This window comes from Bos indicus, chromosome 4, assembly GCF_029378745.1.
Source record: "Bos indicus isolate NIAB-ARS_2022 breed Sahiwal x Tharparkar chromosome 4, NIAB-ARS_B.indTharparkar_mat_pri_1.0, whole genome shotgun sequence".
NCBI classification, from domain to species: Eukaryota; Metazoa; Chordata; class Mammalia; order Artiodactyla; family Bovidae; genus Bos; species Bos indicus.
The window spans coordinates 14,369,325-14,513,503 of record NC_091763.1 but is presented as its reverse complement, the minus strand read 5'-3'; the positions used below and the strand labels follow the sequence as shown (position 1 = coordinate 14,513,503).

The window sequence follows — 144,179 nt, the reverse complement described above, 5'->3', positions numbered from 1 at the left end:
GAGTATTTTCCCTTTATTGGGGTTTGCTTTGTTAATTGGTGTTTGAAGAAACCCCATTTCTTTCATAGTTGAAGCTAAACAAAATTAATGTTAATTAAAAAATCATGTCAGTGTTCCCAGAGCACAGTCAAGCTGTTAGCTGGGAAAAGGCTTTTCTCATAGCTTTGTTTGCATGGCGAACTGAAGGGTGAGCAGTTTCAACAGGGCAAGAGAGGGAGCTGCCAGTTTATTTCTGGAACACAGCAGGATGTGTTTCAAAAGACACTCAAAATAAAGAGCACGCTAAAAAGTACCAAACATGATCTACTTTAAAAAAAAAAAGAAACCCCAGGGATAGAGCCATCTTTGGGACTTGCAAAACAGGATGCTGTATGAGAGTGTGTGTTGCTGTGTGGTGATGGGTGGGGGAAGTTGGGCTTATATCCATGATTATCAGTTTTCTAAAGAATGTACAGTTTTAAAGCCTTATTATTTGAAGAAGATTGCAGTTTTGTTTTCTTGTATAAATCTGTACTGGGGTCTTTCCATCAATTATTCTATAAGGACTATTTTACTTCACCCACAGAGGACTTCAATAAATAGATACGTTGCCATCAAGTCCCTGAGGTCTATGGACTTCCTTGGGGTATAATTAATTTGAATGGTTCACTAGATCTAAACAACTATCTTAGACAGTACAATGGGAAAAAAAGCGAAATACTGTATATATTTTTCTGCAAGTTCTGGAACCCTCCGATTATTTTTTTAAGGTGTGAGTTACATGCTACAGAATAAGAATGTCTAAAATTGAGTTACATTTGAGTATAAGTTAACCATCACTAACAAATTCTGAAACATGAAATGACTTTCAAATGTAATGAAAATAATTATTGGGTTATTTGTTTATTTATGTATTCTTCATTTCTCTCTTAAAACATATGAAGTAGCTTATAACCAAGATCACATATAAAATAAGTCTGCTAGAATAAACCCAGGGGTTGGAAATGGGATCTATGAAAAGAGGCAATAGCAAATCCGCTAACCTCACAGGCTAGTACAGCTGTTCTGTGTGAGCATCAATTTTGATTCCGAGTTTCCAGAAAGGCAGAATTCAAAGGGAAGTGTCAAGAATTATTATCATTAGAAATGACGACTCATATAAACAAAATCTCTTTTGAAGGCAAAGTTTCTCTGGTATAAATTCTAAAGGAAAGAAATTTCTTCACATGTGCTTTTCTTTCAGCACCTAACTTCTCTTTTGAAAATTATTTTTACTTGTGCAAATGATTCATGAATATATTTTAAAACTACAGAAGTATATAGATGTAAAAGTTCAAGTTTTCCTTCACCTTTTCAATCTCACTCTCCCATTTAGAGATTACCTCTATTAAAAGTCTGGTGTCTCATTTCTGACCATTCTCTAAAACTTTGTTTCTCTCTCCCTTCTCCAAGTATAATGTAAGTCACATATATGGATTATCTTTAGCTTGCTCTTATCTATGTTTATATCTTAAAGATCATTTATAACAATATAAACAGTTCTATTTTGTTTTATAAGACTACTGTATGGATGTTCTAATATTTATCAGAACCTTCTCCAATGATTGCATTGTATCCAATTTTTTAATATTATCAATAATGCTATAATAAGCATTATGTGCATGTTTATATTTTTGTGCAGTGGATGATTGATACTTGGAAGTGGAGAAACAGGGTCATGCGACACACGCATAACAAAATGCATAATTATCAAACTTTTGGTGTGGGTAGTGTTCCATAGCTTGGCCACCTCACACGAAGACTTGACTCATTGGAAAAGACTCTGATGCTGGGAGGGACTGGGGGCAGGAGGAGAAGGGGACGACAGAGGATGAGATGGCTGGATGGCATCACCGACTCGATGGACATAAGTTTGAATGAACTCTGGGAGATGGTGATGGACAGGGAGGCCTGGTGTGCTGCAATACATGGGGTCGCAAAGAGTCAGACACGACTGAGCGATTGGACTGAACTGAACTGAGTGTTCCATAGATGCCAGTGCTCTTTGTGGAATCCTATTCTATATTGCTGAAGATAATTCCATCATATGAACATTTTTCATACCACATATGGCATTTTCCTATCACATGATATGACAGCATTTTATGTATGTGCTCAGTCACTTCAGGCATGTCCAACTCTTGCAACCCTGTGGACCGTAGCCTGCCATGCTCCTGTGTCTATGGGATTCTCCAGGAAAGAATATGGAATAGGTTGCCATGCCCTCCTCCAAAGGATCTTCTAAACCCATGGATCAAACCCACGTCTCCTGCATGGTGGGCACATTCTTCACCACTGACCCACCAGGGAAACCCTCAAAAATGCTGGCACACAAGGATCAACTCTTTCTGAGGATCTTTGTTTCTTAACCTTTGTAACTTGTTTATTTCTCTTTTTTCCACCTTTATTGAGATAGAATGGACATATAAAGTTGTGTACGTTTAAGGTGTTCAACATGACGATTTGTTCAACGTCATGTAAATACTGTGAAATGATTACCACAATAAGGTTAAACACCACCATCATTCCACATAATTGCCTTTATGTGTGTGCACACTAAGGACGTTTAAGATTTACTTTCTGTAGCAACTTTCCAATACACAGTACAGTATTATTAACTAGAGACACCATGTTGTACATTATACCCCCAGAATATATTCATCTTATAACTGGACACTTGTACTTTTGACCAACATCTCTCCATTTCCCCCATCACCCAGCCTCTGGCAACCACCATTTTAACTCTCTTTTTTTAATGAGGGTTGTTTTTTTTTTAGATTCCACATATAAGTGATATTACACAGTATTTGTCTTTGGCTTATTTTGCTTAGCATAATGCCCACGAGTTCCATTACTGTTGTCACAAATGGTCAGATTTCTTTTTTTTCCTAAGACTAGATAATATCACATGAAAAGACCCTGATGCTGGGAAAGATTGAAGGCAGGAAGAGAAGGGGATGACAGAGGATGAGATGGTTGGATGGGATCACTGATTCAATGGACATGAGTTTGAGCAAGCTCCGGGAGTTGGTGATGGACAGGGAGGCCTGGCGTGCTGCAGTCCATAGTGTCACAAAGAGTCGAACACAACTGAACAACTGAACTGAACTGACACATATAAATTTTACAAATATTTTTATATATACCACATTTCCTTTATCCATTAATTTGTTGACGTATTCATTTATTTCTTGACTATTAACACTAATGAACAGATCTTCCCAACCCAGGAGTGAACACAGGTCTCCCGCATTGCAGGTGGATTCTTTGCCATCTGAGCCACCAGGGAAGCCCAGTAAACAGCATTAGTAAATAAATAAATAATAAGGAAAATTTTAAGTAATTTTTCATTCAGAGTAAAAAATCTTACTAGAAAAATCTAAGTTCAGCAAGTTCCAAGGGAAAATAGATTGAGAATCAGTGCTCTAGATTGTCAATCACAAAAATAAGAAACAATTAGTTATATATAACACCACCACAGAAAGACCCACTTTTATATCTTTAGCCAGTGACCCTTCAAGATGATGTGATATCTAAAAGGAGCTTATAACAAATTATAGATAAATCTTAGGCTGAAATTATTCTTTTCCAACTTGTTTATATAGTTCTGAAATGTACTTCCTGCTTCTACATCAGTCCATTCAAATATACACAAACAGAGGTTTTGATTTTGCATAGACATACTTATGTTTTTAACTGAGTTTTCTGATTTTTAAAAAATGATGCCTGAGAAGCAGAATGACTCCTTCTAGCCAGGGATCTAAAGAAATACTGAATAAAGAGAGAACTACTGAAGCAAATTATAGTCTGCTTAAAAATTCTGAAGTTGTTCCTGGTCCAACTTGGACATAAAATAAACAGAACTTCAGTCTTAAGGTAAACATTAGAATCTTGAAAATGCATGCTTCTTACTGTCCAAATTTGACATCTTCTAAAACTCACATTCAAATTTAGTTGTAACCTACAGAAATCTTTGAATTCAATAGTCTCAGCAACTCCACTGATCCAGTTCCATTCTTCCAGCCAACTCACACAAGGGTCCTATATCAACTGTATTCATCAATTATTCAGTTCAAACTTTGAGTAAAGGAGGACAAAAATGCAATGGCAGTTAATCACTTCAGAACTATAGGCTTTACAAAGTAGACAAAGAATGGGTATCCCCACAAGCACAGTTATTCACAACACCCATCACCATGGAATAACTTCAAAAATTTGCCCTTGGCCTTTTTTTTTCTAAATGGGCTTATATTTGATTGAATGCTTTTAAGAATTTTGCATGTCAATAAGGAATGGAAACATCTCATCTTTTATCCTATTCACATTTCCACAAGGTAGTCTCAGAGATTTTGACTTGGGAGATCTGAGGTGGGAAATTCTGATGTGGGGTCTGAAGACTATATTTGGACTACATTGATCCCACTGTGACTTAATTCCTAGACTTCTGATTTCTCAGAGAAATCATTTCCCTCATCTTAAAGGGAACCATTGTACACTGTTGATGGGAATTTAAACTGGTACAGCCATGGTGGAAAACAGTATGGAGGTTTCTAAAAAGAAAACTAAAATAGAACTATCATCAGTCAGTTCAGTTCAGTCACTCAGTTGTGTCTGATTCTTTGTGGCCCCATGAATCGCAGCATGCCAGGCCTCCCTGTCCATCACCAGCGCCCGGAGTTTACCCAAACTCATGTGCATTGAGTTGGTGATGTCATCCAGCCATCTCATCCTCTGTCGTCCCCTTCTCCTGCCCCTAATCCCTCCCAGCGTCAGGGTCTTTTCCAGTGAGTCAACTCTTTGCATGAGGTGGCCAAAGTATTGGAGTTTCAGCCTCAGCATCAGTCCTTCCAATGAACACCCAGGACTTGTCTCCTTTAGGATGCACTGGTTGGACCTCCTTGCAGTCCAAGGGACTCTCAAGAGTCTTCTCCAACACCACAGTTCAAAAGCATCAATTCTTCGTTGTTCAGCTTTCTTCACAGTCCAACTCTCACATCCGTACATGACCACTGGAAAAACCATAGCCTTGACTAGATGGACCTTTGCTGGCAAAGTAATGTCTCTGCTTTTGAATATGCTATCTAGGTTGGTCATAACTTTCCTCCCAAGGAGTAAGCGTCTTTTAATTTTATGGCTGCAATCACCATCTGCACTGATTTTGGAGCCCCAGAAAATAAAGTCTGACGCTGTTTCCACTGTTTCCCCATCTATTTGCCATGAAGTGATGGGACCAGAAGCTATGATCTTTGTTTTCTGAATGTTGAGCTTTAAGCCAACTTTTTCACTCTCCTCTTTCACTTTCATCAAGAGGCTTTTTAGTTCCTCTTCACTTTCTGCCTTAAGGGTGGTGTCATCTGCATATCTGAGGTTATTGATATTTCTTCCAGCAATCTTATGACCCAGCAATTCTACTCCTGGGTATATATAAAAAAAAATCAAAACCACTAATTTGGAAAGATTACAAAAGATACATGCACCCCAGTGTTCATAGCAGTGTTATTTATAATAGCCAATATATGTAAAGCAACCAAAGTCAGTGTGTGAGTGTCACCTCAGTCATGTCTGACCCTTTGTGACCACCATGGACTTTAGCCCACCAGGCTCCTCTGTCCATGGAATTCTCCAGGCAAGAATATTGGAGTGGGTAGCTGTTCCCTTCTCCAGGGGATTAGCGGACATGAAAGTCAATTCTCAGGAATGCCAGACCCTAGGATTCAAATGACCAAGTTAACGTACCAGAGAAATGCAACGTTAGGATCCCAATCCAGGGCAATGACGGGTTCGATCCCTGGGTTGGGATCCCTGGTGGGGAATTCCGAACCCAGGGATCGAACCTGGGTCTCCTGCATTGCAGGCAGACTTTTTATTATGAGGCACCCTGGAAGCCCAAAAGCAACATAAATGTGCATTAATAGATGAATGGATAAATAAATGAATGGATAAAGAAGATATACAACAATATAGATGGGCTTGGATGGCATTGCACTAAGTGAAAAAAGTCAGACAGAGAAATACAAATACTGTATGATACCACTTATAGGTAGAATCTAAAAAATATAACAAAGTAGTGAACATAACAAAAAAGAAGCAGATGCAACAGATATAGAGAACAAACTGGTGGTTACCAGTGGGGAGGGGGAGGGGCGGTACAAGGGTGCAGGAGGCGGGAGGCACGGATTATTGGGTGTAAGATAAGCTCAAACATTTATGGTACACTACAGGGAACATAGCCAATATTTTATAATAACAGTAAATGGAAAGTAACCTTTGAAAACTGTGTAAAAAATTAAAAGAAAAAATCATTCTCCTCATCTTGCTGGTCTTTAAAGAGCAGAGTCCAACAATGATTATAAGGAACCAACCAGAGAGAACTGCATCACTAATTTCTTTTCTTCCTACGTTTCCCTGGATTTGAACCCTAACTTGGTCATTTGAATCCTAGGGCCTGGCATTCCTGAGAATTGACTTTCATGTCTGCATGCTTTTACTAATATTACCCATGTTCCCCCGGGCTACTATTGACCCACCTATATAGGCAAAATATGATTTGAATTTAATTCTACATGCACCACAAATTCTAGATCATCTGTTTCACCACAGCCATGACACTGAGATTGATATGGATCCTGCTGCTGCTGCTGCTGCTGCTGCTAAGTCGCTTCAGTCGTGTCCAACTCTGTGCGACCCCAGAGATGGCAGCCCACCAAGCTCCCCCGTCCCTGGAATCCTCCAGGCAAGAACACTGGAGTGGGTTGCCATTTCCTTCTCCAATGCATGAAAGAGAAAAGTGAAAGTGAAGTCACTCAGTCATGTCTGACTCTTAGCGACCCCATGGACTGCAGCCCACCAGGCTCCTCCATCCATGGGACTTTCCAGGCAAGAGTACTGGAGTGGATATGGATCCTAGCAGATTTTTTTTTCTAGCAGATCTTAAATATCCTCTTATGAGAATTGAATCTACAACTGACTAGCAAATTACAAAGTTTGTATGACGGAGCCATTAGCATGGATTCCTTAGAGATGTGTTGAGAACATTAAATGAGGTGATATACACAAGGAGCTTAGCATAGTGCCTTAAAACAGAGTAAAGAATCAACAATAGTTAGCCAGAAGAAAAAGAAGTCAGATACAAAGCAACTCCAGAAGCTCATTGAGGCAGATTTGCAGTGAAGGCTCCCTTCCCCTTCTCTCTCCCCTTCTTAGGTTCTGATTCTTCTTGTGTTATATAAAAGTGAGTAAATGAGGTTACATAAGACTACTGATTCTCAACACCATCACCATCTAAGTTTGTAAGACTCCCAATTTACATCACCATCACTCCCCAGTTTGTAAGACTGGTAATGTACAATAATTATTTACACCAAATAACCTCTGGGGGGCACACAGAGTAGTTTGAATCCAGAGAGAATAAAAGCAGTTATTCCTGACTTAGTACAGTCCTTATGAGTATAATGTCATTAGGAATGATGCAATAGACTGCTCTCCCTCCAACAGCTTATAAAGAATCTCTGATATAATCCTTATTTCCTCATTGGACCTGGGCCAGCAAACTGTGCATATCTATATGGTTGGGGCCAGCCTCTGGCCATGTAAGTTACAAGGTAAGCTAGAGAAGTGCTTACTTGGCCAGGCAGAAGTTCAGTTTCTGAGACACAACATCAATCCACTGGGTATCCAGTCAGATCCCACAAGATCCTTACCCTCCTCCAACTTAAGGTCTATGGTGCTCCATCAAGTTCTGGATTTCATCAGCTAATGCAAACTGTTTCTGTCTTCACCATGACTGCATTCCGCAGAATAAGAAGAATTATGCTTTTTCTAAAGCATAATTGCTTTTTCTAAAGGCAGTCTAAAGTCATCTCCATCCAGAGACCTAAAGACACTGCTGAGGTGACTAGTTGTGTACAGGGGATGGAGGAAGAGGAGTCCGTGTGGTGTCAGATCTGAAACACAAAAAGTAGTTTTGAGAGAATTCTGACACTCAGGAATTGGATATAATTATCCATCTAATAAATCAACAACTTTCTTTCTATCTGACCTGGTAAGAAGTTGGGTGAATACACCATAGATCCAATTTCTTACTGGACCCAAGTCATCACGCTATATAAGGTTTCAGTGTTAAATACTGGAGCATTTTTTAAAAATGCCAATATCTCAGCTTTATCCCAGTCTAATCTCTGCAGGTAGGACCTAGACATTGATATTTATTAAAATCTCAGAGACCATAAAGTACAACCACTGACCCAGTGGTTTCCCCAAACTCAAAAGGTTTACTACTTATTTCATTGCTTATTGTTCTACTTGGTCAAACAGCACATCTACCTCTTATATGAGTAAAATAAAGAAAAAAATGATTATATGAGCAAAATAAGAAAAAAATTGAGGTACAGGGATTTGTGTGCTCTTGGTTCTGAAGGAGAAAGATCTTAGCCCTCAGAACCCAGAAAAGATGTGGCCCCTAAGGCCAAGCCTGAACTCTCTAGTCATACTAGAGGTCTTCCCTGACCAGTACTCTCACCAAACCCTGTTCTATTAGGGGATTCCTGGCCTGGTCAGGGTAAAGAGGTAAGGTTTGCGGGGATTTTAATGCCAGAGTCTCAACTGAGGACATGCAGTGTGAGGACCAGCTTTCTCAGTTGACTCATAAAACTGGGAAACACACCATTGAAAGTCATTTTCAGATAGTAAGGTGCACTAGTTTCCTATAGCTGCTGTAACAGAGTACCACAAATTGGGTGGCTTATAGCATGAGAAATTTATTTCCTCACAGTTATGAAATAACAGTTTATAGAAGCTCAAAATCAAGGTGTTGAAAGTATCATGCTTCCTCTGAAGGTTCTAAGGAAGAATCTTTCCCTTTTCTGGGGGTGGATGACATTCCTAGGCTTGTAACTACATAATTTCAATCTCTGCCTCCATCTTCATGTAGCCTTCTCCCCTGTATGGAACTCAGTGTCTAAGGGGGAACCCTTTTTACAAAGACAACAGTCATTGAAATAAAGACCACTATAATCCATTATGACCTCATCTTAATTAGTCTATATCTGCAAAGATGATCACATTTACAGGTACTGGGGGTTAGGACTTAGACATGTCATTTAAGAGGGGCATGATTCACCCTACAAGGATTGGTCATGTAATCTACTTCCTAGGAGAAATCCCTCCTTGTGCTTTTAACTAACCTCTTTTAAGCAGGTTTTTGACTTCTGCTTACTGGCTATATATACTTGCCTTATCTGCTATCCCTCAACCCTAACTCACACCTCCATATCTCAGAGCAATAGCTTTTTTAAACAGGACAAATTTTACGGAGGATGTTCTCTGTATATATGCATTAATAATACATACATTTTACCAATGAGGACACAGTAGCCCAGAGGAGAACAGGATCTACTCTTCCGTCTATCTACTCCAGAAGTGAGTCTCTAATTTTATTCTCACTTTAACCTCTGATATACCACAGATATCTGTTTCAAAATCTGCCCCATTTGGCCACCTCTTAAACCTTCCTATCTTCCCACACCTCCCTTGTATGCCAATTACCAAGTTTGACACTTGTGCTTCTTCTCTTTTTGCTAATCCACCAACCTTATTTCTGAGTGCTTATTGGCAAAATTCATTAATCCCTAAGTCTTAACCCACCTTAGAATCTGGCTTAAACCCTGCTTTTTTTTTTTTCTTTCAATCGAAGAATATCCCAAAGATAAAAATTAAACCAGATTCCCATCCTCTATGGTGAACCTTTACACTATGAGTTTATTTTTTAGCACAGTCATAAAAAAGGACCCCAAAGACATGGATCCATTCCATGATCTGTGTAGTGCATATTCCCTTGAACCCCTCTGAGCCAAACCTACTTCCTCATTGACCCAAGGTCTTTATTCTGGTTGCTGCTTAGAATATGATTGGAGAACTTGGAACTTAATACATGAAAGGCAATTTTCTATTTTTATGTTTGTCTTCTGCATTAGAAATCCTACGGGATGGCCTGTTCACGCCTCACTGGGCCCTTAACTGAAATACCACCGGGAGCTTTTCCCCTATTTACTGACAGATTAACTGCTGTCTATTTCTGACTCAAATGACTTTTCCTTTTTGTGAACTTGAACAAATAACTGTTAGAATTATTTCCCGTTCCTTATAAAATGATATGTTTGTTGCTTGCTAATGTTGTTAGGCTTAACAAGGTTGTTACCAAGTGATTAAATATCAGTCTAAATTATAAAACATTTTATGCTTATTTGGGGCTTCCCAGATGGCTCAGTGGTAAAAAGAATCCATCTGCCAATGCAGGAGACACTGGTTGGATCCCCCGGTTTGGAAGATCCCCTGGAGGAGGAAATGGCCACCCACTCCAGTATCCTTGCCTGGAAAATCCCACGGACAGAGGAGCCTGGATGGGCACAGTCCATGGGGTCGCAAAGAGTCAGACACGACTGAGCGACTGAGCATGCACCCATGCATGCTTATTTTATGGGTTATACTACAGTACCATCAATGCAGGAGGCATTTGTATATTTATTGGGCACTTCCTATGTACCAGCATTGTAGTACATGCTGTGAGGCAAACAGTAAATGCCCAGTATAGGCCCTATTAATTTAAGTATAATATATGATCCCCACTTTCAAGGAATCTAGAGCTTCTGTAGCTAGTAGTACTTTGCTTATTTTGAATCAAAAGCAATATATTTAAACTAAATGTTCTCATGCAAATCTAGGCATTAATTAGCCAGAGTAAGAGCAAAGAAAAAGATAAGAAACTAATGCCTACTAAGCACTTAATATACACTAAATACCAACATCATGCTTTAAATTCTAAAGATTTTATTTGGTAAGAACATTTAACATGAGATCTAGCCTTTCAAATCTTTAAGCAATTTTTAAGTCAGCCATACTATTGACTAGAGTTACAATGGTACACAGCAGCTCTTTGGAAGATATTGTTTTGCTTAACTGAAAGCCTGTTGATCAGTAACACATTTTTCCCAACCCCAGTCCCTGGCAACTACCATTCTACTCTTTTCATTCTATGAATCTGGCTATTTCAGATACCTCACGTAAGCAGTCATATACTTTCAAAGACATATTCTTTCTGTGAGGGCTGGTTTCACTTAGCATAATGTCCTCAAGGTTTACCCATGTTCTGGCATATGGTATATACACCTTCCCTTTATAAGACTGAATAGTATTCCATTGTACATGTATACACCGTATTTTCTTTATCCATTCAACTTTCAATGGATATTTAAACGGTTTTCATACCTTGGCTATTGTAAATAGTACTGAAATAACATGTGAGCACTAATATCTCTTCAACATCCTGATTTCAGTTCTTTCAGATAAATATTCACAACTCAGGCTCTCACCGTCTGTCACTTGGACACTTACAAGAGCTTCTTTATGGGTCTGTCTGGTTCAGATCTCTCCCTATTGCATCTACCACTGCCCATCCCCACCCTCCCACACATGCTCCTGCCCTGACTTGGGTCATAGAGCCAGACCTGAGTCAGTCCTGGTCAGCTTTCGTAGCCTCCCTACTCCACCTCTACCCTGACAGTTCTAGGCTCCAGTGAGGCCAAATTTTCTTACTATTCTTTGAAGGCACCAAACTCTTCTGCACCTTGACCTTTGTACAAACTATCTTCTCAGCCTTGCATAAATATCTTTGTATATTCTCCCAAATAAACATCTATATACCATCAGATAATAAACTCAAATTCAATCACCTAGTGAGATATTCCTTGACTCCTTGAGACAGTGGCATTTATACCCTCTTCTGTGTTCCTCTTTCTACCTCATATATGCCCTTAATACTATTTTTAATGCACTATGAAAAGCTTTTGTTTGTACTTATGATGCCCCTTTAATCTGAGAGCTTAACAGAAGGGCCACTTCTGAGCAACTGTTTTATTATGAAATATTTTAAGTATTAGCAAAAAGTATGGTTAATAATATAATGAACACTATGAACTCAACTTCTGGCTTTGTCATATTTGTTTCAGATCTTTTTTTAATAAGAATGTTACATGCAGATTGAAGACTTCTGTGTACCTTCTTCCATCTCATTCCCTCTCTTACCAGAATTACCCACCACCCTGAATGTGCTTTCTCATGCCCACACATATTTTTGCATTGACTACATGTGTATGCATGTATTATCCATAAATAATAACTTTGTGAGTTTTAAAAAATGATTTATCATCCTATGTGTATCTGTCCACAATTGCATTTTCTTCTGCTATTATGTTTTGGTGGTTTAGCCATGTACATATAGTATTGTTCTATAAATACTGTCTGATTTATCTGTCTTTCAATTATTTTTAGGCCTTTTATGAAAAGTCCATGTGTCCTTGGACATATGGGATTTTCTCTAGAATGTAGAAGCATTGGGTTGTAGGTTACAACCATTTCTAATCTCAAGACATATGGCCACATTATCTGTCACAGTGGTTACACATATTTATGCTCCTTCCAGCAATGTAGAGAATTCTTCTAACTCCCTTTTATCCCTGTTGTGTAGCAAGAGTCTGGCACACAGGAGATGAACTACATCTGTCATCAGTGACTGAAAGAATAAATGAATAATGCTTGAATTTTTAAATGTGAGCTAGGGGAAACAGAAATACAAATACTGTAAGTGAAATCACCAACAGAAGGCCTTGCTTGCTTGCTAAGTCGCTTCAGTCATGTCTGAGTCTGCAGCCCTATGGTCTGTAGCCTGCCAGGTTCTTCTGTCCTTGGGATTCTCCAGGAAGCATACAGGAGTGGCTTGCCATTTCCTTCTCCAGAAACAGAAGGCCTAGGCCTGTGCTATTTAAATGTAAATTAATTAAAAACAAATTAAATAAAAGATTTTTTCCTCAGGCACTAACCAACCATATTTTGAGGGCTCAAATGTGGCCAAGGGTTACTAAGTACTGCAAGAGATCACACAGGTAGCTTTCTTCACCATGACAGAAAGTTCTGTTAGACAGTACTGGTCTAGAAAACAGGTCTTTCTTTTTTCCTCTCTTTCCCCCTCTTCTACTTCTTGGGCTGGAATTAGTAATTCATGACCTCTCATTTGATTTTTTTTCAAGATGTGTTAAAGTGCACATAACATAAAAGCCACCATTTTAATTATTTCCACGTGTACACCTTAGTAGCATTAAGAACATTTACACTGTTATGCAACCATTAACACCATTCATCTCCAAAACTTTTTCATCTTCCAAACTGAAACTCTGTGATCATTAAACAAAAACTGCCCATTCTGCCCTTCCCCTAGCCTCTGGCAACAACCATTCTGCCTTCTGTCTGTATGAATTTGACTACTCCAGGTATCTCATATGTGTAGAATAATACAATAATGTCCTTTTGTATTTGGTTAATTCCACTTAATTGCAGAATGTCTTCAAGGTTCATCCACATTGTATTAGGTATCGAATTTCATTCCTTTCAAAAGCTGAATAATATTCTATGGTACGTAAATATCACTCTTTATTGATTTTACCTTTATCTCTGTCCCTTAGGTACCAGCTGGGTGACCACCCAACCAAACAAATGCAAACCACAGCATTAACAACTGGTACAGGTTTAGTATAGTGGTCTCCAGATGCAACACTGGAAAGAATCATGCTCCGGTAATGAGGAGGACTGGGTTTTGGAACCCAGTTGCTGCATGATGGCTGGGTGGCCTTGGAAAGTTACCTTAACTCTCCAACCATCGTTTTTCTCATCTAATCTAAAATAGTAAAACTTTTCTGTCATTCTAAAATCCTGTGGGTTTAAGAATATTCTTCCGTGCATTGACTCAAAGTCAACAAGGAAAGTGGATTTGAAGGCATTGCAGTAAGGTGACTAAGGAATATATTTTGGGGGAAAATGGCTTCTAAAACTTTCCAACCACCACCCCCCCCACCCCCGCCACACACACACAAAAGAGAGAGAGTCAGGGAGGAGGCAGCTTACACTACGAGCAAGGCCATAACGCATTGGATACATCTGTGTGTAATGTCTTCCATCTAGAGTTGAGCAGGAGTCTTGGAGAATTTTTACTTATTTCACTTAATTTTCAACTAGGTCTCTGACACCTTCCATAATAATAATATAGAAGAAAACCAGTAATATACAAAAATATTGAATGTTAACTCCTCTTTTGAAATATTATATGTTAAGAGTTAGTCCCATATAATATTTCAAAAGGAGATAAAATTCAATATTTTTGTATATTACTGATTTTATTCCATATTGTTATTATTCTCTCTAGTTTATTTCCTTTGACTTTTTCCATTTATAAATGATTATGATTCTCTAATCTTTACCCTTTGGAGATTTGTTTGTTCCTAAGTGCAATTAAGAACTGCCCAGGAAAGTAAACAGTAGCAATGTGGCCAAAGACAAGAGCAGGGACTGATTACACTCCTCTTACTGTACTCTGGCTGGGGAATGATGGGAAAGGACGGACAGAACTCTGAAGGTCTCATCTTCCCACACTTCCTAAATTTCGTAAGTACTTACTTATGTTATCACTGTTGTTGTCTCTGAATATACTTCCATGGACTCTAGGCAAATAAACCAACATGTATTTTTGTGCCCATTTTCCTTATGTATGTGTTTTGAGGATATGGGCTTTCCTGATAGCTCAGTTGGTAAAGAATCTGCCTGCAATGCAGGTGACCCCAGTTCAATTCCTGGGTCAGGAAGATCCCCTGTATTAGGGATAGGCTACCCACTCCAGTATTCTTGGGCTTCCCTGGTGGCTCAGCTGGTAGAGAATCCGCCTGCAATGCAGGAGAGCTGGGTTCGATCCCTGGGTTGGGAAGACCTCCTGGAGAAAGGAAAGGCTACCCACTCCAGTATTCTGGCCTGGAGAATTCCATGGACTATATAGCTCATGGAGTCGCAGAGAAGTTGGACATGACTGAGAGACTTTCACACTTTGAGGATATAGTCATGTGGACACCTCTGCCACTAATTCATTAATTTTAACTGCTGCACAGTATTATGTTTTATAAGTATTAGCACAATTTACTTATCTGCTCTTCCATCGATGCTTAGGCTGTTTTCAATTTCTCATTGTACAGTTCTGCATGAATACATGTGAGGTTGCTTTTAAAACCCTGATACTCGAGCCAAGTTTAAGAAATCTGCTTTCCTTGTTTTCTAGTATAAAATTTCTATGAACCCCAAAGAGTTAATTCATTCAAACTGAGTTCCTCCTGAGTGTAGAGATACCAGGTAAAGCAGAGACAAAGTCCATGTTCTTGAGTAGGGACCACTGAAATGGGATAACTGGAATGGGATAACTATCAAGTAATAGAGCAAATAAATGTAACGTTACAAGTGTAATAAATAACTTGAAGGAAAAGTCTGTCACCCTATAAGAATACAACAGGAAGAATGTGTTCTTGGTTCAGGGTATCGGTGTTGGTGTTCCTGAAACAGTGATGCTTATCTGAAAGGGGAAAAAGAAATGAGAGAGAACTAGCCTGGTAAGGGATATGCAGTTGGGCCATGCTGGGGTGAGTGGAATCACAAGCAGAGGGAACAGCAGATGTATAAGTCCTGAGCTCGAAGAGAAGGACTGTGACTGGCAGAGTGAAGGGAAAGAAGGTGTGAGAAAAACTCAAGAACTACTTGGGCCAGAGCACACAAAACCTTTTGGCTTTTAGCCTATGATAAAGGAACACCATAGACTGGTCTTAAGCTGGCAAGTGATACTACTGGATTTGGATTTTGAAACAACAAATTCACTGGGTCCAGGATGGTGAAGCCTTTGTTTGGACTCCTGCTGCAGTTTCTGCTGGATCCATGTCACTGAAGCTAAACATCTTATATCACTGACAGGACTCAATCCTTCTCTTCAAGAGAGACTGAAATGAGGAAATGCTCGTAAATAGCAGGATCTGTTCTCAGGACAGGATGCACAGCAGAGAGAGGAAAAAGGTAATTTTTCATGAAGTGGTGAGAATCTTTAGAGAATCAGGAAATGTAAAAGTCAAATGTAAAAAAAAAAAAAAAGGAAATGTAAGTCAAAGTAGGGGAGAATCTGTATAAAGAAGAGAAGAGGCAGGGGAGAAGAAAGAGAGGCTGAGAGCCTGGCTTCATGAGAAACCTCTTGGTCAAGCCAGTGGGTACAGAGATCGGAATGAACCAGGCAAAACCCAGGGGCAAGGCAGTAGCAGAGACTTCAGTTGAAATGCTCTCTAGGCAGTCCAAAGTGGACCAAATAGCTCATAAATTGCACAACATAGCAACTAAAATCCTCTAGCCTCTGGGAGGCCTGAGTGCGCCCAGACTTAGCCCATGATTAATCTCTTCTCCTTCCTGGAAAATCAAAGTCATGATCTGAGACTTGTGGTACCAACATTGTAACAGCTCCTACTAGGTAACTTGCATGGGCCACCCCAGGCTTCCTGGGCTCTGGCCTTGGTCTCAGCTCAGAAAACATACTTGACAACACTATCATGACTCAACCAACTTTCACTTCACCTATTATTTAACAGTATGTTTTTCCTTCTCATGCTTTGAACAGATATTTAGTTTCCAAGACAAGGGGGAAAAAAAGAATTCCGAGATTCAGTTTGCAGTTAGGAAAATGCTTTACTTTGGGGAAAGAACTTTTCTAGAAAACAATGATTGTATTTGGCTTTTTCAAAAAGTATGTATTACCATAAGAATGACTCAGCCACTAACAAAAACACAGTTGCAGAGAAGAAACTGATTGAAGCATAATTGATTATGTTGGACAATTACAAATGCCCTTATTAAATAATTGCATTTAAACCACATGATAGTTTTACAACTGATTTATAAAAACAAAATTGTGAAAGTTTAAGTGACATAATTGTTCTCAGTATCACTACAATTTTCAAATGAAGCAATTTAGCCTGAGAAGCAATTTCACTTCTCATTGTGATGTTATTTTGGTGTCAAGCTGCAAGCTTTTGTTCCACTCCAGAGTTTAGGAATGATGATTAACCCTTCCCTCTCTTTGGCTAAGGCAATGATGAATTTTTCTAACATACGAGTCCTTTACATTTTGCTGCAGATCCAGCAGGTAATAAAAAGAAAGATTTGCAGGCCTCCAACTATCTATATAGTTTCCATTTAATGAGACTATAGCAGCTTCTGTATAGATGTGGGAAATGTAAATCTTTCTTCGATTGGGGCATTGGTGAACTCAGAATAAAAATGGCAAAAACAAAGTATCTTGTGTTTGAAAGTATCAATCAATAATGTTAAGACTTTGCATAGTTTTCTCTCAAAATTATATCCCTACCGGAAGCAATATGGGAAATGGCCCAGTATCTCTGGCACATCTCCTGGAATGTTAATCAGAGGTCTGTATTTTCAGGTGCATGAATAAAAGACCTTGGAACATGCAACAGATAAAAGCCAATACCATTAACATTCCTTTATTTAGTTTCTGTGAATTAAATGGTTTTATACAACTACTGTCTCGGTATCACACACACAATTCCCAAGGCATGCTCTACACTGGTAATAAGAGCTAAACCTGCTGTATTTCATTTCAGTCTTGCTGATAGCATTTATCAGCAAAATCTGGCTAAAACGGAATATGCAATTTAAGCCTGATCATAACTGGCCTGCAGAGGAGGAAAGTGGGGGATTATCTGGAGACTGAGAGCCCAGGTATAAGACTGTATTGTCATTGTGTGCTATAGGCCTTTTGGCAAACTGTAGTGTAAGCCCCAGCTGACAGGCCTTTTCACAACTGACAGAGGAAAATATGAAACTTAAATTCTTCATGACAGATAAATCTGCCGAATGAAAGGAAGACCAATAGGATAATGGTGGGACAAAAAACACGCTGCTTTTGGGTAACTCCCTTAAATCTACCTCTTTTGTAAATATACAAAATAGGCATTCAATGAATATCTTCTAAACTCCTACCTATCAGCTTTGCTAAGCAAGCTGTTAAGTTGGAATGATAAAATAAGCATCTTTTCTTCAACAGATGAACACAAAGTCTTATAAAACAGGGGTGGCAGATTAAATTTAATATGTGGTCATGAAAGATGTTTCCTGGATGACTATCAGCTGGAGTAGATTTCTTGAACCAAAGTTGACATATTACTATTGTAGAAGGCTTATTAATTGAGATATTAAATATACCTAATCCACCATGATTGGGATTTTTGTCAAAGTTTTTAAAAAATATGACTATAAGTAATTGCTCTTTTCTGTCAGTGGGTCCCAAACCATGAAATGTAACCAGAGACTATGTCTTAGGATTAATATCTTTGGCCTTTCCAGTGGTGATATCTATTTTTTTACCTTTGTCAAGGGCCCTGGGGTTCTTTGCCTTTCCCATACTAGCTTATTACTGGCGTTTCTCCCTAGGAAAATTCACCCTGGTTGGCTATACAAGTTCTGTCTAATTCCAGTGATGGCCAAAAACAAACTACCTCAAACCGTGAAAGGCCAAATAAACTGAAAAGCAGTGTCCTGTATAGTCTTTTTTAAAATCTGTGCAGGTATTTAGCACACTATGTAACCTCATGGCTCCTGGAGGAAGCTTACTGAGCGGCACTACTTCTGGGGGAGAGGAGGAATTAGCTCAGGCTCTTTAATCCAGCCTGCCTCTTCTATTAATGAACGGCTGAAGTGCCTTGGCAAATCCCAGGTTGAGTTGATAGCCAGGTCTTGTTAAGAAATCCTAAAGCAAGTTTTAGGACCCAAGAGCAAATAATTCACGGCTAATCCTTAGCATGAAAATCAAGGTGAGAGCGAAAGCAAGCAAAAGAGGGAGAAAGAGAGAGAACATCAGGGGAATGAATGCGCGAAAGAAAAGATGACACAGGTAAGAATGCGGAGGGTCATTTTTCTGACCAATATAGGTTCTTCCATTAGCCAGACAGTCCTGGAATGTCTGTCTGGCAGCGGGACTACAGTACAGTCTCAGGTCATGGGAATCTTCCACCAGATCACAGGAAGGACGAAGAAAAACAGTGAGAGTTAGACTATGAGGAGGAGGAGGAGGTGGCAGAGGAGAAGGAGGGGAGCCAACCTGGAGTCTGAGAGAAGAATCCCGGCGCCACGGTGTAACAGCTGCCTCAGGTATGCTAGCCAGTCTCAGCTCGTTCCCAGCTCTTTCTGGCAAGCCCTAGGCTCAAGCGTGCACACAACGCATTCATGAGTACACACACACGCATACACACACACACACACACACGCAGAGCTGTGTCTGTTGTAAAGAAGATTCTGGTCTGTCCACAATAGTGTCTTTCAGATACTTACAAGAGAGAACTGGGCTTGTTAGGCACTTTTTTTCATAACTGTGGTAAAATTGTCTAAGACCTTGGTAAATAACAAAATCTACTCATACACAAAGGGATTTAACTTACTCTAAAGATTATTATGTTTTGTCTGCTGGATTAAAATTGCTTCCAAAGTTATTAGAGAAACTCAGCATTAGCACTTACTCTTCTATAAAGAAACAAACCACACACACACAAAGGTGCAGCATTATACAGTAATTATCCAAAATGTTACCGCTTGGAATAATAAGGATGCCGTGTGTTTACACAGCATCTGTTTTCCAAAGAATTCAAATAGCTACACCACTTGTATCCCATTATTCCTATCAACAGTCTTCTGTGAGCTTTGCGGGTGGCAAGGATAATTATCTACATTAGACAGGGGGAATAACTGAGGCTCAGAGAAGCATTCAGGATCACACAGTAAGGAAATAGTAATTGTGGATTTACTATTAAAACATTAAGTGTCAAGAGTTTTGCTGTTCAAGTAAAATAATGTTTCTCTTTTCCGTCTTGATTCTCCATGACAATTTGCAGCATCTTTCTATTTTGGGGACTCATCTTCAACTCCTTTGTGTGCGAGCTCTACCTTAGCACTTATCAGAGTTGTAATACTTCATTTATTTGCCTACCTCTTTGCTGATATATATCTGAGGGCCAGCATTTGTTCATCTCTGTTCTCCAATGCTTGAAAAATAGCTGGTGCTTCTTAAATGTCTGTTGGTTGAATGAATGAAAGAAAGAAGAATGAATGAATTAAAGAACAATTATCTAAATAATTTCTGACAAGGTAACAATAAGTGGGTATTTGGACTTAAACTATATGTCTCATCTGATTTTATTTTTGCTGTGACAAGTATGTCCACCTCACAAGTCTCTTAAAAAAAATCCAGTGAATACATTTAGAGCTAATTCCTTCCCTGCCTGGGCTGTTGAATTTACTGTTTGGAACAATAAACTGAGACTTGCAAATTTAGTAAGGCTCCAGATGGTCTATTGTAATTATTTTCTCCATAGCCTCCTTTTTTGATATCTAAGAAAAAGCATTTAGGTGTGGGGATTTGGGGGAGTGTTAATATATAGTTCTTATGCTGTCCCCAAACCCCTGTCATCTGTGAATTGAATATTAAGGCCAGATTGATACTTGGGGGAGGGGATATAAAGCCCCAAATAACAGTAGGAACAATGATTGCTTTTCAAGGAGATTACAAATTTAACTCTCTTTTATACATTTTTTGGTGATCAATACAAAAAAGGTAAGGTAATATATGTTAATCTTTACCAGATGTACTTTATGTATCCCCTTACATTGGAAGCCTAGCAGGAGTAGAATGTCACAACAGACATTTACTGAAATACCTGGGGAAATGTAACAAAAAGTGTTAGAGGAAAATGGTCTTTCAGCTAAATTACCTAATATATTTGCTAATGGTATCTGATTTAAAAGCCATAAAAATACCAAGTTAAAAGCACATTAGAAGATGTGTTATATTTATAAGTGTTTGTCACCTTGGCAACAAAAGCTATATTCCAAATCTAACACTAGCTATGATGGGCCAAGACCTTTTAAAATTGGTAAATACTTCTTTATAGCAATGATCTGCTTTCAGCTACTGAATGTTAGAACTAGAAAGGCAAGTTTTTCATTGAACAGCAAGTTGTTTTTTTTTTACTAGCTTTCTACTCTGGGTAAGATTTTTCTTTCTATTAGTAACTATGGTTTATCATTAACAAGAAAAACAATGCATTTTCAAATACAGCTTCAGTCTTAATTTTTCCCTCTTGTACTCAGAAATATAGATATAATAACTTGAATATTCCTAAAGATAGAGTTTATTTATCAACTTTACTCTTCAGTTTATCAACCATAGCACTGACTTTGGTCCCTGGATGAAATACCACAGGTGTATACTATAAAATCAACCTTATTCGACAGGAATTTATCCTCCTGAACAGCTGGGTGCAATATATGTGTAAGTTCTCATACACCTTCACCTTCAAACTGAGCTGCATGGGGCCTGAAACATTATCTTTCACTTTGTGTCACTAAAATTCTGCTTCCTACTTACAACTCTTAAAAATGGATGATTCGGTAATGGAAATCCATGCTTTAAAAGGTGAATTTCAGATGGACCTGAAGGAGGTTTAGATAAGGACTCTTTCTATTCTTTGCTTATTTCCTAAGCTCCAATCTGATTTCCAAATCCTATTTTAAAATGTTTGGGCTACATGCCAGTCAAAGATTATAATTCCAAGAGTCTAACTAGATTCCCATGTGGTTGAACCAATTTTCAGAGTAAACCATGGAAAAGGTCTGGGTAAGCACACATTCTCTGTGGGCTGTGGCTATTCACTGAGAGCCTAGACAAGTTGTCTCTGCAGCCAGCTTGGGAAAATTCAAGCCCAACTCGTGATTTGTAATCATGCTCAGCAGGTTCTCAAATAGGCAGGCAACTCAAAGGGCTGAAGACCACCCCTCCCAAGTAACCTCTCTAACACAAGGAGAGCATGACCCTTGTCTGCCCGGAAAAATCAGTAAAAATGCCCTACCATAAAGTCCGTGCTAAACAACACCCCCAGGAAAATGTCACTGCTTTCTTTTTATTTTCTGAAGAACAAAGTCTTCTCAGTGAAGAGAGAAAATAAGGTTTAGTTTATGAGACAGAGACATTAATAGTGTAGAAAGAGAATGTTCTACAAGAGGACAGGACAAACCTCCAGCTTGGCAATAATAAATTAAGGTAGCAGCTTTGAGTTCAAATATAAGCCTATAAACCATGTGAACAAAGATGACAAAATATACTCAAATATAGTTAACCAGACTTACCATACATTGATTGAAGGTGAGGAATCACACGGACTGACATGTATTCTAGTGGTTAAACACATTTTTCATTTGATAAATGTAACTAACCTCTGGAGAGTGTGTTCGGGTTATATCACCTTATCACCAAGCCCTTTGTTTAACTCCTAACAAATCATTTACCAAGCTATAATCTGTTGGCAAAAGCATTTGTCCATTTTTGCCTCTATATAATTTTTAAATAGCCTTGATGGAAAATCACAGTGCCTTGTTTAAAATCAGCATATATTGTATTATTTAAAGTATTGATTACATAATCTCATTTTAATGTCCAGAAAATACAAAGAAAAGACTACTGATGGGCTGAACTTTACCAAATGTAAAGACACAAGATACTTCATCATAACTGCCTTCGTTGAGAGAAAAATACATGAGAAAAACAAAGCATCACTCACCTTTCTTCCTGAGGGGACAATGAGCCCACGAATGAAGAGGCTGATTTTTTTGCTCAAATTTATACCCTTTACATAGTAGGGAAGCAATAAATATCTGTAGAATTGAAACTGAATGTTATATATACTAACGTCAGTAAGTCTATTTTATGCATTCCACGAGCTATCTACAAGTTAAGGAATGATTGTCTATGGGATTCTCCAGGCAAGAATACTGGAGTGGGTTGCCATGCCCTCCTCCAGGGGATCATCCTGACCCAGGGATTGAAAATCTGGGTCTCCTGCATTGCAGGCAGATTCTTTACTGTCCGAGCCACCAGGGAAGCCCTGGTTTAGTAGCTTTAAGGAAGTAAAAAAAAATGTAGTTAAGTAAGTAGGGTGGAAATGGCAACCCACTCCAGTATTTTTGCCTAGCGGATCCCATGGACAGAGGAGCCTGGCAGGCTACAGTCCATGGGGTCGCAAAAAGTTGGATGCAACTGAGCGACTAATACTATACTATACCCCACTCCAGTACTCTTGCCTGGAAAATCCCATGGGCAGAGGGGCCTGGTAGGCTGCAGTCCATGGGGTCCCTAAGAGTCCGACATGACTGAGCAACTTCCCTTTCACTTTTCACTTTCATGCATTGGAGAAGGAAATGGCAACCCACTCCAGTGTTCTTGCCTGGAGAATCCCAGGGACGGGGGAGGCTGGTGGGCTTTCGTCTATGGGGTCGCACAGAGTCGGACACGACTGAAGCGACTTAGCAGCAGCAGCAGCATACTAAGTAGGATGGGGCCAGCTGTAGACCAAAAGAGGAAACTATATGTGAAAAGTCAGACCTTGCATGGATTTCCTGGATGGTTCAGCAGGTAAAGAATCCACCTGCAATGCAGGAGATGCAAGAGACTTGGGTTCGATTCCTAGGTCAGGAAGATTGCCTGGAGGAGTGCATGGCTACCCACTCCAGTATACTTGCCTGGAGAATCTCATGTTCTGGGGGGTTACAGTCCATAGGGTCACAAAGAATCGGACACGACTGAAGTAACTGAGCAGCAGCAGACCTTGCAGTTTCCCTCACATTATTCCTCATGACACAACTTTGCAATGGGTATGATTTTCCTTACTTACAGACTGAAGAGAGTCTCAGAAAGATTAAAAGCCCAACCCCGTGGCTCTCTGCAAGTAAAGATGAGATGAACCCAACCTTCTTTCCACTACACTATATTGTATGGAAAACCTGGCAGAGAGGTTTTCGATACAATATAGAACTCGCATAGAAAGCAACAGCATATAAACTAAGTCCAGAAAAATCAAATCTAAATAAACAATTAAAAAACACAAATGGCTCAATAGGACCCCTAATTGCCCTGGGATTTTTTTCCATGTATGAAGTGAGCAACATTAGCACATAATCATGTTCTTCTTATCCTCAACAGGGTGACCTGATTAATTTTCAGTTACAAATTTCAAAGTAGTGCGGATGAAGACTTTGTTGCTTAGAGTATTAGTGTTCATCATTCCAGAAAACCCCAGGTCTGATTTGGAAAGCATAAAATATCCTAAAGGCAGATCTGGTTATGGGAATTTAGACATTGTCTTTTACTGGCAACCTGACAAGTCTGCTGCCTACTCCCCTCCCTTTGTGGTTTACACGCTGCTTCCATATACGACACTGGCATCACTTTCGGAAGTTGCTTGTTGTGCTTTGGTTTATGTCTCATACAACAACCACCCTGAGCCACTTCTAAGAGAGGATAATAACGACAAATTTGAAATTTTCTCCCCAGGAAGGGAGGCTGTGGTGAAAACGCGAGACGACATTTAAGCAACAAACACTAAAGGCATTTTAACTTTCTGTTGACAAACACGACTTTCCAAATGATTTACAGTGAAGTTTCTGGGCTGACAGCCATACAGCTTGTTGAGGACTTGTTTTCTGGTTTTACAGAAGTGCTAATGAAATCTCTTATTCTTCTGTTGGTTACTTTCAGTGGGGAACCCAATGTCTTGAAGATCACAGTGCTACTTGGGTTCCCAGTTCCACAGCTTCTGTTCTCACCTTCCTGGTGTTCCTTGCTCCCATCCCCTTAGACCAGGCTCTTCTAATCCCAAACACGAATGTCAGACCTGAGGAAGGAGGACTTCAAGGTGCACTGGCCCCAGTTTCAGCAGCGTGCACATCCTTCAGCAAAAGTAGCCCATTTCTTAGACCCCGGTTCTCTAACTTGGGGTTTTACCTTTTTTCCAGGTCAGTGTCCACCTCAGTCTCCACTACTTTAACGTTTTCCCATGTTGAATGTCATCTGTCTTTTTAGCTCGATAGATAGCCCGTCTCTTTTAAAGAGTAAAGTTCTGTTACGCTCATTGTCTTTTCCACTCTGACTTCCTGTTATACTCAGAGTCTGCAGCTTCCCTGGTGCTTCATACCTGCCCTTCTGCTTGTCTAGATTTTTAGTTTTGTTTTCAACATTATTTTATACAATATCCTCATTTTACAGACGAGAAAATCGAAACATAAGAAAGTTGGAAGGTTTGCCTAAGGTTCTCAGTACTAATCATTGGAACTTGGGTCTATGAATTTTGAGATATATATGCTTTTATATTGTTGGGTTAAGCCTCTTAGATGCTTCTGTTTAAGACTTTACTCCTTTTTATTTGCACTGTATTTAATAAGTCAAGAAATCTTTGGAAAAGAAAGTTGTCCCCCAACTTAAAAAATGTTAAAAATGAAAAGAGAAATGACTACTCTAGTTAAAGGATATAGAGTCCATAGGAGGTTTGGTTTATAAGTTTTAAGAAGCACATTTAAAAAAACATGAGCTTGTTTTATCAGTCATCCTATTTCTGAATTGTTATGATAGACCTCCATTTTATTAAAATGTTCTCTTTTCCTTTAGAGGAATTTTTGCTATAATATAAAAAAGTGAGGAATTGCTTTCCATTCCAAAATAGTTGATTTTCACTATTCTGGTCTGTGAATTCTGGCTGAAAGCATGCGCATTTTTATTTCTTCACATATACATCTTGCCATATTATTTCCCTCTTCACCACACCTAGAATAGTACTATCATTCCAAAAGAAAGATTTTTTTCCCACCAGTTTCTTCTCTAGGCCATTAAGATATCAGTAGACTTCTGCTAAGTCTTTTACAGTTTAAAACACTTTATATTAAAATACATTTAGATATCCAGTTATTTTAAAAATCAATACCTATGTTTATGTTTTAAATGCTTCACATTTAGAGGAACTAGAGATGCCATATGTTCTTCAAGGGTTTTCATTGAAAAGAATTTATAACAAAAAAAGCCATAAAGCCTTATTACTTTGGGTCATTTAATAGGGAATGAAAATAACAAGATGTTACAATGAGACCTGATATGATGAGAATCTGCTGAATTTTATCCCTCCCACATGTCCTGCCTTTTCTGGAATAGTAGCAGGTGGCACACACGTGGGTGCTCATATTTACAAACGGGGTCCACATGACACTTTTTTAGTCTTTAACCCTCTGTCCCTGTTATGTCCCGGTCATCTGGGTGTGACCTGCTGCCACTTGTATGCTAGGTCACCTCAGTCACGTCCGACTCTTTGCAACCCTGTGGATGGTAGCCCACCAGGCTCCTCTCTCCAATAGAATTCTCCAAGCAAGAATACTGCAGCGGGTTGCCACGCCTCCTCAGGGGATCTTCCCAACCCAGGGATCAAACCCACGTCTCTTATGTCTCCTGCATCGGCAGGCAGGTTCTTTACCACTAGTGCCACCTGGGAAGCCCACGTATAATGGAGAACCAGTTTCTGAGACATCTGACTAGATGTCTATATTTTCCAGGGAATAAGTGAAGTTAAAGGCAAGGCCAATATTTTTAAAATGTTTTTTTAAATTTTTGCATCTTGTTTAAGAATGTAGTCCCTACTCAACCCTGCTCAGAAATCTTATAGCTATTCTACTATATTTTCTTCTCAAAGCTTTAAAATTTTGCAATTCATGGATAAATCACCAAACTATTTTGAAGTGTGTGTGTGTGTGAACAGAGTGAAGTGTATGTCTCTGTGTGTGTGTGTGTGTGTGTGTGTGTGTACAGAGTGAAGCAGGGCTTTTAAAAAATTCCTGTATCTAGTTTTCTCACCATATTAGAGTGACTAGTTCATGATTTCCCAAATGAGCCTCACTCCCTCCCCTATCATATATGAAGCTTCCATACTGTGAGTATCTTCCTAGACATTCAATTCTGTTCTGTCAGTTTCTCCCAAGTAATAATATCCCTTTATCTTATTTTTCATTGCTGTAGAATAAATTTATATCTGGTAAGGCAAGTCCCCTTACTTTGTTCTACTACTTCTTCAGGAGTATCTTGGTTATTCTTAGTTATTCCAAATGAATTTTATAATTCTTAATTTTCAGTTAAAAGACTATCTTCTATAACTATATTAATATCATAAAAATATTATCATGAGGAAGTTTCCTTAATTACTATGTATTTGAATTCTTATAATGCAGCAAAAAAGATGATGCTGTTAAAGTATTGCACTCAATATGCCAGCAAATTTGGAAAACTCAGCAGTGGCCACAGAACTGAAAGAGGTCAGTTTTCATTCCAATCCCAAAGAAAGGCAATGCTAACGAATGTCCAAATTACCATACAATTGCACTCATTTCACATGCTAGCAATACTATGTTCAAAATCCTTAAAGCTAGGCTTCAGCAGTATGTGAAAGAGACCTTCCAGATGTACAAGCTGGATTTTAAAAAGGCAGAGGAACCAGAGATCAAATTGCCAACATCCATAGGATAATAGAAAAAGGATGGGAATTAGAAAAAAAATCTGCTTCCCTGACTATGCTAAAGCCTTTGACTGCGTGGATCACAACTAACTGTGGAATATTCTTGAAGAGATGAGAATACCAGACGACCTTACCTGCCTCCTAAGAAACCTGTATGCAGGACAAGAAGCAACAGTTAGAACTAGATATGGAACAATGGACTGGTTCAAAATTGGGGAAGGAATAGTCAAGGATGTATATTGTCACCCTGCTTATTTAACTTCTATGCAGAGTATAGGAAATGCTGGGCTGGATGACTCACAAGCTGGAATCAGATTGCCAGGAGAAATATCAAAAACCTCAGATATGCAGATGATACCACTCTAATGGCAGACAGCAAAGAGGAACTAAAGAGCCTCTTGATGAAAGTGAAAGAGGACAGTGAAAAAGTTTGCTTAAAACTCAATATTCAGAAAACTAAGATCATGGCATCTGGTCCCATTACTTCATGGCAAGTAGATAAGGAAACAATGGAAACAGTGACAGACTTTATTTTCTTGGGCTCCAAAATCACTGTGGACAGTGACTGCAGTCATGAACTCAAAAGACACTCGCTCCTTGGAAGAAAAGCTAAGACAAACCTAAACAGCATGTTAAAAAAGCAGAGACGTTATTTTGTCAACAAAGGTCCGTCTAGTCAAAGCTATGGTTTTTCCAGTGGTCATGTATGGTGTGAGAGTTGGACTATAAAGAAAGCTGAGCGCCAAAGGTTGACACTTTTGAACTGTGGTGTTGAAGAAGACTCTTAAGAGTCCCTTGGACTGCAAGGAGATCCAACCAGTCAATCCTGAAGGAAATCAATCCTGAATGTTCATTGGAAGGACTGATGGTGAAACTGAAGTGCTAATACTTTGGTCACCTGATGCAAAGAAACAACTCATTGGAAGAGACCCTGATGCTGTTAAAGATTGAGGGCAAGAGGAGAAAGGGGTGACAGAGGATGAGATGGTTGGATGGTATCACTGACTCAATGGACATGAGTTTGAGCAAACTCAGGGAGATAGTAAAGGATGGGGAAGCCTGGCATGCTGCAGTTCATTGGGTCACAAAGAGTTGGAGATGACTTAATGACTCAATGACAACAACAATGCAACATTTATCTACATCTTAAAATTTTTATAGCCTTTTTCTTGATGGTATAGGTACATATCTGTTGATGAGTATATAGAGGAAATAGAAGTACAAAATTAGTTTGATCATTTATTTGCCTGTTCCTACCAGATTGGCCCATATGATCCTTTTCTTGATTATTTTATATTTGTGTAAGTTAGGTTTCCATGTTGGTCAAGGTTCAGTTCAGGAAAGAGATGTCACTTCAAGTATCTATAAGCAGGAAGATTTATACAGAAAATGAGTTCTTATGAAAGTATAAGATGTGTGGAATGATCAGGCTCTGGGTCTTTAGAAGAGATTGCAGTATAATAGAAAACTGATTCGTTCACCAGCTACTACTACCAGTGAGACACTGCTGGAGCCTGAGTCAAGAACCTGCTCCCACTCTGTTGCCACTGTTGCCTTGGCTTCTGGGTACCCATGAAGCTACAATGCAGGGACTGGGAGATGAGAGCGATCAGTCAGTGCTGCTGTGGCTGCCATCACCACCACTTCTCACCAAGGAAGCCGCAGAGTGAACAGTGGACACTGTTGCAGAGAAATATGATTTTCACAACCATGTTTATCAGCAGAGATGGTCTAAAAGGGACAGAAAAATGGCCTCTTCCTCACTTTAGTCTAAATCTTATACAGATGCATCAAAAGTTTTGTAGAACCCTGTAAGAAGAACACACATTTGTCAGAATTACAGATTTTAATATCTTAGTATATAGATCTTTCAGTTATATAGTTAAGTTTTGCTCTTTGTTTTAAATATCTCATTTTATAGGTATAGAAAATAAGGTACTTCAAGGAATAAAAAGGGTTTCCTTTCCTTTGCATAATGTCACAAAATGTATATAGAATCAGTTATGGAAGTCAGTCTTTTGTCAATATTCCTATATGTGCCTGAATAATTAAAGAGCTCTTTGTCTTAACTGGCTTTCTTATATAGGAAGTATATTTTGGATCTCATCCATATATAGCACTTATCCTCAGTACAATTCGGAGCTAGCAACCTAACTTACACCTACCTGCATTATCTGATGTTTGCATCTGTAGGCCCCTGAGCTGTCATGATGACAGCATGATTCAAAATTAATGACAAATTTAAATCCACAGGCCCCCAGAAAAGAAAGTTTCTCCCACACTGCTCAGAAAAAACTTCATGCCAGTATATCGGAGAGAAAGTTGCTGCCAAAATGAGACTATGACCCACAACAGAATGTGTTCCCCAAAGTCACCACCATGTTACTAGCAAGAATTCTTCAGAATAAATTATGATGACTCTCCCAAAACCTTCAACAGTTGAACATTACCAATATGAGTTCCTCATTGGCTTGGCTATGGGTCAGGGAAGATCTAAAGGAAAGAATTTGTTTCCTTGTCTCTCTTACTCTCACTCCCCTTTCCATTTCACCTTCTGTGATGATGGAGCCACTGTTACAATTCTTTCTCTGTCTCCAGGGTCTACTATTTCCCCATTCTACTAATGCCCAGATATGCGACTTCCTTCATAAGGTTTACAGATGTCATGGGCACTTAAAGTGGAAGCTGTTGTGTGATGGAGCTTGCTCTCTCTTGGGCCTCTGCCTTTTGCATGAGACAAACATTCCTCAGCTAGCCAGTTATTCACAGAGAGATGGGAGACAGAGTCTTGGCTGACCTATAGACCTGCGGTTTGAACCCAAGAAGCCCAGTAGATCCCAGCCAGCCTAGGGCAACTGATCACCCCCTGATTTGCATTTGCGTGAGCAAGCCTAGTAGAGATCAGCAGAGTTGACCTACAGATGTGTGTTAAATACATAATTATTGTTGTATGTCATTGAGATTTTGTGATTGTTATTTTGTGTTCTTGCAAAATACACCATGGCTAATGGGTTCATTCCCTCTCCTCTGTTTCTCTGTCTCTCTCCCTTTCTTTCCTTGTCTTTCATCATCTTCACTGTTGAGAAGTGTCCCGCCTCAACTGATGCTGGTCCCTTAGTTATATCAACTATCTGCTAGATAATAACATAAATCCCAGGTAATCTACTTTTAAAGTTTATTACAGCAAAGGAAGGAAATCCATATAAAAGGATTTGAGCAGGCAATTCTCATTAGCCATGCCTATTTTTTAACAGGCATTTGGAAATGTTTTTGTTGTTGTTCACATGTACCTATCACTATCATGGTGATTAATTTTCACTATAACACTATGTAGGATAAAGTGAGGTATATAATAAAAGTGATATTGGGTAACTCTGATGTGTAAGTCATTCATTATCCCATATTATGGCATTTTATAGGATATCATTCATTGTGAGAGGAATCTCAAAACATCCAAGCCTGTATGTACAATATGTAACATCTTTTCTTCCCCTGATCTCTTGTTTGTTCTTTTTTTTTTTTTTCCAGGCTGTTTATTATGGAGAAGTTTGCCAGGCACAGAGTTACCATTCCCTTTTCTCCTTTACCATGTAAATGTCAGTTGAAAACGTGCCAAGTTCCAGATACAATAGAATCATAATACTACCACTGTGCTTCTGGATTAATTAATCATAATGAATGAAATTTTTCTTGATTTTGTATGCCAAGCCTGGAAGCATAATTCAATTACATCTTTGACTTCTGTAGCCTGAAGCAACCACTTAAACTCAGCTGTCATAAAGCTTTTGGAGTGAGATCAAAAAACACTAAGTAATAATAATTTAAAAAAGATTGTAAAAAGGAATAAGAGGAAGTAAAAAATATTCTTTAAATATATCAAAGGAATATATGTATGTATCAAAGAAGGGCACGATAAAATATTGTTTCCAAATATGAGAATCGAATGTGATGACACTGCCTTAAAAAATCTTTGTTTTCTCCTCCCAAACCATCTGGAAATAGTGTTAGGCATAAACAAAACCCACGCTGGAACACTGAAAGGGAGCACTGAAAACCTCAGTGAAGACTAAACTAATCTGAAATCTGTCAGAACTTAAACTAATCTGAAATCTGTCAGAACTTATTTTCACTTTCAGAACTAGGAGATCATTATGAAACCTCTAAGTTACTCCTGTAATATAGACTTTTTGTTCTGTTTTGCTCTGTTTGCTTGTTTCTAATGTAAGTGCCATCCCCTTGAGGGCTGTCTGTATATGAAGCCAAATTGTCTGTGGTTTAATTTATAACAGCCACTGTTTTCCTTTATTGCAAAAATTAAAATGACCATAAAGAAAAATTTAAGAATCCTCTGTAATCCCAGCACTTATAGATATCCCCAGCTAATATTTGGGTGTAAATAATCTCATTCTTTGTTACCCAAGTTTTGTGTGTGTATAAAAAAAATCAGATAATGTAATACACATTGTGTTTACTTTTAATGAGGCAGCAGGAACATCTTTCCTTATTATAATACTCTATGTCCTCCTTTTAATGACTAACTCTCAAGGATGTTTCATTGAATCCCAAATTGCTCAGAAATAAATAACATTGATGAACATCTAGCAAGAGAGGATAGTTTGTGCTTGCAAAGACTTTGACTGAGAAGACATCTTGGATCTCCAGTATTATTGAATGACAACCACAGAATTTTAAACTTCAAGCTCATTCCCCATGATTACAAGCCCCTGAAAACTAGAAATTAATAAGCCCGGTATTTCTGAGAGAATAGTTCCACTTTGAGGATGCTTTTTCTGTATGCTCTGAAAATGATATCACCGCATTCTTTGCTGCCTTACTGCTGACACCAGTGAGAAATAGCTTTCAGTATGACTCTAAGCATCCACTCGATCCCAGGTATCCATCCCACTGTGATGTGACAGAAGCCTAGTGACTTAAATGAGTATCTCCATGCTTCTCAGCCGCAAAAAGCTGGAGCAGCTGACAATATACAGAAAACATATCGAATAGTCAACACCTTCCATTCACCTGTGGAATGATTAGTAGGAAGGATTAATCTGGGAAGGATTAGTAGGAAGGGGACAAGAAGGAGTGTGTGTAAGTTTAAATCTGCAACAATGAGATGATGCAAAGAAGCATGAGGAAGATGGGATAGGAATAATTATCTGATCAGAATGATGAAAATACAACACAAAAGCCACAGGAATCTATTAGGGTTGAAGGGAAAAAGTGTAAAAGAACCAAATCAGTTTCATTATAGGACTAGGCCTCAGTCCAGAGATTAGAGGTGCTTTGATGGTGACTGGAGAGTCTCAGCAAAGCAAATCCATTTAATCTTTGATTACCACCTTTAGCCACAGTGGAATAACTGTAGATTTAATTTTAGGTTGAATCTACGACTTTAGGAAAAGTATTTGTTTGAATTTTTATCCCATTTAGACTTTTAATAATCATTTTATAAAATGGTGTCAACCCTGCCCAAAACCATTCTCCACGGATGTTAGCACACAAAGCACTGTATATAGTAGACATTTATTCATACTTTTTTTTAAAATGGAAAACTAAACATCAGACTAGTTATAGTTACATATGTGTTCAATTTTCCAAGAAAAATATTCTACTGGTTTGCAATTTGGGAAATAACCATTGTGATGACATTTCCTACCCATCTACCCTAAAGTAGCTATGAACCAATTCATTGTTCATTTGATGTAGCAATTTTCACAATATAGAATCGAGTGGAAAATCTGGAATTGTTTCCCATCATACTCACTTTACGACTCTAAGAGACTTAAGTCCCAAAGGGAATGGCAACCCACTCCAGTGTTCTTACCTAGGAAATCCCACACATAGAGGAGCCTGGTCGGCTACAGTCTACAGGGTCACAAGAGTCAGATATGACTTAGTGACTAGATCAAACCAAAGAACACTGTTAAGGATTAGAAAAGTCTTCCTCTGCCCCAGGAGGAGATTATTTACTTATACTGAGGCTTCAGTCTGTTTCCAACAGAAAACAGCGGCCCGTAGTCCTATTGACTGACTAGCTAATTATCCTTATGCAAGGTCTTTGTACTGTAGCACTTGTGTAGGCATTTCTGAGAGATGACACCCATAATCAAACAGAAAACCCATGAACATACTTTTTCCCATGGCAAAAGCTTGGTAGCAACTCTGGCTCAGTAAATTCATAGGACGGGGAGACAAAGTTCACCAAGAGAAATCTACTTGGGTCTCATGCATGGTTTCACGGGCCATTTCTCCTTCATCATTAATCAACCTACAGAGACCCCTCTTTTTCTGAGTTTCCAGAGAATTAGGCTTTTTATTCTGTTTCACTTGAAATGAATTTCACCTAAGTTCTTCAAGGACAGGTGTCATAGTATAGGTTTTCCAGCCACAATTGGTGGGCGTATACTGACTTCTTACAATGTACTCATTGTGATTACTCAGTGATGCTAAGACTTACATGCGATGGCTCCCTTCAGCATCCTTTTCTCTGCCCATCCTGGGAAAAGCAATGCTTATTAGATGTTAGATAAGTCGCTCTTTACTGTTTCTGTCAGATATCATTCACTGAGGGACAGTAATGTGCCTTATGGAACTACAGTGAATTGCCTGTTTCATGGCACTAGTCTGAAAGCATCCTTGAATTCAATTCAACAGCCTGACTGCCAGGTGGCTCCTGAAACCATGTAAGATAAAAAAGAAAAAAAAAAAAGAAAATGGGATTCTTATCTGGGAAGTGCCATACTATAAATGACAAGCATGATATGCTGACTGACTGACTGGTAGGTGGATTATGTTAACACCTGAAAAGCAGAGATTTGCTGGGAGGAAAAAGAAAATAATTTCACTTATAAAATTTGCCTAATTGTAAGCTTCCTAGATTTTTTTTAAATTTTATTTTATTTTTAAACTTTACATAATTGTATTAGTTTTGCCAAATATCAAAATGAATCCACCACAGGTATACATGTGTTCCCCATCCTGAACCCTCCTCCCTCCTCCCTCCCCATACTATCCCTCTGGGTCGTCCCAGTGCACCAGCCCCAAGCATCCAGTATCGTGCATCGAACCTGGACTGGCATCTCGTTTCATACATGATATTTTACATGTTTCAATGCCATTCTCCCAAATCTTCCCACCCTCTCCTTCTCCCTCAGAGTCCATAAGACTGTTCTATACATCACTGTCTCTTTTGCTGTCTCATACACAGGGTTATTGTTACCATCTTTCTAAATTCCATATATATGCGTTAGTATACTGTATTGGTGTTTTTCCTTCTGGCTTACTTCACTCTGTATGATAGGCTCCAGTTTCATCCACCTCATTAGAACTGATTCAAATGTATTCTTTTTAATGGCTGAGTAATACTCCATTGTGTATATGTACCACAGCTTTCTTATCCATTCATCTGCTGATGGACATCTAGGTTGCTTCCATGTCCTGGCTATTATAAACAGTGCTGCGATAAACATTGGGGTACATGTGTCTCTTTCCCTTCTGGTTTCCTCAGTGCGTATGCCCAGCAGTGGGATTGCTGGATCATAAGGCAGTTCTATTTCCAGTTTTTTAAGGAATCTCCACACTGTTCTCCATAGTGGCTGTACTAGTTTGCATTCCCACCAACAGTGTAAGAAGGTTCCCTTTTCTCCACACCCTCTCCAGCATCCTAGATTTTTAAAATAGACTTTTTTCCATTTTCTTTAAAAGATTAATGGTCTTAATCCAAACAAAACTGTAAATTAGTTGAATTTAATTCCGTCCCTCATCCCCTTTCTACCCACTCTCCCACTCAGAGAAGCCACTTGTCCGCATCATCTGTGGTTCTCCCACCTTATCTATGCCCCTCCCCATTAAATACCATTTGAGGGAAGAATTTGATACTATCATTCACATGGGCTTGAAAAAAAATTCCTCTAGAATGCGAGCTTCACAAGTGCAGATAGGGTTTTTGTTTTTGTCTATTTTGCTCATTGGTACATTCCAAGCACCTAGACAGGAACTGGAACACAATACTCAGTAAATACTTGCTGTTGAATGATAAGTCTCAATGCTTTTCCTGACCCCGGGGTAATTGCAATTTTCATTTTATATTCTCATATATGTGTGTAAGAAAGAGGGAAAGGCCAACTCCTGGGCTACCAGGAGCTGGAGGCTTGAGATATCTTGAATCTCATACTTTTACAAATAAACATAATGTGTACAAGACAAAACTGTGAGAATTATCTCCTCTATAGCCTGTTCTCCTGCCCTTCTTGAGAGGGAGGAGAGGGCTGCCTCAAAGGAACCCCAGGGAGGAAGTGAGGCCACATTGTGAGAAGCCACACGGCAATCATGCTGTGGGCCTGTTCACAACCAAGAAAGAAGATGGTGTCTGAAGTTGTAGCAAAGGCTGAACTCCACCCTTAGGAAGTATACTGTGACCCAAAAGAGCCGGAAGCCCAATGCAAATCCCCTAGAGGATATAATGACGTTTCCTGGAAAAATTCTCTAGCACCACCTAAAACCTTGTGACATTGCCCAACCCTTCTTGGTTTCTGACTCAGTTTCACTGTGAAGTCTGAATTCTGGAACATCAGACAAAGCTCCCAGTATATGTACTGTGACTCCCTTTTCCTCTCCCATGACTCTGCTTCCCAGATTATAAATATAACCTGACTCTGGTCATGCAGGTGTGATGCTGTGCAACATATTCCAAGGCCTTGGCTCTGCTCTACCTCAGTGCAAGGGGCAGCAGGTAGGTTTACAAATGTGGGCCTTTTATCTCTAATATCCTAAGGAAAGAATACTCAAAATATTTTAAATTTTTATTTTCTTATAATTATTTCTAAAGGTTAACAATGATTTCAAATGTAAAAAGAAAAGACATAAATGAAAACTACTATAATAAAAGTTAATGCAACAGAAAACTTTAGGAAATACTTATAGAAATAATTTATACTATACCATCTCTTATAAAATCTTCCCCAACCCGCCAAGTGGAGTGTGGATTTGCTCTGCCCACCATTACTTCTCTTGGTCACAGAACAATCCTTGCCTTCTGGGGAGCTTCCCCTCCCCTACAAATATTCACAAATAATGCACATAGGTCTGGTCACTCTAGCAGACCCTAGCAGACCTCCACACAGCACTTCTCAGGGGGATTCTGTTGTCTCCCTCCACACAGCTTCTCTACATGCTGGGAATTTGTTTTATCTTTGTTTCCCTAGTACTTAGTACAGTGCTTGTTATTGGGTTGGCCATAAAGTTTCCGTATGGAAAAACCCGAAGACCACGTGCTACGAAGCAATTGAGCCTCTACTCCACAACTGTGAAGCCTGTGCTCTGCAGCAAGAGAAGCCGCTGCAATGAGAAGCCTGTATGTCACAACTAGAGCATGGCCACCACCGGCTGCAACCAGAGAAAAGCCTGTGCAGCGATGAAGACCCAGCACAGCCAAAAATAAATCAATAAAATCATTTTTTTAAAGAGCTCTACAGATGATTCTGCTAGTGCTGAAGTTTGAGGACCACTAGTCCAGAGAGGTTGTGGTAAAATAAAAGAACATAGCATCTGTCCATTTTTATGTCTGTACCTAGATACTCTATGCTCCCAGGATACTGAAAGAGTTAGCAAGTGTGATCTCCAAGTCAACATTAATTCTTTAGGGGACGCCACAGAAAATAAGTGAGGGCTCTAAAGGGTCTTGATTTTAAAAAGAAGGGTGAAGATTATCATTTTTAAAAATTACTTACAATGTGAAGTTGATTGCTTACAAAAATTTGAACTGCTTGCTAAACAAACAATGTGTGAACATTTGGGAAATGACACGGGAGTCTAGAATTCAATCTGGATTAACTAAGAAAATTGATGCCTCGGTCTTTATTTATGTTTTTTGGGGGGATAGTGTTAAATACATTGTTAGTCTATAAACTCATTTATTTTAGAAGTAAACATGCCAAAACTCTGAAGACTGTTGTTTTTCTGATCATACTTTATTTTAATCATTTTTGTACATCTCTCTTCTGTATTAGATTATGGCTTCTTTGTAGCTCCAATGCTAGCACAATTTCTGGCACTTAATTTCACATTCCAAATGTTTATGTAAATTGAATCAAAATTTATCCTTGTGTAGAAGATAAAAATACAGGCTAGGTAATAATAAATGTAACTAAAAGTGTAGCCAGGAGTATAAATAAATGTAATCTTATGTTTGGTACCTACTAAGTGTTTGATAAACAATTGTTGAGTGAAATTATATGAAATGAAAGCTAGTTGAGTATCACAACAATTTTTGGTCTGTTGTTAACTCAGTGTTTATACAGTAAACTTGATATGAGGTATCAATTTCTTCCACAGCTTAATGTGACTTATTTGAAAGATGACAGAATAAATACTCAAATTTATTTCAACATTTTAGAATGCTAGTAAAAGACCAAATAGGTGAAATTTAATTAGAGGTATATGAAAATAGGATTTGGAAAAAATTTGGCTCAGTAACAAATGAAAAATACCAGGTGGCAGATAAGACATTTGCTATTCTATCTTCTATTATTGATTCTCTGGGAATTATCCCTTTCCACTCTTATTCCATGATTCAGGTGGCACTGAATCCATCCCTCAATATTGGAAAATGACCATGACTCAGGCCTGGCCCATTAGAACATTCCAACCCTTCAACCAGCATGTTTGGTTCAAGAACAGACATAGTGATAACTGAACTGGGATTTTTGATGGAACTGTAAATATACTGACCGTCATGGTATCATGAGTTTGAAAACAAATATTCCAGGCCAAAAGTTCAATTTTCCATAATGTTTACTATGCTCTGCCATGAGCTGTATGTTCTTTTATTTGACGATGATATGCAGAGGGCTGCTCACCTAACAAAGTGAAGAGTTCTTTAAGCCCACTCCTTAGCCCTTTCAGATAGATGTACATTACTCTAAGGATAAAGGAAGAAAAGTGTTAGGCGATATAGTACGTGTGTGTGTGTGCGCACGCATGCACATGACAGAGAAAGAGAGAGAGAGAACTGGAACCAGACTGTCTGAAATCTCTCCCTTGTCATTTCATTTATATACCAAGCCATCATACAACTGCACAGCCTACACAATCATATGTGATAATCCTATTTATATAAAGCCAATAAACTCTCTTTTTTTCTTTGACAATATGTAAAGTTCTATGTGTTTAAGAAATGAGGCCCATTACAATGTTCTGCTAAGCAGCGTCTACCTAAGAGTCATCTTACTCTAGGTATGCAATGAGGTCCATAAAGACGTGGCAAGAATCCATGAAATTAGAGTTTTGTCTTTACAATGAGTTAGGTCAAATTTTGGAGCAAAGCTTCTCTTCTCTCCTTCCCCTAACTCTCACTCCTTGCCACCTATGCAAGAGGAGGAGGGCAGCAAAATAAATAATTCTTTGTCTAGAGAAAATTTCTAGAGAGTGAGGCAAAGAGCAAAGTGCTATCATAGTTACTTTGGGAAGATTCATAGGTTGGATACTATTCATATTTATAGATCTGAAAAAGAAGCTACTGAGAACCAGAGTGAAGGGAGATTAGGCACCTATTTATCTGACATTTTAGCAACTACAAGTTTAGAGAGGATATCTGAAGATTTAAGATAAGTAGCTATTAAGCTTTAGTACATCACAGCTTACAGGCCATTATGATTTGATCAGTCATCTGAGTGACTTGTTTGCCCCAGGAGGACACAAAGGTGGGAAAAAGAGCAAAAGCAGTCCCATCTGCCTGATAATCTCTATCTCCTCTCATTCTTAATCTAACTCCCTGAGAATATTATCTGCCTTTCTTAAAACTCCAAAATCCAAATGTCAGTCCTCCTTCCATCAAAATACTACCACATTGGAATTTTCAGGTCTCTCCCTATTTTAATAAAGGAAGAAAGGAAACGTCTGAGGTTACTCTTCTTAATTTTGGGTTAAGGAACCCCAAAGATGTTCATCTTAGCAGCTTTCCCATCACTGTGGATGTGTCATATCTGTAATAAAGATTCAATAAATGTGTGACAGATGAAGGAAAACACTTTTCATTTGGTGACACAATCTCTTGCACCACCAATGAGTTCTTGAAACGTTTTAACAATCATCACCATTTTCCTTATTTTTACAGCCTTAATACATTTACTTCATCAAAAAGCTAGCTAACTTTGGGGAGTCTAGGCCCCAATACGTTAGAGAACAGGAATGATCATCTCTGCCAGATATAGAAGGGACTCAGAAACAGGGGTTTGCAGTTACAAATGAATACAAGCCTCTTGGTGTTGAAATGCATTTACAGTTGGCGAATCATTGCTTCTTCTTTTTGGAATAAAATTTTCTTTAAAAGACTCAAAAAGTTTCTTGACATCAACTAGCTTGTAAAAAACACTATTTTGATTATTTAAATTTAAATGAATCAAAAACACATGGGTTAAATTTCCCTTAAAATATATACGGTTTATAAAATGAGAGGAAAAGTTGCTTGGCAAAAAGCAGCTTGGCTTTTACTGAACCCAAAACTTTTCAAAAATAGTTTAAGCTGCTTGATGAGCCCAAACCATGTTTATTTAAAATATGGTTTAAAAAAAAACGAAAGCCAAAAAGATATTTAATAAAAATACTCAAATTATAACTTTTTATAAAATATTTTTAATGAACAGTTTGAGAGGGTTCAAATAATTCACTTAATGGATTCCACAGACCTATAAGATTCTTTGAAATTGACTCAAGAAAATTACATTTGGCTTAATACCTTCAGACCTTTTCTTTTTGTGAGCCATAGATTATCTTTAGCCTCTTTAAAAAGTGGCAACATGCATTAATATTGGAAACATTCCCAGACAAACTTGACACTTTGTGAAACCATTTGTAAGGCGCCCTTACGGTTTGCTGTCACTTTTCCAAAGCTGTTTGTTTTTCAAAGAAGACATTTAATTAATCCAAATTGCTTGGCTGATACCATTCAGATCTCCTTTTCCTTTCCCACTGCTCCCTTTCTTATCCTATTCTTACCCCGAACCAGAGAGTCTCTAAGAATATTTTTCTAGAAATATGCATGGTATTAATTCCCCAAATTCGTTATAACTCTGGGTGAAAAAAAAATGCCTGTTTTCTACAGTCAGTATCATTATCAGTCATTCATTCATCTAAGCATAATTAATTAAATAGATATTATTTTCAGCAACCCACTCCAGTATTCTTGCCTAGAGAATTCCATGGACAGAGGAAGCTGGTGGGCTACAGTCCACGGGGTCGCAAAGCGTCAGCCATGACTGAGCACATCAGCAGCATTTTCAGTGTTTGGCTATGGCACATATCATTTTCACCCATGCTTAACTGCCCAAAGTAAGTCACCTAATCAGGTTTGACATCAACTTCCATAGGAAAGCTAAGCTAAGCTAAGTCGCTTCAGTCGTGTCCGACTCTGTGTGACCCCATAGACGGCAGCCCACCAGGCTCCCCCGTCCCTGGGATTCTCCAGGCAAGAACACTGGAGTGGGTTGCCATTTCCTTCTCCAATGCAGGAAAGTGAAAAAGTGAAAGTGAAGTCGCTCAGTCGTGTCCGACTCTTCGCGACCCTATGGACTGCAGCCTACCAGGCTCCTCCATCCATGGGAGTTTCCAGGCAAGAGTACTGGAGTGGGGTGCCATTAAGGGATATTTTGAAGGATAATGTACCTACCATACCACATGGATACCCAATTGTGGTGTCAGAGTTAGAATCTGGTCAAATGCAATCTTAGGTCTAGTCTCCAAAGGGCTTGCTAATTTATATTTTAAAACTACATCAAAACCTCCTTTCAGAGTTAAGCGAATGAAGTGCTATTGAGCTGGTTACTGGACACTCTTGTACAGGGAAAGATTTCTTCTTGAACAGCTGTTTTCCCCCTAGTATCTTAATTTCTCCCTAGCACAATGTTGTTGAATGAGATTTTCTACTTGCCATGTACAGTATCCTATTAATTTTTTCCTTAAGAAGCTTAAATTTAATTAGAGTCAGCAATACCCTAGCCTAAAAAATCTATTTTTCCAATGTTGCTAATTTAAATTTTCTCTTTGAGAATCATTATTATGCTAAGACTGAATTTATGTTTACATTAATTTTTAGATATTTCTGTGAGGTTCTTTTTCTAAAGCAATGTGAAGTATTCTTTTTTTCCCTTTTCCCATAACTCAACACGTCCTAACTGATTTTATTCATTTGCCTTGGAAAAAATTCATCTTTTGGATTAAACCAAGCATGGAAAACCATAGCCTCAAATGAATATTTTGGAAGATGGTTGTATAAACAAAAGAAAAAAAGAGCTTGGGGTTAGAAAGACAACATTTAACAACAATGTCAGCTAATTCAGGGCCACAGAAGAAATAAAGAGAACATTAGTTTGTTCTTAGTGATGATAATAAAAATAGCTAACAATATGTGCAACAGTAATAATAGGAAGAAAATAGCTAACTTTTATTGTACACTTATTATGTGTCAACACTGGGTATATTATCTCAACTAATTCTCACATCAATAATATAACATAGGTACTACTATTATCTGTATTTTGCAAAAAAGAAAACCAAAGTTTTAAGAAGTCAAGAAATGCAACCAAGATCTCCAAGGTAATACTCTATGTCTGAGTAGATCTAAATAACTCTAGAATTTAAAAGTAATCATTGGGATAGCCCAGTGGTTCTCAAGAGTGGCTCCCAGAACAGCAGCAACTGACCTAGCAACCAGGAATCCCAGGGGTTGGTCCAGCAATGTGTCTTTTAACAATACAAGCCTAAGTTTGATACACACTGCATTATCCTATGCATCCTCCAACGATTTTCTTTTTAACCAAAAACTCTTTCTTCTTTTCGCTTTTTAATTGAGATGCGGCATACATAGAGTAAAGAGTATGAAGTACATTATTTCCTGATTTTGGAATGTCTATGAATTTTTGCTTGTTTGCTTGTTATTACAGGTATTATGTTTGGTGTTGGATTTTGCCTTTCTTTAAAGAGTGTTGGATTATTTTTGATATACTGTTGTTACTTGCATTTTATTTTGATCCCCATGAGACTTGTTTGTATGAATTTTTGGAGTGGGTCTAGAGCAACTGTTACTATAGGGATAGTTTAACCCCACTACCAAAAATGTGACCCTTTGGGGATCTCTATTTAATGCTCCAGTTAACCAGTGAGGAATCTCTAGTTTGGCTGACGGGAACAATTTCAATCCTTGTGTCAATTTTGAATTCAGCTTATGGCTCTCTTGCTCTTTTCCTGACCTCAGAGAGTTTTACCTTATGTGTTCAGGTCTTAGTGCTCAGCAAAATCCCAAGGGAAATTTTGTGGAGATTTCTGAAACTCTTTTCTGCTTGGCTGCCTTCCCTTCGTAACTCTTCTCTGCTGCTTCTAGCCACCTCAGAATCCCTGAACTCTGCTGTGTTCTCTTTGACACCCTTCTTCCTGTTCTACAATTCAGAATGTGCCTCCAAGTATTGGTAAGCTGAGGTGATCATATGAGTTAGTTTACTGGTTTCCCTTTTCTTGGGGTCCAGTGTCCTATACTTTCTGTTGTCCAACGTCTAAAAAGAATGTCTATCTATTTCATAGATTATTCCGTGCGCTTTACATGAAAAAGTAAATCTAGTACCTGTTGCTCCATCACGGCCTCTAAGTGGGATTTTACTACGTATTTTTAGAAAGGAACTGCCAAGTTGATTCCAATCTTAGCTAATACAATTTTTAGAAAGAACAAAGTTTGACTTATACTACCTAATTTCAATATGACCTATTAAAGCTATAATGTGGTATTAGAATAGACTATGTATGCCCAATGGAAGTGATATCACCCTAAGAGGGTGAAAGTTGATTCCTGCAGGAAAATACTCATATTCTTTTCATGCAAAAAGCACATATATACATTTATAGTACATTAAAAAGTATATACATAAATATATTTCAGGTAGTAAAAGTCCATGAGGTAGAGGGGCAATAAGAAATTAAACAATCTAGAAAGACTCTGTTGGAGGGTAATAATAAAAAGAGGTTGAGAAATACTGAAACAGACATTTATATCAGTGGAACAGAAGAGAAAGTCCAGAATAGAATCACACATAGTGGTCAAATGAGTTTTAGTCAAGCCACCAGTTAAGAAAGTCTTACTAAAAAATAGTGATGTAACAACTAGATATTCAAAACTGTGGAAGAAAATGAACCTCAACCTCTATCTTTATCCACTCACAAAAATTTCTCACAATGACTCATAGTTCAAAATGTAAAACCTAAAAACCAAAGCTTCTCTAAGGATATACTAAGAAATATCTCCGCAAACTTGGGAAAATATAATAAAAACAAAGATTTTTTAAGGACATAAAAGTACTAGCTATAAAAGAAAATATTGAATTAAACACTTCATATCTTCAAAGACACACTATTAATAAAGCAGATAAACAAAACACAGACTGGGAAGAATGTCTGCAACGTACATCTCTTATACAGCAGTCATACGCAGAATACACAAAGAAGACTTACAAAAATAACAATTAAAATAACGATTTTAAATGAGCAAAAGACTTTAATAACCACTTAATAAAAAGGTGTACATATATTAATAAAACCAGGAAAAGATGGAAATCGAACAAAACATTCTTTTACTCTCACTAGAATTGTTAAAATGAAAATTATTGATATCTAGTTATTTTATCAAATGTAGGCAAATGTCCGGAGCAACTAGGACTCCTCTACACTGGTGGTGGAAGTGTGAAGTGGAATGACCTCTTTGGAACACTGTTTTTCATTTCCTTATAAAGTTAAACATACATTCATAACAGGATCCAGCAATTCCACTCAGATATCTCCCCAAGAACAATGAACACAAATGTTCATAGCAGAGGTTCTCAACTGAGGATAAATCTCCCCACTGGCCTCCTCACCACCCCAAATCAAGAAACATTTGGAAATGTCTGGAGACATTTTTGATTGCTACAGCTGGGGACTGCTACTAGGGACTAGTAAGTAGAAGCCAGGAATGCTGCTTATAAACTTGCAGTATACAAGTCGACTGCCGCAACAATGATTCTCCACCCCAAAAGTCAGTAATGCTGAGGCTAAGAAATCATGGTTGACACAAAAACTTGCAAATGAATGTTCAAAGTAGCCTCGTTAATACTAGCCCTAACTGTCAAATCCCAAATATCTATCAACAGGTGACTGTATAGACAAATGGTGGTGTATTCATACAATGGAATAGTAACTGGCAATATGATGAAGCAAGCTACTGAAAAAGATGCAACAATATGGAAGCATTTCAAAAACATTTTGTGGTGGAAAAAGCAAGACACAGAAGAGTATGACTATTTGATTCTATGTAAACAAATGTCTAAGAAAGACAAGACAGAGAGCAGATCAGCGGTTTCTGGGAATTAGACGTAGCAAGTAGCAACTGATTATGAAGAGGCCTGAGGGAGCTTTTTGGAATGATGGAAATATTCTATATCTTGATTGTACTGGTGAATACATTGGAATATACTTTTTTCAGAATTGTTGAAATCTATGCTTAAAATGAAGGCCTCATATTGCGTATTTATTTTCCCTCAATAAAGTTAGCTTAAAATAAAGTCTGTAGGAATAGTATAGTATCTGTAGAATAATTTGGAATAAATGGGTATCTGAAAAATATTGAGTCTTCTAATCTATCTCTCCATTTACTTGGTTCTTCTTTAATTTGTCTCAGCAATTTTTTGAGTAGAAGTTTTACACATCTTCATTAGATTTATTATTAGATATTTGATATCTTATGATGCTATCATAAACGGTATTTTAAATTTTTTATTTTCCAATTGTTCATTGCTATGTCTGGTTGTTTTTAACTTACAAAGCCCCGTAGAACTACTGATATGAGGGGGGGGGGGAAGCTTTAAACAGGGACAGTGGCACCACTCCTAAAACATGAATGAAGAGACCTGATTTTATTCATAGAAACTGGTTCTAGCAAATATAATGCATTGCATTTTCTATACTGCCTGCTAGGTGTCCAGCACACAAACTACCAGAGTGGATCAGGCTAAAATGTATCACTTATATAGTGAGGTCCCCTCACTTAGATCACGACATTTTGTGTGGCAGCCATGGAGGTTCTCTGCTCATATCTGCCTTCAAGAAACAGATTCCTGTTCATTTGCCAGGAATGCAGTTAGCAGACAGAGGCTTTGGCATCCTCATTATTTTTTGAGCAGAGGTAGTAGTCTTTCTGAGAAGTCCTCAGCCAGTGACTGGGCATGGCAAGGTTCTTGTGCTTGGCCATTCTGCCTAGTGGCGCCTCCTCGAACCAGGTATCTGTGCTCTGGAGCTCCCTACTAGAGTGGCCAAAACTCTGTTGGATTTCTCTCATGATCAGAGGCTCTTGTTGCTGAATTTGGCTTCCCTGGGCTCTTTTTCTTGCACAGGTATCAGAATGGTATTTCAGTCTGAAGGCTTTCCCTGCCCATCAGATTCTTTGCTCCTTTAAATTGCATACATTTCCTCATCTACTTCCTTGGCCCCATAAGCCTCTTGAACTACACTCCATTCCAGCATCTACTTCTGAGAGGATGTAACTGAACCGCAACCTCATAATACCTTTGAAGAAACTGAAATCTTTGCTTCAGTTACCCTTGCTATCAGGCCCATCAAAATTTACATTCCTCTCACACTCAAGTAGGAAATGGCAACTCACTCCAGTATTCTTGCCTGGAAATCTCATTGGAAAAGGAACTTCGTGGGCCACAGTCCAAGGGGTCACAAAGAGCTGGACACAGCTAAGCAACTGAACACCCATGCACGTGCACTATCCCTCGCAAGATGTGGCCTTTCTCTCCCTTCAAAGTTAAGAACTTCTCTTTATCTTAAGAATTCATATCCAACTTTGGCACATCCTACTTCACTGCTGGAGGTTGGTTCCTTTGTGAGTTTCTGCCTCTTTTTCTAGAAGAGTCTGAAGTGTCCTTATGCATGGATTATAAATCTCATCCAACAGATTTGTCTTACATATGGATCTAAAGAGCCTCTCGATGAAGGTGAAAGAGGAGAGTGAAAAAGATGGCTTAAAACTCAGCATTTAAAAAAACTAAGATCATGGCATCTGGTCCTACCACTTTATGGCAAGTAGATGGGAAAACAATGGAAACAGTGACAGACTTTATTTTCTTGGGCTCCAAAATCAATGCAGATGGTGACTGCAGCCATGAAATTAAAAGACGCTTGCTCCTTGGAAGAAAAGCTATGACCAATGTAGACAGCATATTATAAAGAAGAGACATTACTTTGCCAACAAAGGTCTGTATAGTCAAAGCTATGGTTTTTCCAGTAGCCGTGTATGGACGTGAGAGTTAGATCATTAGGAAGGCTGAGTGCTGAAGAATTGATGCTTTTGAACTGTGGTGTTACAGAGGACTCTTGAGAGTCCCTTGGACTACAAGGAGATCAAACCAGTCAATCCTAAAGGAAATCAATCCTAAATATCCATTGGAAGGACTGATGCTGAAGCTGAAGCTCCAATATTTTGGCCACCTGATGAGAAGAGCCACTCATTAGAAAAGACCCTGATGCTGGAAAGATTGAAGGCAGGAGAAGAAGGGGATGACAGAGGACGAGATGGTTGGATGGCATCACTGACTTAATGGACATGAGTTTGAGAAAGCTCTGGGAGATGGTGAAGGACAGGGAAGCCTGGTGTGCTGCAGTCCATGGAGTTGTAAAGAGTCGAACACCACTGAGCAACTGAACAAAAATATATCCTTAGCTCTCTTCCCAAAGACTACACTTTTTTTTACCCATGAGTCCATTTACAGCTGCACAGGCCCCAAATTAGGCTTTCCTGGTGGCTGAGCTGGTAAAAAAAATCTTCCTGCAATTCAGGAGACATGGGTTCAATCCCTGGGTTGGGAAAATCCCCTGGGGAAGGAAATGGCAATCCACTCCAGTGTCCTTGCCTGGAGAATCCCCAAGGACAGAGGAGCCTGGCGGGGTACAGTCCTTGGGGTCACAAAAGAGTAGGACACAGCTGAATGACTAACATTTTCTTTTTTTCTTTCAGGCCACAAATTAACATCCCTGCCCATCATGTTGCAAAACTACACTCTCATTGTTTTGAAACACTGTTACGTTTTTGAACTCTCATTGTAAGTCTTCTTTAAAAAAAAAAAGTACTGCCAATTCTTTATTCTTGGTTTCAGTTGTAAGATTAAGAAAGGAAGAAAAAAAAACTGAGTATTTTTCTTTTCAAAAGTTCTTAAATGGAATATGTTGTTTGAAGGCTTTTGTCCAAGTCTCTGGGGTCTCTAGAGGTAAGGATTTCTGGATATCTCATCTCTCATTGGTTTTCTGAATATGCCCACGACATAGAGTGGTTCTTATTTAGACTCTAACAACATTGCCATGCTCTCCTTCCATTCCTGTGTGGTCTTTTCAGGAAAGAGTAATTACCTTGTGGCTTCTCCATTACCATTCATTCATTCAACAAATATTTACTCAGTACCTACCGTGTGCCAGGCATTTTAATGCATATTTCATTTTATTACACAAAATAAAACTAAAGAGAAAAATTAAAGCAAAGCACAATCATCATGTGAATTTTAAAACCCGGAATAAAAGAGGCTTTTTGTTTTGTTTTATAGCAACAGGTCAAGGGAAGGTTGTATAAAATGGGTGGTTCAGTTCAGTTCAGTCACTCAGTCGTGTCCAACTCTGCTACCCCATGAACTGCAGCGTGTCAGGCCTCCCTGTCCATCACCAGCTCCCAGAGTTTACCCAAACTTACGTCCATTGAGCCGGTGATGCCATCCAACCATCTCATCCTATATCACCCCCTTCTCCTCCTGCCCTCAATCTTTCCCAGCATCAGGGTCTTTTCAAATGAGTCAACTCTTCCCATGAGGTGGCCAAAGTATTGGAGTTTCAGCTTCAACATCAGTCCTTCCAATGAACACCCAGGACTGATCTCCTTTAGGACGGACTGGTTGCATCTCCTTGCAGTCCAAGGGACTCTCAAGAGTCTTCTCCAACACCACAGTTTAAAAACATCAATTCTTCGGTGCTCAGCTTTCTTTATAGTCCAACTCTCACATCCATACATGACTACTGGAAAAACCATAGCCTTGACTAGACGGACTTTTGTTGGCAAAGTAATGTCTCTGCTTTTTAGCATGCTGTCTAGATTGGTCATAACTTTCCTTCCAAGGAGTAAGTGTCTTTTAATTTCATGGCTGCAGTCACCATCTGCAGTGATTTTGGAGCCCAGAAAAATAAAGTCTGACACTGTTTCCACTGTTTCCCCGTCTATTTGCCATGAAGTGATGGGACCAGATGCCATGATCTTCATTTTCTGAATGTTGAGTTTTAAGCAACTTTTTCACTCTCCTCTTTCACTTTCATCAAGAGGCTCTTTAGTTCTTCTTCACTTTCTGCCATAAGGGTAGTGTCATAGTGTCATCTGCATATCTGAGGTTATTGATATTTCTCCTGGCAATCTTGATTCCAGCTTGTGCTTCCTCCAGCCCAGCATTTCTCATGATGTACTCTACATATAAGTTAAATAGGCAGGGTGACAATATACAGCCTTGAGGTACTCCTTTTCCTATTTGGAACCAGTCTGTTGTTCCATGTCCAGTTCTAACTGTTGCTTCCTGACCTGCATACAGGCTTCTCAAGAGGCAGATCAGGTGGTCTGGAATTCCCATCTCCTGAAGAATTTTCCACAGTTTATTGTGATCCACACAGTCAAAGGCTTTGGCATAGTCAATAAAGCAGAAATAGATGTTTTTCTGGAACTCTCTTGCTTTTTCCATGATCCAGCAGATGTTGGCAATTTAGTCTCTGGTTCCTCTGCCTTTTCTAAAATCAGCTTGAATATCTGGAAGTTCACGGTTCACGTATTGCTGAAGCCTGGCTTGGAGAATTTTGAGCATTACTTTACTAGCGTGTGAGATGAGTGCAATTGTGCGGTAGTTTGAGCATTCTTTGGCATTGCCTTTCTGTGGGATTGGAATGAAAACTGACTTTTTCCAGTCCTGTGGCCGCTGCTGAGTTTTCCAAATTTGCTGGCATATTGAGTGCAGCACTTTCACAGCATCATCTTTCAGGATTTGTAGGGAAAGACAGTAGAGTTAGATAATCTCTTGTTCACTTAATGCTTTGCAGTAGAAGCATCTATGCCAAGCTGCATCTCAAACTTTACCTATCCAAAATAGTTCTCCCCATACGCACACCCTAAACTTCTGTCTCTTAAAAAATATCCCATTTTATAAAAGACAAATCCATCCTTTCAGTTGCTCAGGTAAAAATCCTTAGTCATTCTCCTCTCTTCTCTTTTATACTTCATATCTAGTCCATCAGGAAAGCCTATGGACTAGACTCTACCTTCAAAAAATACCCAGACTCGAACCACTTACCATATTTCCCACAATACTCTAGTCCAAGCCACCATCATTCCTCCCCATGGTTACTGATACATCCTTCTAACTGACATTCTTGTTTCTGTTTCTGGCAATTAAAGTTTATTCTCAAGAGTACCCGAAGAGCTCCAGGGCTACTCCTCCACTGAAAATTCATTGCCTCTCCACCTCAGAGTAAAACCTGGGACCAAAGTCCATCCAGTGACTTTCACAGCACTACATAATCCGCTCTCATTTTCTCTCTGACCTCTCTTATTCTCTTTTCTGCCCCTCTTCACTCTCTTCTACCCAGATGATCTCCTTAGTCACTGAGCATATACCTGCCTCAGGGCCTTTGCCCTAACTAATCCCTCTGCCTGGACTGCTCTGCCTCCAAAGATCCACCTGGTTTTCTCCTTAAATTTCAGATTTTACTCAAATTTTGCCTTTCCAATGAGGCCTTCTCTAGCCATTCTATCTAAATTTCCACATATCCTCAACTGCTTTCCCACAAAAGATATATCCAATCCCCATTTCTCTTTCTGTTTTTTCCTTAGCTCTGATACCTATCTAAATCCTATATATTTTACTAATTTATCTCATTTACTTATGACTAAGATTGCAAGCTCCACATAGCATGAATTTTTATGTTTGTTCAGTCTTATATCCCTAGCAGCTAGAACAGTTTTTAATACATAGTTGGCACTCAAAAAAATTAGTCGTGTGAATGAATCTTTAGATAATATAAGCAAAATTCCAGAACAGAATGTATTTTGTTGTTTCTATACTGAAAGTTCAAAGTCATCTCTTTTTTTAAACAAAATCAATGCTTGTAAAGCTTATACGCCTAGCATCTTTATTTACATATGTATTTTTAAAGGGATCACTTAAACCATATTTATACAAACTATATTTATACTAAATATAGTGTACTATATGTAGAAGTTCTACTTCTAAAGGTCTCTATAGAAGGAGATTCCACAACTCTCTCAGTAACTCTACTATATAATTCTCATTATCATAATCTTTTTATTCCAGCCCATCTGCTACAGTCTGAATATTTGTGTCCCAAGTTGACATTCACATGTTGAAATCCTCATGCCCAATGTGATGGAATTAGGAGGTGGAACCTTTGAAGATACTTAGATCATGAGAGGGGAGCTCTCATGAATGGGATTAGTGTTCTAATTAAAAAAGAAAGATCCCACGGAATGCCCTTGCCTCTTTGTGTCATGTGAGGAAGCAGGAAGAAACCTATAACCTGGAAGATGGTCCTCACTCCCCTATGCTGGCACCTTGATCTCAGATTTTCAGCCTCCAGAACCGTGAAAAATAATTTATGTTTTGGAGTTCCCTAGTGGTCCAGTGGCTAAGAATTATCTGCCAATTCAGGGGACACAGGTTCAATCCCTGGTTGGGGAAGATCCCACAAGTGGAGGCACAACTGAGCCTGCACACAGCTGCTGAGACAGGCTCCTCTGGAGCCCACAGGCTGCAGCGACTGAGCCGGCGTGTGCTAGAGCCCACGCTCTGCGAGCAGAGAAGCCGCTGCAGTGTGGAGCCTGTGCGCCGCAGCGCAGAGTGGCTTCTGCTCGCTGCAGCTAGAGAAAGCCACGCGGCAATGAAGACCCAGGGCAGCACTGCCCGGACACACACACAAAATACATACATATATATAAATCTAAAAAAATAAATTTATGTTTTTATAAGCTACCCAGCCTGTGGCATTTTATTATAGCGAGTGGAATGGACTAAGACACTATTCTAAGACTTTTAGGCCAGTGTTTTGGCCTATTTCTTTGTGTCTGCTTTCAGTGAAAATGGGTAGAATTGGCACCTTTTGTAAATTAATCTCTTCTCCAAATTGAATCATTCTAGCTATCCTAACTCTTCCTCCAAGTTTGGATTCACCAGCTCCCTAGCCAACAATTCTGTGGCTCTTCTGTCAATTGTGCTCAAGACTGGCATCCTTTTAGTGAGAATTTCTCTCCTGGGCACAAGTTTTGATACCTGTAAGGCCACTTCATTGAGACAAATGGAGAAACACACACACATCCATTCTTATCTGCCACCACAAACTGGTCTCATAATTAACACAATGCACAGAGTCTGCTTTATATCAGTTTAGGATAATATCACAAAACAGCTCCGTCGACAATTCAGGACCCCCAGCTTCACCTGATCTGACTTCTGCAGTAGCTACAAGTAGTTTCCTTGTCTCATCACAAACCCTTCAAGTTCTTTTCCACACTGACCACCATTACCTCAGAAAAAAATCTGGATTCTCAGGATGACACAGAAGGCCTTTCTTAATCTGGTCTCTATCTCCTTGTCCAGCTTGACTCCTCACCTTATTCTCTCAGGCCTTGTACTTTAGATTCTGCTTACTGAACTAACTACAGCTTCATGAGTATACCACATCCTTACAATTGCTTATTTCTGTTTATGATGCTTCTTTTGCCTAACCATCTTCTCCCGACCTATCTGCTTGCCTACAGATCTTGGTGGGGGGTGGGGGAGGGTCTTGGAAGGGACTTAATATAGAATATCTTTCTTCCCTATTTCAGTTCTGAATAAATTGAAAAATAAAGCAAAAGATGAAGGGGTTGGGAGATCAAAATATCATATTGATTACTCTTGGAGCTCAGACTAGAGGTCACAGCTTCTAGGTCTATGAACTCAGTGAGGATGCTCATAAGGAATGCCAGAGCTGGACAGCTCACTAGCTCACTGCAGCAGCACCGGGGGGAACTTAGCCCTGCCTGGTGGTCAGGGGAGAGCCTTCTCCAGTGACTGAGGGGGACCTGGAGAACTACGATAACCTGTGTGCCCTGCAGGCAGTGGATCTCAGCAGGAAGAAGAGTGAAACTAGCCCTGGTAAACCCAGTGATGTTTTGTAAACTTTCCATCTAGATCAGTCATTTCCCGCTCACGAGGACAGAGTAAGTGAAGAGGCAGAGAGAGGCCAGGAATGTGCTTTAAAACATCCTTTCACATGGACACCAGGAGTGGGAGAAAGGCAGTCCTGTATAACAGATTTCAGGCCTCACTTCAGTTCTTGCTCTTATGTGCATCCTCCTCTAGCTTTTAGTGAGAGATTTAGAGGCTCCTTTCCCTTGTCAGTGGTTCACAAACAAGGGTAATTTTTTTACCCCAGAGGAATTTTGACAATGTTTAGAGACATTTTTGAATGTCTTAATTGGGAGTAGGTATGCTACTGGCATAGTGGTAGTCAGTAGTGGGCTGCTGCTAAACATTCTACAATGCACAGAATATTTCCCCCAATAAATAATTATCTGACTCAAACACTCAGTAGTGCCAAGGCGGAGAAACCTTGCCCGAGGCATACATTGCCCCTCGTTTGTGCTCGCCCACCTTAACTCTGTAGAGTCTCCCAAAGCAGGCATTTATGTGTTTTAATTTTGGATTTCCAGTACTTAGAGGTGAAAAATAAACTTTTGTTGAAAGACTTAATGAATAAATGAGTCAGGCCATTAAAAATTAAAACCACAAGGAAATAGTCAACCAAATCTCTAAATGATATAGAGACTGGTTATATCCTACGGCTGTGAATCTGAAGGTGGGATGTGTGGTGTCTGTGATTTTCTAAAATTCCATGTAAAGTATGTTCATATTGGCATTTTTCTGAGTAGAGAACCTAGATTTTATCAGATTCCCAAAAGAAGGCTACTGCTCCAATAATGTTAGCAATCACATTTAACACACTAGTTAAAAATTATACCTTGATAATTAGTGTGTCAGCCCTCTTTCCAGGAAACATCTGGCTGTACCTGTCTGCCATGAAAGGATTACCTTGTGGTTCTGACTCATTATCCCCAAACTTAAGAGCCACAAGTGCTTGTTTTCACACCCAGAGGCTCCCGCCTTTGACTTTTTCATTGTTCTGCTATTGTTTGTGACCCTTGGGTCACATTTACTGAATTGACACATATAAGTGAAAGTTAAGGTCGCTCATGCCCGACTCTTGTGACCCCGTGGACTGTACCATCCGTGGAATTCTCCAGGCCAGAATACTGGAGTGGGTAGCCTTTCTGACACATAGGTAGCCCTCAAATATTGTATTCTGAGTGTTTCCTTAATCTCATTCCAGTTTGATTGTATTTCTAATTATGCATTGAATTTACCAAGACTACATTAAAATTTAATAGCCAGATTACAAATTATCTATTCAATGCATTATTTTACAGATGACAAGAAGAAGACCCAAAAGAAATAGGTCGGTTGTTCCATACCAGAGAAAACTGCAAGGATCAAAAAGAGATCTCCTGTTTCCTGGTTTAATCTGCTTTTTTAGCAAATATACTGAGGTTTTAACTATCATGACATTCTACTCACTAGTGAGCCTGTCTTGCTTCTTAAGCAGCTTTAGCTCCTGTATGTTATAGAAACTGCCTGCCATTTCCTGAGACCTGATCACAGCAAAGGAGAAAGAAAAAATAAATGAAACAAGACTGACAGACAATACAGTGACTGAGTAATAATTACGGACCTTGGGAGAGGTTCCTTGTACATTATGCCTTAACACAGAGTTCTTAGAAAATAAGGGCTTCTGAGGATGTTCTTTTTTCCTTAGGTGAAAAAAGAACTAGCCCCAGACCACTGCAGGTCCCCAGGGCTGCTTATGTATGCACTGGGTCTCACTCGGACAGGTCTAACGAGCTGGGGTCTTATATCATGAATTCCAGAGGACAGGAAAATTGTGCATTTTCATTTAAGGCCAAAATGATCACCAGGTAAGCAAACTGGCATCAGGGGAGCAGAATCTCATCTCCCAGGAAAGGGGGTGTGTCCACACATCACCTGCTTTTAACCTGTTACTAACCCTGCAATTCAGAAACTGCTGCTCTGCCCTATTACAGACATGAGGAGATGGCTCTTAAAAACTGGCTGCTTTTTATCATTTTGGCCACCTAGGAGCCATGTTATCTTCACCTAAATGCTTTCCATTTCTAAGCCTTGTTTCCCTCTTTTGTAAAAAAGATAATGACAGCAACTACCTTATAAGTCACTTAACTATTGCAGAGAACCCAGTAAGCTTATACTAAATGTTAACTATTTACATTTGAATATTTTTAATGGTATTGTTTTGGAGGGTAGCCATACTCTAGTTAACCATTATCTTTTTTCAGTTTCTTAAGAAGTTAATAAACTCTGTTTGGAAACTGAGCTTTCTCTTTCAACAACTTTGGTAAAAAACCTTCCTGACATTTCTGATGAGAACTTTGCTACTAAGCAAGAGAAGTACCATGTTTAATTTCATGCTGGCAATTTACTAGTCAAAATTGCTGTCTAATTACCTGATTTTCCAATTAACCTGTACAAAGATTCAATACCTGGAGGAGATACACTTGGCTAAATTAATTTTAATTTATGTTTAGTTTTACAAGTTACTTTCAGCATTTAATTTTATTGATTCACCCAAGTTGTGCAGAGTAACTGATGTGGGGGTGTGGTGCTGACTGTGCAGAGAAATCTGCCTAAGGAGAAGAAAATAAAAGTACAAATGCGCATAAATGTTTTAATTGATTTGACTGGTTGTTAGAAGCAAAAATAAACCTTTCCAGTTAAGGCTTTAAAAATAATTGGTTCTGGCTTGGTTCTTACAGGGTGTGTGTATATGTGTTTACATCCTATATTTTGAATTATGGGAGAGTTTGTATGAAAAATTAGAGAATAAGGCACTGGATTTTTTTTCTTTCAGACTCTGGAAACATGGTTATGTTTAATATATTCTTGGGTTCCTGGCTTTATGCAGATGTTTTTTCATGTTTTATTTCTTATTTTTCTCCTTTCAACTTCAGTACCCACTCCATTCACCAATAGACATTCTAATCTGCTTAATATAGTGTTTGATATGCACATATCTTTGAAAACCGCATTAATATGTGCCTCACTTTTGTCACTAACAGTGTGTTTATGACACCTATCCATGTTGCTGTACGTATGTCTAGGGTATGATTCTAACTGCTATAAGATATTCCAAATATTCATTGGTTACATTTTATTTATGTATTCCCCAAGTGGTTGCAGCAGGGTTGTCCCCACTCTTTTTATATATCACCCAGTAGGTAACTATTTATGGGTCTGTGAGAATATTTTGTGGGGTATAAATGAACAGGAGTTATAGGAAACTGAATGGATAGAGCTATATCTATCTGTATACTTTTTATTTATTTATTCTTATCTGTATACTTTTTAAACATAAGTAGTGACAGACTGCTCTCCAGAATGGCTCTTCTTGTTTCCAAGCCTACTTCCAGTTTTCCCTTTTCCTGTTTCCACCTAGATTTTACTTCATATTATCTTTCTTCTAACTTTGGCCTCTCAAATCAGTAAAATATAATATTAAACAGTTATTTAAAATTTCTACTTTTTCCTGCTTACTAGTGAGGTTGAGCATCTTTTTATACACCTATTAGCTCTTTGGATTTTTCATTTTGTGAATTATTTCTATAGCCATGGTTCTTTTTACCCCCCTGCATTTTTTGGTTTGTAGTTACTAGAGATGTTCCTTGTTTATTCTAGTTTTAGAGCTAGCACATAACAGGTCACATCCAGTGACCTGTTAGCTTTGTCTATAGTACCCTTCACTAAACAGAAATTCTTAAATTTTGTATAGTCATAGCCATCAGTTTTGGGCAGCATCATTTGTACTTCATCCAAGAAGCCATTCCTTAGGATGGAGTTAGAAAATATTCCTTTACATTCTAAATATTAGCTTTAGGGTTTAACCTTGCACTTTTTGGTTTTTCATTTATTTGGAGTTATCTTTGTGTATACTTTGTGTGGAGTTACTTTGTGTAAAGTAAAAAGCTACTTTATTCTTCTTCACATGGTAAACCAGCACAGCCAGAATAATATGTTAAAAATTTATTTTTCTCTACTGCTTTATAATGCTTCCTCAATCATAAACTAGGTTTATATACCTATCGGTCTGTTTATAAGCTCTCTGTTCAATCACATTGGTCTCTTTGTCTATTCTTATATCAATACGACATTGCTTTTGTTGCTAAGGTTGGAAGTGTATCGTAAAGTCTAAGCTGTCATCTAGCTTTGCTATTCTGTTTAAAAATTTACCTAGTAATTTGGAGACTTTTATTCTTCCATTTAAATCTTAAAATCTGAAAACGTTCTGCTGGAATCTCAGTAACATTTTTAGGTCAATATTAAGAGAAAAATGTTTTGTTGTTATTTTATCTGTTTACTCAGATTCTCTTCTTACATTCTTACTGAGCTTTAAAATTTTCCATGAGTTCTTGTGTATTATATAGTTAAGTTTGTGTCTAGAAACCACAGTTTTTATTGTTACCATAAATGGTATCTCCTTTCTATTAATATTTTTAGCTAATTATTCCTGGTTGAAGTTTTTAAGTTGATTTTGTTTGGCAAATTTGCTGAACTCTCACAACACTTTAAATATTTCAATATTTTGTCTGCTGACTCATTTGAAATTTTTTAATATAGACCTGAAAAATGGCAGTTATTTGTTCCTTTCTAATCCTATATCTGTTATTTTTGAGTACTACTGTATGGCCAGAACTCCTGTTATCATATCACATTATGATTGTAGCCAACCTTCATAGTTTCTCTATAAAGTATGATGTTGGTTATAAAGGTTAGTAGATATAAAGTGGGTATAAAGTAGCTAGTAGATATAAAACCTATATTTATATCTAGGGAAAATATACTTCTAAAAAAGGTTTTTAAAAATAGTCCTTACCAAATTATTTTTCCAGCAATTTTAACAACAAAATTTTTTTCTAGTCCCTTAATATGTAGATTTTATGTTAAACCACCTTTGTATTCTCAAAACAAAAACTTCTTGATCATATTTCTGGTTTTAAAAATACGCTAGTTCTATTAGCAAAAACTGTGCTTAGAATTTTCTCATCTATGTTTATAAGTAATATTGCTTCTTACACTATTCTCATCTGGGTTTGAAATCAAGATCTTGCTAGCATGGTAAGTTTACTTAGGCTGCTTTCCCTCTTTTTCTATTTTTCTGGAATAACTTATATAAAGCTGAACAGTTCTTTAATAATTCAATAAAACTCTACTATAAAATTGCACAAATGCTTTGATTACCATAAAAGTTTAATTGTATTAGTCTATTAAACTTTTTTATTTCTTCTTGGGCCAATTATACATTTTATGCTTTTCTCAAAATTTATATAATAAAAATATCAAATCAATATGTGTATATCTGAAACATATTTTAAGTCAACTATACTCAACAAAATAATAATAAATAGAATTAAAAGAATATGCATTTTTTGTGTGATAGGCATAAATTTCTGTACATATCTATTAGTTCAAATATATTAGCTGTTTAAATATTGTAAGTTGTTTCTTATTTTTGACTCTTGAAGGAGTAACTGTACTCAGTTATGTCTTAAAAACTCTTCACATGTAGTACTACTTTCAATGGTTTGAAATTTGCCTGATAGGTATTATTCTAATCTTTCATTTTCAACATTTTTGGATTTTTTCATTTTAAATTTCTTTCTTCTTAAGAACATGCTGCTCAGTTTTGTTCTCTTTTTGAATCTGAACATTTACTGGTGAGTTTACTCATATTGATCTTAATTATATCACGCAGTCATGTTCAACTCTTTGTGACCCCATGGATTATAGCCTGCCAGGCTCCTCTGTCCATGGAATTCTTCAGGCAGGAATACTGGAGTGGGTTGCCATTGCCTTCTCCAGGGCATCTTCCGGACCCAGGGATCAAATTCGAGTCTCCTACACTGCAGGCAGATTCTTTACCATCTGAGCCACCAGGGAAGCCTCATTATTATTTACTAGGACTGAAATGGCAAACCACTCCAGTATTCTCCTGGAAAATGCCAGGACAGAAGAGTCTAGTGGGCTATAGTCCATGGGAACACAAGAGTTGGACATGACTTAGGAACTAAATCATCACCATTTCTAAAATACAATTTTCTGTTTTCTTTATCATTGTTTTTGTGTTTTATTTGGTATTTTTTTTTATTTTTTTAATATATATAATTTTATTACAAAATTAAAAAAAAAACAAAAACAAAAAATGCAACATTCTCATTCTAGAAAACCCAAAAGTTGCTATTGATGCTAATTTCTATGAGTTTGCTGTGCTACCATACACAAGTCAAGAAATTAAAGAAACCATTAAATATTTAGAAACATTTAACATCAGAAGCTTGAAACTCTAACTGTATGTAGTAGCCCCTCAAAAAGCCACAACTTGCATTTTTAAAAAAGTATTTTCTCTACAAAGAATCTTATCAGCTATACAAAAATCTGTACAGTTTTTATACTGAAGCTAATATTGAGCTGCACTTGAATTCACATTCTTAGCAAAACAATTGCCTGAGCACACACGCACACTCCACACATATCATTACAAGATAGCCATTTATTCCTCATCTTCATCCTCCTCCTCCTCATCTTCATCTTCCTCCTCCTCTTCTTCTTCCTCATCTTCTGGTTCATTCTTCTTCTTGGAGCCTGTCGGCCTGCCAGGGCCCTTTTTTCCCGCTTCACTCTTGCCCTTGGCACGGTATGCAGCAATATCCTTTTCGTATTTCTCCTTTAGCTTAGCTGCTTTCTGTTCATACGGCTGTTTATCTTTGGCTGACTGCTCAGACCACATTTCACCCAATTTTTTTGCAGTATCCCCAATGGATAAGCCAGGGTGTTCGCTTTTGATCTTTGGGCGATGTTCGGAGCAAAACAGGAAGAAGGCAGATGGAGGCCTTTTCGGAGCGTTGGGATCTTTTTTCTTTCCCTTCTTGTCACCTTTAGGAGGGACATAATTTTTCATTTCCCTGTCGTAGCGAGCTTTGTCACTTTTTGCCATGTCTTCGAACTTGGACTTTTCCTTGGCCAACATGGTCTTCCATCTCTCGGAACATTTCTTGGAAAACTCTGCGAAATTGACTGAGGAGTCGGGATGCTTCTTCTTGTGCTCCTCGCGGCAGGTATTTATTTTGTGTCTTATTTGTTTTATCTTTATTTCCTATGGTATCAGGTAGCTCTTGTGCCTTGTTTTACATATTCTCACCCTACATTTTACTCCAGTCTTTCTTGAAGTGATCACCTTTACAGGGGTGTGTCCTAACAGTGCCCTGACTCAGCTGCATCTTCTAACTCTTGCTTCTTGCTTTCTGCCCCAAGGCTTATCTGATATAGCAGCATGAGCACTACATCTCTTCTTTCAGTCCTTGGGGAGGCAGACAATTGCTAGGAACATTTTCCACAGCTTCTTAAAATGTCCCATGAGAACCACTCTGTCTCTGTCCACAGCTCCATAATGCATTTTGGCTTTTCCTCCCTTCTTTCTATTTTGCTCCTCCAGTCCCCCACTCCTACTCACTGCAATCCCTTTCTCAAATAAACTATCTGCATTAAGCCCTTGTGTCAGATTCTGCTTTCTCAGGGATACCTAGCCTAAGACTCCTAACTTGCTTAGAAATATGGAATTTTCTTCAGCCAGTTTGAAAGTTACATACTATAGCATTTTATTTTTCATTGATACTTAATTTATTAAAATGAATGTTTTCCTCATTAATTTCATGAGCTAATAATATCTATAACTGCCACTCTCTCATTTACAAAAAACAGATTTAGTTCAGCATATGTTCACTTTTCTCTGGTTGCTCTGCTTCTGGTGATTTTGGTATTACATAGGATTTGTCTGGAATTATTATAGACGCATCTTGTTTCTCTTCCTGATTCTTGCATTTTCTCTTTTCTTTTTTTGGGCCACATTGTGCAGCATGTGGGACCAGGGATCGAACCAGAATCTTAACCACTGGACCACCAGGAAGTCCCCTGATTCTTTCTTTTTAATATGAAGTCAAACTTTACTCCCTATAAAGCTATAGAATCCTGCAAGATCTATTTCTCTTCCTCTGTAAATATTTGTCCAAGAGTGTATTTAATGAGAATCTTCTGTTATATATTTTTTCAGTCTTACATCACTGAGAATATAAAACCTGAAGTTCAGAGATTTTTTAACACTTTGTGTTAACCAGTAACACAAATATTACCCTATTATCTTATCCATCTAAGGTTGTTGTTGAGAAGTTATATAATAACAATAGCTACTACTTATAGAATGCTTATTATGTGCAAGGGAATGTTTTAAGCAATTTGCATATATTAACTCCTTTAATGTCAATGATAGCAATCTCATTCTTATTCCATTATAGATATAATTTCCTGTCCCCATTCCTTTCCCCATTTTGAAAGTCTGTAGAATTTTTTGTTTTTGGCTGATGGTCTTAAAGTGTGAGTATATTGCTCCCAGGTTTGATTTTTTATTTCTGTTTTCATCTATTCAATTTACCAATCCATAGTTTTTTTAAATCTAAGGTATTATATACTTCCTTAGTTCTGAAAAATTCTAGTTTATCATTTCTTCAAATATTTTCTTTCCTCCATTTATTTGGTTTTGACTTCTGGTTTTTCTCCAGTATTAGTAATATATAATTGACTTATAACATTGTGTAAGCTTAAGGTGTACAATGTGATGATTTGATACACTCATATATTGTGAAATGACTTACCACAGTAAATTAGTTAATATATCCATCACCTCACATGATTACCTTTTTTTTTTCCTTTTTTTGTGGTGAGAACATTTAAGATCTACTCTCTTAACAGCTTTCAAGTATATAATATAGTATTACAAACTATAGTTACCAGGCTGTACATTAGATAATTAGAACTTATTCATAACTGGATGTTTGTACCCTTTGGCCACCATCTCCCTCTTTCCCTCATTATTCTAGCATGTAGTCCCCACTCTACTCTTTGTTGGTATGAATACAACTTTTTTAGATTTCATGTATATAATTGAAGTCATACATAATTTGTCTTTCTCCCTCTGACTTATTTTACTTGGCATCCATGTTGTCAAGTAGCAAAATTTTCTTCCTCCCTTTATTTGTTCCCTCTTCCCAAGACTCCTGTTATATAGATCTCAACTTTTGAAACAAATTTCTATCTTCTGTATCTTATGCCTTTGCTTTATACTTTCCTGGCTGTGCTTCCTGGGAGAGTTCTCTATCTGATCTTCCAGTTCACTAATTCATCTTCAAGTGTATTGAGCTCTTTATTTTAACTTTTATGTTCTGATGTCCAAGTTTCTTCCACTGATTCGTTCTTATAAAGATCTGTGTTTTGTGTTCCTAATAATCTCCCTTAATTTCTTCAATGATTTTCATTTGGCTTCATTTTTTTCTTCTCTCTAGTGTATTAGTTGTACTTCATCTAGTGCCAGTTGTTCAGTTTTTCTTCTTTTCAAAGGCTTACACCTCAAAAACTTACTACTTTTGCTGGTAACATTTCCAAACTGAAGGAGCAAAAGCCTAGACCTTACCCAGAACCTCACAGAGTGTATTTGGCACCAGGAAGGAGATATTCCTCAAGGAAGGTCTATGGTGTTATGTCACCCTCCTATCACTCACTCTGCTTGCTCTCCTGACCATCAAATAGGCAGACTGCTTTGAAATCTTCCTGTGCCTTGGCTTACGGAACTATTGTTTCCAAGAGCTGCCTCTCTGAATTGCAACCACCTATTCTATGGGAAATAGGAAGTGGAGAGGGAGGAAAGAATATCAGCGTCCACCCAAGATAAAAAGCTTCCCCTCAGCTGACTCTGATTCAGAGGACAGAATGGTCTTCTGCTCTAGGCTACCATGCTCCTCTCACCTAGGCCTAACCTACCTCTGTCCTCCCAGGAGTTTCTCACAGTTTGAATGTCGGGTTCTAGGATTCCTCAATCTTTTTCTTCCCCCTTGGCATCCTCAGGAGTGGGTCAGGGAACTTAGAGCTAGATCAATTTCTTGACCAGTACCAGCCAAGTACTTTCTGGGAACTCCCAACTGTATCCTCATTTATAAAATGTGTCTAAGAAAACATTTCTCCCAGAAATATGTTCAGGCTATCTTTCACCCAAGAAGTTTTACAGAGGTGACAGTTTTATGCCAAGGTGTTGAAGTTTCAGAAAGAATAGAGCCAGGACAAGATGGTAGGCCCTGACAAGCACATACACCTCAACCATATGAATTGGCTTCCAGTACCTCTGCAGAGACTTTTCATTCATTTCCCCCTTTCTTTCCTTCTTTTTTCCTTCTTCTCTCCCTGACCCCCACATCTCTCTCCCTCCCTCTCTCTCCTTTCCAGCCACCCCCCATCCCCTGAATGTAAAATAATCAGAAGCTGTTTGGTGGCAACATGAATCCACACAGGAGGACTCAGGTAAAAGCAGATCTGCAGCAGGAAGTTTGGTGAAAGGGCAAAGAGAAACATTTTGGTCAGATGAGGGTGACTGATTTGACTCCAGAATTAAAGTGTTACAATATAAGTTCCCCAACAATAGGTGATTCTTATAAGGAGAGCATTATATGGTTCTTCTTTGCTCTTCTAATTATAATGTCCCCTCTGATTTCTACCCATTAATGTGTTTCTTGCCAGAAGCAAGCCAGATGATTGAGTAACAACAGCTGGATTAGTCACTCCAAATTACTTAATAGTTTATAAAAGAAAAATACCTGAAATCTATAGTCAATTTTTATTTTCTCCCCAAGTGCGAAGTTGCATGAGGCTATCCAGAAAATGTTATTTTGTTTGCATTCTACATTTATGTAAATTCACAAGAATAAATGTTTCTAATGATATTATCTTCCCTCCTTTGTAAGTAGATAATTGACTGTTATACTTTCCAAAGAAGGATTTCACCAAATAAGGGCCTTTGCAAATGCAAATAGCACACACTTGGTGAATAAAAATAAATCTACCCCCAAAGAGAAAGTAACTGCTTCTCAGTAATGATAATGTTATTCATTTACCTCAGATTTTTTTCTTCAGATATTCTCAATTCATTCAATATAGAAAAAGGCTTTTAGAGTCAGGGTTTTGTTTTGTTTTGTTTTGTTTTTTTGCAGTTTTTGACATCTAAATTTATTTCATTATGGCCAGAACCTATTCCCCCTATTAATCTGGCTTTCTAAGTATGTCTTAATCATTCCCTGACTACTTTCTGTACCACTGTCACATCCTTTGAGCTTTCCTGGTGGTGCAGTGTTAAAGAATCCACCTGCCAATGCAGGAGACGCAGAGATTCGGGCTTGATCTCTGGGTGGGGAAGAAATAACACAGGGAAAAAGACCCTGTCCCTGTCCAACATAACAATTTCTTGGGGAATGTTAGAGTGTGACAGAGCTGTAGAGAGATGAACATAGTGGGTGCAGGAGTACCCAGGACAGGCATTTAATCCTGTCTTGGGGGACTATGGAAAATACTTGAAGAACAAATTGTCTATTGTTAAATCAGTATGATTATAGAGAGTTATTCAGGTGAAAAAGGATTGGTAGATAGCATTAAGGGTAGAAGGAACGAAGACGAGCAAGAATAAGTCAGAATATTTGGAGAGTTGCCCGCAATTCAGCGTGGCTGAGGCACTGAATGTGAGACAGAAAGAGGAGGGAGATAAGGCTGGAGAGGAAAGCTGTATATAATATGAGCTGAAACTCATCTTGAAGGCAGCAGGGAAGTAAGCAGTATCTTTAAGCAAGGGCATGACAAATCAGATTATTGCCAGAGGCTTTGTTTTGTTTTTTAAATTAAGATAGAATTGAAATATAAATGATATTAGTTTCAGGTATACAATACAGTGATTCAGTATTTATATATATATTGTGGAATAATCACTGCAAGTCTACTTAATATCATCACCACACGTAGTTACAGTTTCCTTTTAGAATGAGAACTTTTAAAATCTACTCTCTTAGTAACTTTCAAATATATAACATGGTATTATTAACTATTGGCACCACGCTGAATATTACACCCCCAGAAATTGTTTAGCTCATAACTAGAGGTTTGCACTTTTTGACTACCTTCACACATTTTGTAGCCCCTCTGGCAACCACCAATCTATTCTCTATGAGTTTCGCTTTTTAAAAAAATTCAGATTCTACACATAAGAAAGGTTTGGTAGAAACCAACACAATAGTGAAAACAATTATCCTTCAATTAAAAATAAATAAATTTCCAAAAAAAAGGTCAGATTAAATTTGTCTTTGTCTTATTTCACTTAGCATGATGCCCTCAGGGTTCACTCAAGGTTTGTAAATGGTAGAATTTCCATTTTTATGGCTGAATAATATTACATTGTGTGTATATGATGTTATATAATTATATACTATACAATAATATAGTATATATATTTTTCCTTATTGATTTATCCATCAGTGGACACTTAAGTTGTTTCTATGTCTTGTCTATTATAAATAACGCTACAGTGAACATGGAGGAGCAGATATCTTTTTGAGTTAGCGTTTTCATTTTTTTCAGATAAGTTCCCAGAAGCAGAATGCTGAATCATATGGTAGTTCTATTTTTGATTTTTTGAGGAAATTCCACACTGTTTTCCATAGTGGCTGTACCAGTTTATACTCCCACTGTTAGGGGAAGCACACTGATTGAAACCTCCCACCCTGGCCGGGCATCATAGTAACCATTTGCATGAGTTGTTTTATGACAGGAGATCCTGATAAGGAATATGGAACTAATAAGCCACCACCAACTGGAAGAGTTGGGAAAGGTCGAAAGGAGACACCGTGTGTCCGTCCACTTCCCAGAATACCTCTCGCTAGCATCCATCTTGGCTGAGTGATGCGTGTGCCACCAGGAAAGACTATGAATTAGAATGATTGGCCAAAGGCCACCCGGAAACTAATCACATCACCATAAAACCCGAGGCCCTTTCCCAATAAAATCTCTTGCTTTGCCAGCACATGTGTCTCCTCGGACAATTCATTTCTGAGTGTTAGACAAGAGCCCAGTTTTGGGCCCTGGAAGGGGTCCGCCTTCCTGCAACACCACCAGTAGAGCACAAGTGTTCCCTTTTCTCCATATTCTCTCCTGTTTTAAATCTCTTAAAATGGATTAATTTTTTAAAAGATCACCTTGTCTACTCTGTGGACCATAGATTAAAGGGAGACACAAAGAGATACAAGGAGACCAGTTCAGGAGGCTATTGTAATAATCCAAGAGAGAGATGAATGTGGATCAGACTAGGGTAGTGGAGAAAAGTAGATGATTTTCAGAGATATTTGGAAGTGAATTTAACAGGATTTGGTTAGTAAGTGAAATAAGGGTACAAAGCAAATATTGGTGTCACTAGTTTGGGGAACCTGGGAGGAGAAAGAGGAGAGATGGAGAAGAGAAGAGTAGGATAGGAGCTGGATGAAGAGGTGCATGATGAACGGTGGTTGGGAAAGGATGCCACACCTTGATGCTAATTAAACAAAAATGCTTGTACATATCACCAACCAGGCATGTAAGGAGGACCTTCCCAGGACCCTGAAACCACTCTACCATGGTGGCCATCTAGCCTGTTCATGTGATGTGATGGGTGTGGGGGCCAAATTCAAGCTGGTATGGGCCTAGGAGGAATGCTATGGCTCAGTGATGCTTGAGACACAGATCAACCCAGCTGTGGTTACTACAGGCGGGACACAAAGCTGCTAAAGATAAGACTATGGGTCTCTGTGCATTCTCTCCTAATTGGGCTTAGTATAGTTATAGTTGTTAACAACTCCTTCTTCCTTAAATACACACCCACTGGTGAGGTTCCTGAGAGATGCAGCTCATCCCTACTTATTTGATGTTGCCAAACTTCCAATACTTCATTAAAAAATGAAAGAATTAAGTCTGAGAAAGTTAAAGTCAGTTTAGCATTAAAAAATTATCTTCCTGAACACAGAGTGATGATAAAGGACGCAGAGACAGCAGTGATGCAGCTACAAGCCAAGGAACACAAGCATTTCTGGCTACTACAAGAAACTAGAGAGAAGCATGAAGCAGATTCTCCCTCAGAAACCCCCAAAGAAAATCAACCTTGCCAACACCTGGATTTTAGACTTCCAGACCCCCAAACCAAGAATATAAACTTCTGTTGTTTTAAACACCCTCTAAAAAATGATCTTCCTTTTGAGGAAACTGAAAGTGATATTTAATCTGTATGTCTTGAGAAATAAAATTTCCTTTGCTGGAAGAACAATGAAAATACGTTCTTCATATTTTTTCTTCATAACAACTAAAAACAAAGACAGACTTACAGAATTTTTATGTTAATATCAGCAATACTGGAAGGTTGCCCCGAAAGAAAATAGTGCCCACGGGAATGACAATTGCATAGCTCAAGAAAAGCAACTGTGTACTTAATGGTTTGCAGTGTGTTCAGTTCCTGGGTAGATCGGCAACTCAAAGTCCTTAGCAGTGCAAAGGGGTATTAGATCACCCACCGCCTCCCAACTCCCCCAACCAGGGCAGGATTCTTTTCTCTGGTATGTTCATAAGGACTCTGTTCAGTCTCGTTTTAAAGGTCTTAAGCTTAGAGGTTTTAATCATCTCTTTTAAAAGACTCTTCCCTCCTATCATAGGAAGTATGTCCTTAAGGGAAATTCACTGATACTTAACCCATATTTTACTTGTTATAATTTCCTATTACCCTAATTAATACCTTTCTGTGAGCCTTTCCTTGTGACTCATTCAGCAGGTATCATCTCTTCCTCTGCAGAGTTTCTACCATTCAGATCCCTTGCATGTGGACAGTTATCCCAAGTCTGTAGTCAGCTTTAATAGTTAGGAAATGTTTAAGCCTGTAGTACTAATAAATCAGCTCAAGGTATAATTAGAGGCTTAACTCTGTGAAGAGAAGATGTAACCCATTTGTTAATAACATCACTTAGGTCTTTTGAAAACATTCTTGCCTAAAATAACTGAGTCAAATTGAGAATGAGCCTTTAACAAAATGTCAAAGTGATGGCCTTCTAGGAGAGTATGAGCCCAGTTCCTTCACTGAAAGTACAGCTAAGAATGCTCTGTAGCTTTCTGCTAGAGAGGCAAGTTGACTCAGCTTCTCCAAAGCTGATTAAAATTCATATATAATTAATATTCATTGATGTGCCAGATGCTTTTGTTTAATCCCCACATTACACTCATTTTATAGACTACAAGGCAAAGAGATGTTAAGAAATGTGCCCAATGCCACACAGTTGGAAGTGACAGATTCGAGGTATAGACTCAGGTTTTTCGACTCTAAATCCTGAGCTCCTAAAGTGTCATTCACCTAACTGCGGGATGATAAGACGATTACTTAGTGGGCTTGAGTCTTTCCACCACACACAAGGCCTCAGCAAAATATCTGCTTTGTATTTTCTGTTGTGCCATAAAGTATATGGACATTAAGAACAAAGATTTTTATGGATGTATAAGAGCCATGTAATTCATAGTTTCCACCTTGTAGTAACCCATGTCTCCTTGCTCAACCTACTTCGCATTGCTCATTTTGTATTCTTGTATGTATAGTCACTGACCCCTTTTATAGCCCAGGTGCTCCAAAAAGTTTTCCCAAAGATTACAGAGTAGAAAGTGGCTAAGTTCAAAATCAAACACAAGTCTCTCTGACTCCAGAGCTCTTCCTTTATTTATTTGTTGGAAGTGAATGAAGGATGCCCTATTTTGCTTTCTTATTAGGAGTGTTGTGGGGGAAAAAAAAAAACAAAGAATGATTGCAACTTGTTTTACAAAGTAAAATAGATCAGTAAAGAACCAAGAGTATCGACCTATTCCTAGGAATAGTGCACATGATGAACTTTAAGATTCACTAAACCAGTTTTTCTGTTGTGTAAATCCTCCTCCTGTCACTGTCTTAAATATGCAATGTCATCTCTTACGTATTGTAATCTGTACAGCTAGTTCTAATTCTATTGCTACTCAGATAAATTATGTTTAAAATTGAAGCCAATAATTTTTAATGAAGAGATCACTCTGTATAATCAAATAATATTTCAAAAGAGCATGTAACCTGACAAACACTACCTCAGCCAGGGCGATCAAGGTCAACGTTAATGGTGATAAGTTATGTTGATAGCACGTTTGATGTCATGGGATGAAAATGACACCTTATCGCTGTGGTTTTGCTCTCAAAGATGCTAATCCTAGCCTAATTATGAGAAAAACACTAAAAAAAAAAACTCAAAAGAGGGACATTCTTAAAATATTAACGTAAATATAGATATAGCCAAAACCAAAAAAATTAGCACTCCTCAAAATTAGCAAGGTCATCAAAAACTTAGAAAGTCTAAGTAATTGTCCCTGCCAAAGAGGACTCTAAGGAGACGTGATGACTAAATACAACTTCATATCCTGGATGGGATCCTGGAACAGAAGGATAGTAGGTAAGAACTAAGGAAATCTCAATGAAGTATGGACTTCAATTAGCAATAAATGTATTACAATATCAATAATGTATTGATAACGGTTCATTAATTATGACAACTATACCATACTAAGGTAAGATGTTAATGACAGGGGAATCTAGGTATGGGGTATATGAGACTCTCCATAGTATTCTCATAATTTTTCTATAAATTTAAAATTGTTCTAAAAAAAGTTTACTTAAAACTAAAACAAAAGAGCATGTATGTAGGTTCTTGCTTTGAACAAATTCCTTAAAATGTATATTCTCCTTCTCTTGTTCTCATGTTTTTTTAAAAATTCTAAGAACACAGGAAGAATAGCATCTTTTTTAATTCATAGGAAATAAGTTTATCATGGAAGTGTAATAAATTAGACTATTCCCATCCTTCTATCATGAACAGACATTAAGAAATTCAGGGCTATTTTTCTTTAACTTTACTGTTAATTAATTATGATTCTAAAAAAAATCATTTTTCCATTTGTAAAACAGATAAAGTTCTGCCATGTGGGAGGCTTATAAAATTTAATGAGATGAAATAAACAGATAGTGCATGAAAAGAATTACTTTAAGCACTGAAATATACACATTACCATATGTAAAATAAATAGCTAATGGGAAGTTGCCGCATGATGCAGGGATCTCAACCCAGTGCTCTGCGACATGGGATGGGTGAGAGGTGGGAGGGAGGCTCAAGAAGGAGGGGACACGCGTATGCTTATGGCTGATTCACATAGTTGTACGGCAGAAACCAACACAACACTGTAAAGCAATTATCCTCCAATTAAAAAAAAATAATTACTTTAGCACATTCTAATATCAGAGCCTTTAAATATAATCGGTTTTCATCCATTTCTACAGCTGACCAGAAGATTTTACTTTGCTGTCAGCAAAGAAGCCTATAATGATTTTATTCCTTGTTGGATTTTCTTCACACAAATGAGCATGCACTTACACTGCTTAAATACCAGGACATGCTGACACAAGAATTGCATAGACAATCCACACCCTGGCTCCTGCTCAGTTTTTAAAATCCAGGACACAGTGTAACCCAGCAAGGCACTGTTTCATGAATCAGCCCCTTGATGCGAGGAAAAAGTCCTTGGCAACCTGGCTGTGCTGTTCTAAGGTACGAGAAGTGATTGCCTATGGAGAAGATATCAAGGCCACCCCATGTACAGGCTTACTCTGCCCAGGAAATTGGGAATTTTGCTTTGCTTAGAATCAGCCCTAGAATTCAGAATTAAGCTAACTACAACTTACTTTTCTAATATCCTAAAAATGCATGCTTTTCATAAGACCCTAGGCACTAGCTTTCGTATTTGTGCTTGCTTTGCCTTTGCTCACCAGCCCTGTGCCCTTGAAGTTAATACACCATTGCTTGATCTCATCAGGTAATATGAGGTACAGTGAGGCAATCAGCTGTTCGATTCAGTCACAGGTATGAGTGTGGAAACAACCCCATGTGTAATCAGAAGTCACAAGATGGTAAGGGCAACTGCAGGTTCTGAAAGGAGACCTGATTGGGTCTATGCCAGAAACTAGGCAGCCTAGCTTCTGGGGTAGGGTATGGTCATCAATTCTATGCTGTCTGTTGTTCTTAGGGTTTCTGCTATCACTGCCTGATTCAAGAGAATATCACCTGGTGGGACCAACCAACAAATTACCTCCAGTCTCTGGCCCAAGGTAATTTGCAAGTGCACCTTTTTGTCCCTCGTGTAGGCCTGTGGAACTCATGCTGATAGACTCATGGTAGCTACTGACAAGAATTTTATGGAAAATAAATTCACCCAGTTTTGTGGCTTGAGTTTTAGTATTACATGACTTGAAAGTTATAATACTGAATGCTATAGCCTGCGCTTCTTTTCTCTTTAATACTGTTCTTACCCATCTTTCCCTAGAGACTCCTCTCTCTTCTCATCTCCAGGACTCCGAGTCTGTGAGTGAATCATGTACTCTTCTGTAATTTTTTGTGAACTGTATAAGCAATGGACACCATTTCTGCTTTAAAAGTTTAGACTAAGTACTACAGGAATGATGACACCAGAAAAGAATGTAATAAGCATGGAAAGTTGTAAAAGCTAATAAATTATATCAAATTCTTCCAGTCAAAGTCCCTTTGGCTATGATGACACTATTTGGCTTTCAGTTCTTATTTATAAGAATCAAGTTCAGAAGAAATAAGGAAAAGTGTTGACTGAGTTCCTATTTATGGGTAATAGTTATTTTTCAGGCAATCTCATATGTATGTTACCAAACTCAGTGGGCATTTTCACAACACAGGAATCAACTCCTATGAACATACTGGGATACTCACATCCCTTCCCAGAATTTTCTGAATGCTAAGGAGTTATTCAATCAATATACAGAACAAAGAAGAATTTGACTTCAAATTTTATTTTTATCATTTGACTCATAAGAGCAATTAACCAGAATTTTATTAAATATAAATGTGATTCTGAAACAAATGCACAAGACTGCATGGCTTGGTTTCCAATTTCATTACCATATCTCTGCTCAGCAATGTTATGTGGACTCAAAGTTGGTCTAGGATTTTCTTCTTCACTTAGTCCTTAGATTCAGAACATCATTTAACAGAGGCTTATGTTCCATTAAAGCCACCAGATAATGCAAAAATATTTACACTAAGAAAGTTTATTTTTTTCCTCTAGATATGGAACTCATGGACTAAGGACAACCTTGGGTTTAATACTTATGGAATCAGGGAACAAAGCAAAGAGAATGTTTTGAAGCTGAGACAGCTAGCTGACACTTCCTCTTCCAATTGCGACATGACAGAGTTACATCTGCCCAGGAGCCTAAACAATACTATCAGTGGTCTAGGAGTTCTTGGTTTAAGGATATACCAAAAAATTCTTACTTTACAGTTTTCATTTTTCCAGATGCCTTATGAACCCACATCTTTTGAATTCTACATTTTCAATCCCACTGCAACTCTCTTTATAACATTTGGATAATGTGTTTTACATTCCATTTACCTGACTTCCTATGGGAAGAGAAGGGAGTATCTATGTATATTCATTTCTGTTAGTCCACAATAGGACTCACCTTTTTTTTCCAATTACCTTCTAGCTTATTTTGGTCTGTTTTGTAGATCCAGTTATTTTAGTACAATATAAGAGTAACTCACCACATTTCAAATTTGTATTTATATCTTCAGTTGAATGGGTGTCAGAAGCACAAATGAGGGAAATGGTGTTATAAAATTACAAAGAACTAGCATCTAGGATAAACATTGCTTTGGTCTTCATTCTATATGTGTGAATAGGAAAATAAATACAGGATAATTATATTATCCTTAGTACTTTAATATACAACAATAAGTGAGGGTGTATAGTTGAACAAACCTATCATGTGGTCAGTCATTATTGACTTGAGGTTTTAATTCAGAAGACATTTGTTTTGTTCTAAATACAGTGTTTACAAAGCTTTGATACATTGGCAGGAAAGCACCCAGAGAGGAAAAATTGTATTATAATATTAATAAATATGTTGGAATAAACATAGCCTCTGGAGTATTTTTACCTAAATTTTAAAGTGCTCCTAGAATCAATAAATGGTGCTGGGATAACTGCATATGCATGTTTTTAAAAGAGAATGAAGTTAGACCCTTATTTTATACCAGATACAAAAATTAACTCAAAATGGATCATAGACCTAAATTTTCATGACCTTGGATTAAACAATGGTTTCTAGATGGGACTCAAAAGCTCTAGAGATAAAAGGAAAGAAAAAGATAAATTGGGTTTCATTAAGATTAAAAACTTTTTAATGGTAACTATATGAGATGATATGCTAATAAACTTAACTTTGGTAATAATATCACAATGTGTATATATATATATATATATAATCATCACTTTGTGCACCTTAAACATATACAGCTTTTATATTAAAATTTACAAATAAGGAAGATTTAAAACTTTTGGCTTTAGTGGAATCATCAAGAAAATGAAAAGACAATCCACAGAATGGGAGAAATTGCAGATCATATATCTGATAAGTGACTTTTCTCAGAATATAGAAAGAACTCATAAAAAAAAAAAAAAAAAAAAACTTGAAAAAGCTTTTGGCAAAGTTCAACACCCATTTATGATAAAAAAAAATCTCCAGAAAGTGGGCATAGAGGAAGTATACCTCAATATAATAAAGGCTATATATGACAAATCTACAGCTAACATTATACTCAGGATATTGGAGAAACATTTCCTCCAAGATCCACTCTTGCCATTTTTATTCAACATAGTTTTGAAAGTTCTAGCCATGGCAATCAGAGAAGAAAAAGAAATAAATGGAGTCCAAATTGGAAAAGAAGTAAAACTGTCAATGTTTGCAGATGACACGATATTATAGACAATCCTAATGAGGCTAAAAGGAAACTACTAGAGCTCATCCATGCATTTGGTTAAGTTGCAGGATACAAAATTAATACACAGAAATCTGTTGCACTACTATACATTAACAACAAAAAATCAGAAAAATAAATTAAATAAACAATCTCATTTACCATCACATCAAAAAGAATAAATTATCTAGGAATAAACCTACCTAAGGAGACAAAAGACCTGAAAACTATAAGATGCTGCTGAAAGAAATCAAAGATGACACAAAGAGATGGAAAGATATACCATGTTCTTAGACTGGAAGAATGAATATTGTCAAAATGACTATACAGCCCAAGGCAATCTATAGGTTCAATGCAATTCCTATCAAATTACCAATTGACATTTTTGATAGAACTAGAAGAAAAAAAATCTTAAAATTTGTATGGAGACACAAAAGACCCCAAATAGTCAAAGCAATCTTGAGAAAGAAAAACAAAGTTGGAGGAATCAGATTCCCTGACTTCAGACTATACTACAAAGCTATAGTCATCAAAACTGTATGATGCCATCATAAAAAGAGAAATATAGATCAATGGAACAGAATAGAAAGCCCAGAGATAAAACCACCCATCTATGGTCATCTAATCTATGACAAAGGAGGCAAGTATGTACATTGGAGAGAAGAGAGTCTCTTCAATAAGTGGTCCTGGGCAGGGAACTCTACTCAATATTATGTGGCAGCCTGGATGGAAGGAGAATTTTAGGGGGAGAATAGATACATGTATACATATGGCTGAGTCCTTTTGCCATGAACCTGAAATTGTCACAGCATTGTTAATTGGCTATACTTTAATATGAAATAAAATGTTAAAAAAAAAAAAAAGTGGTGCTGGGGATTTCCTTGGAAGTCCAGTGGTTACGACTCTCTTTTTCCAATGCAGGGGGTATGGGTTTAATCTCTGGTCAGGGAACTTAGATCCCACATACTGCAGTGCAGCCGGAAAAAAAAAAAAAAAAGTGGTGCTGGGAAAATGAGACAACTACATGTAAAAGGATGAAATTACAACACTCTCTAATACCGAGCACAAAAATAAACTCAAAATGTATTAAAGACCTATGTAAGGCTGGACACTGTTTGACATAAATCACACCAAGACCTTTTTCAAGCAGTCTCCTAGAATAAGGGAAATAAAAACAAAAATAAACAAATGGGACCTAACTAAACTCAAAAGCTCTTGAACAGCCAAGGAAACCATCAGATCAGATCAGTCACTCAGTCATGTCCAACTCTTTGCGACTCCATGAATCGCGGCACGCCAGGCCTCCCTGTCCATCATCAACTCCCAGAGTTCACTCAGACTCATGTCCATCAAGTCAGTGATGCCATCCAGCCATCTCATCCTCTGTCATCCCCTTCTCCTCCTGCCCCCAATCCCTCCCAGCATCAGAGTCTTTTCCAATGAGTCAACTCTTCGCATGAGGTGGCCAAAGTACTGGAGTTTCAGCTTTAGCATCATTCCTTCCAAAGAAATCCCAGGGCTCATCTCCTTCAGAATGGACTGGTTGGATCTCCTTGCAGTCCAAGGGACTCTCAAGAGTCTTCTCCAACACCACAGTTCAAAAGCATCAATTCTTCGGCACTCTTCACAGTCCAACTCTCACATCCATACATGACCACAAGAAAAACCATAGCCTTGACTAGACAAACCTTTGTTGGCAAAGGAATGTCTCTGCTTTTGAATATGCTATCTAGGTTGGTCATAACTTTCCTTCCAAGGAGTAAGCATCTTTTAATTTCATGGCTGCAAGGAAACCATAGACAAAACAAAAAGACAACCCACAGAATAGGAGAAATATTTGCAAATGATGCAACCAATAAGGGATTAGTCTCCAAAATTTACAAACAGTTCATGAGGCTCAATACAAAAATCAAACAACCCAATCAAAAAATGGGCAGAAGACCTAAATAGACATTTATCCAAAAAAGATATACAGATAGCCAAGAGAACACATGAAAAGATGCTTAACATTGCTAATTATTAGAGAAATGTAAATCAAAACTACAATGAGATATTACCTCATACCAGTCAGAATGACCATCATCAAAAAATCTGCAAACAAAATGCTGGAGAGAGTGTGGAGAAAAGAGAACCCTCCTACACTGTTGGTGAGAAGATAAATTGGTACAACCACTATGGAGAATAGTATGGAGATTCCTTAGAAAACTAAAAATAGACCTACCATATGATCCACTAATTCTAGTCCTGGGCATATATCCAGAGAAAAATGAGGTTTGAAAGAATACATGCACCTCAATGTTCATTGTAGCGCTGTTTACAAAAACCAAGACATGAAAGCAACCTGAATGTCCATCAACAGATGAATGGATAAAGAAGATGTGGTATATATATACAATGGAATATTACTCAGCCATTAAAAAGCATGAAACAATGCCATTTGCAGCAACATGGATGAACCTGGAGATTATCATAAGTGAAGTAAGTCAGAAAGAAAAAACAAATATCATATGATAATGCTTATATGAAGAATCTTAAAAAATGATACAAATGAACTTATTTACAAAACAGAAACAGACTCACAAATTTAGAGAATAATCTTATGGTTACCACTGGAGAAGAATGGTGGGGGACAGATTGGGAGTTCGGGATTGACATGTACACACTACTATATTTAAGATAGATAGCCAACAAGAACTGACTCTATAGCACAGGAAAATCTGCTCAATATTCTATAAAAACCTAAATGGGAAAAGCATTTGAAAAAGAATAGATAGGTACAACTGAATCACTCTGCTGTATACCTGAAACTAACATAATATTTTTTATTATTTTTTTTGAAGGATAATTGTGTTACAGAATTTTGTTGTTTTCTGTCAAACCTCAAAATGAATCAGCCATAGGTATACATATATCCCCTCCCTTTTGAACCTCCCTCCCATCTCCCTCCCCATCCCACCCCTCTAGGTTGATACAGAGCCCCTGTTTGAGTTTCCTGAGCCATACAGCAAATTCCCATTGGCTATCTATTTTACATATGGTAATGTAATTCAAACTAACATAATATTCTTAATCAACTATGCTCCAATATAAAATTAAAAAAGAATCTTACTGACCAATAAATGTCTAATCTGAAAAGCTAAAAATAAAGATAACTCAATTTTAAAATGGAGAAAGGATTTGAATAGATATTTCTCCAAAGAAGATATCCAAATGTCCAATAAGCATTTGAACAAGTGAACATTATTAATCATTAGGGAAATGCAAATCAAAACCATAATGAGATACTACATCAAAACCATGAGAAAGAGTATAATCAAAATGACAATGACGAGTGCTGCCAAGATTGTGAATAAACTGGAACCCTCAAACATTGCTGATGGGAATGTAAAACGGTACTACACTTTAGAAACAGTTTGATAGTTCCTCAAAAAGTTAAATAAAGAGTTACTACTTGAGTCAACAAATCCACCCCTACAGAATCCACTCCTAGTTATATCCCAAAAGAAATGGAGACATAAATCCACATAAATGTATAACACACAAAAAGTGAAAAACAACCCAAATGAGCATCAACTGATGAATGGATAAACACAATGTGTTGTGCTCAAGCAATGTTATATTTCTGACCATAAAATGGTAGAAAGTATTGATACATGTTATAACATGGATGAACCTTGAAAAGGCTATGCCAAGGGAAAGAAGTCAGACCAAAAACCATACGCTGTATGACTCCATTTGTATGAAAAGTCTAAAATAGGTAAATCTTAGAGAGAGTACTTGGAGAAAGTAGATTAGTGGTTCCCAGGGCCTGGTGGAAGGGGAAATGGGAGTGACTGCTAATGGGTATTGGGTTTCTTTTTGGAGTGATGCAAATATTCTGAAATTAGCGTGATAGTTGCAAAACTGTGACTATACTAAAAACTTGTGAACTGTACACTTTAAAACAGTAACCTTTATGGTATGAGATAGGTATATGAAGTCCCCACACTTTAAGGTAAAGAAATTATGGTTTAAAAAGGTTGAGAACTTTAAGACTGATTCAACCCATAGGTCTCAAAATGTAGTCTGCAAGTCACCAGCGTCAACATCACCTGGCAACTTGTTAGCGAAGCACGTTCTTAGGTTACATGCAGGTCAAATGAGTCAGAACCCCCGGAGGCTGGGTTCAGGACTCTGTTTTAACAAGCCCTGCAGGTGATTCTGATGAATACTCAGGTTTGAAAGCCACTGGGTTAGATACAATTTTAAGGCCTCATTGCTCTTCCTCCACTCACCAGATTCGTAAACTTTGGCAAGTTTCTTGACCTTCCTGTGCCTCAAATTATTCATCTGGAGAAATGGTTCCTAACAAAGTTATTATGAGGATAAAATATTTAAATACAAGTAATGTGCTTGGAAGACAGCTTGCCACTTAATGAGTTGAATACTCAGTAAGAATCAGCTATTATTCTATCAATCAAATGCAGATCCCCTAATTTGGGGGAATTGAGCCACATATATGTTTTAATTTTCTAGCAGCCACATAAAAAGGTAAAAACAAAATAATAATTTATTTCACCCAACGTATTAAAAATATTAGCGTTTCAACAAGCAATCAATGTAAAAAATGTTTAAGATAGTTTACATTCTCTTTTTAGAGTCAACGAAATCCAGTGTATTTTATACTTAGAGAACTTTTCCATACAGACTAGCCACATTTCAATTGCTCAGTAGTCACTTGTGGCTGGCGACTATCATACTGGAAAATACCACTCTGACACAAATGCTGAGCTGTTTACCCTCTCTAAAGTTCCTGTGCCTTCAGCACATAGTCTCTGCCCAAGGATTTTCGAGGAATGGATGGCCAGATGGGCACAGGTCAAGACATGGTGTTCCTAACCATGTCTCATCTTAACAGGTGATGCTGGTTACAGACAAGCCTTCAACACATGCTTTTTGCCCAATGTGGGCACAATAAAGGACAGAAATGGTAGAGACCTTGTAAATGTAGAAGAGATCAAGAAGAGATGGGAAGAATACACAGAAGAACTGTTCAAAAAAGATCTTAATGAACTGGATAACTATGATGGTGTGGTCAGTCACCCAGAGCCAGACATTCTGGAGTATGAAGTCAAGTGGGCCTTAAAAAGCACTGCTGTCAACAAAGCTAGTGGATGTGTTGGAATTCCAGGAGAGCTATTCAAAACCCTAGAAAATGGTGTTATCACAGTGTTGCACTCAATATGTCAGCAAATCTGGAAGACCCAGCAGCGGGTCTTTTACACTTGACTGGAAAAGGTAAATCCTCATCCTAATTCCCAAGAAGAGTAATACTAAAGAATGTTCAATACATCAGACAGTTGTACTCATCTCCCATGCTAGTAAGATCATGCTTAAAAGATTCCAGACTAGGCATCAGCATTATGTGAACCAAGAACTTCCAGATGTCCAAGCTGGGTTTAGAAAAGGCAGAGGAACCAGAGATCAAATTGCCAACATTTGTTGAATCATGGGCTTCCCTGGTGGCTCAAAGGTTAAAGCATCTGCCTGCAATGTGGGAGACCTAGGATTGATCCCTGGGTCAGGAAGACTCCTGGAGAAGGAAATGGCAACCCACTCCAGTATTCTTGCCTGGAGAATCCCATGAACAGAGGAGCCTGGTGGGCTACAGTCCACGGGGTCGCAAAGAGTCAGACATGACTGAGCGAGCGACTTGACTTGACTTAACTTAGAGAAAGCAAGAGAATTCCAGAAAAAAATCTTCCTCTGTTTCATAAACCATGCTAAAGCCTTTGACTATGTGGATCATAACAAACTGTGGAAAGCTCTTAAAGACATGGAATACCAGACCATCTTACCTATCTCCTGAGAAACCTGTATGTGAGTCAAGAAGCAACAGTTAGAACCCTGTATGGAACAATTGATTGGCTCAGGATTGAAAAGGATCATGACAGGGTTGTCTGTTGTCACCCTGTTTATTTAACCTATAGCACATCCTGAGAAATGCTGGGCTGGATGAATTACAAGCTGGAATCTAGATAGGTGGGAGAAATCAACAATCTCAGATATGTGGAAGATACCACTCTAATGGCCGAAAGCAAAGAGGAACTAAAGAACCTCCTGATGAGGGTGAAAGAGGAGAGTGAAAAAGTGGGCTTAAAACCAAATATTAAAAAAACTAAGATCATGGCATCCAGCCCTGTTACTTCATGGCAAATAGAAGGGGAACAAGTGGAAATAGTGACAGCTTTCCTCTTCTTGAACTCTAAAATCACTGTGGATGGTGACTGCAGCCATAAAATCAGAAGACGATTCCTTCTTGACAAGCTATGACAAACCTAGACAGTGTGTTGAAAAGCACAGACATTACTCTGCCTACAAAGGTCTGTAGAGTCAAGACCATGGTCTTCCCAGTGGTCATGTACAGTTGTGAGAACTGGACCATAAAGAAGACAGAAAGCCAAAGAATTGATGCTTTCAAACTGTGGTGCTGGGGAAGACTCCTAAGAGTCCCTTGGACAGCAAGGAGATCAAACCAGTCAATCTTAAAGGAAATCAACCCTGAATACTCATTGGAAGGACTGATGTGAAGTTGAAGCTCCAGGATTTTGGTCACCTGATGCAAACAGCTGACTCATTGGAAAAGTCCCTGAAGCTGGGAAAGATTGAGGGCAGAAGGAGAAGAGGGTGTCAGAGGATGAGATGGCTGGATGGCATCACCGATGCAATGGATTTGAACTTGGGAAAACTTCAGGAGATGGTGAGGGACAGGGAGGCCTGCCATGCTGCAGTCCATGGGGTCCCAAAGAGTTGGACACAACTGGGTGACTCAATAACAATGACAACAAGTTCTCAACTACATATTATTATACAAGAATGATCATGTAAACTGCCTGAGGAGAATCTTAATACAGTGGCAGATTACAGCTTTTTGTATGTTATTTGCTGTGGTATTCACAGGGTCTAGAAAACTTGCCGGGCACAGAGCAGACACTCAACAGATTTTTTTTTTTTTAATAAGTGAACAATGCTTTTCTAACTTAACCTCTTAATTTTATTACCATTTTTTCAAATATCTGAAAACATCTAATAATTCCTTTAATATTGCCCTTACTTCTCACAAAGCAGATCCATTTTTGTCTTCTAAATTGATTTTTAAGCTCTTATTTTAAAATATTTATCAAGCCCCTAGTAAAGATCAGGTTTCTTAGAGTATGAGCCCATAACAGAATTGCTGATATTAGGAGTTTATTTTCCATGACAGAATACATATTTCATATATGTACAGACATCATACAAAAATTACAAACAAAATTTTGTTTGGATTTTTCTATTGCTGGCCTAAGAATAAATGGAAGCAAGGAAGCAAATGTCTTAGAGTTTCAATATTGATGAGCGTTCCTTATTCTTAGTATAATCTAGGACATATTTATTGGAGAAGGAAATGGCAACCCACTCCAGTGTTCTTGCCTGGAGAATCCCAGGGACGCGGGAGCCTGGTGGGCTGCCGTCTACGGGGTCGCACAGAGTCAGACACGACTGAAGCGACTAAGTGAGCGAGTGAGCGAGGACACATTTACACATTAAGGGCCCACACCACTGGATAATGCTGACGTTATTAAAACATACAGACTGAAGGAGCATGAAGAAACACTGTTGATGTTGGGGTGGAGTGGTTTCCCAGAGAGACCGGTATCTGCTTTGAATTAGTTTCTTCTCTGAGTTCCTAGGAGTCCTGAAGCAAGATGGTATGTGAAGTTTACTCAGAGTAAAAGATGAGGTCCTAAAAACAACCTATAAGGCCTCCCAGACCTCTCTGTAGTAATATTCCTTAAGCTCACTCCCCTCCAGCCACACTGGCTTTCTTCCTGCTACTCAGACACACCAGGTTTGCTTCAACCTTCCTCCTGTGCTTTAGGTTCCCTTGGACTGTATTGCTCTTCCCCCAGTATACATTGGGCTACCTCCTTTTCTTCCTTCAAGTCTTGTTCTGATGTATTTCCTTTACAAGTTTTACCCGAATGTACACATTGAATACAGTAAGCACCTGGATTCCACCTCTGCCGCTCATTTTCCTTACATTTCATCCCCCTTAGATTCCTTACATTTCATCCTCCTTACATTTCACCAACCTACCAACCTTAAACTGATTATCAGTATGTTGTTCATTGTTCCACACACTACTATGTTTAATAAAAGCCACAGGAGCAGAGATCTCGGTTTTTTTGTTGTTGTTCACTGATGTACTCTATCCTAGAGCAGTGGCTAGCCTATATAGTAGGGGCTCATATCCTTGTAGAATGAGTAAATGAATTAGTTCACTCATAGACCAGGCTCTGTAATAGATTTCCTTTTCAATTTTTGAGATTTCTCTAGCATTAAGATCAGCTGGGAGGTTTTGTGAGCCTGTCTGAAAAGTTGAACTCTCCCAATCTGTTGGCTGGGCTTGCTCACTGAAGGGTCCTGTCTCTGGAATTTTTTCTGTTGGGCAAATTGCCAGAGCCTGAATTTGTCCACCTTGGGATATGATGCAAGATTTAGGTTCTTTTTTTTTCTTTTTCTTTTTGGATGGGCCTGTTTCAATTTTGACTGACTTTACTGTTTTGCCTGGGGCTTTATTCTTTTATTGAGTTTTATTTTTCTGTGTTGATCAAGCAATTTAGCAACTATTCTTCTCAGAGCTATGGAATAGTAGAAATTAGAGATGGAAAAGAACTCACAGTTGATCCAGTCTATCCCCCTTGCCATTGAAGTCTTGCTTACCACAATACAATGTCCACGGCTTTGTTGAATGAGGTTTTAAATGTCCTCAGAGATTCCTTTGGGCGCCCACTCAACCAACCTAATACTCCTAACAATTAACAAAAATTCTCAATGTTTGTCTAAACTTTCCCTTTCATATTTTCATTTTATTTTTCCTATTGGTAGTCCAAGGTAGCAAGCCCTTTCTTTTTGGGGATTTTATACCTTTCAGAGAAGTGTAGACTTACATTTCTGCTCTGTTCCTTAGCCAATTGAATACATGTGTCCCTCCCTTAATCTTTTTATATTCTCTTTAATTGTATTTTTGCTCATTGAATTCCTTCAAACTCTTCATCTTAATTATTAGTATGTGTACTTTCACTGGTCATCCATTGAACTACTGTAACATAATGCTTCTCCTTCTGAAACCTGAAGACAAAGCACTTGCCATCTACCATGTGAAATTGCAAATATATACAATTCATTGCCGTAATCAACTAGGGTGTATTTATTCACTAGAATATTAAATAATTTCTGTGCGATGCTATTCACGTGACTTTAAAATTTGGATTGTAATTGTGTAATATCAGATATCTCATTGAAGCCCTTTGAACTTTTGTTTTTATGTCTGCAAAAGGAGAGAATATCTGCTTTAGCCTCCTTTGCTATAATCTTATAATAGTAAATATATAACTATAGGACTAGAAAGAGATCTTTCAGAGATAAAAAAGATTTCCCAGCTTTCAGACATAATCACACAGGTTAAATTATTTTCAATACTATGAAGTTCAAATGGCACTTTTTTTTTTCATTTGTTTACAGTAATTTATGCTAGATCAATGTATCTGTAACTAATTATACTAAAGTGAAAATTTTTTAAATTGCAAATGCCATGGACTGAGTTTTGTAAAATACAAAATCACAGGTTGGGTAAAGTAGTAATGTCAACTGCTCTAAAATTTTCAAATTTACACTTTCTGTTTTTATCTTGTCTCAGATGGGCACTGGTCCCTGGACCTCATTTTGAGTAGCCTTGATGAAGAATCAAGGCTAAACTCCTTACATTTAGATTCTGATACTTTTCAACATAAATATGTCTCTTCTGATGGTTAACATAATACTTGCTTTTACTATTCAGCTTGTCTGTTGCTTCCCTTCAAAGTCAACTTTTAAAAAATAGAAAAGTCAATTAATTATTTCCCCCAAACATCCAGTTATGTGTTTTCCATTTATTTGTGTTCACTTTTTCAACATGTAGTAATCCTGAATTTATTTCATAAAATCAAATATGAGTGAAAAATACTTTTAAGAAAGAAAAAAGCAATTTCTTGGCATTTATACCAGGTCATTGAGTTATAGGATGGTCTCCTGGTCACAAATGCAAGTAGCTTCATTTTCTGGAACTCTCACTAGTCTCTAGCAGTCCTGACCAAGGCCACACTGACAGTGGGCAGAAATCCATCAATCCAGGAAAGATTAAAAAACACTCTCACTTATTTCACCCTGTCTGGCACTCTGCCATCAATCTGTACCTTTTGGATTTAAGACACAGATTATATGTCAGCAATAACCAGAGTGGCTATTACATAAGCTGGTTATGGGATGCCATGTGCTTTCAACTGGCATCTTTTACAGTTTGGGTATAACAAAAATTTTGTTTTAGCACTCTTTTCTGAAATAAACTTCTCTTACTTTTAGTGGGTTTTAATTACTTTTAGAGGGAATTAAATAAAAATATACTAAACTATCATTTCTCCAGGGAACTAAAAAAATAAAATTTATGAGAAAACATGAAATGTGGGGAAATATTAAATACAGTAAACTCCACAAATGTAATGCATAAGTTAGACACTGAGCTTTTTAGGATCTAAGAATCTATTCCAAGAAAAAGAAAACTGAAATTTGAAGACTTATGAGCTTGTTTGAAAAACAGTAAAAAATAAGTTCCAGCTGGTCTGAGAACATAGGAAAGGTACAATACAGCACCAGGGTAAATAATAGCAGAGGATGAGTGAGGCATTGGCAGTGGAAAACTTTAAATACAGGACATCTTACACTTCTTTTTAAAGGGGTTTTTACAAATGTAAGGAAAAAGTACACACACACACACATAATATGTATCAATATCAGAAAAGTATATTAAAACAATGTATCAGATGAAGTTTTCTTTACACAGTTTTCCAAGAGCAAGCATATAGCTAATGTGGATTAATTACTAATGAATTTAATAAAGTGAACAGATTATTAGCTCTTAAAGCTAGTTATTTTGTTTTCAAATGTTCCAATGTACCAGATGTTTCATAAAAATAGTTTTCATTATTTAAAATGATTTATGAAGCTAGATGCCCAACTTTTATTTCTGTGTTAAAATTTAAGAGTTAAAAACCATTTAACAGACAAACAGAATTTGCAGTTCAGTTAGCAGTCACTGAATGTGAAAAGAGTTCTTAAAATGCTCCTCTTCACAGCCATTCTTGTTCCCATAGAAACCAATGTGAGATCCAGGAAAACAAGGTAAGTTCTAAAATAATCACCATTATAAATACCCATTATATAAATGTAAATACAGGCAATTGAAATGATTTAGATGATTTTGAAATTGCATATCATTTCCCAAACCATAATGATTCCTTCAGAGTGGTTCTTGTCTGTCATATAAATACAGCATTTACAAAATTTTAAAAATTCTTATGATTTACTTGTGAGACCATAATTGCCTTTTCAAACAAGTCTTGGGCATGCAAATATCAATTTTTTAACATGTATTTTGGTGCAGGATGGATCTTTTATTGGCTAGGCCTTTTTCTTTATGGCAGATTAAGTACTTATCATTACCAGCATTTGAATTTTACGTAATCATTTCTCTATTCATTATTAATTGCTCGACAATGAGATCTAGAGATTTTAGAGAGTTATTTTACAACTACGGTTTTTCACGTTTTTATTTGTCCAAGAATTTTGTCATGATAAAAGATCCAAGAAATCTTTTATTGGGATTGTAATTCTTCTCAAAGTCCAGAACCAATCCTTGAGTATAGACTACTCATAATATTAATGAAGATGCGAATGTTAGCTGTTCACAGAGATATACATCCCTCTAAGAAGAGCTAAGCCTCCTAGTGTTTAAGGAGCAAGAAAATTTCAGAGGAAAAGTCCCAAAAATGAGAAGCAAACACTTGAATTTAGTGTGGCTGTTGAAGGAGTTCTGGACATAACACCCTAAAATATACTGCTTTGGTATATTGATTTTAAGCTTGAAGGCACATGAAAAATGACAAGACAATGGAGAAGCTTTCTTTGAACTTTACCTGCCTAAAGACAAATCCTCCAGAAGGAACTCAACTGTCATAAATCTTCTCCCTAGGATTGACTCTCATCACCTGAGAAGAGACTAGATGTCCAATTCAAATCCAGACAAATTGTCACAAACTCTATCTCCCTTCTATTCTTCAAGAGCCCATTTATCATTCTTAAAAACCATTTACTCTCTCCTTGGTTGCCCATGTCCCCCACTTTCCCCTATTATAATAAGAGTATATAAGCTCTCAAATCTCAGTGCTTTTCGAGGTGTTCCTTTTTTTTTTCCTGTGATGCCCTGCTGCGTGTTATAATAAAAAATAATAAATTTGTTTATCTTTAATGCTACTAAGCTGCCTGTCATCAATTTATTTTATAGACTCAGCTATTGACCCTAGGAGAGTAGAGGGACCTTTTTTTTTTTTTCTCTCCTACAAAGTTAAAGACACCACAACAAGTTATGGACAAGTCACACAGTATTGATAGCTGGATCAATTTGCAGAAACTCAGATATTTTACCTTACATTTCATTGAAACCCTTGATTCTTAAAAGGTGGTCCCCAAACCAGTAACACTGACATTGCCTGTGAGATTGTTAAAAATGTAGAATCTCAGGCCCTAGGCAGACAAGGTTAATATAGGCCTGAACACACATTAGAGTTTAGAAACACAGCCAGTCCCAAGTATTTGCTCCAGAAGAATTTAGTTTTATTCTAGTGGACTGATGGAAGCTACTGTCCAGGATGTAAATCTAAAAGGAGAAAGACCATGTCTGCAAGTGGCGTCTGCACAGCATGTAGCTCAGAGCAGAATCCATAAACAAAATTAAATAAGTCTGAGAAAAGAGAATGGAAATTATCTCTTTAGTTTTGAAACTGGCGAAACTCCTTAATTTTGAAAATTTCAAAAAATTTTTCAAGTTTTGTTTTTAAAAGAAAACATTCTCTTATTTTCACCCACTCCCCATAAGCCAAGCCATTAAAATATATTATGCATACAAATCAATTCAAAATGGATTAAAGATTTAAATGTAAGACCTGAAGCTATACAAAACTCCTAGAAGAAAACATAGGGAAGAGCATCATGACATTGGTCTAGACAGTTTCTTGGATATCACGTCAAAAAACACAGCCAACAAAAGCAAAAATAGACAAGTGGTGCTACATTGAACTAAAAAATTCTGTACAGCAAAATAAACAGTAGAGTGAAATGGCAACCTACAGAATAGGAGGAAATACGTGCAAACTATATATAACTAACAAGGGGTGAGTCTCCAAAGCATACAAGGAACTCCTACAACTCAACAGCAAAAAAAAAAACCCCAAATAACCCAATTTAAAAATGGGCAAATGACTTGAGAAGACATTTCTCCAAAGAAGACATACAAAAGAGTGACAGGTGTGTGAAAAGGTTATCAACATAATAAATTATCAAGGAAATTAAAATCAAAACCACAACGAAATAGTCTCTCATATATGTCAAGATGGCTTTTATTTAAAAACCCTCAAAAAGTAACTTGTATTGACAAAGGTGTGAAGAAATTGTAACCTTTATATAATACTGGTGGGAATGTAAAAGTTGCAGCCACTCTGAAAAACAGAATGGAGATTTCTTTTAAAAATTACAAATAGAACTACTATATGATCCAGCAATCCCACCTGTGGACAGTTATCTGAAAGAATAAAAAATCAGGATCTGGAAAAGATAGCTGCACTTCCCGTTTACTGCATTAACCACAATAGCCAAGATATGGAAACAACCTAGATGTCTATTGATGAATGCAAGAATAAAGAAAGTGTAGCATATATGCACAATGGAATATTATTCAGCCTTTAAAAAGTTCTGCCATATTTGACAACATGGATGAATCAGGAAGATATTCATGCTAAGTGAAATAAAGTAGTCTTAGAAGGACAGACACTGAATGATTCCACTTATATGAGGTACCTAAAGTAGTCACACTCATGAAAACAGAGAATAGAAGGTGGTTGCCAGGAGCTGGGAGGAGAGGGAAATGAGGAACTGCTTTTCAATCACAAAATTTCAGTTATACAAAATAAGTAAGTTCTAGAGGTCTGCTGAATAACACTGTGGCAATAGTTAACAATACTATATTGTGCATTTAAAATTGTGTTAAGTGTTCCTACCACAGCAAATTAAACAAAAACACCCAACATAGATCACAGCAGGGTTCAGAGCTAGCTGCAAGTGCCCAGTGTTGTAACCCAGAGATATCCTCATCTTTATTTTCTAATATCTCATCCTTTCTACACTTCCCCTGCTTTATTTCCACGGCTGCAAGTGGTTTGGTTTGACCCACCTCCTTTCATATTTTTGTTTTCTCAGTTACATTTGCATTTATTACCAATGTACGTAAAATTTCGTATATTATGAATTTGGTGGGGAGAGGAAGGTCCTAAAGTTGTGCTTCATGGATTTATCTCATCTAGAACCCGCCTTCTGAAGACAGGGAGAAGCTGCAGCAAACGGTTGTGTTCTGGTGGTTGGAAAAGGCAGGTAAAAAGATAGCTACAACAAGGCAAAAAGTTCATTACTGAACTTTGATGTCAAACATGGATGCTGTTGGAAATAAACTTTTCTTCTAACCTTGAGGAGTTTTATGCATTGATGTAAGGTGGGAATCAGCATTATTCTCCTTTCTACTTCAAACTATTACTATTTATTGCCTATTTACCATATACCAGGCACTTTTCTCAGAGAAGGCGATGGCACCCCACTCCAGTACTCTTGCCTGGAAAATCCCATGGACGGAGGAGCCTGGTAGGCTGCAGTCCATGGGGTAGTGAAGAGTCGGACACGACTGAGAGACTTCCCTTTCACTTTTCACTTTCATGCATTGGAGAAGGAAATGGCAACCCACTCCAGTGTTCTTGCTTGGAGAATCCCAGGGATGGGGGAGCCTGGTGGGCTGCTGTCTATGGGGCCGCACAGAGTCAGACATGACTGAAGCGACTTAGCAGCAGCAGCAGGCACTCTTCTGAGTATTCTATATGAAATAGATCATTTAATCCTTACAACAACCTTATGGGGAAGGTAATATATTACTCCCACTTCCAAGATGGGTAAACTGAGACTCAAGAAGGAAAATAATTTTCTAGGACCTCTCAACTGATAAGTAGCTGAATTTGAGTTTGGGTGACCTAACTTAGTAGCAGAACTAAGGGAGGGTGACCCTGGAGCCAAAGCTTTTTGCATACTTTGAACGGACATCATAGACTTGAGGTGTATGTCGGCCTCTTCAGTTCTTCATGGCTGGTCAACTAGCTGTTATTTCCTAAAATCAAAAAGAAAGTGCCTTTGAAATCGGTCCTTCCTTTAGATATCAGCCATTTGATGATCCCTCACCTGGAAAGAAATACAGAAAGGACAATCTTGATGATCCATTCTGTCTCATTACTGGTCAACTCCACAGCTTAAGCATTCATGTATTTTTGATTTAAGTTTTATGTGCATTCCATTTGCTTCTCCAGTGGACCACATTTTGTCAGAACTCTCCACCATGACCTGTCCATCTTGGGTGAGACAGACTGAAAACCACAATCACAGAAAACTAACCAATCAGATCACATGGACCACAGCCTTGTCTAACTCAATGAAACCATGAGTCTCATCTCATTCTCTCCAAATTTCCTAAATTGTTGGTCATGTGCTGAATATGTTAGCTTCTTCTGCTATTAGTCAATTTCTGGTTCCAAGCGATTTAATCACTATCTAAGGATCAGTTTGGTGTTCCAGTCATATAATGTCACGGTGGAAAGACACTATCACTTAAGCCAACTCACACTTATTATGAAATTCCTAAAGATGACATATCCAAGAAGATGAAAGATATTATTTTGTACTCATTTCTCAGCACTCACTTCTTCTGAAAGATTTCCTTGGCCTTGTTGAGGTCCCCAGAACAAGCCACCAAGCTGTGTTGCCCTGTCTTCCCAACTCGGCCCCATCTCATCCAAACACTGAAGTTTCTCTGGGCATCATCTTCTAACAGCTGAATCAGATTAATACTTGCTGTAGAACTGGAGATAGGTCTGATTTAGCATGACATCATAGACACCATTTCCTTCACAGTATACATGGGCCTTTCCCACGCTGGCTGTGCACTCTGGGTCCACCAGAGCTTTGCCCTTTAACAGCAAGCTCTTCACAGACTCTTATCTGTCTTAAGTCCTGTCATTACCTGCCTTTCCTTCAGCCACAGGCTCCTTTTTCATTCTGTGACATTTTCGAATTTTCTTTGCAGGAGGAGGGTCTTCTGTAATTGTTTTGCCATTATTAACTCTTTCAGCTTGTGATCTGCCAACCAGCAGTCCTCCTCAGCTGAGCTGCCGTGGATCATACAGTGGAAGTAAGAAATAGATTCAAGGGATTTGATCTGATACACACAGAGTGCCTGAAGAAGTATGGACAGAGGTTCGTGACATTGTACAGAAGAAAGGGATCAAGATCATCCCCAAGAAAAAGAAATGCAAAAAAGCAAAATGGCTGTCTAAGGAGGCCTTAAAAATAGCTGTGTAAAGAAGAGAAGCGAAAAGCAAAGGAAAAGGAAAGATATACCTATTTGAATGCAGAGTTCCAAAGAATAGCAAGGAGACATAAGAAAGCCTTCCTCAGTGATCAATGCAAAGAAATAGAGGAAAACAATAGAATGTGAAAGACTAGAGATCTCTTCAAGAAAATTAGAGCTACCAAGGGAACATTCCATGCAAAGATGGGCTCAATAAAGGACAGAAATGGTATGGACCTAACAGAAACAGAAGATATTAAGAAGAGGTGGCAAGAATACATAGAAGAACTATACAAAAAAGATCTTCATGATCCAGATAATCACGATGGTGTGATCACTCACCTAGAGCCAGACATCTTGGAGTGCAAAGTCAAGTGGGCCTTAGGAAGCATCACTAAGAACAAAGCTAGTGGAGGTGATGGAATTCCGGTTGAGCTACTTCAAATCCTAAAAGATGATGCTGTGAAAGTGCTGCACTCAATATGCTAGCAAATTTGGAAAACTCAGCAGTGGCCACAGGACTGGAAAAGGTCACTTTTCACTCCAATCCCAAATAAAGGCCATGTCAAAGAATGCTCAAACTACCACACAACTGCACTCATCTCACACATTAGTAATGCTCAAAATTCTCCAAGCCAGGCTTCAACAGTACATGAACCGTGAAATTCCAGATGTTCAAGCTGGTTTTAGAAAAGGCAGAAAAACCAAAGATCAAATTGCCAACATCCTTTGGATTATCAAAAAAGCAAGAGAGTTCCAGAAAAACATCTCTTTCTGCTTTTTTGACTATGCCAAAGCATAGTGTGTGATCCACTGTGGGAAACTGTGGAAATTCTGAAAGAGATGGGAATACCAGATTACCTGACCTGCCTCTTGAGAAATCTGTATGCAGGTCAGGAAGCAACAGTTGGAACTACTGGCTTAAAGCTCAACATTCAGAAAACTAAGATCATGGCATCTGGTCCTGTCACTTCATGGCAAATACATGTGGAAACAGTGGAAACAGTAACAGACTTTGTTTTTTGGGGCTCCAAAGTCACTGCAGATGGTGACTGCAGCCATGAAATTAAAAGATGCTTACTCCTTGGAAGAAAAGTTATGACCAGCCTAGATGGCATATTAAAAGGCAGAGACATTACTTTGCCAACAAAAGTCCATCTAGTCAACGCTGTGATTTTTTTGGTAGTCATGTATGGATGTGAGAGTTAGACTATAAGGTAAGCTGAGTGCTGAAGAACTGATGCTTTTGAACTGTGGTGTTGGAGAAGACTCTTGAGAGTCCCTTGGACTGCAAGGAGATCCAATCAGTCCATCCCAAAGGAAATCAGTCCTGAATATTCATTGGAAGGACTGATGTTGAAGCTGAAACTCCAATACTTTGGCCACCAGATGCAAAGAATGGACTCACTGGAAAAGACCTTGATGCCTGGGAAAGATTGAAGGCGGGAGGAGAAGGGGACGACAGAGGATGAGATGGTTGGACAGCATCACCGATGCGATGGATGTGAGTTTGAGTAGGCTCTGGGAGTTGGTGATGGACAGGAAGGCCTGGCATGCTGCAGTCCATGGGATCGCAAAGAGTGAGACATGACTGAGCAACTGAACTGAACTAACTGAACTGAATAGGCAGGAACTTTAGGTTTCATTTGCTTGAGATAAAGGGAATCATCTACTGTAAAACCTGCTTCTGACTTGACTTTCTGTGAAGTTAAATGTAATCAACTAATTACAGATATTGTTGCTGCTGCTGCTAAGTTGCTTCAGTCGTGTCCGACTCTGTGCGACCCCATAGACAGCAGCCCACTAGGCTCCTCTGTCCCTGAGATTCTCCAGGCAAGAACACTGGAGTGGGTTGCCATGTCCTTCTCCAATGCATGAAAGTGAAAAGTGAAAGTGAAAAGTGAAAGTGAAGTCGCTCAGTGGTGTCTGACTCTTAGCAACCCCATGGACTGCAGCCCACCAGGCTCCTCAATCCACGGGATTTTCCAGGCAAGAGTACTGGAGTGGGTTGTCATTGCCTTCTCCACAGATATTGTTACCAAAACACAAGTCCATGTGCTTGACACACAGTGAGGCCAAATAATACCTTTAATAATATTAATGGTTTTGCAGTAACATTTGCCTGGAAAAGCATAGGTAATAACAGCCCACAGTAGTGCCCACCTGGAACAGAGAAAGGTATACTGAGGGCCCTGGAAGTAGACGGGTGGCCCATGCCTTAAAAACCCCAAACTTAGAAAAGGTTGGGGAGGGTGTGATGAGTTGCTGCAAACTTCCTGGTGTCAGAACCTGGGTACTTGAGGTCAGGTAATGGTCAGGTATTTTGCATGTTTGCTCAGCTGCTCAGTCATGTCTGAGTCTTTGTGACCCTGTGAACTGTAACCCACCAGGCTCCTCTGTCCATGGGATTTCCCAGGCAAGAATACTGGACTGGGTTCCAATTCCTTCTTTAGCAGATGTTCCCAACCCAAGGATCGAACCAGCATCTGGTCAGGTAACATGTTCCTGCCAATCTCCACCAAACAAATGTTATTTTCTGTTCTGACAACAAGGGCCAGGTCCCCAGACACAACGTTCACCCTCCAAAGTCCACGCCTGGCTGAGAGGAGGCAGATCTCAGTTGGCAGCTCCCTCAGGGCCAAGTCCCCAGGACCCACCCAGCCATCATTGCTGAGGGAGCCAGGTACCCAGGACCCAACTGGTCCTTGGCCTCCTCAGGCTGCCCAGAGGGCAGGGGCTGGGCCCACAAACCAGATCCCAGGCAGACAGCTCCCGCCATTCGGTTACAGAGGCAGGAACAGGGAAGAGGTTCACCACTGCCTCAAGGCCTGGGCCTGGCCAGTGGGTGGCCTCGGTGAGGGCTCTGGAGACCTGCAGGACACAGCTTCAGTCTGTTCCCTGGGCCCCCCAGGTCAGCTGCCAGCCATAAGCCATGTGAGCTGGAGAGTCCCTGGGAGACAGCCAGGAGCCACCTCTTACCTCACACTTCCAATCCACCACTCCACCAGCCAAGTGGAACGGCCTCATTAACGGTCGCTCAGTGACAGTTGCTCGTTTCAGGGAGGCGCCCACTGTGGTGCCTGACCAATGGCTGAGCGCTGCTAACAGTCGTGTGGGTAACTGTTGCCAGGTAACTGCGGCAGACACAGCAACAGCCTGCGCTGGTGGCGGTACCTGGCCCTCCTCTATGATAACATCATCTGATGTGTAGGTAAAGGCATAGTTTTAACTGTTAATACGATGCTTCTCATTAGAGTTGTGAAGGGTTTCCCCTCCAGAGAGCTGAGTCAATGCTAAGGGTTGTTTTCTTCTTCATTCTACTGCTTGCCCTCTGCAAGTCTACCTGCATTTTATGTTTCTGCCATTTTCCTACGTGTGTATGCTTAGTAGTGGTAGAAAGAAATGATTCCAGGGGTTCTTGTGTCAACTGTCGACCTCTTCACACATTGAGATAGTTTGTTTCCTATCCTATGAAAACCCTTTAGCACTTCACCACTTCTTAGCACTGTGAGTTTGGCCACATCACAACCTCTCTGTGCCTCAATTCCTATAAGCATAAAAGGGATTTTTTTCTACTTACTTCATAGGGCAGTTGTGAGGACAATTCAGTGAGTAAATACACAGATAAGACTTTGCACAGTACTTGATATTTGTTGAAATCTGAAAGTGTCAGTTGCTCAGTCTTGTGTAACTCTTTGCAACCCTATGGACTATAGGCCACCAAGCCCCTCTGTCCACGGCATTTCTCAGGCAAGAATACTGGAGTGGGTTGCCATTTCTTTCACCAGGGGATCTTCCTGACCCAGGAATTGAACCCAGGTCTCCTGTATTGCAGGCAGATTCTTTACCATCTGAGCCACCAGGGAATACTTGTTAGCTATTATTATTTTATTATTATTAATATAATTGACTTGTGGAGGACCTGACTTACTTGCAAAATATCACCAAGATATCATCTAAGAAACAAAACCCACAGTCTGAGACTTTTAGGGTTGGTATGGAGAATCTGAGGTATTTAAAATGTACTTCAAAGAAACCAAGTGATTTGCCTAAACTCCTGTTTAGTAGGAATTGGTCCATCAAACACATATTCTCATGTGTTCAATTTAACTAAGTAATAATGCTGCTTATACCTTATTAATAGCTACCATTTCCCAAAGTTTTTCCATATGCCATGACCATTAAAATAAGAAGTTGTTCATTGTGCCACATGCCATGATGACTAAAATGAAAAGTTATTTCAGTGGTTCCAGCATTCTGGATTTAATGAATCAGTACATTTTTTTAAATTGGAGATTTAATGTAGGGTTGTTTTTTAAAAATTAATTCCTTTAAATTGAATATATTCTATTTTAGGAGAGAATCATCCTATGTCACTCATCAGTTTTTCTCTGGTTAAAAACTGATATAAATGTCATGATATATCAGATTAAATAATAGGTCCAGCAACTAGAAACTCTTGACTTCTTGGTCAAAAAATTTATAGCACTTCAAAAATGTAGATAGATATACATCCTATAACACAAAGTTCACCGTTTTGAAGTGTACACTTCAGTGGATTTCAGTACATTCACTATCCTGCAACCATTATTACTATCCAGTGTGGACTTTTATCACTCCACAAAGAAACCTTCCTCCTATCAGCAGTTAGTCCCAAATCTCCCTTATCTATCTCTTAGTAGTCATTAATGTTTCTATCTCTTCAGATATGTCCTTTGGAATATCTTTTATCTATGCACAAAATGGCTGTCTCAGATATATGATCTGGTTTTCATTCTTTGCTGCTTAAATGAAACTGCCTGCCCAAAACTTCGCCTTGGTGTGTGGGTTACCAGGGGCATGTGTAATATGTATAACCGAGGGTACAATAGAGAGTATGAAATTCTAAGAGACCTCACTGTCTACATTTACTTCCACTTTTAAATTTTCCTCATCTTTTCTTTCATTAATTTGGTATTTAGTTATATAACATGCCAAATTACATACACTTTGAACTTAATTTGAAGACAGCTAATGTTTTCAGTAATCAACACAAATAAAAACAGTATTATAAGAACCTATTAAAAAATTTACATCGAAGTCCCCAAATTCTGGTCCAAATTTGTGCTCTTATTTCATTGCTCCATTGTCTGTATGTGCATGCATTCTGTTCATTTCTCAATTTTATTTTAAAATAAAGATTCAAATGTATTACATTTCACTATGATTTACCTGTTTACATGTCTCTGAGTGGAATATGAACTCCTTGAAGGAAGGCCTCTATGTTTGATTTTCAGCACACTGCCTGGTACATCATGTAAAATAATGTTGAATGAAGGAATGTGACTTAAATACATAACAATACATCAAAACCTACAATAATACCCAATTATTAATAGGGTATTATAAAACAACTCCTCTATACTACTACCTGTGTTAGTTGCTTAGTTACATCCACTCTTTGCAACCTCATGGACTGTAGCCCACAGGCTCCTCTGTCCATAGAATTCTCCAGGCAAGAATACTGCAATGGGTAGTTACTCCCTTCTCCAGGGGATCTTCCCAACCCAGGGATAGAACCCAAGTCTAATGCATTGCAGGCAGATTCTTTACCGTCTGAGCCACCAGAGAAGCCCAACATTGTATACTACATATACACATATCATCTAAAGTTTTATGTAGTTCACTACTATATTTAAAATAATACTCCATATTTGAAAAATTAAAAACGACATATTTAGAACAGCATAAAATGTCACATGTATAGTTTTACATAGTATTCTAATACCTTGTAAATTAGTTACTACATACACATATACACAGCACACTGTTTAGCAGGGTATTTACCATAGCTTAAGCACAAGACAGAAGAAAACTGAACAATGAAAAAGCTTGGAGATTAAAGTCAGGCAAACAAACTTGCCTTTGGATTGTTTAGCACTACCTGAGTGATGCAGGCTGTTCTTTCTGAATCTGAATTTTCTGTGATGTGGAGACTTTTAATTTCATGGTTAGGGAACTGGTTTAAGGGTGGAGTTAATCTAATTTAAGAACCTGCACTTGGCTGGCCGACCTTTGACGAACTTTAGCCGATACTTCATCCCTCAGCCTAAACCAAGTAACGGTGTTTATTTTTTCCACACATTATGAGTCTTTTCCAGTCAGAGAAACCTACCCTGTTTCTCAATTTGTCAAGTCAGGGAGTCCGGGTAAAATAGTAATGGCACAAAACAATCCATCTTTATAACTCTGAATAACTGCTAAACCCGCAGGAAGCGCTGGGCGGACCTCCAGTATCCCAGCATTCCTTGCGCTACCCGGTTGCTCTTCTCCCGTATCTCTATGGTAGAGTCAGCATAGAGGCGGCAACGGCGGAGGTCGCTGCGGTGAGGAAGAACGAGGGCTCGAACTTTCTTACTGGCCTGAGAGCTTTAGGGCTCCTGGGGTCACGATGTCAGAGAAAAAACAGCCGGTAGACTTGGGTCTCCTGGAGGAGGACGACGAGTTCGAGGAGTTCCCTGCGGAAGGTAGGCCGCGGCCCTTGGGCCTCGTGGACCGTGACTCAGGCCTCCGAGTGGAGGCGGTGCGAGTAGAAGGGCCCGGCCGGGGGGCGCCGGTGGGAAGTGAGGACCGTGCTGTTGGGACTCGAGGCTCTCTGCTCGCTCGACCCTTCACGGCTGGCTTCGGGGCGGAGTGTCACGGTGGGATTCACCTCAGCAGTGAGGCTGAATGTTCTGTTTCCTCACTGGGAGGAGCCACGGTGGTTCCCCAGCCCAAATCCGGGGTGGTGTGTCCTATTACGCTTCAGCTCGGTTACCCGCCACCTAGTTCGTATCTACGTAATCTCTTTTCCCTTTATTTATTGTTGTCGTTACTGTTGTTATTTGTTTTAGCAGTCTTCCTTTGCCTTGAACCCTTCCAGAGTTAAATTGTTCCTAGTTAGACCAGTGCTGCTTACTTTCAGGATTTCACACATGAAGCCTGTTGAGTAGAATGGGAGGATCAGGTGTCGATGCTTAATACCCGTTATTGCCTTTCTCTTGTTCCTCATTCATTTTTGATCACTTAAAGTTTTAGGATTTATAAAATCCTAAGACGTCTGCATTTTTGTTAGCTTCTTGGTTGCCAAGAGGAACTTTAGTTATCTCATTGTAGGTAATAGCAAATAGGTAACAGTGATTGAGTGGTTGCTTGTCTTGAGTGTTTTGCTTGTATTAACTTGATTCATTTTCACAAGTCTAGTAAGTAGTAACTGGCATTAACATTTTTCAGATAAACAAACAGAAGCTTAGAAAAGTTAAGAAACGTGCCCAGTGTTGCATAACTGGCTCGAAAAAATGGACAGGTGGTTCAGTTGACACTAGCACTCTTTAGCCGTATTGCTTCTGTTTGTTAGATCGTTGTTGCCAGTTAGATTTCCAAAATTAATTGGGTTTTATGGACTAATTGTTATGCATAGGGTAAATTTTGTCTCCTAATGACAGGAGTGGCTTTTCTGAAAGTGGTAGAGAATTGGGGTTGATGTTGAACAAATCTGTTAAACAGTTATTGCGTCACCAAAATCTTCCCAAGTTGTACTACTGTGCATAAAACCACATAGCTGTAGCATTTGTTATTTTAATTTATAGTGTATTCTGTTTAGTGGAAGACGACATTAGAGCACATACTACACAAACTCATAAACTAACTCAAAAGTACATTTATTTTCAGTTCTGGGATTCATTTTGTATTGTGTTTTGTTTTGGTAGTGGATTTATCTGTCCAGACATATTTTCTTGATCTCACTTTCAGGTTGGTTCATAATCCTTAACTGTCAGCTGCCTAGTAGAAAATTGGCTTATTGAGATTAGTATCTGCTTATAACTCAAACTTAATATTTGATATAGTTAGCATTTATTCCAGAGAAGGCAATGGCACCCCGCTCCAGTACTCTTGCCTGGAAAATCCCATGGACAGAGGAGCCTGGTGGGCTGCAGTCCATGGGGTCCCTAAGAGTCGGACACGACTGAGTGACTTCCCTTTCACTTTTCACTTTCATGCATTGGAGAAGGAAATGGCAACCCACTCCAGTGTTCTTGCCTGGAGAATCCCAGGGACGGGGGAGCCTGGCGGGCTGCCGTCTATGGGGTCGCACAGAGTCGGACACGACTGAAGTGACTTAGCAGTAGCAGCAGCATTTATTCATTGTTTATCAGATACAAGATACAATATTAGGCACTTTATCTACATTTTATACTCTAATTTTCACAACTCTAAGGAAACTGAGGCTCAGAGATTGTAAAAGTGTGTCATTAAGTGGTTGTCGGCATCTGAAAGGTCTTTGAGTCCCCAACCCAAGCAAAGTTCAGCCTAAATCCCTAACGTTTAGCAAAGTGCCTGGGACATGGTAGATGGTCAGTAAATGCTTGTTGAATGAATGAACCTATGTTTAGTACTTGAGAATTGACTGCTTAAAAAGTATGGTGGCTCAGATGGTAACGCATCTGCCTACAATGTGGGAGACCTGGGTTTGATGCCTGAGTGGGGAAGATTCCCTGGAGAAGGAAATGGCAAACCACTCTAGTACTCTTGCCTGGAAAATTCCGTGGACAGAGGAGCCTGGTAGGCTACAGTCCATGGGGTTGCAGAGAGTCAGGCACGAGTTCACTTTCACTTTTTCAAAGGTAATTGTGTACCTGATGATACATATGATGTTTCAGCAACTTTGATCAGTTTTTGCAGAATATGTTATTCTTGTACTAAGTTTATGTTGTGAGCATCAATTTATCCAAAATATTGGTAGTTACATATGTTAAAAAAAAATCTTATTAAAGTTAAAAGGAAAAGCAAAGAATTTTTTTCCCTCTAAACAGACTGGTTTTCTCTCTCACAATAGACTGGTTTGTTAGCATTAGTAACTCACCATTTATTGGTCACCTAACAGAAAATTTATCATCTTTAGGTTTGAATATGTAGAACTTAATTCATTCAGGAAACTTTCTGTTGAGATTGAGAAATAACATTTGAAATGCCTTTGCACGTTCAGATTTTTGTTTTTTCTCCAGCTTATATTTCAAACAGGTAGAGTCAGAGATGTACTGTTCAAAGCACTACTTTGAAACTGGCCCGTTTTGAATCTTTCAGTATTTCAGTTTTCAGATCAGCTATTAGCGCCCTGAATTACTTTTCAAGTCTTTTCCCTTCTTTGGAGATTCTTTTCCTTGTGATTGTTTTTATGGTAAATATGCCATTGATAAACTTGCTAGCAGATAATGCTTAAAATTGCCTATAATCATCTGTTTGGTTTATAGGAGGTCTTACTTTCAATAGCCTGTTGGGTTCTATGCTCCAGAAAGTGGATGATGTCCATTATCTAGGGTAGCTTTCAGTTAAGAGCCCATTTCATGAAAGCCATTACTGAAATTGTGTATCTTTGGTTTGACTAAAGGATTGTAGGTCTTTTGAGGGTGTTGTTGCTTCATCTCATTCTGGATAAGAATGTGTTTGGTAGGGTGTCAATTCAATCATAAGGAAAGGGAATTTCTGTTTTAGAAAGGAAACTAAAATAAGGTGTTTTCATGGAGACTTCTTTGTTTCTTCTGAATAGGTGCTCTTCAGGGTGAGGTGTAACATGTGATTTTCTGAAGGTGCGAGGGAACAAATGCTGCTTTTTATAATTTAGAATGAAAATAAAAATAATCAAATGAGATCTAATTAAACTGAAAAGCTTCTGCAGCAAAGGAAACCATAAACTAAACAAAAAGATTACAGATGAGAAAATATCTACAAATGAAGGGACACACAAGGGTTTACTCTCCGGACTATTTTAAACTTTAAAACTGTGGATCTGTATTACATTGTTAGTCCTCACGATTCTAATGGTGGATATGTAATCTGGTCATAAACAGAAACTGTTAAAAATCATGTTTAGAATCTTTGTGAGTTCTGCAGCTTCTTGACTATTTAAACTGCTTGAGTATAGGCTTTATTGGAAGACTTTCCACATTTTGAGAATGATCTTAATAGTTTTGGAGGCTTGGAATGGTTAGAATTTTAGAACTGGAAAGCAACTTAAAGTCAAGAGAAGCTAGCATTTGTCAAGATCTTATAGCTAGGTTAGTAGTAGCAGGGTGGCACCTAAAATCGAACTACTCTAATATATTTGAAATTTTAAACATTGCAAATCAGACATAAAAGCTATTAAAATATTTTCATTAATCTCATTTCTCTAACAGTGAGAAGTGGTGTGAATAAAAATGGGAAGTGCAAGTGGGCCTTTAAGTTCTTTTATTCGCTTCTTCCTGTGCCAGAATTGAGAGGTTCCCCCCCTTTTTTGAGGGAAAAGAATATTTAAAATGAACCTGATTTTGCCTTCAGAAGCAATGATGTTTACAAGAAAATACTGTTACACTTAGTAGTCTGTAACTTTTCTATAAGTCAGTGGAACTGCTGTGCTAACTGAAGCAGACTGTGTGCTAAGTTGATTCAGTAGTGTCTGCCTCTGTGCGACCCTGTGGACTGTAGCCCGCCAGGCTCCTCTGTCCATGGGATTTGCCAGGCAAGAATACTGGAGTGGATTGCCATTTCCGCCTTCAGGGGATCTTCCCAACCCAGGGATTGAACATGTGTCTGATGGTTCCCTAATGCTAGTATTAGCATTGTGGAATAACTGAGGCACTTTGGCCTGTGCCTAACAAAGTAGGATATCTTATAGTGTGGTTCTTAACCAGGGGAGTATTTTTGGATATCACATTCATTTGTCTAGTGAGAAAGTAAAATAACTGTTAGCATATAGTGGATAAAGATCAAGGATTTTAAATACCTGCTATGCATAGACTAGTCCTGCTCAAGGAGGAGTTGTCCTATGAAAAATGTCACTGAGAAATATTTATGTGAACATTGGATACCAACTGAGCTAAATTCTCAACAAGAAGGTTCCTTAAAATCTTAAATGTTGCAAGTAGATACAGCTAATCCCATGCCAGATACTATACTAGTCAGTTTACTTAGAACCAGAAGGGCTTTGGTGTAATGGACACATAAATTAAATCATGTTTAAATTAATTGCATGGTAGTAGCAAGAAACGTAGAATTATGTTAACTAAAATCTTTTAAGAAAAAAGATAAATAATAGTGAGGGACTTCCCTGGTGGTCTAGTGGCTAAGACTGAGCTCCCAGTGCAGGGGGTGCGGGTTCCATCACTGGTCAAGAAACTAGATCCTGCATGCCGCAACCGAGTTCCAGTGCTGCAACTAAAGATCCCGCATGCCACAACCAAGATCCGGCGCAGCCAAATAATAATACTAAAAAGAGCGGGCCATGCCTCAGTCTTATATATATATTTTAAAAATAAATACAATACATGCTAAAGTCCATATGTGATTTCTGTTCATGGTAATCATATGCAAGAAGAAAGTTTTTGAGCCCCAAGATGGAATCTAGGATCAGACTTAGGTTCAGAATCCACCATTCATCAACTTTCAAGGTGTCAACTTGTAGTAGTTACTTAAATTCTTTAAAATATTTTTGCAGCAGAATATATAGGATGATTGTATAAGTAGCTGTTTATTTAAAAGTTAAACCTAAAAAAGGTATAAATTTAAAAGTGAAAGCACTGTTTCTCCTGCTTTCCCCAAAAACAATTCCCATGCTTCAGTATAACCAGTTAAACAATTCTTTTAATGTCCTTCTAGAGTTTATATATGAGATATGTGTGTGTGTTTGTATATTTCCTCACAAAGGACAGTATTTTATATACTGTTTTTCTACTTGCTTTTACGTTTATATCTTGGACATGTGTCACATTAATATAAACATCTATCTCATGCTTTTTAATAGTTGTGTTCTACTAGTCTATTGTATGCACATTAAATAATCTATAAATATTGATATCTAGTGGTTTTAGGTTTTTTTGTTTGCTTGTTTTTATGCTTTGTTTTCTTCTGTTACAGAATATATTGAGGTCAATATTCTTATATTTTTGCTTTTGTTCTTGTAAGATAAATTCTTAGAAGTTGTCAGATCAACTCAAAATTCATTTTTAATTTTGAAATATAATTTTTATTTTAAAAAATTACAAACTTACAGAATAATTGAAAGTATAATACAAACAACTCCCCCCACCCCAGCTACTTGAGAGTAAGTTGCCAACCTGATGTTCATCACCTCTACATATTTTAATGTGTATGTCCTACAAAGACATAACCTCAATACAATATACAAAATTGGAAATTAACACACAGATGTATAACTATCATCTAATCCACAGGTACCTTTCAGATTTCTCCAGTTGTTACAGTAATATTTTGATTAAAATCATGGATTACATTCAGTTGTCTCTTCTGTGTACCTCTTGTCCTCTTCAGTCTACAGCAGGTGTCTCTGTTTGACTTTTATGATTTTGATGCTTTTGAAGATTACAGGCAAGTTATAGTATGTTTCTCAACTTAGGATTGGCTCATATTTCTATATAAGTAGATTGAGGTTCTGTACCTTGGTAGGAGTATCATAGTAGTGATGTTGTGTTTCCACTGCATCCTGTCAGGTGGAACATGATAGTTATTCCAACTAACACGGAATAGTTGGAATAACTATCCAACATGATAGTTATCAGTTGTGTTCTACTAGTTCATTGTATGCACATTAAATATTCTATAAGTATTTATTGATACCTAGGTAGTTTTAGGTTTTTTGTTTGCTTGTTTTTATGCTTTGTTTTTTCTGTTACAGAATATATTGAGATGAATATCCTTATATCTTTGCTTTTGTTCTTATTTGTAAGATAAATTCTTAGGATAGTTGGATAGTTATTCCAACTATCATTCCAACTATTAACAATGGAATAAATTAACACTCATTTATTCCATTGTTGATAATCTCTTTATTAAGTTAGCATCTGTGATTCTTTTCCATTGTTAGATTACACATTTTCCCTTTGTAATTAATAGGTATTTTACCGAGAGGGACTTTGAACCTATGTAAATATAGTTTTCCACTCATTATCAGACTTTGAGTTTATTCGTTTGTATATTTGTATCAGTACAGATTCATGGATTCTCATTCAGTTGGTTATAATTTGTGGCTATTATTTATTTTGATCTTTAGGTTGTCCCAAATTTGAACATCAGAAATCCCAGCAAGCTGTCTTCTGTGACCTTTTGATGTCATCATCATTCTTTGTGCATTTCATAACATTCTGATACAACAAATTATTTCAAGCTAATCTTATCTTTTCCTGTTCCAGTCCTGGAATCAACCATTCCTTTAAGCTGCATTCGTTTTGGTGGAGAATACTTGGATGGCAAGGTCTTAACCTCCAGTTGTGCTAATGACTTTTGAGACACTCTCAATGGAAGGAGCTAGGAAATACACAAGTGTGTGTGTGTGTGTGTGTGTGTATTCTTTTACATCTATTTATGTATGTGCTTATATTAAACCAGAAGTTCAGATAGATATCTCTAGTTTACAGTTCAACACCATAGAGCTCATTCTAGTTTATTCCCTTTCCACATTTGTGACTTTCTTCCCCAATAGTGAGAAACCTGGCTCCTGTTATCATAAATAATTGTCTATTGGGTGATTATCCTTCCTAACCAATGTTTGTTGTCCTCTCCACCCCACAAATCCCCTTGTTATCTCACTTGGGCTTCAACATTGTATGCCAGGCCACTGTCACCTCTCCTTCCTCTAGTCTTAGATGGTTTCTTCACTCTGTCTTGGCTATGACACAGCAACCACACAACACTGCCCCTCCACAGGAATGCACTCCTGGCTCTGCTTGGGCTCTGACACCTTATTCAGAACCAGATACCTTTTGAATTTTGACATAGTCTCAAATTGCCATTTACAAGTGTTTAGGTGCTCAGTCGTTTCCGACTCTTTGCAAACCCCCATGGACTGTAGCCCATCAGGTTCCTCTGTCCATGGGATTCTCCAGGCAAGAAGACTGGAGTGGATTGCCATTTCCTTCTCCAACTATAGTTCACCTTTTCCCTCAGAAGGCTCCCTACACTCCATATTAAACATTTTAGTCTTTACAAACCTGAGGGATGAAAATGGAATTGCATCATTTTGATTTGGATTTATTTCTTTGAGTGACATTAACCATTGCATTTTTTCTTGAATTGTTACCTTCTTAATCCTCAGTTCCTTCGTATAATTTGTGGATAATGATTAGAGACATGTAAGGATTATTTGATTGTGTTAGTCTGTTTGAGCTGCCATAACAAAATACCGTAGATTGAGTGACTTAATAATAATTAATTTTCTTTCAATTTGGATTGTGAGAGGTCCAAGATTAAGTTCAATACCTGTTCAGTACCTGGCGAGGGTTTTCATCCTGGCTTGCAGATTGTTGCCTTCCTACCATATGCTTACAGGATAGAGAGAGAGCTCTCTGGATTCTCTTCTAGTAACACTAATTTCATTATGAGGACTCTACTTTCATGATTTCATACTACCCTCATTACCTTCTAAAGTCCCCATCTCCAAATACCATCACAATGAGAGTGATTAGGGCTTCAACTTATAAATTTCAGGGTTTGACACAAGCATTCAGTCCATAAGAATGATATATTTTATGTACAGCATAGAATTTGGCACATAGTTGGTATTCAGTGAACATTAGTCCCCCCCTTTTTTTCTCCCTCCTAATCTTAAGGATTTGGATTTTTGCATGTTTGGTATTTATTTAATTTGAACCATTTTTGATAAATATTTTGTAATTTTAGATGTATCCAAAATTAAGCTTGTTGAGTTTGTGGGTTATTTGATTATTTTTTAGTATTAAAAACTTACAAATTAAAAAACATTGTCAAAAGTTTTTCCAAAAGTACTTTAAAAAATAGTTGGTTATTTACATAAAATATGAAGATATATACTGGCATACATTGTTTTAAGAATGTGTACAGGAGATATAAAGAAATACAGTGGAATGAAAAAACCCCAAATCAAGATACTGGTGCTTGCCAGAGCTTTGTGAGAGGTGTGACTCAGGATATTAAACAGTAAAACTACTTGGAAAAACTATTTGCTTATTTATTTAACTTAGTGGAATGAAGAAGTATTAAGCAGTTGTGATTTAAATAGTGTTCAGCGTTAAGTAGTAATGTTTTTAAGCATAATCCATTGAAAGATGTGATGAACAGTGAAAATGAGGGAAAAATAGAAGTTTCAAAAACTATACTTATACTCTTCTGTAGTATTAAAAATTCACCAAATACTTTTTTTTTTCCAATTTTCTGTTCTATTATTGATGTAATGCTTGGTAGAAATAGTATTATCTTTATTCTGGACCCATTTTCTCTCTTTTACCTCAATCACCCCTTAAGTTTCCTTGCAGTGGTTAGCATGTAATAAATAACTTACTAATTGGATATATGTTTGTAGAGTGTTTCCTATAAATCTGGCACTGAAAGATGCAGAATGAGAATGATTCTAGCTGCCATTTATCAGTACAAAGTGCTTTAAATAGTCTTGTGTAATCCTCATAGCAGCCTAATGACAGTTTTATAATTGGGGTTCAGCAAAATAACTTAACCAAGGACAAAGTTAACTAGAAGCTGCATTGAGTCAAATTTGACTCTTCAGGTAGATATTTGCCTTTGAATTTAGTGATATAAATGTCAGTGGAGATATGGATCAGTAAGTTTTCATGCCAGGCTTGCGCTTTTTAGTATTTTGCAGGTGCTTATCCTATGGGGAGGGCTCCAAGCCTTTCTCTCCCTACCTCCAATTAAACCAGAACACCTTTGCTTTTGACTGTGTTTATCTGTTGGGTTTCTGGGTAAGATTTTGCTTGGTTTCCTACCAGTGGAAGGAGAATTACTGGTGGTGTGGGATTAAGCCGTTGATAGTAAAGTGCAGCAGCAGTTTAAAAGAAGGGAAATTATTTCCAGTTGTGTACCATGTGAGGCAGTAACATTTGAACAGAGCTTTCAAAATGTAGAAATGTAGGAAAGGGATTTCCAGAAAAAAAGAGGAGTACATTCTTGGAGGTATAAAATCAGTGTGTACGTGTGTTTCATTTGACTGTGAAATAGTTGCACACGCAGGTAGTTTGGGGCCTAATCATGGAAAGCTTTAAGCCACATGACCAGTTTGGACCTGATCCTTAGGTAGATGAGAAGGGGGGGATTGTTTGTTTGATATGTGTAAGTTTCCTTAGGCAATAGGCAGTTTAGGAAAAATTAACCCAGCAGAATTAATTTGAAAGGATAGAAAGAAAGAGTCAGGGAAGCTAATTAGCAAATTGTTCAAATAGCTTAGTTAGGACTAAGGGCCTGTAGTAGGTTGTTATTAGGAAAGAATGATTCAGAAATAGCAAGGAAGCTTTGGCAACTAGTTTGATACAGAGTGTGGGAATAGGAAAAATCAGGGATTGTGATTTTGCACTTCCATGACTAGTGGAAAGACCGATGGTGGAAAAGATAAGAATAGTTAATGGCTTTGGGGAATTTTATAGAATTCAAGAGAACTAAAGCACTAATCAACAAAGAGGATCAAAGTCAGTGTGTTTGTAGTGGAATCTGATACACACACACACACACACACACAACATATATTGTTGTTGTTCAGTTGCTAAGTTATGTCGGACTCTTTGTGATCTCATGAACTGCAGCACACCAGGCTTCCCCGTCCCAGTGTTTGCTCAAACTCACATCCATTGAGTTGGTGATGCCATCCAACCTTCTCATCCTCTGTTGCCCACTTCTCTTCCTGCCCTCAATCTTGCCCAGCATCAGGGTCTTTTTCCAGTGAGTTGGCTCTTCGCATCAGGTGGCCAAAGTATTGGAACTTCAGCAACAGTCCTTCCAATGAATGTTCAGGGTTGATTTCTTTTAGGATTGACTGACTTGAACTCCTTGCTCTGAGGGACCCTCAAGAGTCTTCTGGAGCTCCATAATTCAAAAGCATCAGTTCTTTGGTACTTAGCCTTCTTTATGGTCTAATTTACACATCCGTACATGACTACTGGAAAAACCATAGCTTTGACTGTATGTACCATTCTTGGCAAAGTGATGTCTCTGCTTTTTAATATACTGTCTAGGTTTGTTATAGCTTTTCTTCCAAGGAGCAAGTGTCTTTTAATTTCATGACTGCAGTCACAGTCCACAATCATTTTGGAGCCCAAGAAAATAGTCTGTCACTGTTTCCATTTTTTCCCCATGTATTTGCCATGAAGTGATGGGACTAGATGCCATGATCTTAGTTTTTTGAATGTTGAGTTTTAAGCCAGGTATGTTTAATTATTGATGAAAGGAATTATGTTTGAACTTCCTTTTTAAAAAAATGTAAGAAAAATTACAAAGAAAGGCAATGCCAAAGAATGCTCAAACTACCAGACAATTGCACTCATCTTACATGCTAGTAAACTAATGCTCAAAATTCTCCAAGCCAGGCTTCAGCAATATGTGAACCGTGAACTTCCTGATGTTCAAGCTGGTTTTAGAAAAGGCAGAGGAACCAGAGATCAAATTGCAAACATCCGCTGGATCATAGAAAAAGCAAGAGAGTTCCAGAAAAGCATCTATTTCTGCTTTATTGACTATGCCAAAGCCTTTGACTGTGTGGATCACAAGAAACTGTGGAAAATTCTGAAAGAGATGGGAATACCAGACCACCTGATCTGCCTCTTGAGAAATTTGTATGCAGGTCAGGAAGCAACAGTTAGAACTGGACATGGAACAACAGACTGGTTCCAAATAGGAAAAGGAGTTCGTCAAGGCTGTATATTGTCACCCTGTTTATTTAACTTATATGCAGAGTACATCATGAGAAACGCTGGACTGGAAGAAACACAAACTGGAATCGAGATTGCTGGGAGAAATATTGATAACCTCAGATATGCAGATGACACCACCCTTATGGCAGAAAGTGAAGAGGAACTCAAAAGCCTCTTGATGAAAGTGAAAGACAAGAGTGAAAAAGTTGGCTTAAAGCTCAACATTCAGAAAACGAAGATCATGGCGTCTAGTCCCACCACTTCATGGGAAATAGATGGAGAAACAGTGGAAACAGTGTCAGACTTTATTTTTCTGGGCTCCAAAATCACTGCAGATGGTGACTGCAGCCATGAAATTAAAAGACGCTTACTCCTTGGAAGAAAAGTTATGACCAACCTAGATAGCATATTCAAAAGCAGAGACATTATTTTGCCAACAAAGGTTCATCTAGTCAAGGCTATGGTTTTTCCTGTGGTCATGTATGGATGTGAGAGTTGGACTGTGAAGAAGGCTGAGCGCCGAAGAATTGATGCTTTTGAAGTGTGGTGTTGGAGAAGACTCTTGAGAGTCCCTTGGACTGCAAGGAGATGAGCCCTGGGATTTCTTTGGAAGGAATGATGCTAAAGCTGAAACTCCAGTACTTTGGCCACCTCATGCCAAGAGTTGACTCATTGGAAAAGACCCTGATGCTGGGAGGGATTGGGGGCAGGAGGAGAAGGGGACAACAGAGGATGAGATGGCTGGATGGCATCATTGACTTGATGGACATGAGTCTGAGTGAACTCCGGGAGTTGGTGATGGACAGGGAGGCCTGGCATGCTGCAATTCATGGGGTCGCAAAGAGTCGGACACGACTGAGTGACTGATCTGATCTGATGTAAGTTATCTTGGGCCTCTGTTTCAGATTCTGAACCACAAACAACTGAAAACTCACCAGTAGTCTGGTAGCAACATCGTTTAAGACTTTGTTGTTTGCTCTGAAGTTCTCCACTGACATTTTTGATCCTTGTTGGAGAAAATTTAGGTATAGTACAATGGTGCTATGCTGGCGGTGATTTCCTAGCTACTGGGTATGGAGATGTTTTTGTACCATGATAACCTACAGAAATGAAATTTTATAAAAAAAAGTGTGATATGTTTTATGCAACTTAAGCAGGAACATGTATAAATTTATCTCAGAATGACCAAATGTAGTGTGGCTTTATTATCGTATTTATGACTGTAATGATGCTATTTGCAACTATTGCTGTCTCACCTATGGTGATGAATGTACAATTTAAAACTTTTTTGAACTTTCCTTTGTTTCTTTTATATTTTTCTTCTTGTAATGTTCTGTATATACATGCACATTTTTTATTTGAAGGAACTTTGTTGGAGATTAGTTAGTTTATATTCAGAGTAGTTTTACTGTTAAGGAATGAATGAGAGTTTGATGCTCCTGAAAATCGCTGTAAAATAGAACATTTGCAACCCTATTTGGTATAAATAGAATTTCCTCTTTACTTTTCTCCCAAGTGATATACTTCATACTTTCAAGAAATTTCCGAATGTATGTTGGAGAGTGGGGAGAGTAAATACTTTTAAAAACATTGAGAGAAAAACTTTTTCATACTTAAATGTCAAGGTAATACTTAGATGAAGTATTGGGATCTTTGATAACTCTGATTTTTGAAATTTAAAGCTAGTCAAAGATATAATTCTCACTGGCAACTGTGAACAAAGCCAAATTTGGGGCAAAGTCTCAAATAATTAAGGATTGCTAGAAACTTATGTATTAGGCATCTGTTATTGGTTATTTCCAATTCTGACTTCTTAAAATATGGTAATTTTTTTTACCAGTACACATCTGGAGGTCTGCACACTGAAGTAAACACAGCTGTGGTTATTTAAATGATTAATCACAACCTTGGCAGTGCATTTAGTGTTGAAGATACAGTGTGTACTTTATAGTCATCTGTGTATTGAAGGAGGGCATTAGACATAAATCAGATACCCTTGTTTGATTTTTATTATTTTGCCCTTTTTTAAAAAAAAAGTATTTGTGAGTTTAATGCTTTAAAAGTAATTAAGATTGCGTGGTTATCAATGCAGTGTTATAATGGAAAAGTAAACACAGTTCAGAGATTTTTTGCAAGAGAAGTCTGCCAAATTCAGAGATTAATCAATCACGTTTTCATGTTGCATACTCATTTAGTTGCATTTACATATATTGTAGTTTATATATATTGTGACATGTATTGTATGGAGGACTTAAAAGAGTTGGAAATAAATTTGGGGATATTATACCCTATTTAAACTTTTTATGTAATATAGTTCATTCAGTACATTCCTAGATAATAAAGAAAATCTTTATTTACAGTTTTTGTTTAAAATAGTTTATAGATTCTGGTTTGTTTTTGTATGCTCCCTAGTGTCAGACATAATTATAAAGTACTATATAATAATACCTAAGAAATATAGAGCTATTGTCATGAGTCTTTGTGTGTGTGTGTTCTACCTAAAATCTTGATCGCAATACTGTTTTTTCTCCATTTGTGAGCCAGTTTCTTTTTCTTGGGACTTTATTTCTACTTTCTTTTCCTTTTCTTGCCAATAAGTTAAATGAAAGAGTTGTTAACAGAGAAAGAGATGTGTGACTCTTATGCTAAATAATCATCAGAATTCAACTTGATAAAGTGAAAATTGTGCTAGTCTTAAAATTTTTAAAAAGACACTGTTCAGGGACTTCCCTGGCAGTCCAGTATTTTAGACTCCACACTTCCACTGCAGAGAGTGTTGATTTGATCCCTGGTCAGGAAACAGATTCCTGCATGCTGCAGTGACGCCCTCCCCCCAAAAAAGATAGTGTTCAAACTAATATTTCCCATATTATTAGTATGTGAAAGAGTTAAGAATTGGACCTCCTACAAAATAAGTTATTGAATCTTTTATGTTTCTTATTCTAGATTGCTTCTTATCTGAAGCAATAAAGTACAAATTAACAGTTTTTTTTAATCTCTTAAGGTTAAAAGAATTAAAGCCATCTTGAAGATAATTTAGTGACACAAGTAATAACAATATTAAAATCAGTGTTTTATTTTTTATTTATTTTTTTGGCCACACCTCACAGCTTGTGGAATCCTAGTTCCCCAACCAGGGATTGAACCCAGCCTTTGGCAATGAAAGCATGGAGTCCTAACCACTGGACTTTCAGGGAATTCCCTGAAATCAGCACTTTAAATCAAATCATAATTAGATTAAAAGTTCCTGTGGGCCCTGTATTTTAATTGTTCTCGAAAGGGTAAACTTACAAGATTAAGAGAGAAATGTGAAATAAATGTTCTTGTTATATTTCTGACCTGAATCTTTTGATATATAATCATTTTCTTAAAATTTTAGGAAACTGGTTAGTTAGAAGTGGTTCAGGCAGATGTGAGGTTTGGTGTCTTAGAACCTTAAAGATCAGTTGTGACTTGAGCCTATGTCATCTCTTTTACTCAAGATCATGTATTATATTCTAATTAATGTATTTATGTATCAAATTAATCAAATCATAATATACTCAACTTATTTTTTGGAACATTAAACTCTATTAGATATCTTTATAAAGATTCTTTAAAATATTAGTAAAATAGATGCTTCTTTTAACAATTCCTATTTCTAGGCTTAACTCAAATATGTTTAAAATCTGGAATTTGAGGTCATGAAATAATGTTAGAAAAAAAGTTAGTAAATATTTTCTGGTAAAATAGTCTCTTTCTCTCTCTCTCTTTGTTTTTTTTTTTTTTGGTAGTAGTAATGGTGGTGGTTTCCAAAGAGCGGTATGCTATATAGTGATCTCTAAGGCTTTCTCTGTTTCCAAAATTCTGCAATTTTAAATAATCTTCAGTCATTTTATAAAAATTTGAGGTATAAAGCCAAATTTTGCTACATTGATTTAATAAAATGATTTTGTATGGATTTTTTATACTGGAAGGTGTTAGTGAAATTAAATCAAGAAACAAAAAATCCTAAGCTGTCTATTAGTACTATTAGATAGCTCAGAGCTATAGGTTATAGGAAGACTGGAGGGGATGAGGATGAATAACATTTTATAGTTGTTATTCACTTGCTATAAAAGGGATTTTGGTGTTTTTTAGTTGCCAAGTCATGTATGACTCTTCATGACCCCATGGACTGCAGCATGCCAGGCTTCCCTGTCCATCACCAACTCCTGGAGGTGGCTCAACCTGATGTCCATCGAGTCAGTGATTCCATCCAGCCATCTCATCCTCTGTAGTCCCCTTCTCCTCCTGCCTTTAATCTTTCCCATCATCAGGGTCTTTTCCAGTGAGTCAGTTCTTCACATCAGGTGGCCAAATTATTGGAGCTTCAGCATCAGTCCTTCCAATGAATATTCAGGGTTGATTTCTTTAGGAATGACTGGTTTGAACTCCTTGCAGTCCAAGGGACTCTCAAGAGTCTTCTCCAGCACCACAGTTCAAAAGCATCAATACTTCGGCGGTCTGCCTTCTTTATGGTCCAGATCTCATATCCATACATGACTCCTGGAAAGACCAAAGCCTTGACTAGATGGACCTTTGTTGGCAAAGTGATGTCTTTGCTTTTTAACACACTTGTCTAGGTTTGTCATAAAAGAGATAATGGATTGCATTTTTCCATTATAGGTTCAACATTCAAGAATTTGAATTTCTGTGATTTGAAGTCCCTTATTGAATTTTAATTAAAAGATAAAATCATGAGGTTGACTTTTGGTGATTTAGTTTTAGAGAAATATATCTACTCTGAGCTCCTTTTTAATTTAAAATTTGATTCAGGCTGCAACCCATACTATCTTAATGTTCCTGTTGTATACGTAATGCTGCAATTTCTTTATTTTTTGCCTTAAAACAGCTCCCTTCTTTCTGAGATTTCTTTGCTCTTAGAAGAATAAAAAGAAAATTTGTATATAAGAATTTAGGGAGTAAACAGTTTATTGATTGCAATGACAATATGAGAATAACAGTACTCTTTTATCCCTGTACCTAACGATTAACTCTTGACTTAACTAAGTCAGTTTGCTTGTTCATGAATGTTAAGAAATGTTATTTTTTCATCTTTAACCTTGGAAATAGATATCCTTTTCTTTTTTGGCCAAACTGTGTGGCCCCAGGACTTCATTCTCTGACGAAGGATGGAATCTGTGCCCTCTACAGTGGAAGCACAGGGTCGTAACCACTGGACCTCCCAGGAAGTCCCTCAATACACTATTTTTTTTCAAATTTGGTTGCGTTAGCTTTCTGAGCGCTCTTCCCATAGACTGAAGGAAATCCTAAATGTGATTTTCTTTTCTCTAACTTCTTAATCTGTACTCACTATAAACTATAGGTGGATTCATAAACAGAATAAAAAATTTTAATTTGAAAGGTACTTCTGTAAGAAAGGAGAACATGTAAGGGTATCTCTAGCCCAGTCAACTTAATTTTGAGATGTAGTTAATATTTAGTACTGTTAAATATTACTGTTGTTAAGGACCTCAGAGAATAGTAATAGGATTTGAATTTAGATCATTAAAAATATTTCCTCTTTGAGAATAATAATATTTCTGGAATATGCAAAAATATTTATGCAGATAAAAATCAGTATTTTCCATTATTGAAAGTTTACTAATGAATGCCTTATTCACTACCCTATATAGGTGATTAAAACACAAGTGAGCACACACATTGCCATTGCCAATACATTTGCCTAAACTTCCTAGGAACCTGAAATAAAATGCTTGAGAGAAACTTCCATCTTTTTAGGCACTGATATCGTAAAGAAATTTCCCATATGATCTCTCTTCAGGGAGCACTGAAAGAGATGATCATGTATTCTTACAGTAAATACAGTTGAGAATTTTACATGACTCATTCACAACACATGATATTATTACCTCTTCTGTCTTGAAATTTATACTCTTGATTCCACTGGAACCACCCACTGCCCTTAGATTGACCACTCAGAGGAAGAGAATTTGAGAAACGTAGTTCCATTTATCCAACATTTTTTTGAGTGCCTACTCTGAGCTTTCTTGGTGGCTCAGATGATAAAGAATCTGTCTGCAATGCAGGAAACTTGGGTTCAATCCCTGGGTCAGGAAGGTCCCCTGGAGAAGGGATTGGCAACCCACTCTAGTATTCTTGCCTGCAGAATCCCATCAACAGAGCAGCCTGGTGGGCTAGAGTCCATGCGGTAGCAAAGAGTCCGACGTGACTGAGCAGCTAACACACTATGTGCCCAGTACTCAACTCTAGATATTAGAGTTCCAAATTTAATAAAATATGCTTCCTACCTGAATGTTTGAATATTTGCTTATGTAAATAGTGGTAGTCATTTTGGGCATCAGTGGAAGGTAAGTATAGAGTAAGGAGGACAGAAAAAGACCACTAATAATTCATGATAGTAGTTACTTATTAGAAACATAGCTAAGAACATTTTAATTTTAAAAAAAAACCAATAAGAAAAGGAATGAGTTAGGCTTTTCTTATAAAGCACATACAGATTTTAAGCTATTCAGCAATGGTTCATATTGGTATTATATTTATCATATTATGTACCTAACAAAAAATTTTAAATGCCATTTGTCAACATACAGAAGAAAATACTTCCATTTACCTGGTTTTCCAAACCAGAAACTTGGGAGGCATCTTAGTTATCCTTTCTCCTTCAACTCTCACAATTATTCATTAAGTCCTTTTCATTTCAACTCAAAAATCTACTTACTCTCCCCCTCCCTATTATTGCTGCCATTTTGTTAAATTAAAAGAGATTATTTCCTTCATGAACTATTGAAGTGTTATTAAGTCGTGTCGGACTCTCTGTGGCCCCATGGACTGTAGCCCACCGGGCTCCTCTGTCCCTGGGATTCTCCAGGCAAGAATACTGGAGTTCATTGCCCTTTCCTTCTCCAGGAGATCTTCCTAACCAGAGATTGAACCCAGGTCTCCCACATGCAGGCAGATTCTTTACCATCTGAGTCACCAGGGAAGCCCTAGTAGGACACATTTAAGAGTGAGTGTGACACATGCTTACTGTTTTTGGAGGGGATGGGATCAAACAAAAATCTGCAAGATCGATTTAGTTCTTTTGAATCTTTCACAACATAAGCATATGCACAACAGGTATCATGTAGCTAAGAGTATAGAGATAAATAAAAATTTTTACTCTTAAGGAGCTCAGATGCTCGGAATGGATATAGACATATAAACTGAGAATTAGGATTGTACAGTGTGTAGGTGTTGTGATAGAGATATACATGAAAGAGGGGACCTTAACTGAAGGAAGAGAGGGAATTAGGAAGGCTTCCAGAGGTGATATCCAGACTGGTTTTTTAAAAGCTGTTTTTCTCAGATTTTGAAACTTTGAACCCTGTAGAAGTTTTTGAGGGCACAAAAAGGGGTTGTATAATGGGTGAAGGGATCAAAAGGTACACATTTGCAGTTATTTAAGTCATGAGAATGTCATGTATAGCATGGTGACTGTAGTTACTAATACTCTGTGGCATGTTTGAAAGTTGCTAGGAGAGTAGATCTTAAAAGTCCTCATCACAAGGAAAAAAATGTGTATGCTGGTTATGGATTTTAATTCAACTCATTGTGGTGATCATTTCTCAGTGTATACAAATGTCAAATAATGTATGCTAACACCTACTGTTATATGTCGATTATACCTCAAAAAAAGGTCAGTGAACACCCACATTTCATTAGTTAGCATTTTCTCATATTTACTTTGTTTCTATCAAAGTATGATGTAATATATATATTTGTGTGTGTGTATTGGAGAAGGCAATGGCACTTGCCCACTCCAGTACTCTTGCCTGGCAAATCCCATGGATGGAGGAGCCTGGTGGGCTGCAGTCCATGGGGTCGCTAAGAGTTGGACATGACTGAGCGACTTCCTTTCACTTTTCACTTTCCTGCATTGGAGAAGGAAATGGCACCCCACTCCAGTGTTCTTGCCTGGAGAATCCCAGGGATGGGGGAGCCTTGTGGGCTTCTGTCTATGGGGTCGCACAGAGTCGGACACGACTGAAGCGACTTAGCAGCAGCAGTGTGTGTGTGTATATATATATTTGAGAAGCATTTGCAAGTAAACACAACAAAATGACACTTGGTTCTTAAATATTTCAGCATGCATATCTTAATAAGGACATTCTCTAAGACAATTTTACAACCGTATTTAAGAAAATATTCTGCTTTTTACTATTTGTGTATGAGTTATCTTTTTATTTATTTTTGGCTTTGCTAGTTCTTCTATATTGCATGCCCTTTTCTCTAGCTATGGTGAACAGGCTCCTCATAGCAGTGGATTGTCTTCTGTGGAACATGCTAGGGTGTGCAGGCTTCAGTAGATGCACTTCCTGGGCTCCAGAACATGGGCTCAATAGTTTGGGCACACTGGTTTAGCTGCTCTGTGGTATATGGGATCTTCCCAGACCAGGGATTAAACTCATGTCTCCTTCATGGGCACTGGCTCACCACTGAGCCACCAGGGAAGCCCTGAGTTATCTTTCTTTTTTTTTTTTTAGCAGTTTTGAATTCCAGGCTGATCTCTTCCTGCTGCTCAACTTACTTTAGTGTTACTGGTGCTGTGTTTTGAACGACTGTGTAATAGACCTTATAAAAATAAGCCCAAGGAAAAATCAACAGTAAAATATCCTCCTGAAGTTATAATAAATTTTCATGGCAAATAGAATTTTTTGTATTAACTACTATTTTAGATTATCTGCAAATTCAAAAATTGAGAAGACAAGATAGCATCAATTGAGATGTAAAGAGGAAGATTTCTATATCTCATAAATATGGTTTTAGATGTTTTGAATTGAGAGATTCTTAAGTAGCAAGCTTTCTGAAGCTTTTCTCTTTATGGAAATAATGTATGAGAAATGCTTAGCATCTGTTTCTGTTTTTTAGACTGGGCTGGTTTAGATGAAGATGAAGATGCACATGTCTGGGAGGATAATTGGGATGATGACAACGTAGAGGATGACTTCTCCAATCAGTTAAGGTAAGTTTAACTCAAAATTTATATAGCTTAGTATTCTAAGTATGGAATTTGTAAAATATATGAAATTGACCTTTGAAATATTTCTGAATTATGAAAAGTAAGATACATTGCCTTCATCTCTTATGTTTCTAAACATGAACTCTTTGGGTAATTGCATAGAACTTTTGTTCTTTCTGGTTTCTTTATAAAAGTAGTTAAATAGAAGCATATTTGTCTTTTTTATCCTTGTGGGTTTAATTCTGTCACTTTTAATTTTCTACCAATATTGAACAAATCAGCAGAAATTAGAATCTTGAAGTACTCAGACCCAATGTATTAGTGATTCTCAAACAGGGATGGAGATTGACGTGTTGGGAATGTACTTTTTCATATTCATGTGCAGTTCAGTTCAGTCAGTCGTGTCCGACTCTTTGCGACCCCATGAATTGCAGCACTCCAGGCCTCCCTGTCCATCACCAACTGCCGGAGTTCACTCAGACTCATGTTCATCGAGTCAGTAATGCCATCCAGCCATCTCATCCTCTCTCGTCCTGTTCTCCTCCCGCCCTCAATCTTTCCCAGCATCAGGGTCTTTACAAATGATTCAGCTCTTCTCATCAGGTAGCCAAAGTATTGAAGTTTCAGCTTCAACATCAGTCCTTCCAGTGAACACCCAGAACTGATCTCCTTTAGGATGGACTGGTTGGATCTCCTTGCAGTCCAGGGGACTCTCAAGAGTCTTCTCCAACACCACAATTCAAAAGCATCAATTCTTCTGCACTCAGCCTTCTTTATAGTCCAACTCTCACATCCATACATGACCACAGGAAAAACCATAGCCTTGACTAGACGGACCTTTGTTAGCAAAGTAATGTCTCTGCTTTTTAATATGCTGTGTAGGTTGGTCATAACTTTCCTTCCAAGGAACAAGCGTCTTTTAATTTCATGGCTGCAATCACCATCTGCAGTGATTTTGGATCCCCAAAAAAATAAAGTCAGCCACTGTTGCCCCATGTATTTGCCATGAAGTGATGGGACCAGATGCCATGATCTTAGTTTTCTGAATGTTGAGCTTTAAGCCAACTTTTTCACTCTCTTTCACTTTCATCAAGAGGCTCTTTAGTTCTTCTTTACTTTCTGCCATAAGGGTAGTGTCATCTGCATATCTGAGGTTATTGATATTTCTCCCGGCAATCTTGATTCCAGCTTGTGCTTCTTCCAGCCCAGCGTTTCTCATGCTGTACTCTGCATATAAGTAAAATAAGCAGGGTGACAATATACAGCCTTGACGTACTCCTTTTCCTATTTGGAACCAGTCTGTTGTTCCATGTCCAGTTCTAACTGTTGCTTCCTGACTTGCATACAGATTTCTCAAGAGGCAGGTCAGGTGGTCTGGTATTCCCATCTCTCTCAGAATTTTCCATAGTTTATTGTGATCCACACAGTCAAAGGCTTTGGCATAGTCAGTAAAGCAGAAATAGATGTTTTTCTGGAACTCTCTTGCTTATTTGATGATCCAGCAGATGTTGGCAATTTGATCTCTGGTTTTTCTGCCTTTTCTAAAACCTACTTGAATGTCTGGAAGTTCAGGGTTCACGTATTGCTGAAACCTGGCTTAGAGAATTTTGAACATTACTTTACAATTGTGTGGTAGTTTGAGCATTCTTTGGCATTGCCTTTCTTTGGGATTGGAATGAAAACTGACCTTTTCCAGTCCTGTGGCCACTGCTGAGTTTTCCAAATTTGCTGGCATATTGAGTGCAGCACTTTCACAGCATCATCTTTAAGGATTTGAAGTAGCTCAACTGGAATTCCATCACCATCACTAGCTTTGTTCGTAGTGATGCTTCCTAAGGCCCACTTGACTTCACATTCCAGGATGTCTGGCTCTAGGTCAGTGATCACACCATTGTGATTATCTGGGTCGTGAAGCTCTTTTTTGTATAGTTCTTCTGTGTAGTCTTGTCACCTCTTAATATCTTCTGCTTCTGTCAGGTCCATGCCATTTCTGTCTTTTATTGAGCCCATCTTTGTTTGAAATGTTCCCTTGGTATCTCTAATTGTCTTGAAGAGATCTCTAGTCCTTCCCATTCCATTGTTTTCCTCTGTTTCTTTGCACTGATCACTGAGGAAGTCTTTCTTATCTCTCCTTGCTGTTCTTTGGAACTCTACATTCAAATGGGTATATCTTCCTTTTTCTCCTTTGCTTTTCACTTCTCTTCTTTTCACAGCTATTTGTAAGGCCTCCTCAGACAGCCATTTTACTTTTTTGCTTTTTTACATTTTTACTTTTTCTGGGGGATGGTCTTGATCCCTGTCTCCTGTACAATGTCATGAACCTCCGTCTGTAGTTCATCAGGCACTCTGTCTGTCAGATCTAGTCCCTTAAATCTATTTCTCACTTCCACTGTATAGTCATAAGGGATTTGATTTAGGTCATACCTGAATGGTCTAGTGGTTTTCTCCACTTTCTTCAGTTTCAGTCTGAATTTGGCAATAAGGAGTTCATGATCTGAGCCACAGACAGTTCCCTGTCTTGTTTTTGCTGACTATATAGAGCTTCTCCATCTTTGGCTGCAAAGAATATAGTCAGTCTGATTTCGATGTTGGCCATCTGGTGATGTCCATGTGTAGAGAGTTTATAAATATAATTGGTCTCTACCTCCTGTCATGAGGGAAAAGACACACACAAAGCTGAGTGAATTTGGTGACTTACTACCTAAATCTTAGATTGAATCTTGGGTGTTTTTTTTGTTGTTGTTGTCGTTGTAAAATAAGGGAGAATGAATAATCTACATTGATTTTGTTTAAAGGCAGCAGAAGCTATTGTTTAAGATATTACATTCATTTTAAATAGGAAACATGTGAAGGACAGGCATTACAATCTTCAATTTCCTGGGGTGGGAGAAAACTGAAACATTTTAGTTAAATTTAGCAAAGGAAGGGATAGAATCAGAAACTTGTGCTGATCTCTTGACTCCTAATCCAGTGTTTCAGCACCAGCCCATACCATCCTCTATACCTGAGCAGAAGACAAAGATGATTCATATGAATAAGCTCTAGCTTTAATATTATTCATGGACTTTAGGTCAGTATTTATATTATAAATACCTAAAAATTTTAAGGAAATGAGTTTGGGGAAATGAATAATATATATCATTCCTACCATGTATTTTTTTTCCTAACGTGTAATTTTTGCATTGCATTTACATTAGATTGTGTGATAGTGTCTAAGCTAAATTACGCTTGAGAACTAATGTCTTTTTATCTTAGATATAGTGATATAGTTGTGCACATTAATCATACTTAACATTTGTACAGTGTTTTATAAATTGGCCCTCATGTAATTTTGTTGTGAACTTTTATAAAATCTAAATTGTGGCAGATCAGTTCCTGGTGATACTTGGAATGGTAGTTTAAATAAATAACTGAAACTGATTATACGACTAAAAACCTTTTTTTGCAAATGTTTATACAGTGCAAATCAGCAGGACTGAAATTTCAGGTTGAAAAAATTACTTAAAATTGTAAAAAGTATGTTTTAACAGTGTTTGTGCCAGTACACGTTTTTGAAATTTTTATCCATATTTAAAGTTAGGAAAGGGAAAGGAGATGGTGGGACGAATGGAGTGAGTAGCATGGAAGCATATACCATAGGTAAAATAGATAGCCAGTGGGAAAATCCTGTATGACTTGGGCAGCGCAAACCAGGCTCTGTGACATCCTAGAGGGGTGGGAGATGGGAGGGAGGTTCAAGAGGAAGGGGACATATATATACCTGTGGCCGATTTATATTGATGTATGGCAGGAACTAACACAATATTGTAAAGCAGTTATCCTTCAGTTAATAATAAGTTAAAAAAGAAGTCTTATTTAATACTTTATATTACTGTATTTATTTTGCCTACGTATAGTTAACAGAATAATTCTCACACACCTTTAAATTTGATTAATAACTTTTGGTTACGGTGATACGTATGTCAGTATGAAAAGTAATCTCTTTGTTCTTTATGGATAAATAACAGTATGATTATAAAAATCCCTGAAAGTTTGGTAGCAGTGTCTAGTGTTCTTAGCCATATGGTTAATGATACTTAAAATTTATGCTTAAATATTTATTATGAATAGAATAATTATACAGTATTTGGAGAATATCACTAATTCCCTCACATTTCTTCCATAAATACATTTATCAGAGAAATAAGGAATATAAAACACAGGTTTATTAATGGGAAAGCAGTTTTATTGTCATTATGTTGATACACATCCAGTTTCCTTCTTAGGGACTAAAGTAAAACTATTTGGTAGTATTTTAAATTGATGTTCAGGCTGTTAGCTCATTTATTTATTAATTGTGTAATTTTAAAAAATTATCTTTTTTCTTTATCATAAAGAATGCCTAGTGATGATGTTCTTTTGTCTGTCTTTATAGAGCTGAACTAGAGAAACATGGGTATAAGATGGAGACTTCATAGCATCCAGAAGAAGTGTTGAAGCAACCTACACCTGAACTGTTTACTAAATTCTAGAACAGAGAACCCAGGCTGGGATACCTACAAATGTTTATTTCATTACCTGCTTTGATTTATCTTTGTTTTTGTAATGCAAAAAAATAAATGTTTTGATCTAATTTTGGTTTGGTTCAGAAGTCTTCATCTTTTGACTGTAATCATTAATTTTCTGATTGTGCTTTTTTCAGAACTTTATTATAGACAGCAAAATTTTCTTGTAATGAATTTTTTTTTAATGAATTCTTTTTTTTAATGTTAACTGAGGCTCTAAGAGGTTAAGTGATTTTGAGGCTAGAATTCATCTGATTGCCAATTCAGTACTTCTCTTAAACCACATAGATTAAATGTTGGTCTTATTTATAAGGTACTTCTTTTAAGTTACATTTAACTTTAATTTCATCTATATTTTGAAAGCTTAGGCATTTACTGACATTTCTAAGGTGACCCTTCATAACCTGTGTTTTTAAAATATTAGTCATTTTAAATTGCTGTAATTAGTTTCTGAGCCATTAATAATATTAATAGTTGATAAAATATTATTAGTACTTAACATCCAGAGTGGTTTGACCACAGTTCTAAGAATGATGTCTCTGTCAAAACTGAGGAAGTGGACTCAGATATTTTGTTAACATATATACATCCTCATATACTACATAACAGATTCAGTTAGTACAATTAAATTTCTGCACAGTGGTTACTATTGCCACATCTACTTTTGTGAATGGGGAGATTTAATTTGGTAAAGGATTCTTATAACATTCAGAATGGAGATAATATATATAGCTTTTATTAGGAATATTTTCCAATTTTAATGTGTTATTTGTTTACAAGTAGAATCATTGGTACTCTTGAGTAATTTAAAATCTAAAATTTATGTATCATGAGATAATATTGACATGAAAAAGAGGGTTGGGCACTTGAAATATCATTTGAGGTGTGCCTTGAAATTATTTTGGACATAGATAATTTTATTCTTCTAAGACAAGCATGCCTCTGCTTTGTCTACTAGATGGAACTACTAGATGAACAGATGGAATAAAGAATAAGACAGAATTTGGAAACTTTTTTTTAAATGATTTTTTTAATCATATAATGAAGCACAGGCAGCCATACTAATGTAGCTTGTGAAGAAATACGATGTACATTTCCTCAGTATTATGCTCAGTGATTACAAGGGCATCATTAGACTCCATGTCACCTGACCGTGTCAGATTAGCACACAGAGGGAGGGCCATCTCCTATGCCTTGAATTTAAATTGGTGAGGTACAATTTTGAAATTCCATAGGATTTGGGCAGAGATTTTAAATGGGTTACCTCTAGTTTCTCAATGTTTTGTTCTTAATAAGTTTTCAATATTCAGTTTAGGTGGCTTTCTCTGAGTACCTGATAATTGGTATTTGGCATCTGGATGATGAAGCACATCAGTGGTAGAAGATTAGACCAGCCAGACAGCTGAAGAAAGTTCTGTTTATGGATTTTACGGTTAGTTGATATTCTTTAACTTTGGATCTTCACAATGAGTCTGTGAAACAAGCAAGAAGGGCCTGTTTGTTGTAGACATTTTATCAAATAGAAAACTAGATCTCACAGAAAAATAAGAGATGAAAGGGTCCAAGGTTGCTTTTGAATTGTCAGATATAGACTCGAACACAGGTTTTTAACCTTTTAATTTTTCATAATCACTTAATTCTAGTTGAATCATTTTAAATTAAAATTGTAGGTGTAATAGTGGTCAGGTTTTTTGTTTTTTTTCTTAAAGAGTTTTCCTCTTATTTTTTCTAAATTTTATCTATTTTTTGGCCACACTGCAGATCCCTGCTCCCTATAGTGGAAGTGTTGGAATCTTAACCACTAAGCCACCAGGGAAATCCCTGATGGTCAGTAATTTTCATCAGGCCTTGGATTAAAATTGTTGCCATTGGATGCCATACTACTCCCACTGAATATTTAACTTAGAGGACTATGATAATGAGCCCTCTTTTTTGAAAAATATAGTGTGTTAATAACGCTTTTTTTGTGTTTCAAGATCTGCCTCATTTTTTAAAGGTATTTGTATCTTATCTCTCCCATGCTTAACCTTAAGTTAAATGATGGAACATTATTCACCCTTTGGCAGTGAGTTGACAATTTGCAGTACTTATGGTCCACCCCAGTGGCTCAGCGGTAAAGAATCCGCTTCCCACTGCAGGAGATGCAGGTGACTCGGGTTCCATCCCTGGGTCAGGAAGATTCCCCTGGAGGAGGAAATGGCAGTTTACTCCAGTATTCTTGCTGGGAGGGAAAATCCCCTGGCAGGCTACAGTCCATAGGGTTGCTAAGAGGCAGACAGGACTGAATATGCATGCAATCCACTCACATATATGACATTAAAGAGTTGGACTAGAGTTCTCTAGCTACCTTAGTGGCTTCTGTTGTACTCCAGTTTTAAATCTTGGTATGAGTCCAGACCCTGCCCTAGGTCCACTTCTTGCTTTATCTGTACATTAATAATCTCATCCCGTCTCAGGTGCTTAAAACAACAACAAAAATAGCTCTATGATTTGATTCTCTATTCTCAGTATTGGCCTCTCCCTGAAGCCCCAAACTCATATATTCAGCTGACATATATTCAAACTCAAACTCATTTATTCAGCTGACAGCTGCATCAGCTCTCCAGTGTCTAATGGGTATCTTAAAGATAACTTGGTGGAGAGAGAAGCCTTGATAATCTTTCTCAAACCTGATCTTTCCTCCAGTTGTCTGCATCTCAGTGGGTGGCTCCTTAATCCCCATGCTGAAGCCAGCCCTGTTAGAACTTTTCTTTAATCCTTTTTTCTCCCAGTATTCAGCCCATTGAAAAATTCTTGTCAATTGTCTCCAAAGAATATCCTGTGTAGCTATCATTGCTTGCCTACTAGCAGCGTCCATTTCCCTCTTCTCTTTTCTAACAGATACACATTTCCCCCTCTCAGATATCCATCCTTCATTCACATAGACCACGTGACTCCAGGCAAGCCAACCCCAACCCCAGTTCATCTTCTGTATAAATGAATGAATGAGGGATGGACTGACTTTCCAAGTGTGAGCTAGTGAAACAATGGGCCAGAGTCAAAATTGCAAAGAAGAATTCTGGCTCTTGAAGTAGCACATAAAGGGAGGCTCTTCCTCTGCATATGAATAAGGGAGCATCTGATCTCAGTTGGAAGTGACAGTCATCTAGCAACCATACCAGTTTGAGGGTTAAAATGATTAGAAAGCCTGGAGAAAACGGTTCTTTGATGTCATTGAACTGCTCTAGTGCTAGGCTTCCTGTAAAAAGCCTACAAATTTCCTGGACATTTAAGACATCTTAGATTGGAGATATGGTTTCTAACGTATGTCCAGAATCTTATCTATTTCCACTTACTAGTCTAATCTACCACCGTTGTTCACCAGGACTTAGTGCAATGATCACCTAACTGGTCTCTGTTATGCTTTCTCTGCCCGACAGTCTTGTGGGAAAAACATTGTGGTCTTGTTAAAATTTAGATCATGTTGCCCCTTAAATGCCATCAGGGGCGTCTTAAAGCAGCATGAAATCTAAAGCTTATAAAGCCAACATAATTTGGCTTCTCCTTATCTCAACTTACATCACTTAATTTTCAGTAATGTCATATTTTGGTCACTTAATGAAGAATTTTAAAAAAGCTCACCTAAGCAGAAAATGATCAGATAGTTGGCTTGAACATGGGAGGGGCCTATGAGCTGTCGCCTGGAATGCTTGCCTTCTTCATCTATAAGTCAGGCCTTTCCTAGCCACTAAGTCACTCAGTAGTGTTCGCTCTCTGCAACCCCATAGACTGCAGCAGGCCAGGCTTCCCTGTCTATCACCAACTCCCAGATCTTGCCCAAACTCATGTTCATTGAGTCAGCGATGCCATCCAACCATCTCATCCTCTGTAGTCCCCTTCTCTTGCTGTCTTCAATCTTTCCAGCATCAGGGTCTTTTCTGATGAGTCATTTCTTCGCATTAGGTGGCCAAAGTATTGGAGCTTCAGCATCAGTCCTTCTAAATGAATATTCAGGACTGATTTCCTTTAGGATGGACTGGTTGGATCTCCTTGCTGTCCAAGGGACTCTCAATAATCTTGTCAAACATCACAGTTCAAAAGCATCAATTCTTCAGTGCTCAGCTTTCTTTATGGTCCAGCTCTCACATGCATACATGTCTACTGGACAAACCATAGCCTTGACTAGACAGACCTTTGTTGGCAAAGTAATGTCTCTGTTTTTTAATATGCTGTCTAAGTTGTCATAGCTTTTCTTCCAAGGAACAAGCGTCTTAATTTCATGACCGTAGTCACCATCTGCAGTGATTTTGGAGCACAAGAAAAAGTCTGTCACTGTTTGCATTGTTTCCCCATCTATTTTGCCATGAATGATGGGACCTGATGCCATAATCTTCATTTTTTGAATGTTGAGTTTTAAACCAGTTTTTTAAGTTTCCTCTTTAACTTTCATCAAGAGGCTTTTTAGTTCTTCTTTGCCTTCTGTGATAAGGGTGGTGTCATCTGCATATCTGAGGTTATTGATATTTCTCTGCATATCCCGGCCATCTTGATTCCAGCTGTGTTTCATCCAGCCTGGTATTTCACATGATCTATTCTGCATATAAGTTAAATAAGCAAGGTGACAACAATGTACAGCCTTGATGTACTCCTTTCCCAATTAGGAACCAGTACATTGTTCCATGTCTGGTTCTAATTGTTGCTTCTTGACCTGCATACAGATTTCTCAGGAGGTAGGTCAGGTGGTCTGGTAGTCCCATCTCTTTAAGAATTTTCCATAGTTTGTTGTGACCCATACAGTCAAAGGCTTTAGCATAGTCTGAAGCAGTAGATGTTTTTCTGAATTGCTTTCTTTGTGATCCAACTGATGTTGGCAATTTAATCTCTGGTTCCTCTGCCTTTTCTAGTTCAGTCGCTCAGTTGTGTCTGACTTTGCGACCCCGTGAACCACAGCACACCAGGCCTCCCTGTCCATCACCAACTCCTGGAGTTACCCAAACTCATCTCCATTGAGTTGATGATGCCATCCAACCATCTCATCCTCTTGTCTCCTCCTCCTGCCCTTAATCTTCCCAGCATCAGGTCTTTTCAAATGAGTCAGTCTTTGCATCAGGTGGCCAAAGTATTGGAGTTTCAGCTTTAACATCAGTCCTTCCAATGAACACCCAGGACTGATCTCCTTTAGGATGGACTGGTTGGATCTCCAAGGGACTCTAGAGACTCTTCTCCAACACCACAGTCCAAAAGCATCAATTCTTCTGTGCTCAGTTTTCTTTATAGTCCAACTCTCACATCCATACATGACCACTGGAAAAACCATAGCCTTGACTAGAAAGACCTCCAGTCTAAATCCAGTCTAAAGTAGTTGATCCAAAAGAGGTTACGTGCTTTTAAAAAAAAAATGCTCTTCAATAATGATTTTTCCATTAAATGTTGCAATGAAAAGGATTAGAAATGTATGTTTTCAGAATAAGTAATGGTGAACAATGACCAGAATATTGATTTGGCTTTGCTCTCTTATGTAGTTGCCTTGGGTGGGTTTCATTTTATAGTAGCTATAGTTTGAATCCACTTGTCAGGTGGAATCACTATATTATTACTCTTTGTTCCACAGATGTCATGGAATTAAATGAAGTTAATATTTCTTCCCTCCTTGTTATCCTTCGACTACTGTTTATTATTCAGGAAGTATTAGAACAGTATCAGTGATGGCAATAAGGCAGGATGACATCTTAGAGTAAGGTGACTATTAGAGATAGTCTTGTAATTTTTTTCCCCCCATTGGAGATAATAGTTATAGGTGTAGGCAGGACCATGAGCTAATATTGGAGTGGTACATGGGAAATTGAAAACTCTAAATTGATATCTTCACCTGGGCCAGCACAATTCAGTTCAGTCGCTCAGTCGTGTCCAACTCTTTGCGACCCCATGAATTGCAGCTCGCCAGGCCTCCCTGTCCATCACCAACTCCCGGAGTTCACTCAGACTCACGTCTATCGAGTCGGTGATGCCATCCACCCATCTCATCCTCTGTCATACCCTTTTCCTCCTGCCCCCAATCCCTTCCAACATCAGAGTCTTTTCCAATGAGTCAACTCTTGGCATGAGGTGGCCAAAGTACTGGAGTTTCAGCTTTAGCATCATTCCTTCCAAAGAAATCTCAGGGCTGATCTCCTTCAGAATGGACTGGTTGAATCTCCTTGCAGTCCAAGGGACTCTCAAGAGTCTTCTCCAACACCACAGTTCAAAAGCATCAATTCTTCGGCGCTCAGCCTTCTTCACAGTCCAACTCTCACATCCATACATGACCACAGGAAAAACCATAGCCTTGACTAGCCGGACCTTAGTTGGCAAAGTAATGCCTCTGCTTTTTAATATGCTGTCTAGGTTGGTCATAATTTTTCTTCCAAGGAGTAAGCGTCTTAATTTCATGGCTGCAGTCACCATCTGCAGTGATATTGGAGCCCAAAAAAATAAAGTCTGACACTGTATCCACTGTTTCCCCATTTATTTGCCATGAAGTGACGGGACCAGATGCCGTGATCTTCATTTTCTTAATGTTGAGCTTTAAGCCAGCTTTTTCACTCTCCACTTTCACTTTCACCAAGAGGCTTTTTAGTTCCTCTTCACTTTTTGCCATAAGGGTGGTGTCATCTGCATATCTGAGGTTATTGATATTTCTCCCAGCAATCTTGATTCCAGCATGTGCTTCTTCCAGCCCAGCGTTTCTCATGATGTACTCTGCATAGAAGTTAAATAAGCAGGGTGACAATATGCAGCCTTGACGTACTCCTTTTCCTATTTGGAACCAGTCTGTTGTTCCATGTCCAGTTCCAACTGTTGCTTCCTGACTTGCATACAGATTTCTCAAGAGGCAGATCAGGTAGTCTGATATTCCCATCTCATTCAGAATTTTCCACAGTTTATTGTGATCCACATAGTCAAAGGCTTTGGCATAGTCAATAAAGCAGAAATAGATGTTTTTCTGGAACTCTCTTGCTTTTTCAGTGATCCAGCGGATGTTGGCAATTTGCTCTGTGGTTCCTCTGCCTTTTCTAAAACCAGCTTGAACATCTGGAAGTTCACGGTTCATGTATTGCTGAAGCCTGGCTTGAAGAATTTTGAGCATTACTTTACTAGCATGTGAGATGACTGCAATTAGTTTGAGCATTCTTTGGCATTGCCTTTCTTTGGGATTGGAATGAAAACTGACCTTTTCCAGTCCTGTGGCCACTGCTGAGTTTTCCAAATTTGCTGGCATATTGAGTGCAGCACTTTCACAGCATCATATTTCAGGATTTGGAATAGTTCAACTGGAATTCCATCACCTTCACTAGCTTTGTTCATAGTGATGCTTTCTAAGGCCCACTTGACTTCACATTCCAGGATGTCTGGCTCTAGGTGAGTGATCACACCATCGTGAATATCTTGGTCATGAAGATCTTTTTTGTACAGTTCTTCTGTGTATTCTTGCCACCTCTTCTTAATATCTTCTGCTTCTATTAGGTCCATACCGTTTCTGTCCTTTATCGAGCCCATCTTTGCATGAAATATTCCTTTGGTAGCTCTGATTTTCTTGAAGAGATCTCTAGTCTTTCCCATTTTGTTGTTTCCTCTATTCTTTGCATTGATTGCTGAGGAAGGCTTTCTTATCTCTCCTTGCTATTCTTTGGAACTCTGCATTCAGATGTTTATATCTTTCCTTTTCTCCTTTGCTTTTCGCTTCTCTTTTTTCACAGCTATTTGTAAGGCCTCCCCAGACAGCCATTTTGCTTTTTTGCATTTCTTTTCCATGGGGATGGTCTTGATCCTTGTCTCCTGTACAGTGTCACGAACCTCATTCCATAGTTCATCAGGCACTCTATCTATCAGATCTAGGCCCTTAAATCTATTTCTCACTTCCACTGTATAATCATAAGGGATTTGATTTTGGTCATACCTGAATGGTGTAGTGGTTTTCCCTACTTTCTTCAATTTCAGTCTGAATTTGGCAATAAGGAGTTCATGGTCTGAGCCACAGTCAGCTCCTGGTCTTGTTTTTGCTGACTGTATAGAGCTTCTCCATCTTTGGCTGCAAAGAATATAATCAGTCTGATTTCGGTGTTGACCATCTGGTGATGTCCATGTGTAGAGTCTTCTCTTGTGTTGTTGGAAGAGGGTGTTTGCTATGACCAGTGCATTTTCTTGGCAAAACTCTATTAGTCTTTGCCCTGCTTCGTTCTGTTTTCCAAGGCCAAATTTGCCTGTTACTCCAGGTGTTTCTTGACTTCCTACTTTTGCATTCCAGTCCCCTATAATGAAAAGGACATCTTTTTTGGGTGTTAGTTCTAAAAGGTCTTGTAGGTCTTCATAGAACCGTTCCACTTCAGCTTCTTCAGCGTTACTGGTTGGGGCATAGACTTGGATTACTGTGATATTGAATGGTTTGCCTTGGAAACGAACAGAGATCATTCTGTCGTTTTTGAGATTGCATCCAAGTCCTGCATTTCGGACTCTTTTTGTTGACCATGATGGCTACTCCTTTTCTTCCGAGGGATTTCTGCCCGCGGTAGTAGATATAATGGTCATCTGAGTTAAATTCCCCCATTCCAGTCCATTTCAGTTCGCTGATTCCTAGAATGTCAACATTCACTCTTGCCATCTCTTGTTTGACCACTTCCAATTTGCCTTGATTCATGGACCTGACATTCCAGGTTCCTATGCAATATTGCTCTTACAGCATCAGACCTTGCTTATATCACCAGTCACATCCACAGCTGGGTATCGTTTTTGCTTTGGCTCCATCCCTTCATTCTTTCTGGAGTTATTTCTCCACTGATCTCCAGTAGCATATTGGGCACCTACTGACCTGGGGAGTTCCTCTTTCAGTATCCTATCATTTTGCCTTTTCATACTGTTCATGGGGTTTTCAAGGCAAGAATACTGAAGTGGTTTGCCATTGCCTTCTCCAGTGGACCACATTCTGTCAGACCTCTCCACCATGACCCGCATGTCTTGGGTGGCCCCATAGGCATGGCTTAGTTTCATTGAGTTAGACAAGGCTGTGGCCCTAGTTTGATTAGATTGACTAGTTTTCTGTGATTATGGTTTCAGTGTGTCTGCCCTCTGATGCCCTCTTGCAACACCTACTGTCTTACTGGGCCAGCACACCTTTATTTATAATGTAATATTGTGTATTTTTCTTATTGTTTTTGTCCTTTGTTTATTATTGATATCCTAGTCTAGGTTGTGAATTCTTTAAAGGTAGAACCCCTTTTATATTCGTCTTATACTTCCTCGTCTTAGTTTGGGTTCTCTCAGAAGCAGACCTAGAGATAAGGATTTGAATGTGAGTAGTTTATTACAGAAGTCATGAAAAACTGGGGGAGTAAGGAAAGAAATGGAGGGAAGGTAATAAAGAGTATATATCAAGCAAATTACCACAGTGACCAAATAGACCTTAATTTTACCTGGGAATTTTGGGAAGCTGTTTACAACATACCTCAGTTACTTGAACCAAGACGTTGCAGGCAGGCTATTTATCTACCAGCTGCAGTCCATCATTGGTTGAGCGTTAGTCTGAGGGAGGGAAATTGTTAATTTCCCAGGAAATCATGGTGTAGCCCATGTGCATGTTGAGTAGATTTCTGGCTGCCAGGGAAGGATTTCAGGCAGAATCATAGCTGCTGACAGTTAGAAAAGGGGCTGTCATCCCTGGAAATGGTAAGTGATGAAGGACTAGGGTGGGACACTGGCAACAACTGCACATCCCTCGGCTGTACCTAATGTGTTTTAAGACACGTTCTTACTAAAAATCTTGAAACCATTGATTCGGAGATCAGAAGGATTGACAGAATCAGCATAGACCAGGAAGTAGAATAGAGATACTGTATCTTTTAACAATAAGAGAGAACTTTTGCCAGTCTTCTGGTTATCAGGCACAAATCTTTATAATAAGTAAATAGACATTTAATTGCTACCTTCAGGAAAATACGTTGCAGAAAAATTTTCATAACATTTTACTTTGTCTAAAATATGGCATCATTGAAACCCAGTAAGATTCAATAGATTGAACCATGTTTATATTTTCAAGATTAGTCTCGTTTAAGATAAATGATATGCTTTTGTCTACATTAGTGTTAATAAGTAAATAAAGATGATTTTACTAAGAATGTTTGAATTTTATGGTTGGCATTTTATGTGTAGAAACCTGTGGTCCAAGGTAATTGAAAGTATCTTCATGATTTTGATGATATTTCTAAGTAGAGGAATGGACAGAACACTGATTTTATGAGAAGAGCAATTTTTCTTTGCTAAGATCACTATCACTAACTACAAAGATGATAATTTGTTTATGTCATTTAATTTGTCAGTAATTTCCCCTTTGGTAATTAAAAAATGGATAGATGCTAAATTATTTTAGCTTTGGAGACATATTTATCTTTCCTCTGAAGCAATTCTATAGAAAAAATTATACAGGAGAAGAATGTCTTGCTGAAATTTATCAATTATAAGCAAAATGTTAAATGCTATTGATTTATATATTGGAGAGTTTTCTTCATATTTTGCAATTTAGCTTGTTAAAATAGTAAAATGTTTTGGAAGCTATATTTCCACTCTTTGACCCAGTAGTCTTCGTCTATATATAGTTACTAGTTGTCAATAGTGTAAGGGATTGATTTCTGTTTGATTTTATTGTTTTTCAAATTATATTTGGTTATTGATAGACTAATAAATAATCCAAGTATTTTTAAAGTCACTAGAAGACAACATATATACTTTTCCTTGGGAAATTTTTTTCCCTAATTTTTCCTGTTTGAATGAAATTAGTAGTCTTGTTTTTAGAACTGTCAGATGGTACAGGTCCTGGGAGCCTGCGTGGTGTGAGGATGGGGATCCACACATCCCTTTTTATTTCAGTCATAAGTTTTTTGACCTTTTTTGCTTTAGCCATTGGGATTCAGTGTAAGATTTTACTTGGCAAAATTGATTCTGCTGCCTTTCTTCTAACGTTTGATAACAGTGATCTAGATTTTCTACAATATTGGCAATTTCTCCTAAATACTAACAAGTAAGTTAGATTTTACTTTCTGTCCAGATTCAGGGTAGAGCCACTTCATACTGTGAAAATTATGAACATTTTTTCTAAGTTTGCTGAGTCTCTGTTATCTATATATTTGTGACTATGATTTTAGTTCTGTAGAATTGGACAGATTCTTAAAGAGCATCTGCCTCTACAATAGATGAAGATATAAACCCTAAGCAATTGTGACCTGTCCCCAAGGTCACGTTGGACAGAAGCAAGAAAAGATTGTTCCAATATTCTTTCCACTGCATTGAACTTTCTGTTTTAGAGGTTCTATTTCATCAAGACTTTTTTTCCCCCCAATATATGTATTTTCTTGGTCATACCACAGAGCATGTGGAATCTTAGTTCCCTGATCCGGGATGCAAACCGTGCCCCTTGCATTGGAAGTGCAGAGTCTTAACCATTGGACTGCCAGTGAATTCCTGTGTGTGTGTCTGTGTGTGTGTGTGTCTGTGTGTTGTTTAGTTGCTAAGTTGTATCTGACTTTTGTAATCCCATGGACGGTTAGCCCACCAGACTCCTCTGTCCATCGGATTTTCTAGGCAAGAATACTGGAGTGGGTTGCCATGTCCTTCTCCAGGGGATCTTCCCAACCCAGGGATCAAACCCATGTCTCCAGCATCTCCTGCATTGGCAGGCTGATACTTTACCGCTGAATCACCTGATAAGTCCCTTGTTAAATATTAGGAAATATTAATGGCATACAGGGAAGGATGAGAGCAAATAATATTGCAGAAGAAATTCATCCATTCAAAAAATATTGCAGAGCTACCACGCATCAGGTTTAATTCAGTTGTTCAGTAGTGTCCAACTCTTTGACACCCCATGGATTGCAGCACACCAGGCCTCCCTGTCCATCACCAACTCCCTAAATTTACTTAAACTTAGGTCCATTGAGTTGGTGATGCCATCCAACCATCTCATCCTCTGTCATCCCCTTCTCCCACCTTCAGTCTTTCCCAGCATCAGGGTTTTTTCAATGAGTCAGTTCTTCACATCAGGTGGCCAAAGTATTGGAGTTTCAGTTTCAACATCAGTCCTTCCAATGAATATTCAGGACTGATTTCCTTTAGGATGGACTGACTGGATCTCCTTTCAGTCTAAGAGACTCTCAAGAGTCTTCAACACCATAGTTCAAAAGCATCAATTCTTCGGTGCTCAGCTTTCTTTATAGTCCAACTCTCACATCCATACATGACTATTGGAAAAACCATAACCTTGACTAGATGGACCTTTGTTGACAAAGTAATGTCTCTGCTTTTTAATATGCTGTGTAGGTTGGTCATAACTTTCCTTCCAAGGAGTATCTTAATTTCATGGCTGTAGTCACCATCTGTAGTGATTTTGGAGCCCCCCAAAATAAAGTTTGCCACTGTTTCCACTGTTTTCCCATCTATTTGCCATGAAGTGATGGGACCAGATGCCATGATCTTAGTTTTCTGAATGTTGAGCTTTAAGCCAACTTTTTCACTCTCCTCTTTCACTTTATCAAGAGGCTCTTTAGTTATTCACTTTCTGCCATAAGGGTGGTATTATCTGCATATCTGAGGTTATTGATATTTCTCCCAGCAATCTTGATTCCAGCTTGTGCTTCATCCAGCCCAGCGTTTCTCATGATGTACTCTGCATAGAAGTTAAATAAGCAGGGTGACAATATATAGCCTTGACATACTCCTTTCCCTGTTTGGAACCAGTCTGTTCCACGTCCAGTTCTAACTGTTGCTTCCTGACCTGCATACAGATTTCTCAAGAGGCATCAGGTAGCGTGTTACTTATTGAAATGAGGCTGTTAACTTACATATAAAATCTCTACATGTGCTCTATGCAGTGTGTAGTGTTCATGTAAGTTAAGTAGATGACTCCTAGCCTTGAGGGTTAAAATAATTTCTGTGTTAACACTGTATTGCACATTGATTTCATCTTGACCACCTAGGATACCTTGCCCTTTGTATTGATAACATCCAGATTTTTTATAGGTAATTAACACCACTGCCTCTTTACTCCATCTCTCCTCCCAACTTCTCCACCTTCAGAGGGCTAAAAATCAAATTCATCTGTCCAATTCTAAGCAAATGGGTGAAAACATGCAGCCGGTTCTAGGCCAGTTAAACTCTTTATCCTAGGACCTTCTATCTCAGAGAGATACAAAGATGTCAGAATTCATTCTGTCTTGACCACAGAATAGTTCCTGTTTCTGAGATCCTCTCCTTGATGGAGCATCCACATTGTATCCTTCTGAAGCCTGGCGTTTCAGGCTTATCTTTGATTCTCATAACTTTAATGTCCTTTCACTAAATTCCCTTGCATGCTAAGTCACTTCAGTTGTGTCAGATTCTTTGTGATCTCATGGACTGTAGCCCTCCAGGCTCCTCTGCCCATGGAATTCTCCGGGCAAGAATACTGGAGTGGGTTGCCATTTCCTGCCCCAGGGGATCTTCCCAACCCAGGGATCGAATCTGTGTCTCCTGTGGCTCCTGCATTGCAGGTGGACTCTTTACCACTGAGCCACCAGGGAAGCCAAACCTATGTTAATTAAGGTTGGTTTCTAGCGCTTATAATTGTTTAATCCCAACTGATATCTTTGGACATGACAACACAAGTGGGTAGAGAAGAACAGGAGCTACGGATAGTTAGGTTCTTTGTCTCAAAGTCCAAAACCTGAGTCATTGTAGGAAGAAGTGACAATTCTAACTGCCTGAATGAACCATTTAGCTCTTTGTTACATTAACAAGCTTGATATCAGGAGAACTGTTATGCAATAAAGATTATTCCCTTCTCTCACTCATCTTCTGCCTTCTCATTTAAAGGCTGCTTCCTATGGAGTGGCACAGGGCCTCTTAGGGCTGTGAAGCACTGTCATCCTTTTCTTCATTTTGATCTGTTAAAGTACCATCTCACCGGCCCTCTACTGAGTGCTGTTGACCTTGTTCGCTGATTGCTTTTAGTGATTCCCTTCAGTGATTGATGAGATGACTGGACAGTAATGAAAACAGAGCTGATTCACTTTATCCTAGCAGGATTAAAGCCTGGAAACAAATCTAATTTTCTTTTATGGGGAGGGGAAATAGGAACAAAGATTTTGATCAGAGTCTTAAAGTAACATGAAAGGAAGACTGGCGGACTTCACATGGTAAAAGGAAACTTTGTAGAGGAAAGGAAACGTGACTGTTAGATTCCTAATGGAAGGAGTGGTGGTGGTCTAGTTTCCTTTTCAACAGTAAATGCCATTCACATGCTAGGCATGGTGTATCTACTAGCTCACAAACCCTCCAGATAAATTTGTGATCTAAATTGGGAGAAAAAAGACATGTGGGAGACATAGAACAATGGTGGAAAAATCGAAGAGATTAGAATGGAGCTTTTGTCAGCATAATTTGATCTTTCCCTCTCCATAATCTCTGTAAAATTGGGAAAATTAGCTTGTAGGAAATTGAGATATGTATAAAGTTCTCAAGTTCTCTGAGTCTTCCCCCCGCCCCGCCAGTGGTGATGAATATGAAGGGTTAAGTATTAAAAACTATATCATAGCACAGAATGTTAGATATGTGTACATATTTTTAAAATTAAAATTCTAATCCTTTAATACTTATAGGCAAGTTACAGGTACCCATGACTGTGTTAGGCCTTGTCATAGAAAGATGGGCCATTACAAGAACACTCCTCATTTCAGATTTTCCTTGCAGCAGTAAATAGGTAGTTATAGACAGAGAAAAAGGCAGCGGAATAGCCCAGTGAAATACCATTGCATTATTGTAATCACAGTTTACACGTCAATGACTTAGTCTCTAGGCCTCTTTTATAAATGAAATAAGTTTGGATGTATCAGGCCAATAAGTTTGGATGTATCAAGGCCACTGCCTGTCTCTACAATACCTCAATGGAAACTGGAAAATGCTACCCTTTGCTCCAGTAGAATGCAGCCCCTTGGCAAGTAGAACACAGGCTGGATTTCAGCTCTCCTGGTTTCTTTCACTAGGTTCTTTTATACAAAGTTACATCCTATATAGCTATATATAACAGCCCTGATTTGAGTTCTTAGTTGTGTGCAACAGAGATTAACCCTAAATATCTTAAGCCAAAGGGAAATTTACTGGGCAGGATACCAGGGGCAGCAGGAATCTGAGAAAGTGACAAGAGTTAGGGCTTCTCTGGCATCAGGAGTTAACCAAGGCTTCAACTCAATGCGGGAGACCCGGTTCGATCCCTGGGTGGGGAAGATCCCTGGAGAAGGAAATGGAAACCCACTCCAGTATTCCTGCCTGGAAAATTCAATGGATAGAGGAGCCTGATAGGCTACAGTCCATGGGGTCGCAAAGAGTCGGACACAACTGAGCGACTTCACTTTACTTCACTTCAACTCAGTAGCTTTCTGGTCCTTGGGTCCCAAGTGCTGCAATGAATTTGACCTTGGCCTGTGCGCTCTTCTTTTGTATTGCTCACTTAGGATTTACAACCCCAGGAGTGGTGTTTGATTGCCTGGACCCTGGGTATACCAGGAAGCTGGTGGAGGAAGGAGCAAGCCCCCCACTTCTGAATTGGGAATTGGCAATGAGAGGTGGCACTTGGTGAGCTCCCACTGAGACTACATACCATTCAAACTATCCCCACGGGGAGGCCTGGAGGCTATTAGGAAGGTGTGTTATGTATGGAGAGAGCTGGGTGCTGGGTAACTACAAAATAGTAAATATCTGGTGTAGGGCTTAGTAATAGCATCTGCTTTTTTTTGTTGTTGTTATCTAATAAAGTATTATCTAGACCAAGCAGTTACAAAACCGCTATAAGGACAGGCACATAAAAAGTGTGCTAACTAGAGGCACGTAGGAAACTAGCTTTCCTGACCTGGTGTTGGAGTGCATGTCCTTTTCTCTATGTACAGAAGTGATGGCAGAAATGGATGACCCAGAAGAGAAGAATCTCAGGTGAAAATGTGTAGTGAAATACTCAAGAAGTAATCTTGTGAATTCATGATTCCTCTTAGGTCTTTGTTTTCTGTCTCAGAGGCCAGAAGACAATTTTCTTTAAGAAAGATCCTGAATTTCTATTATCTCCTCTCTCATAGATAGAAATGCTTTTTTTTTTCTACCTTTCTTTCTGTTTTTTTTTTCCCTTCCTTTCTCCATCCCTTCCTCCCTCCCTCCTTACTTTCTCCTTTTCTTCGTGTTCTTTCTTTTTTCTTCCCCTTTTACCTTTTCTTTCCTCTTTCTGCCATATCCATGAATAGCAAAGAAGTGCCTGTTATAATCAACAAAGTGATCTGCTGGGAGTGGGGCGAGATGCTGTGACCCTAGGCTTCTGTAGGATTCCAAGCCTTCTATGCGACCCTTCTCTGCTCCTTCCTGCTGTAAAGGATGGCTGCTGCTTTTAGATGAGGTTACCAGAACGGGAGAGAGGCTGACAGTGATTCTGTTTTTCAGTTGTTACCCGTGACTCTCTACTGATTTTTCTCTTAAACTGTGAATTTTTCATGTCCTTGAGTTTCTTCTGTGTACAAAACCTTTTTGTAGTCAAGTCTCTGTACAGGTTCCTGGCCTGGCACGTAATCCAGTGGTTTTGTCTTTCTTCCAATAATACCATTGTCCATATTATGAAACAACAAAATTCCTGCTCCTTTGTATATACTTCTTTTGATGGGTTGATGTTCATTTATTTAAAAAGAATAAAACACTGTCCTAAGACCTAGTGATGTTCTAAGCCCTAGTTTACTTTTCTGTTTTATTGGAAAGTAAAACTTATATGTTCTTATAGATTCCTTGCATATCTTATAGTCTAGTGGTGGAGACCAGGAAAAAACAAGTGGACAACTGTGTAAATATGTAATTACAAATTATGAGGGAAATAATTTTAAAGAAAAATGGGCTCAATAATAAAAATAGTATTGTTGTTGTTGTTCAGTTGCTAAGTCGTGTCCGACTCTTTTTAACACCACGGACTGCAGCACACCAGGTTCCTCTGTCCTCCACTATCTCCTGGAATTTGCTCAAATTCATATCCATTGAGTAAGTGATGCTGGGACCTGCTTAAGAAACGATGAGTTTGAGGAAGGTAAATCGTGATCTGAAAATTGACAAGGAACCTTTATACAGGTGGATAGGGAGGTAGGAGTCAAGGGTGGGGGAAGTAAGGTTGGTGTGCGGGTGGGATGTAAGTGGTATATATTATTCAAGATGGGCCAGGCTTAAGCTGTAGTGACAAGTAGCCCCCAGATCATCATAGCTGAACACTTAAGAGTTTATCTCTTGCTTACATAAAGTATGTTGGGTGAGACAGCTGTATTCTTGGTGAGTCAGGTCCATCACATGGAATCCCATCTCCACATACAGCTGCCACATTCTCTACCGAATGGGGGGAAGGTTATATGGTACTTTTCTCCACTGTGTTCACAGCCCTACCTAAGCACAAAGAGCTGGAATGCTCAGGAGGGAGTAGAGAGCTGTATATTGTTGAGCATGAGTCACTTCCATCTCAGAGTCTGTAGGAGTGAGGCAGGAGCTAGAACATTCCAGGCAGAGAGGGCAGCCTGGAGGAAAGTTTTGAGGTAAGATTTTGGTCAGTATACTGCAGTATTGTTGGGTTGTAAGAGATCATGCCACTTCCTGTAGTTGTGTAGAAGACGCACAGTTGAGGTGTGACACCATCTACTCTTTCAGTTACCAGAGTTAATGCAAAATCATGTCTTTCATATAAAAATATGGCTTCAAAATCTTAGAGTCCTAGATGGGAAAGAGATAACTACTAATGATTACTAATATTATACTGTTTGTGATAAATATGTGCTCAGTTGTGTCCAACTCTTTGCAACTCCATGGGTTGCAACCTTAAAGGCTCCTCTGTCCATGGAATTCTCCAGGCAAGAATACTGGATTGGGTTGACGTTTCCTCCTCCAGGGGATCTTCCTGACCCAGAGATCGAACATGGGTCTCCTGCATCTCCTGTGTCTCCTGCATTGGCAGATGGATTCCGTACCACTAAGCCACCTCATCTGTAGAATGGGAATAATAGTACTTAGAATAAACTGAGAACATGCATATGCTATATTTATAAATATAAAAACATATACATTTATATATAAGTATATATAAATATATACATTTATACTGTCCAACTTGTGGTTTCTGCATTGTATTCTCCACCAAGCTGTCAGAATGAACCTAATAAAACATAGGTCAAATTAAAAAAAAAAAAAAAATTATATATATATATATATAGAGAGAGAGTACAGCATCATCTTTTAGAATTTGAAATAGCTCAACTGGAATTCCATCACCTCCACTAGCTTTGTTCATAGTGATGCTTCCTGAGGCCCACTTAACTTCACATTCCAGGATGTCTGGCTCTAGGTGAGTGAGCACACCATCATGGTTATTTGGGTCATGAAGATCTTTTTTGTATAGTTCTATGTATTCTTGCCACCTCTTCTTAATATCTTCTGCTTCTATTAGGTCCAGACCATTTCTGTCCTTTATTGTGCTCATCTTTGTATGAAATGTTTCCTTGGCATTTCTGATTTTCTTGAAGAGATCTCTAGTCTTTCCTATTCTCTTATTTTCCTCTATTTCTTTGCATTGATCACTGAGGAAGGCTTTCTTATCTCTCCTTGTTATTCTTTGGAACTCTGCATTCCAATGGGTATATCTTTTCTTTCCTCCTTTGCCTTTTGCTTCTCTTCTTTTCTCAGCTATTTGTAAGGCCTCAGAGAACCATTTTGCCTTTTTACACTTCTTTTTCATGGGGATGGTCTTGATCGCTGCCTCCTGTACAATGTCACGAATCTCTGTCCATAGTTCTTCAGGCACTCTGTCTATCAGATCTAATCCCTTGAACCTATTTGTCACTTCCATACTAGACAGCATATTAAAAAGCAGAGACATTACTTTGCTGACAAAGGTCCATCTAGTCAAAGCTATGGTTTTTCCAGTAGTCATGTATGGATGTGAGAGTTGGACTATAAAGAAAGCTGAGCACCGAAGAATTGATGCTTTTGGAACTGTGGTGTTGGAGAAGACTCTTGACAGTCTCTTGAACTGAAAGAAGATCCAACCAGTCCATCCTAAAGGAAATCAGTCCTGAATATTCATTGGAAGGACTGATGTTGAAGCTGAAACCACAATACTTTGGCTACCTGATGTGAAGAACTGACTCATTGGAAAAAGACCATGGTGCTGGGAAAGATTGAAGGCAGGAGGAGAAGGGGATGAAAGAGGATGAGGTGGTTGGATGGCATCACTGATTCTATGGACATGAGCTTGAGTAAGACCTGGGAGTTGGTGATGGACAGGGAAGCCTGGCGTGCTGCAGTCCATGGGGTTGCAAAGAGTTGGACACGACAGTGAATTGAACTGAATATATAGTATATGCATGTTCTCAGTTTAAGTACTATTATTCCCATTCTACAGATGAAACAGATACAAAAAGGCCAAGAGATTTACTTAAGGTCACACAGCAGGTAAGTGATGGAGTTGGTATTCAAACTCGGGCAGTCTGACTCAGGGCCCATTTCACCACTAACTCTAAAGCAGACTGAAAATGTTTCCTTGGTCTTGGCCAGAAAGGGCCTTGGGGACCAGGTGTTTGACCCTGTAGAAGAGAAAGTGTTATTGCATCTGGCAGGCACAAGGTGGAGGACAGGAGAAAGGAATGAGTGTAAGGTGCTAATGGAGTTGTATGGCCTTTGGGGGTTAGTGTTTATCCTGAGAATTCAGTTTGGGATGGTGAGAAGCCATTACTTTGTTAGCGTAACTAGATATTGTCCTGCTGTTCTTGTTGTTGGTCTTTCATATTGAGTATTTCTGGAAGCTTCATCCTATTGTGGTTGGAGACCAAAAGGTGCCCTGTACTGCTCTAGTGCCCAAGTCATAGAAGCACCATCCAGGGACCCATCATTAAAGCACAGAAACCAGAGGGATGAAAACTCAGTGGGGATGAAGCTGGAGGTTCTTGAACAACTGCCCTTCCCCACATACCGTGTTTCCCCTCAGTACTAAAACCTAGGTGGGTCTGACATTCTCCCCTCCAAACTTTTGAGTAGTTGTCTGCCGAATTCAATAACTTGGCACCCAGTCGTGACCTTGGGGCAGAGAGGGTATCATTCTCGGTTTTCTGCCCACCTTTTTTTCCTCCACATAGTAAGTGACTGTGGGATACAAGTGCAAGGTAACTACCTAGAAGCCCTGGGAAGAAATGCCAGATGTGCAGGATATTCAGTAAATAACTTTCAGGGAATTATACTTGAGAGACCGTTGAGTTTCTATTTGTCTTACCTGGAGTCAAAGCAAGTTTCACTCGATGAGGGCACTGACCTGAGAACCGGCGTGAGCTATGTAACCAACCAGGAGACGGGGAGTGTTTTGGCTTTCTAAAAATAAATCCACTTTTATATAAGATAGCTCTAGGACAAAATTCTCCCTCCTGATCTGGGCATCATATAATAGCAATAGGTTTCTCAGCTTCGGTGTACACTGTGAACTTAAAGCTTTTTAACAGTATTATCCAGATAGTTAATTTTTTTCCATTTAGCACTAGTCATGGGTTATAGTTTTCAGATGAGGTCTGCTCTCTATCCCCAGAGCATGTTTTCCCAGCATATTCTATGATATTTCCTGCCTCCTGGTTTTGCCCATGCAGTTTCCCAAGCTGGGATGCCCTTTCCTCATTTCTTCAATTGGCGAAATCGTTATTACTCTTTAGAATTCATTTTAGGGCACTATCCCCTACTGGAAGCCTTCTTTTTGGATTCCCAGGTTGGGCTTGTGCTTCCTGCTGCACTCAGTACCTTTATCTTATTTTTTAGCTTCATTAAATTAAAGTTATCTGCTTTGAGGGGTTTCCCCCCTTTCATTAAATTCTTAAGTCCTCATGGGTGGGGTCTGTTTTTGTTCAGCCTTTTCACCTCTAGATCTAGTAAAGTCCTTAATGATGTCCTTAATTCTCCAAGCCAGAATACTGGAGTGGGTAGCTGTTCCCTTCTCTAGGGGATCTTCCCAACCCAGGGATCGAACCCAGGTCTCCCACATTGCAGGCTGATTCTTTACCAGCTGAACCACCAGGGAAGTCCTTAATGATGTCAGTTAGAGCCTAATAATGATGGGTAAAAGCTGGTGATAAGATGTAGGGAGAGTTCCACAATTCTTTTGGAGCTTTGGAAGTGGAACTGATTCTATATAGCCATCATTGAAACAATGGAATCAAAATTAAGCTCCACAATCCAGTCATTCCAGCGAAGGTAAATAGAAAATACTGAATCTAGATTTCAAACGTATTGCTGACTTCTAACTTGTTTTGAAGCAAGATGTTTATTCCACGTGTCTTAATTTGCACAGCTGAAAAATGACTGTGTTGCATTGATTGAAATTTGTGGGGCCTGATATTCTTATTGAACTGTTGGATATCAACCATTTTGAATGCAGCTCATTATGCCAGAAACACCACTGTCACTTAATTGATGCAGAAGCGAAGACCAAGAGTCCTGGAGCAGTATGTACTGATTTGACATTTTCCTGGAATTGACAGGAGATATATTTCCATGTGGCAAGCTACTGAATCCCCCTACCCCAACCTCCCTGCTTTTCAAGTTATAAACACTTTTCTCATCGACATTTATTAGAAAGTAACACAAAGCATATTGTTGGGTTTGTATTCTGTGGATGTTTCACATTGGGCATATTGTAAGCTCTCTGTTTGCCAGACATGATGGCATTCTTGGAGGTCAAGGTTTTAAATCCAGTTCTTTCATTTTAATAATTTCATTGACTTAACCTTTATATAGATGAAATGTATAGTTTCCTCAAAGAATACTTTGGTGCTCCATGCTTGCAGAAAGAATGCTTCAGGTTAGAGAATCAGTCTGTGATCTATCAGGTGATGATACAAAAGGTTTAACTTAAACACAAACACTAGGTCACAGAGGGCCAGGATCCAGATGGTTTTGTATTTGGTTACAGCATCCTACCTCTCCCTGTCACCTCTACCCTTTCTTCTCTTTTCTGCCATCTGTCAATATACTTGAATGAGGAACTTTATCACATGTGCTATCAACAAGTTGTTTTTTTTTTTTCCCACCTTCTCTTTTATGAGGTAGTAATAAAAGTGTATATCATATGGGAGGAGTGTTTGGGGGAGAATGGATACATGTATATGCATGGCTGAGTTCCTCTGTTGTCCACCCGAAGCTGTTAATATCACAGCATTGTTAACTGGCTGTGCTATGCTTAGTGGCTCAGTTGTGTCTGACTCTTTGCAATCCCATGGACTGTGTAGCCCATGAGGTTCCTCTCTCCATGGGGATTCTCCAGGCAAAAAAACTAGAGTGGGTTGCTATGCCCTCCTCCTGGGGATCTTCCCAAACTAGGGATCAAACCCAGGCCTCCCACACTGCCAGGGCATTCTTTACCATCTGAACCATAAAAAGTTTTTGAAAGGGAGTATATCATAAGACAGCATCTAGTTTTACACTGTACTCAATCTTTACTCCAGAGCTAAATAGTTTAAGACTGAGCCATTAGTAATTCCAGTATTTGAGGCAAAGGGATTAAATGTTATATTTGATCTAACTTAAGGAGTGAAGTATAATTTTCTTCCATTATTTTGATCTTCTTTCTATCCAATTCATTCTTTCCATGCTCTGCTGAACTGTATATTTGATTATCAATGTTTTTTATTCATTATCTAAAAATTGTAGGTTTTGTTATTAAGTTAATAATACATTATAATTTATTATGGGCTTCCCTGGTGGCTCAGAGGGTAAAGCTTCTGCCTGCAATACGGGACACCTAGCCGCGTTCAATTCCCGGGTCCGGAAGATCCCCTAGAGAAGAAAATGGCAACCCACTCCAGTACCCTTGCCTAGAAAAATTCCATGGACAGAGAAGCCTGGTAGGCTATAGTCCATGGGGTCGCAAAGAGTCGGACATAACTGAGTGACTTCACTTAATTTCACTTCATAATTTATTATAGCAAATTACCACATTTGTTGGGAAGTTGAACATTTGAAATTAACCAAAACGAGAAATTAACAACATCATACAAAACAGCTTATGAACCTTG

At 38.3% G+C, this 144,179-nt stretch overlaps 1 long non-coding RNA gene and 1 pseudogene across 2 annotated transcripts; one reads left to right on the top strand and one right to left on the bottom strand.

Annotated features, from left to right (window-relative positions):
- Positions 1 to 58,733: 58,733 nt before the first annotated feature.
- Positions 58,734 to 89,306, bottom strand: LOC109557854 (high mobility group protein B2 pseudogene; annotated as a pseudogene).
- A 6,862-nt stretch (positions 89,307 to 96,168) lies between these two features.
- On the top strand, positions 96,169 to 121,181 carry LOC139182665 (uncharacterized). 2 transcript variants are annotated; one of them, XR_011566173.1, is made up of 4 exons: positions 96,169 to 96,372; positions 116,461 to 116,554; positions 119,523 to 119,621; positions 120,966 to 121,181. It is a non-coding gene; the product is annotated as an uncharacterized lncRNA (long non-coding RNA). The 2 variants fall into 2 exon arrangements; XR_011566172.1 differs by lacking the exon at positions 119,523 to 119,621 and having other exon boundaries at positions 96,175 to 96,372.
- Positions 121,182 to 144,179: the final 22,998 nt, after the last annotated feature.